General features: G+C 35.6%; 1 long non-coding RNA gene across 8 annotated transcripts; it reads left to right on the top strand.

Annotated features, from left to right (window-relative positions):
- The first annotated feature begins 3,874 nt into the window (after positions 1-3,874).
- Positions 3,875-114,203, top strand: LOC111093241. 8 transcript variants are annotated; one of them, XR_005380904.1, is made up of 11 exons: positions 3,875-4,049; positions 8,646-8,722; positions 8,812-8,882; positions 13,303-13,402; positions 35,929-36,019; positions 36,713-36,798; positions 38,077-38,177; positions 40,132-40,310; positions 40,420-40,488; positions 52,411-52,543; positions 53,643-53,956. It is a non-coding gene; the product is annotated as an uncharacterized LOC111093241 (long non-coding RNA). The 8 variants fall into 8 exon arrangements; XR_005380907.1 differs by lacking the exon at positions 53,643-53,956 and adding an exon at positions 114,085-114,203 and having other exon boundaries at positions 40,132-40,488; XR_005380905.1 differs by lacking the exon at positions 53,643-53,956 and adding an exon at positions 63,122-63,401 and having other exon boundaries at positions 40,132-40,488.
- The last annotated feature ends 5,118 nt before the right edge of the window (positions 114,204-119,321 follow it).

Below are 119,321 nucleotides of genomic sequence, written 5' to 3'. Positions count from 1 at the left end.
TATTTATTTATTTATTTATTTATTTATTTTGAGTTTTATTTTTGAATACTGATGAAAGAATACCTGAGTCTAGAAAAGAGACAATTGAAAGAAATTAGCGTGTACCACATAATAATAAAATCGCCTAATTTTATCAGAATATAATTGTTTCCTGCTCTGGTCCTTGTGCTTTCCAAACAGTAGAAATTGGGGCCAAAAGAGAATTTCCAGGCAAGGCTTTTATTGAGGCTGATGCTCCAGCACAAAGGAGACAACATAAAAGACAGGCTGCTTCATGCTGGCTCTCAGAACAAAGGCCAGAAAGTGTTTTTAAAGAGGGTCAGTAAGGTGGGAAAGGAGTGGCATCCAAGCATGTAGGACAGGTAGAGAGAGAGGAAGTTGGGTGCACAGGCACAGTGGAAAGAATTTGCAATGTGTGTCTCATTTGCATGTTAAATTTCCACTGCTGGGCAGAATTTTTCGTATTCTAATGAGGGAAAGCGTCAGCAAAATGTCAGGCCTATGGTCCACCTTGGCCCAGACTGGTTGGTGTGGTCTTCGCCAATCTTTGTAGTTGAGTCCCTCCTTGGGTGAGCGTTCTGCTTCTGCATTCCTGCCAGATAAACTACTCAAGAGGCATTGGGTTTCGGCTCTCCAGGAATGCTGGGTTTTACAGTTGCAATTGAGGGGACCTCAATCCAGCCTCTACTTTTTCTCATATCAACAATGATATTTATTTAGTAAGAGAGAAGGAAGCTGCAAGCCAACACGTCGAGTTTTCTTTGATCTCAGGAGATAGCAAGCCCGGGATTCTGAACAGCCAGCGTTACGCATTCCCATCAAATGGATTTTAGATACTTATGGTCTAGACTGAGTGGCCACTAACTACGATGTGATTTCAGAAAAGTCACCTTTTATCTCTAGACCTTTCTTTCTTCCTTTGTAAAATGGGGGGATTCAGCTGTATTATCTCTGAGGTACTGGTTTAGCTTTGAAATATTGGCTTAAAATGCAATTTGAAAACTCTCTGATGCCCCTTAGTAGTAATGGGTATCAGGAAAAGGAGGCTTCCCACCCCCCCCCCACCCCCGCAACATGGATGGGGCATAAAATGAAAGGATGCAGGAATGGTAAAGATTTAGTTTCTGGATGGGGCCGAAGAAACGATCAGAAGGATGTGTAATGAGGCAAAATGCCAAACTTTTTTTTTTTTTAAACACTTCTTTTTTTTTTTAATTTTTATTTATTTATTTATTTATTTATTTATTTATTTATTTATTTATTTATTTATGATAGTCACAGAGAGAGAGAGGCAGAGACACAGGCAGAGGGAGAAGCAGGCTCCATGCACTGGGAGCCCGATGTGGGATTCGATCCTGGGTCTCCAGGATCGCGCCCTGGGCCAAAGGCAGGCACTAAACCTCTGCGCCACCCAGGGATCCCCAAACTTTGGTTTTTAAGGACTTTTTTTTTTTTTTTACATGGAATATGCTTATTGCTTATGCTCATTCCTAACCCAGCTCACTCAAGTCTTAGTTCCCAAGGTCTTATCCCAGTCCTGCTTCCTTAATTAAGCTTTTCATTACTTTGTACTATTTTTTTTTTTTTGTGGCTGCCTTATATTTTCATTGCTATATTATGTTTCGTGATAGTTTGTATATCTTCTCTCAAACTAGACTTAACATTTTTTGAGTATAGCACTGTTGATGTCAGGGTGGCTTCACAAGAAAACAAGGAGTATTCTGAACTCTTCTCTCAGGCATCGAGAATCTGTAAATGTAAATGTATCCCCTCCATCTGAATTTCCTTATTTATCTAAAACGGAGCCACTCACTGAAACCTTCACCTTGTTTTATTTATTTATTTATTTATTTATTTATTTATTTATTTATTTATTTATTTATTTTTTATTTATTTATTTATTCATTTATTCATTTATAAAAGATTTTATTTTATTTATTTATTCATGAGAGACAGAGAGGCAGAGACACAGGCAGAGGGAGAGGCAGGCTCCAGCAGGGGAGCCCGATGTGGGACTCAATCCTGGGACTCCAGGATCACGACCTGAGCTGAAGGCGGCACTAAACTGCTGAGCCACCCAGGCTGCCCTTCACTTTGTTTTAGAATGATTTTTATCCCCTTCAACATTCCCAGTAGGATGCAGACTCGTATTATTCTGAGTGTTTGTAGGATGCTATATGAAGCTGACACATTTGGTCAGACAGGTAGTCTAAGGGCCATCATAGTCTAGGTATCTTATTGCCACTGGGGCAGAATGAAAGAAAGTGTATTACTTTTACTAATTAATGCAAACCTTTCTCATTACTTTGCTTTAAATCATATGAACACAACGTAGGCAAGAAAATCCATTTGTTCATTCATCCAAAATACAACACTTTTTTTGTGTGTGCTAGTCATTCTGTTAGGCATCTGAGGAATATTCATTTGCAGCAGCCATGACCCTGACTTCAAGAAACTCCCTAGTAGTTAGGGTGCCTGGGTGGCTCAGTCCATTAAACATTTGACTCTTGATTTCAGCTCAGGTCATGATTTTGGGGTCTTGAGATCAAGCCCTGTGTGGGGCTCTGCATTCAAGCTTGGAGTCAGCTTGTCCCTTCTGTTCTCTCTGCTTTCTCTCTCTCTCTCTCTCTAAATAAGTAAATAAAATATTTAAAAAAGTAAAATAAAAGAAACTCCCTAGTGGTTAAAGAATGTAGATCCAGGGAAGGAATTTGTGCATTTCTGTAGAAGTTTCCAGTACAGAGGTTTCTGCAGAACAAGGATAATTTCCATCCTTGACTAGATGTAGCAGCACTTCTTATCACTGATGACACCCCAGGTAGGTTTACAAAGTGCTTCTGCTTAGTGACTGACATGTAGAGAGAGCAGAGCATTTGGGTATGCTTAGCAGTTCCCCATCCACTGTCGCAGATTTAATTTGAGTAGTAAAGAAAGAAATTTTCGGTAAAGTTAATCTGGTCTCAAGTTGCTGGGATCGCTTACATAGCATAATAAAATACATAGCACTTTTCAAACTCAGATTTTGCCAGTCAAATCCAATGACCGCATGTGTGTGATATGACTGATTTCTCTCTGGGCTAGTTTGCATCCTCCCTTTACGGTTTATTTTTTCACTTGGTGCATTAAACCCTTGGCCTTATAAAGTAACTATGGATTCTTTCTATTTTAAATCTGTTACTTTGAAGCTTTCCTGTAGTTTGGAAACTCTTTTAAGGTTCTTTTGGTTTAGCAGAAAAAGCAATGTATCTTATGTTTTATGGCCTTTCATACCTAATAACATGGTAATAATTCTTATAGTCACATTCATTTGACCCTTCCTTTCCTGTGAAATGTGTGATCCTCTTGTCTCTACCTTTCTCTCCTTCCCAACCTGTACCTCTTTTCCCCTTTTGAATTCTGCTTTATCCTTAAAGTTTTCCTAAATACTGTGGCAGGATGTAGGCAATAACGCTATCCCATGTACAGCATGGTAGCTTTGGGCATATCTCAAGTAGCATATCACCACAAAAAGAAAAGGCGGAAAGACTGTCTTGCCTACTAAACTTTGAGTATTTCCATTTATCTGTCCTTTACTGCCAGTGTCTGGATATTTGGTAGTTCTCACTTGTGGATGAAATCCATTTAGAAGATGTATTTAGAGGGACACAGCATAAGTCTCTGTAGAGGGTCTTCTCTAATATAACAATCAGATTTATTCATGTCTAGAGTTTTTTTCATAATAGCATTTCTTCTGGTAAGAATGTGAGCTTTCAATTGGTAGTTAAAAAAAAGGCAGAAAAGTACTTTTTATCCATCAGATTTTATTATTTAAAAAAATTTAATTTGTTTATTTTTTGGCTGCAAAAAGCTTTATTTTTTTTTTCTATTTGGTCCAACGCTTGAGAACGGGCTCCAAGATGGTTAAAGTGCTCCTTAATGGCTATAGGGAGAAGCTCAGGCACAAGTCCAGGCATCAGGGGGATGCCAGAGGGGCTAGTCAAAGGCCCCTACTCATGCTTGATGGTCATCCTTCAGAAGAGATCCTCGCCCAACCCAGCCAGCCTACAGAGGTTAGTCAGCTGGTCCCCCATTTTTCTAATGAGTTTTACCTGTTCCTCTAGGAAGTGGTTCACCAGGAAGTCACAGAGATGGGGGTATGTGAGGGCTGAACCCCAGGCATGCAAATCCCAAAGGGCCTGGTTCAGGTTCTCGAGAACCAGGGCAGCTTCCATGGCATACAGGGTTGTACATCACTCATCTTAGGAATGGCTTCTGCATGTCTTGGAAGAGGGTGTGGAGGCTGAGCTTTTGCATTTTCAAGAGCTAACGTGCTTCTCTTCAGCCAACTTGAGGAAAAAGGGCCCACACCATCCAGAACCACATCCTCATGGTAGAAATAGAAGCATGGAGAGAGGGAAGTGTAGGAGGCCTGCAGATACATGTGGGCCAGGCAGTTGATGGCAGCCTCCCGCTTGGTGGAATAATTCTGACAAATCTGGGAGCTCATGGCTGGTGGTAATAAGGAACTAAGCTCAAAATAGGGGATTGGCTGGTCCTAGAGGCAGAGAGTAGCCAAGAGGATGGCCCCAAAAAGGTTGTGACTGGAAAAAAGTTTGGAAGGTGGTCACAGGCTGGTAGAAGGGGTGTCCCTTGGTCTGTTCCCTCCAAACACTTTTGAAGAAGAGACAGATCCATGGAACAACCAAGTGCCTGCCTTTATGCATTGGATTTTGAAAGTGATACTGCTGTTGAGAATAAGAATAAATTAATATTTCATTTGATTTACATTTTTAAAAATCATTTTTATATCTTTTAAATTTGATATAATATTTTATTGACTTAAAAAGTACATTAAGCTGATTACTTCATTTTTGCAACTTAGTCAATGCACATAATACATTAAGAAAAAAAGTAGAATTTAATTAATTACCATTAGTAGCTTATTTCTGAATTTCAACTGGCTGACAACTCCTCATTGAACTGATTCACTTTTGCTATTTTGCAGAGGTACGGGCAAAACTAACAATCACAAATAGTGCCAAGTCCTGGGAATTCACCAGGGACTCCTATTTTTGAAGAATGTTACCTAAATCTTTATCTGGGGACATCACTAAATGTTGCCTAGCTAACTGAGTAGCTTGTCAAATATAATAAATAATACTTGATTTATTTTTATTAAAAAATTGCAGTTCATTTTTCAAAAATGAAAAGCTATCTTGGTATTAATTCGTTGCTAAGCATAGGACGGGGTGATTCCAAATTAGCATAAAGGCACTTCACTCAACATGTAGCCAACAGGAAAAAATTGGGGCTGTTCACATTTGATGAGAGGAGAGGCACAGTTTAAAGAGCCAAGTTCTTTGTTAACCTATATAATATTTAAAATCAACTAATGTTTTGATACATTGAGAAACTTCTGAAGTGCAAGTCAGAAAAACATGACAACATTTTTCCAGAGAAAAACTGAGTTGTATTTCAAATTTAATACTTTGTATGATCTCATAGTCCTGATTTTATATCCTGTGAACCTAGTAATTCATTTTATTTGTAATTAAGTTCAACTAGTACAGAGACTTCTGTAGGGAGAAGACAGTTATGTTGGGAACAACTTTGAAAATTTAATTTTTAATGTAAGAAGCCTAGTTTCTGTCCCTTGTATTTTGTATTTTTTCTTTCATTAGAAATATTTTCTCTACATTGTGAGAAATGTACATTATGCATTGGATTTTGAAAGTGGATGCACCAGTCAGGCCTGGTGGGCACTAATGAAGCCCTTGTAAGGCTTGGGGCTCCTGGTCAACGCTTCGTGCTTGGTCAGGCTCTGTGAGCAAGCAAGCCCCTTGCCAGGGCAGGCCCAGGTGTTCCAGAGCTGGACAGCAGAAGAATTCTTGTCCTCACTGGCTGGTGGGGCAGAACGCCCGGGAAGGGTCCCAGTCGGGCAGTCGGGGAGTAGCCCGGTGGTGTGGAGTTGATGGCATCATTGCAAATCCTCTCTTTCCCTGAAAAATTAAGACTGTGGAGTTTAAGGAAAAATTGTTGCTTGAATAAAAAAAAAAATCTGATTACAGGTATAGAAAAGGCACCCTGACAAAGAGTACTCAATTGATTTTGCTTGGTGATTATCTTGACCTATTTGTTCATACCGTCTAGTCCTATAAATAATAAAGATAGGAATTTTTCTTAATTTAAAGAAAACACCATATTGCTTACAAAACTTATTTATTCAGTAGAGATGTATGAATAAATATGAAAATCTAGTGCATAACGAACACCTCAGGCCTTTGGGCTAGGTCGAGATTCACAAATAACTTACCATGTTTGCCTACATCTTACTGTCTTCCTTCACAAAAGTTACTTCTTGGAAAGAAAAACTTCTGTGTATAAAGAAACTGCCAGAGTTAATTCTTAAAGTTGTGTAAACAAAATCATCCAATGAAATCAATTTCATAAATTCCAAAAACTGTTCTAAGTGGAAGAAGATGGAGAAAATCTTTAACTTTGAAGGGAGTATTTCAAAACCTGCTTTTTTTTTTTATTCCCCCAGTGAAAAACCTCTCTGTGCCTTTTTCCAGACTGCAAAGTTTTAATTTTTTATTTTGTGGTGGCAGATATGAGCAATAAAAAAACAAAAAAACAAAACATCTGACTGAAAGAAAAAAAGTACTACAGAGCCACATTTTAGTAGATAGCCTGTCTTAGGAGTTATGGAAAGGAAATCTTGAAGATGCAGGTTTTAAAAATGAGACCCAAATAACACATCCAGGGTTATTCTGTGCCCATTAAGCTGAGCTCTAACTACCTTCCCAAACAGCTTAGAGGTTGGTCTAGGGCACTGAGCACGTGACAGCGTTGGCTCACTTTGTGGGCGGGGGTCAACATGCAGGCCTGCTGCTCCTTTCTCTCCTGCTGGATTTTCTCCCATGGGTTCTCTGAATCCTGAGCCTGGCATACGAGCAGATATGCTCAAGAAGAGAGAGTCAACTCTTCCTGTGGGGCAGTCCTAGCGTTGAGGCTGATAGCAGAGGCTAGACACAGGTTCACGTACCAGCCCATTTTTGTGGTTCTGGTCTCTCGATGTTTTACTCCACATTCAGCTTTTCTTTCTGAACTCTAGACAAAGAGAGTCACACCTCTTCAGGCTCATCCTCAGACTCAGAGACAATAGCTTTGCATAGACTTCTTCACCATGTCCCTTCCTACTTGGAGTTGAATTCCTGTAAGTTCCTATTCAGTATTATTTGCAGTGGTTCTTATCAACAGTGCAGCTTATCTGATTGAACCTTCAGTGATACACACAGTCTTGCAAATACAGTGGATTATCAAGTGCCGGAGGTTAGGGAGAATTGAGATGATGGGGGCAGAAATTGAGACAGAAGAGTTAAATATGACACAGGTCATCAAATACCTCATATTTTATGATGGGTTTATATGGATTTTATAGAATGAATCTCTTAGAAGGTAAGATAGAACATAGAATCAAGATACAACGTATGGATGCTTTCACTGGTTGTTCTCTAAGAACGAGTTTCTGATTGTTACTTATTTTTAAAAATTTCTTAAAGGTTTTATTTATTTATTCATGAGAGACACAGAGAGATAGAGACAGAGGCAGAAGGAGAAGCAGGCTCCACGCAGGGAGCCTGATGCCGGGACTTGATCCCAGGACCGCAGGATGAAGACCTGAGCTGAAGACAGATGCTCAACCACTGAGCTACCCAGGAGTCCCTCTAATTGTTACTTATCAAGAGAATCTAATTTTTATCTGGATTTGTAACTTCAGGAAAAAAAATGATATTTCTTAGCCACCTTATAGTTAAAGATAACTAATTTACGGCCAATAGATTGAGCAGAAATGTGTGTGCGACTTTTAACATGTATGCTTGGAATGAAGAAGATAACATTTTACATTTTGGCCCTTCCATTTTCCTTTTGGTTAGTATGTAGAAAAGAGGGCTGGGGTTTGAGTTGTTGTCTTCAACCATAAAGTGAAAGCCAAATGCTCAGACCAGTGGAATAGCAGGATTAAAGGGGTCTGAGTCCCAATATTTTTGTGAAGCCTCCGGGCCAAAAGTTCTTACATCTAAACACAGTAAAGATATGCATATCAACTTTATTTCATTTACTGTTGTGAGTTTTGGGTCCCTCAGTTAATCATATATGATTAATAGGGACATTTTAAGTAAAAACTACACGTTTAAAATTTACAGCATGATGCTTTGATATCCATATATAGTGAAATGATTACTGCAGTCAAGCTAATTAATATATCCATCTCTTCTCAGAGTTAACTTTTTTAAATGAAAGCACCTGAGATCTAAGCAAATTTCTAGTATACAATACAGTAAGATTAACAATAGCCATCACGCTGTACATTAGCTTTTTCGAATTTATTCATCCTACACAATTGCAACTTCACACCTTTTGACCAACATCTCTCATTTCTCCCACCTTTCTACTCTCTGCTTTTGTGAATCAACTTTTATTTAGATTTTCAGATATAAGTGACATCATGCAATACTTTTTCTTTTTTGCATTATTTCATTTGGCATAATGTCCTTGAGTTTCACCCATGTTGTTGCATATGGCAGGATCTCCTTTTTTAAGGCTGAATAATATCGCATTGTATGCATATATCACAATTTCCTTGTCTATTCATTCATCAACAGACCCTTCGGTCACTTCTGTATCTTCGCTATTGTGAATAGAACTGTAGTGGACACGCGAGTGCAGATTTCGCTTCGAGGTACTAATGTCATTTCCCTTGGATATTTACCCAGAAGAGGTATTGCTGGATCATATAGCATTTCTAATAGGATTTTTTTTCTTAAGTAGAAGGAGAAAATGATGACTTCCATTGCAACCCTGAAAAGAAGAAAGGAAGCCAGAAGTGGTTAAATTTGTAGGTAAGACCAGGGACTTGGGAGAGTGCATACCTATTTTTGAGTGATATAGAAAATGATAATTAGTGACAAATTTTGTCAGAGAGACAACATGGTAGAAGTGAAATTGTAGAAGTTTACTTTAGACAGACCTAGGTAAAATCCTTTTCTGGTACAAAGTAGGAAATGCTAAAATGGATTTAAGATGACAGTGTCTGTACTGTGATTGACCTAAGTTTGTAATAAGCATTGAACTGATTCTTACAGTGCCTGGTCCATAGTAAACCCTCAATAAATATCAGCATCATTAATATATGGACAACAGATCTTTGTTAATAAGTTATTACAGTGATAACACATTAAGCAATTCCCACCGAGAATTAAGGTAGAGTTTAGAATGCTGAGCCAGTTCCCCCTTAAAATCCCTCGTCTGTATTTCACACTTTTTTTTTTTCTTTCTTAATGTCTATTGAATCAATCAGAGTTCAGGTAACAGAAAGTACTGGAGGCATTCCAAGCAGAAAAAATATTAGGAAGATTAAGTGATTTCAAAATCATTAGATGCCTAAAGAAATAAAAGTCAGAAAGTCACCACTCTTTCTGATTTCAAGAATATATACTACGATAGCTGCAACTTAGAGTTAGGAACAGATTGATTTCTTGACCACTTGATGTCACAGCTTTCCCATACCCATGGATCTGGTAAGATAGAGAAAAACACAAAATCCAGCTACTCTCCCTGCTTGTCCAACTGTACCATCCTTGTAGTCTCCACTTCCTTGACACCTTCAAGTGTGGTACGATTAATCTCATTGAAAGAACCTAAGCTGTATTGAGAGGCCTAGCCATGAAGGAGTGTAGGAAAAACAGTTTTCGATTTCCAATTTCTGTCATTCTTAGGGATGGGGGAATAGAAGACTATAGAAATGAATGCCAAATGGAACAATATCTAGCATGTGAAACATCCCTATGCAGTCATTAGAATGACTAAATTAAGAAGACTAACAGTATAAGTTTTAGGATATGAAGCAAGTGGAATTTTTCATACATTGTTGGTGGAATGTTAAATGGCACAATTTTGGCAAACAGTTTGGCAGTATTGTATAAAGCTAATGACACACTTACCATGCAACCTAATCATTCCACTCCTACATATTTACCCAAGAGAAATAAAATGTGTTTCCATACAAAGACTTGTGAACGACTCATAGCAGATTTATCACAGTAGCTCCAAACTGGAAAACAGCCCAGGTGTAGCAGAATCCATAAGCACATTGTAGAACGTTCATACACTGGAATACCAATCAATAAATATGAGGAATGTGTTGCTCTAATAAGCAATAACATTACTGGATCTCAGAAATCACGAATGAAAATAATCATGAGTGAAATAAACCAAACCCAGAATTATATACTGCATGATTCTATTTATGTGAAATTTTAGACAAGATCAATCCCATCCATGGTTTAGAAAATATTTCAGTGATTATATCTGAGGGTATGGAGGAGATTGATTGGAAATTAACACAAGGGAACTTTTTTGGATGTTGGAAATATTCTATATCATGATTATCATGGTGCTTACATGCGTGTATACATGTGATCATTAAACTCTATATTTAAAATGGTTTCATTTTATCTTATGTAATGTATATCTCAATAATGTTAATTCAGGAACTGTGAAGGATCTGAGGTTTTACCTAACTTTTTCCGAACTCTTAATCAGTTTGGGCTGAGATAACAAATTACCATAGACTGTACAGATTGAACAATAGAAATTTATTTTTTGTGGTTCTGGAAGTTAGGGAATCCAAGATGAAGGTGCTGACAGATCTGGTGTCTGGTGAGGGCTGTCTTCTAGCTTTGCAGATACCATTTTCAGATTGTGTCTTCATGTAGTGGTGATGGGGGGAGAGGTGCAAAGAGAGAGAAAGAATGAGAGAGAGACAAAGCGAGAGCTCTCCTGTTTCTTCTTACAAGAGTACTAATCCTATTCATGAGGTTTCCACATGGGTGAAGGCCTCATGGCCTAATTATCCCCTAAAGGTCTTAATTTCTAATATTTATAAAAAATATAATTTTTTTTGATGGGGAGGAGACACAAACATTCAGGCACTAACAATACATATAAAATCACAAGACACTTAGGTCAGACACAAAGACAGTTTATTAGTCACAGCAAAAGCATCAGCTAGTTGCCAACTTCATAGCACCAGTTCCTTGAGTTTCAGTCCCCGTAGGGTGATGTGCTGGAAGTTGAATGGTAACTGTACATGCAGAATAAGTAACAGGGGATAAATCCTAGAATTAAAAAACTCTGATTATATATTCAACTGCTGGTAAACTCCTCATCTCATTCTGGAGATAGAGACTTTATCTTTACTCTAGAATGTAAGCAAATCTCCTCCAGGAAGGTCTTTATTGCTCTGAAACATCTCAGGGGAGGGAGATATCTCTAAACTTTACTCTCCTGCAATGTCACCTTATATAAAAATATTTTTAAACTGACTGTAAGTGCCTTTGCTCAGAACATCTAGAAATGTGAGAGATATTTATAGATAATTATTTCCCAACATAAAGTTTATTTTAAAAACTGGCCATAATGATTGACCTGTAATATATTCTGTTAGTTCAATAAAATATTTCAAAGAATATGTACCATTTAAATATGCCAAGCTGAGTTCAAGCCAGTTGTTTGTGCTTCATATTCAGGAAATTCACATTACCTAATTACATTTCCAAATGTCTCAAAATAAAATTTAGATCATTAGAACTTGGGGAATTCATTGAATCGGTCACTAATTTTATAAGAAATTCTCTTTCAATTTATATTATAATTGTTTATGGTTAAAAAAAAAGTCATCATGCATTTAATGTAGAATTTCTCATTCTTTTTGTGTTTATTGCCCCTTGTGGATAAAAGTTATAAATTGGAAGGGAGCATTATTAAACACATGAAAATATTGCAATATTGTTTGCCATACAAAAATTTTTGCAAAGCTAATCTTATACACTTTGTATTCATTCAAAGCTGTTTATTTAACTGAATGCATAGCTTGTATCTAGGTTGATGCCTCGTTCTCAGGACATCGTCCCTAGAGCAGAATTGGATAGTCCAGTTACTGGGAGCTCTTTAAATTGCAAGGACTGTTCTCACGGCAGCGCAAAGCAGCATAACTTGGATTTAAAAAAAAAAAACACGTGGCTAGAGAGTCAGGATTCTTTTCAAATGAGTCAAGGTTCAGAGTTGAGAAGAAAAATTACAAATGCAAATTTACGGATAAGCAAGGATGAAAATTTGGAAATAATATAACAGAAAATTTGGAAATAATATAACAAGTTCATGACTGGTATATATGAGAGGGGAAATAAGCTTTGATTACTGCGTAAGGCAAGATGAAAGTAAGGGTGCTTAATTAAAGAGTTATTTGGGATAAGATTGTGTGCCTGATGGTCCCCTAAGAAAAGTAGCTGTCCTAGCTAGGAGGCAAGTAGAACAGCTTTGTGGAATCCCAAAGAATGGACACGAGGCCTAGAGCACAGTGCCAGTGGGGGAAGCAAAATAGGATGTCTGTGCTGATTGCTCTGTCCTTTGGACTTCTGAGGCTGAATTCAGCATGAGTATAGTAAAAAAATTTATCTAAAACATCTGAAGGGGTAGATTGGGAATGTATAAGAGGAAATCGAGACCCTAAGGATTGTTGGCATTCTAGTCAGCATCTTGCTACTTAGAAAATGACACTAGCAGACTCTGGGGGGAGAAGGTATTGAAATCATGGATAAAACATAATCTTGAACAATATCAGAGCTGTTTATTTGACCTTTTTCTGATCTCAATGATTGGAAGCTGTGGATAATAATAATAATAATAATATGGGGCACCTGGGTGGCTCAGTGGTTGAGCATCTGCCTTTGGCTCAGGTTGTGATCCTGGGGTCCTGGGATCGAGTCCCGCATCAGGCTCCTTGTAGAGAGCCTGCTTCTCTCTCTGCCTATATCTCTGCCTCTCTCTGTGTGTCTTTAATGAATAAATAAATAAAATATTTTTAAAAATCTTTAAATAATAATAATAATGATATGAATATAATATTTTCCTGATATTTACCATATTGTGAGTAATTTTCAAACCATTTTATACCTGTCAACTCACCCTAATTATTACAAAATCTTGTCATAGAAGTACTGTTATTATCTTCACTTTATAAATGACTAAACTATGGTACAGAGAGTTAAGAAAAATTCTCATAGCCACAGAAAGAACTAGTAACTGAAATAATCAGTAGATGTTCTGATGTATAAACTCATTGAAAGAATTACTGGTTTATGAGAATCTTTAAATGATAAAAAATAAAAGTCCCAGCCCAGTTTATATATATGATGTATAAGGTTTGCATTTTATTATATTTTTCTTAAAGATTGATTGATTGATTGATTGATTCCACAGAGAGGGAGCGCAAGTCAGTGCCAGCAGAGTGAGGGGCAGAGGAAGAGGGAGAGGCAGCAGAGAATCCCAAGCAGATCCTGCACTGAGCATAGAGCCCGAGGTGGGGATCAATCTCACAACTCTAAAATCATGACCCTGAGATCATAACCTGAGCCAAAACCAGGGGTTGAATGCTTAACCAACTAAGCACCCAGGCACCCCTAAAATTTGTATTTTAAGTGAGATTCCTTTTCAGAGAAGTAGGAGATTGTCAATGCTTTTTTCTCCTCTGTTCCTGGTAATCTTCTCAAATGGTTTCAGATCAGTTCTATCTAGAGGTGACTGTCAAGGCATTAAACTCAGCCTCTAATTGTTTGACATATAGTTCTAAGACACAGAAAGAACTGTAAGAGTGCTAGGTTTCTTCCTTAGCCAGTAACTACTAAAAATTAGGTAGTATTGGGATTTGTTTTGTTTTGTTTTTATTTTTGATGCAGTACTAAGCTAGGCAGTTAGGAGCATGGGCTCTAGAACCAGGCTATTTAGTTCAAATTATGGCTCTAACACTTAAAAATATTTAACTCCTCTATGGCACAAGTTCCTCCCTAGTGCTTCAATATATCTGCTTTAAGGGGATGTCGTGTGGTCTAAATGAGTTGATATAAATATTGCATTTGGAACAGTACCAGATACATAGTAAGCATGCAATAAATATTCAATATTATCATTATTTTTTCTCTTCATATTCTGTGAATGGGAATACCCCTGCTTGGAACAATAAAACTTACGTTTCAAACTTCCTCTTTGAATGTTAAGGATATAATATGATAAGAATTTGAAGAATATCTTTGGAAATTATAGTTTCTTATTAGTCAAATGAAAGGATTATATAAGCTTCTCATTTGGCTTGTTTGTTCTGACTTTGAGGCTGCCTGAATCTTGGAATGCACCCAGGAAAACAATGGATTATATTTATTTCCTAGAAGCACAAAGACTAAATGTGAGCTGATCAGTTCTGTGTGAGCTTCTAGGTGGTCTAGTTTTACCATTTATGTAAAGTAGGCTCCCTTACCAGTAATTCATTTAAAAAAAACACAAGACCTTGTCTGTTAGTAAACTTAGGTATATTGTTGATTGTCTCTTCTTTAGGTGGCTAGTGGTTAAGTAAACCAATCCTTTATTGGATGAGACATCCTTGGACAAAGGCATAGTCAGGTGATGGATAGGCATGCATGAGGGCATTATCTAATAAGTAGACAATGGGAAGGGTCATATGACAAACGGCACTCTCCTCCTTGATCTAAAATCAAGAGAAAGGGGATGCCTGGGTGGCTTAGCAGTTTAGCACCTGCCTTCGGACCAGAGCGTGATTCTGGAGTCCTGGGATCAAGTCCCACGTCGGGCTCCCTGCATGGAGCCTGCTTCTGCCTCTGCCTGTGTCTCTATCTCTCTCTGTCTCTCATGAATAAATAAATAAAATCTTAAAAAAATTTACATAGAAATAAAACCAAGGGAAAGATGCAGGTTCCAATCCAAGAATAGGTGTTCATGTGCTTTTGACAACTATTGGGCCCATATAGACTTTTCTTTGAAGATTTCAATAACCGATTATTTGTGTTCCCTCTCAAGAAAGGTGTTTAGATTTACTCAGATATACCAGAATTGTTTAGCAAATGCAAATAACTTGGAAAAGCCTAGTGCTGAAGAATCAAAATTAGAAGCACCCATTTTGCAGAGTACCTATACTCCCAGAACAGAACAGTAGCCCAAGTTGACCAAATGAACATGACAATAGAAATACTATACTGAGTGGGGCCTCTGGCTCCATTTATATGATTAAGTCACTCCAAGATTTCCCAACTGTGCTAGATGGAAATTTTTGTTTGTTTGTTTTTAATTCAGGGGCCAGTAGGGAAGAAGAAGGCTTTAGCCTTCTCCTCTACTGAATGGAGATTTTCCCAAAATACCAAAGACTATGGTCAGAAAGAACAATAATATACCACATGACATAACTGAATTAAAGCATTTAAATCTGCAGAGGATTGAAACAAAGTCAGAATCACCTCTAAAAGTAGATGAGATGTTAATAAGAGGACTATAATAGATAAAAGGATAATAGGATAAGAACAAGCCGGCTCGTTTTTTTTTTTCCAAATCAAATCAAGACTATATCAATTTATAAAACCATATATAATCAATGAACATTATCAAACTAGGTAATTTAGTTTAAAAAATAAAGCAACCCCAAATACTCATGCCCCCAAAATTTGTTTATTTACTTGATTAGCAAACGAATTGGAAAATTGTTACCGTGTCATTTTTATTGCACGTTACTTAGATACAGCCAAGTAATGGCATTGGCACTCACCTGGACATCTTCTGCAATCTACCCTCGGCTCTGGTGAACAGACAGGGTTAAGCACTGAGGACACTTGCTCTTTAATGCCCAATATAGCAAAGTTCTTGGACCACTAATTCCTAATGATTTCGCAGTGTAACTGAGCATAAGTAATTGACTGAGAGATCAGTATTAGCTTTGGGCTTCTCTACTATTTCTCTTATAACTATTTTTCTTGAAGTAAAGTAAAATAATGGGGATAATCTTATATACAAATTAAGCAAATCAGTTGTACACGTGAAAGAACTACTTTGGGATTCTATTGTATTGAAGACCCTGAGTCATTATCAGGAGTGACAAATAACTATATTTGTTGTTAGAAATACACTGCTTTGTGGGTTAGATCTGAGTTGATCTGGCTCCTGTAGGTGGGTGATTGATCTGTCTCTCCAGTTGGTAATCAAATCATTGAATCTCTGAGTCTCATTAAGCATTCCATCAGCCATAAGCATGGATAAAGAATGCCAAGATCTAACATCAGAGATCTAACTTATTGCTATCAAATGAGTTAGAACCAGGCTTTTGGCCACTTAAAATATTTACACAACTTAGAAATAAGACATGCTCAATATATTGTATGGAGACATACTGCTCTCTAGTTAAGTTGGTTAATTCTTGGAAAACACATTTCTTGGAAGATGTAAATATGCTATTTTTTTTAGTGCAGTATTACTCTTACACATAATGGATCACAAAATTCTGGCTCAGCAGCCCTTTTCTGCCTTTGTCTAGACCTAACTAAGTTAATGGAGCTACTCTACCTTCTTATCGCTTTCCTCTGTTTTCTTCTCCAGTCTCTATCTGTGTTTTGTGTTCTGATTTACCATTTATCCTTAGCTTAGGAACTTTCTAAATATAAATTTGTTTGCTTTTCAAATTTAATGTGATTCATATAACAGAAAAAGTTAATAGAAAAACGTGGACCTGAGACTATTTGCATTTTTCATAAAACTACATGTAATCGCAACTATTTGAGAGGAGGTATAATTTTAATAAGCTTAAAGTAAATATAAAGTGGTATGTACTTCTAATGTATGCATAGCCCTATTCTTTTGAAGCATATTATATAAATTGAACTAAGTAAAAAAAATTCTGACATAGAAAAAATGTGAAATATACAATATCGGAGGAGGTTGTTTGGTTATTCAAATTAAATCCAAAGGTGTGTAGCATTTGCTTATGCTTACTATTTTGCAAAGCCTGATTCTTAAATTTCAAAATATGACTAAAGTATGTACCAGATGTCAATGTGATATTTCCATTTAGAAGCAAAAATTTCTACTGACCATAATAATCTCTTTTCTTATGAATACCTCCTTGGGCCCAATATCTTAGAACTTGGCAAACCATATTTACAACCACAGAGGGTCAAGTATTTTGGAAATAAAATTAGTCAGTCTACGGCTTATTTATTTATCTATTTGGCTTATTTATTTATTATGGAAATAAAATTAGTCTAGGTCTATAGCTTATTAAATCATTCTCCCTTTTCAATACAGGATACTTCTCTGGATACTTAAAATCTCACACTGTAGTGTATCTCAGTATTACTAATAGGTGGAATGAACATGTGAATATACAGTGAATCTCAAAAAATAAAATGGAAACCCTAAAAATAATATTTATATTACTTGACTTTACTTGTGTACTCTATGTATACAATAAAAATGTTTATTGCATTATATAAGATGTATTGCTATATAACTGATTATATTACAGCTTTCTTTGGTTAACAAATTTTGTTCACCTTGATTTACTAAAGTGATTTCAAAGTTCTTGTTAACACATGAACATACAAACTCTCTATGTGCTCGTTCTGCAAATGCTTATGATAGAAGTGTTGGTATTTCCAGTAGATCAATGGAATCTGGTAGAAAAGAAATCCATGTTATAGATGCTTTGCCAATTAAAATAAAGAAATTAATGAGCTAAAACATAAGAAAGGCTCGGAGTGAGCTGTAGAAAAGAAATTACATGATTATTATTCCTTTTAGAAAAGAAATTACATGATTATTTACAATATATTATAATTATGCAATATATAAATTGTGAAAAAGGTGTTATCTGGAAATTTGGTAGGATCATAACTTACTGTATATTTATTATATAATATTTTATAAAAATAAAACTGAAACCAAATAATATACCTATTAATATATTGAGGCTGGAAAAAAAAAGGGAGTATCTTAAAATGTGGAGGAAATCTGCCAGAATGGTTAAATGTGTTCAAATTCTATCACCTTAAGAGTAGTTGAACTCAATTCAAAAATAATTTTTTTAAAGATTTTATTTGTTTATTTGAGAGACAGAGAGAGAGGCAGAGACATAAGAAAAGGGAGAAGCAGGCTATCTGTGGGGAGACCAATGTGGGACTCGATCCCAGGGCCCGGGGATCCTGCCCTGGGCTGCAGGCACATACTCAACCACTGAGTTACTCAGGCATCCCCAAAAATAAAATTGTTGATAATAGGAAAATACTTTGAAGAATTTTATGACTCCAAATTAAGTAGCTATAAGTTAAAACGAAGATCTATATCTATATATCTATATCATCTATATCTATATCTATGTCTATATTTATATCTATATCTATCTTAGATATACATATAGGAAGAAGGGTTACTAAGATGCAAATCCAGAATTGTACTAATTTAAAAAAAAAATTCCAGTAAAGTGAAAGCATTCACTTAAGTAAAGTGAAGGTATAGACATTCACAAATAGAAGTGGTTTCAGCCCTACCTGGAGGGCAGAATTAATTCTTAGTGTAGAGTGCCTTAAAAACATTTTAGGAAAAGTAGTCACATAACTAGCACTTTATTGAGTCTGTGATAAGTTTTATAAATTTTGAAATATGCTAGTTGGATGTTTTCGTGTCATATTTGCACGGTAACAATCAACAAAACCATCAAACAAAGAAAAGTAATAGGCTAAACCGGGTGACATCATGGAAGGTCTGATTCAATTTTTGTCCTACCCAAAAGAGTTTATGTGGAAGAGAACAGGAGCTACTGCATAAGAAATCAGGGAAAATCAGACACTTATTGCAGGCATTGATTTTTATAGGTATTACTGAGATAATGAAAGTTCTAAAGTATAACTGCCAAGATTAATAGTCTGTGAGTTTATCTTGACCCTCAGTTCAGATACCCGTTGTTTTTCTTCTTCTGCTCACAGTGGTCCTACAGTTTGATTCTTACTCAATATCTACTCTACTGTTCAGCACCATCTCTTCCTATATGTTTGAATTTCCACTTCAATCTCTTATGACATCTACGTAATTTTGATATTCAATCAAATTTTAGAAATGTGTATGAAATAGATCAACTTTTCAGATCTTTTTAAGTTTTTTTGTCATCTTAAATTGATGTATCCTTATATTACTTTTGACTACTAAGAGGAAGTGGTTTTAAAGAGTAAAAATAAGAAAGGGGGAAGAAAAAACTGGGCAGTAGACAAGTTCTCAGGTAGAAAAGTATCAATTTCATCCATAGAATTACCTACACTAATTGAATTAAACAGCAAAAGATGACAAAAACCCCTACCACGCACATAAAGAGGGAGGCACACACTTTTTGGCACTTCTAATTCTCCCTTCCAAGTCTTTTCTTATCCTTTGTGGCCTCTCTCCACTCTTTTACCTACCCATCTCCTGGGGCAGGGTAGCTAACATATTAGGTAAACTGGGAAAAAATAAAGTGCGCATGTCAGTCCACTACCCTTTTCTTTTTTATAAGAGCATTTAACTTCTCCATTTCTCTTCCTTTATCAATATGTCAGTATTACTCAGGTAGGCTTTTCAGCTCCCTGCCCTACGCTACTACCTCCATGAAACAGGCCTGCCCTGGTCCAGCATTGTTGTCTTTAGATGGATGAATCTTCCTAATCTGGATTGATTCTCACATTAAACAGTCTCTGTGATGGCAATGTGGTAGAGAAGGAGGTGAGCTCCTCACATTTCCTTCGAGAGAGTCCACTGTGGAGGGCAGAGGTGCCGTATTGCCTCACCTTCTGCCATTGTGCATCTACCACTATGTTCTGGCCAATAAACAAGAATAGCGAGGTCCTAGTTCTCGCCTATTCTAGTCTGACAAGGGATTCCTCAATAGGCATCTTTTCCTTGGGTTCTCCCATCAGTCCAGCTGAGACATTTTTAAAGCAGCTGATTCAGTTTGGATTGTTTCTATTGGCTGCCTGGCCTGCAGCTCATGTTACCATCTTCTTGTCTTTAGTGTCCAATCTGCTGTTAAGCTCATTCTGTGGTGCTTTCATTTCTGAGACTGATTTTTTTTTTTAACCTCTAGAAATTATATATTTAGAATTCCATGGTGTTTAGTTCTCTTTAGAATTCCATGTTGGTTTTTTATTTTATTATTTACTATCTGTTCCATCACTAATCACATCTATTTCTCTAAATCCTTGAACATATTTATATTAGATTGCTTGTTTCTTTTCTTAGCTAAATGCCAACACCTATCTCATCTCTGAATCTGTTTTATTGACAGTTTTCTGTCAAGTTTTTCTATTTTTTTTAATCACTAAGTGATTTTATATTTTATGCTGAATACTGGAAATGCTACATTGTTTAGAGTCTGGACTTTATTGTCTTAAGAGTGCTAAGTATTGATGGGGCAAATTTATTAGTTATTTCCTTTTGATCTTATGTCTTCTTTGTGTTTCAATTTCACAGATTTTCTCTTATTTTTTTCAAAAACTTTTACATTTTTCCTCCATATTTTATTTGGAGTTTTTAATGTGTATATTATGAGAGAGGAATTTAAATTTCTTTTTATAAATAAAATCATTTGTCTCAGCAGCATTATATTATAAGCAAAGTTATAAATCAAAGCAAAGACTATGAGAAAATACTTGTAGTGCATATAAGCACAAGCTTTGTGTTAGAAAGAAGACCTTTAAGAAATTAAAAAAAATGACAACAGAATAATGTACAAAGGTAGGTAGGACATGGAGAACATGATTCAATGGCCACAAACCACTGGAGTCCATGAGAATATGCTCATTCTCACTAGTAATCAAAGTAATACAAATTAAAACAACATTGAATAATTGTTACACATCTGATTTATTTGCATTAATTATAAAATCCAACAATCCTAAATGTTGATAAGAATGTAGAGCATGTCCTAGATACTAAGAGGCAAAATTAGGTTGGTGATTTTAAAAGTAATTTTTTGGGATGCCTCGGTAGCTCTATCAGTTAACCTGTTGCCTTAGGCTCAAGTCACAATCCTGGGATCCTGGGATGGAGCCCCTCATCCAGTTCCCTATTTATCCTACTTCTCCGTCTCCTTCTGAAGTTGCCCCTGCTTGTCCACTCTCTCTGTGCACAAATAAATAAGTAAATTTGTCTCTCAAATAAATAAATAAATCTTAAAAAGTAATTTTCAACATGTAATGAATTTGGAAATACAAAGCCTCTGTAACAACTAATTATTTTTCTTGGTATCTACTCTAGGAAAATTCTCTACATGCTACAAGGGGGCATGTGTAAGAATGTTTTTTTGTTTAGAATAACAAAATGTTGGATATAATCTAAATTCCTAATAACTGGAGAATGAGCAAAAAGTAAACTGTAGTCTATCAATAAATATAAGATAATAGTTATTAACTAAAGTAACTAAAGCTATATGTATTGTCATAATTTTGAACAGTAAAAGAAGTTGCTGGATTTTGTTTATTCTTTGATATATAAGCATGTATAAGTGCTTAAATATGCAAAGCAACCTAGTTTTCTAAGTATATGAGTGGTAAAAGTACAAAAATAATCTAAGGGATGATGAACTTCTAAATAAGAATGGTGGTTACTTCTAGAGCTATAGAAGAAAAGGAAATAAGCATCAGTAGTGGTTACTATAGTATTTGATCTTATCTGTAATAACTTATTTCTTAAGAAATAACCTGAAACAAATATTACAGTAAAGTTTGGTATATCTTGGTAGTGAGTAGCAGTAGAAAGAAATTAATGTTATATTTTTATACCTTACTTTTGAAGTATTGCATAATTTTTAAATGTAGGGAAAAAAAGACAAAAAATTCCACCATGTGAGGGAATTATTTTAGGTGATGAGTCTTCCTTTACTCATGCCCTTGGAGGTCACTATATATTACACCTCTAGGTGAGCCCAACCTTGATTAAAATGGTCTCCAGTGAGATTTGAGGAATACTTGGAAGATATGTCTACCACGGAACATATTTTCCTTCCTACAGTGTCTAGAAAGTCTCTCACTGACTTCTTTCTTAAAGGCATCCTTGGGACGGTGTGTGTTTTAAATTTAGACCTGTAACCTTAATACTTCAAGATGAAGAATAATATTTAGAATGAGTTTATCAGGGTACGTTTTATTTCTCCCTAAAAATAATTTGTGTCCCAGGGTATTTGAAGAGGAGATAGCTAAGTTTAGATAGAGCTTAAAGGAGTAGCAAAAGGTTAATCTGGGCTCTTGTTACCTGTCAGTGGTAAGAAAGCAAGAAGGGAAAAGAATTGTCAGAAGTTGTATTAGAGGACTCTGTTAGAAACCTCAGCCTATCTAAGCAAAATGCTATTTCCCAAGCAGTTTACCTCAGGTCAATCTCTCAAATGGGGGTGAACTCATAAAAAGCCCAGACAATGTTATTTAGCCTTTGTCTGAAGGGCAAGGCCAGTGACTTCTCTCTATGGCTCTGCACCTCATCTGCTCCTGTGGGAGACAGAATTGGGCTCAATATGTAGTTAGAAGAGATTAACAGTTTCATATGTCATCTCCCACTTCTGTGATTACTCACTCGTTCAACCTATATTTTGGAGACGAAAATGATTCTGTCTTTAAAGCTACATCTTTCTACTGCCTTCTGTGTATTTGTTCACTTGTTGTCTATGAGTGAAATTGAGCTATTACTTTTGACCAAGAGTCATGTTAAAGGAATATGACATGGTCACCTGCTTGCACTTTTCACACAATGATTTAAGTTTCTGGAAGTAACCTTTGTCTCACAAATAGTGGAGACTTTAGAGTTAATAATTCCAACCTCCCCTTTAGTTTACAACCCTTTCTCTGAATGATTCAAGGAAAGAAATCATCTTTCTTATTCTCTTTAGTTCCTGGAAAACCCAGGTAGATGCACGTAGTGGATTATGTACCAATTTGGTAGTCTGTAGATGTTTGCTATTTACTTCCTGTCACATAGCAATGATTTAGCCAGTCAATTAAAATCCTTAGTATGGATTTTTTTTTTTTTTTAAGAACAGGCTGCCTTTTGCACAAAGATATTATGAGATATATATTATGGCTTGGCTTATTATCAGTGTGGATAGTGCATGAGCCAAACCATCTCTCCCAAACATCTTAAAAACTTCATAAATAAAATTTAATGAATACTGTGTGAGAGCCATTTCATGTTATGATAGTGTATTGATAGCACCTCTTCCTAAATGCATGGTCAGTTATATCACATTGCAACTTAAAATCAGCCAAGCCACATGAAAACCATTAAACACTATAATTTAGGACTTTTGTCTCTCCCCTGGAATGCTAGTTGTTAAATGGTTAAATGTGACCCTATTTTGACTTTCAGGTTGCAGTAATCCTAAAAATATGGATTATACTTATATAAATATATTAGCACATTATAGGACCCTGGAAGTTAGTCAATGAAGAGGATAACCTCATTTGTGTTATGTATAACCACATCTTCAATGTCTACCTATCCAAATAAGTCCTTGATACATTTATATTAGTCTCTGATTTTGATTTATTCGATTCAAAGTTACCATGACAAATAATATTCACGAAGGGTACTATATGACAAGTGAAATTATAAGGTAGATGCAGTCCCCATCTTTCTTGCCTTTTTTTCCTAAAATGAATCTTTTAGCTGTATTCTCTCAATGTGTTCCTGTGCAATGTCTTGATGCTTTCAGGGTACACCAGGATCTTGCATGTATATTTACATGCAAATATGTATATATTTATTCATAAATATAAATTGTATCAACACAGCAGACACCTGGTGCAAACATCCATACCTCCCTGAACTATGGCAGTAGCTTCTTTGCTATTCTTCCTGTCTCCATTCTTGGCCTTCCTTCAGTCTGTCATACTACATGCAGATCTTATTCTCCTGCTCAAATTTGGCTTCGAGAGCTCTTCCTTTCATTTGAGCCTTCATTCTCCTTCACTTGTCTTCAGTACTCCAGGAATAAGCAAGTATCTGCTCCATTCCACATAGAACTTTCTCCTGATTTTATGTTCTTTGTCCTGATTACTAGATTTTGAATTCCTTTTTTAAATTCAGTTGTCACACATTTATACTTACTCCCAAGACTCTATTCTGCTTCCATTTCATCTTGTATATTCTTCTCATTATAATTACACTTATCTTTCACTGACATTGTTGATTTACATGTTTTTGTTTTCTTTGGACCTATAAGCTCCTTGAGAACTGGGACATAGCTTTTTTCTGTTTTTTTTGTTTGTTTGTTTGTTTGTTTTTGTTTTTTTCTGTTTTTAATCTTTGTGTTGTCCACATATGGATCAAGTCCATACTCTTAACTGAAAATGGGAATACTATGGCATTTACCTCAAGGTTGTTTTAAAAGTTAAATGGACTAAAACAAATGAAGCACTTAGAATAGTGCCTGATGTATACTCATACATGGGAAGGCTCAATATTAAAAGATTTTCTCAAATTTACTTAAATTTTCTATTCAAACTCCTAAAGAATTTTCAGAGGACTTTCAATAAGCTGACCCCTAAAATTCATATGAAGGATAAAGTTTCAAGAATCATCAAGAATTTATGAAGAATTGCAAAAAGGGAATTTAACTCTAGGTAAAAATTATTAAAGAAAAAATTATAGTAAATTAAATTCAGGTGGTATGTGCACAGGACTGTAGACTACCACAATAGAATACATAATTAATAAATAGATCTGACAACATGAAATATAACATCAGTGGGAAACTGGTGGACTATTCAATAAATGGTCTTGATTAGAACAATTGAATATTTATGTAAAGGTCAATTTTTTTCTCATATCCCAATCAAATCTTGATAAATCAAATATCCAAATGTGAAAAGAGAAAACAAAACATCAGCAAAATAAATATATGTGAAACTTAAACTGCTGGAGAAATATTTCTTTAATGATGATAGTATTACCACCACAACTACTACTAACAATTATAATAATCACGAAGGCTCTTTGGAAGAACTGTTTCCTTGTTTTAAGGCCTTGTTTTAAGCACCTGACATGTGCTAAGGAATTCAATCCTCATAATGACCTTAGAAGTAAATTTTATTACCAATTCTATCTCCAGATGAAGAAATAGCATTTAACTCGCAAAAAACATTTCCCCAATATATGGCAGAGGTAGGTTTTTATCCTGGCAGGTTGTCTCCTGAGTCCATGCTCTTTAATCGCTATTATATACCAATGACAAGTAACAAAGGAAAATATGAACCAATTTGATTTCATTAAAATTAAAAATATTTGAATAGCAGCAACCATAACAAGATGCAAATTAAGAAAATATGCAGTATCATATATTAAATAAAAAGCCTTACGTATCAATAAAAAAATGACAAAAAGAGGCAAAAAATATGAACATGCAAATCACGGGAAAGAAAACCTTCGTATCCAACAAACATATGATCAGTTTTCCTAATGGTAAGATAATTTGAATTAAAACCACAAAGAGATACCACTTCAAGCCCAAGTTAGCACTATATTTTGGCAAAGATTGGGAAGAAGTAGCAAATTAATATGCAGTGCTGGTGGGAGTGTAAATTGATAGAACAACTTTGGAGAGCAACTGTCACTACCTAGTGAAATTGAAGATATGCATAATCTACAAATTTTATTTCTCAATGTTTATAGAGAGAAATGTGTCCTCATTTACACAAGACAATGTGTCTAAATGTGTTATTAAAACAATATTTTAAGAGTCTTAAAAGTGTAAACACCCCAACTATCCCTTAATAAAATAAGCTGTAATTTCTTCAGTTTGGAATGCATACTAATTAATATAAATGAGATATATCTACATATTTAATATGATAAAAAAGCAAACTGCAAAAAGATGCATATGGCATGATATCATTTATATACATTTTAAACCATGTAAATAGTTTTAAATATAAAACATTCATGAACATGATATATACAATTCATAATAGTGTTTTCTTTTATTGATGGAGAAAAATTGGAAGGGCAGGGCTTTAGCTACATCAGTTCTATTTACTTCTAAATAAAAGTTTTCAAGTAAATATTGCAAAATTCTAATATCTGTTAAATCTGGGTGATAGGTATATGGGAGCTGTCACACTATTTTATAAAGTTTTGTACTTTCATATTATTTAATGCACTTTGTTTTATACTTTAGTGTGCTTTTGATATTCACTATTAACATTTTAGAAACAACCTAAAATACCACCTGCCTTCCCCCCATCCCAGAAAACAAAAGGATACCAGTGGGCTGATACAATGTTTTCCTCATCTTCTGTGGCAGAGGCATTCAGGCTGGAAAAATGTTGCTTTATCACTGCTAGTACCTTCTCGTCCATTACTGTATGTGAACTACCATTCATTAATTTTCTTAAAAAAATATTTGTTGAGAGTATGCTACTTTCCAGACATCCCAGTAGTTTGTAGTGTTCGACTTATTAGAGTTTTAAACAATGTTTTATTCATGTGGATATAATGCAATATCAAGGGAAGAATCTACTAAGTATAGCTTAAAGGCAAGACTTTTCCTCCCAAGTTTTTGTATTTTCATTGGAGTCTTGGGGACAATTTCTATTAGAGACTGTACTACAAAACTCCATAAGCCCCTACCACTGTCTGCCACAAAAACTCATTATTTGTTGTTCCCAGACTCAGTTAAGGAGGACTTTTACCCTTAATACATTTATTTGTTACAAATACAGAGAAAATTTAGTATGTTTTTAGATTAAGAAAGAAAAACTTATGATGTGCCATCATGAAATAGAAAATCAATTTCTCACTGGAATGTCAAGGGTAATGTCAGAGAATTTGACTCCTAGGCCATTCAAAACTCAAGTGATGTTGTAGACTTGGTTCCCTGGAAATGCTCTTGGGCAATATACAAATCCAAAAAAAAAAAAAAAAAAAGGAATTCAGAAAATGGCAAAGGGAGAAGTTGATCAGCAGTGCTTTTACAACTGAGGCCTTAGCCAGTCATAATTGCATATGCTAAGGCTGGCGTGTCATTTCAAAATGTCCCAAATTTATGTGTTCTCTCATCAGCCAGTCATTGGCCATGGCCACCTTCTGGGATGAGGTGTAACCTTGAGCAAGTTACTTCCTTATGACCAAGGGAAAATTCATGAAGGAAGTAGCTGTTGAGCTGCCAGGTAGGTAGGAATTGTGTGCATTGCCATGAACAGAAAGTCTGAGTGGAGCACTGTTTTTTCACCCTAATGATTTCCATGTTCATGCCTTCCCTATCTTTGATCTCTTCAAGAGATAGGAATTTGAGTGGGTGAGACATTCAGCAAAGAAGCAAGGCTCAAGGGTGATTTAAAAAATGTTTTGTAGATTTCATGGAAATAAGATAAATGAGTTCAAAGGTTTGTTTTTAAAACCTCATCAGAATACTCATCAGTATAGCCACATCAAGCGACTGCTTCGACATGATTATCCTAAACTGCCACTTTGAAGTGTCCCATATCCATATAAGATATTTCACAAAGAATACAGACTCCGATGGCAGCACAGTGGTGTGGAGAACAAGGACATGTTATTGAATATAGATGTTAAATTTGATTAATTTTTCCCGATTCTCTGTTGAACTACCTGAACTTTATGATAAAATTTCCACCCTTTGATTATCAGATGCAATTTTTCTGATGGACTTTCTCCAAGAGTTTAACACTATTTCTATTTCTTTTTGAAATGAACAAAGTATTTATAGAATAAATGGATGAGCTTTCATAGGTGACAAGACCACATGTCTAGATTTATTTTAATTTGAAAATTTCCAAATATTGATCAGATACTAGCTTCCTGATTATAAATTTTTTTATTGGAATTAATGTCTACTGAAATGAAACACCTGCAGACACTTATATTTGATGAACTGGTATAGATTCCTAAGGAGTTAGGAATTTTAAGTTAATTTGTTCAAATTAGTGATTCTGTGATTCTAAGGCTAGAACGTGGACTAAAGGAAAAAGCATTCATTTTGAAATCAGACAGGCTTACATTAGATTTTGAACATACCACTTATTAACACTTTGTGACATTGGGCAAGCCACTTAACTTACATATGCCACAAGTTCCTTATTTGTAAAATTTGGATGATTATAAGCCATTTTATGGTTTTTAATAATATACAATACCTGGCATAGAAAAAAGACTCAATAAATACCAAGTGTCTTCCTTTTATGAACAATTTAGTTAAAAGTCAGTTGAGATTGCACCATCAACATTTGGAAATTAAAAATTGTGTTTGCTATTTAATATGTCACATGTTGATAACCTTTTTGTTGACCCAGGAAAGAGTGACTTGTCAAAGAAAGGTTCCATGCAAATTTTTCACTTAATTTAATTAAAACAATAAAATACATCCACTGTAGATCTTTGGCAAGGTGGTAGTTACATAGGTAGTACTAAAGTCAATGAATGTAGATATTGTCAAAGCAAGAAATGTGCTATGAAAAGTTAAATAGACAAGGAAGACTTTATTCAAGGCTGCTTCAGTAGGGCACAGAGACCAGAACACAGTGTGAATTCAATTCCACTGAAAGAAAAAAAAAAAAGCAAGATGATTTTTAAGCTCTATGGTGAGAGGAAGAATACAGGCTAGCTGTGTTGTTCATTGGCTTTACACCAAAGAAAAGTAAGTTTTCTAGTATTTTTTTTTTTTTTTAATCACTAGAGGTAGTTTTACAACCAGGAGCAAAACATGCACCAAAGGTAGGGTTCTACTCTCCCACAGAGACTGCAAAATGGGGATGCTCTTCCCCTTGATGTCTACACTTCAAAGGGTCCCAAGTCCTGAGAATAACATTCCTAGGTTATAAAACTGGCAAGAGGCTTAAAAAAAAAAAAGTTTACATCTTAAAGAGGCAAAGAAAAATCTACGGCTGCAAGTTTTCTAAAATAAGTGCTTTAAGAAATGAGAAGTCAGGCCAAAAGTCAGGAAAAAGCCAGTCTAAAGTTTAGTCAAGCTTAAAGAAATGTAAAAAGTGGCCTTGATCAATATATATAGAAAGCGGTCTTTGAGAAATGTCCACACAAGTCCTGAAAGTGCAATTCCATATCAGCAAATTTAAAGAAATGGTTTTAAAAATCTCATAGCTTGCACATGTTACTCACTGCACTTTTGTAATTCTCAGACCTGTTCCTTTAATAGTGCATATTAAGAGGAAGTGGGAATCACACTGTATTATTTTATCCGTATCTTTATTTCCTAAGTATGGCTGCAATACTTATATTCTATTAGGAATGGCTCTGGTAATTATTTTAAATGGCAAAAGAAAGTTGATCAGTGATTGCATGTTAAAATATAAATGAAAGCTAAATTGTTTTTTCAAAATAAATTGAAAGACATTTCAACTTTTGATCTTCTTTCTCTAAGTAGGGATAAGAGATACAAAAAATAAATAGAAAAAAGTGAAACAACCATGGAAAAAATATGTATTAGTTTTCCAGGAAATGCTGTGTGTTAAGACAGATTATCTTCATGGTATCTGAATTACTTAATTTGGGGGGTGCACTGGATCCCTTGATAACAAAAACAGCTAACTGAGGCACCGAGCAAAAACATACAAAATCATATAGTATATTTTCTAAGTTGACAATAACTTCTAAGGATTATCATAAATAATGTGGACTTTTACCTTAAAAGAAGATAAACATATTTATATATATTACAGAGCATGGGAACATATATAGAAAATGAAATTGATATACATAACAGAGGCATGCAAGGAGGAAAATGGAGAATAATTCATTTAAAACGCATTCAGATTATCCAAACACTGCTGTGTTAATTCTTTAATATCAGTAATGTGGTAAATTGTGAATTCTTATAATAAAACCAAACTAGAAATCTTAGATCTTTTAGGATTTTTAAGGATTTGGGAATAAATGAATTCCATGGTGCTAAATATGTCATTACAGTAAGTTATTTTCCTTTTGCAATCTTAGAAGCAAAGGTAACTTTCAAAACAGCTTTATTGTAAAATCACAGACCTTATCCTCTTAAGGCTGAAATGATGAAGGAATTGAGATTCTTGGCAAAATAATTTTAGATCAATGAGTGATATAGTTAATGAAATGAGAACGATGAGATTTTATAGCCAGAAAGGAATCATGACAGTGAGAGGAGCGGCCATGTTTATTTTTTATGCTGAGTGGTAAAATGAAACATTGAGAACTTACTATAGGGCTTTTGAACATTTTCCTGAGATCTATTTCTCTTTCCTTTCTTTTGCTCTTGACCTTTCACTCATGTTACTAAACCCACATTGAATGCGTCCAAACTTACTCTTCTCCCTAAAGAACATGTTATGTTGTCCCCATCACTTGACTGTCCTTTTGACTATCACAGCCATTTCCTTATATGGAAAAGAAATCAAGAGAAGAAAAGAACAAAGGAAATCTGCCATTATCAAACTAGAAAAATAGAGATAATTATAGAAAATCCCAATAAAGTGATACTTTATTGCTATTAGAAGCTCTGACAAATTTCCTGTTGCTTTATAAAAACACTTTCATTTAAGTGTTTGAAATGCACAATGTCATTCACTATGCAAATAAACCCATATAGTAATAAAAAAAATATATAGTAATAAGATCAAGAAACAAAATAAAATGCCAGGACCCAAAAGCCTCCTTCTAGAACTACCTCTATGATTTCTAATGGTATACATTAATTTTGTTTGTTTTTGAACCACGCTTATTTACGTCTGGTTTCTTTCAATCACTTAACATGATGCTTTTTGAGTTCATCTATATTAATAAGAATTACTGTAAACCATTCATCCCCATTTTTAGTAGATTGTCCAATGGTGTGAACATGAAAATGTATTTATCCTTTCAACCATTGATGTGGTTTTAGGTGTTTCCAGTATGAACTATGACAAATATTATCACCATGAACATTCTAGCCCATGTCTTTTGGTTACATATGTACACATATATGTTACGTTGGGTCACATGGCATGTACACGTTCTGCAGTAGTAAAAAGGGGTTTTCCAAAGCAGTTTTACTGATTTGTATTTGCATTGGAATCTGACAATTTCAGTTACTCCACATACTTGTACAACATATTTTTTAGTTTTTTAGTCTTTTAAAAACCTTAGCCATTATGAGAAAGGTGCAGTAAGATGTCATTCTGATTTTCATATTCATTTCCCTGATGACTGCCTTTACACATGTCTATTAGCCATTTGTGTATCTTCTTTTATGAAATATCTTTCAAGCTCTTTGTCTATTTTTTCTCCTGGGTTGTTACTCTAAGGTGTATAGGACAATGATTTGACTTAAATCATTATGAAATGATTACTACAGTAGGTTTAGTTAACATCTATCATCTCATATTGATACACACACATGCACACACACACACATTGTGTGTATGAATTGAGGTAGGGAGAGGGAGAGAATCTCATATTTAACTGATACCTGGCTTACTTGTTGCTTAAGAATGATCCTGGAGTCCTGGGATCAAGTCGCACATTGGGCTCCTTGCATAGAGCCTGATTCTCCCTCTGCCTGTGTCTCTGCCTGTGTCTCTGCCTCTCTTTCTGTGTCTCTCAGGAATAAATAAATAAAATCTTTAAAAAAAATCCTGATTTCAATTCATTTAGATGAATACCCAGAATTAGGGTTGTTGAATAATATTGTAGTTCTATTTTAAGATGTTTGAGGAGCCTTTGTATTGTTTTCCAAAATGGCAACACCAATTTATATTGTCATCAAGAGTGTATCAGGGTTTCCTTTTCTTCATCCTCGCCAGCATTTGTTTTCTTTTATTTTTTAATAATAGGTATCCTAACAAGTGTAAGGTGATATCTCATGAAGTTTTGATTCACATTTTACTGATAGTGATACTGAGAACCATGTAACTGTTGGCCATTTGTATGTCTTCCTTAGAGGAATATCTATTCAGCTCCTTTGCTCCTTTCAAAATTGGGTTATTAGATATTTTGCTATTGAGTTGCCTGTGTTCCTTACATATTTTGGATATTAATCTCTTATCGTTTTTTTTTAATATTTTTTTATTTTTTAAGATTTTATTTGAGAGTGTACTCACGAAAGAGAGTACAAGCAGTGGGGCGAGGGAGAGGGAACAGCAGACTCCTTGCTAAAAGCAAGGAGTCCAATGCAGGGCTGGGTCCCAGGACCCCAGGATCATGACTGAGCTGAGGGTAGACACTTAACTGACTGAGTCACCCAGGTGCCCCTAATTAGCTTTATATTATAATTTTCGTTTCAACTGTCAAACAGATTAGGACATTCAAGAAGAGAAGGAAAGTGTTATACTTAGTCATATTTGTTATTACTGTATTTTTCCTCCTTCTTGATGTTTCAAGTCTCCTATTATCATTTCCTTTCTGTTTAGAACTTTAATTCTTCTCTTAGGGTAGATTAGCTGGCAACATATTCTAGTTTCTTTCATTTGAGAAAGGAATGTGGTTTTCAAATACTTTTTCCCCCATTCTCTCAGTTGATTTTCCATTTTGTTGATGGTTTCCTTTGCTGGGCAGAAGCTGTTTAATTTGATGCATCCCTGTTTGTCTAGTTGGTTTCTGTTGCCTTTGCTTTTGATATCATACTCAAAAAATAAAAATCTTGCCAAGACCAGATCCAAGAGATATACAATTTCAGGTCGTAGCATTTAAGTTTTTAATCTATTTAGAGTTGATTTAGGTGTATGGTGTAAGATAGTGATCCGATTTTATTCTTTCACTTGTATCCAGTTTTCACAACACCATTTATTGATGAGACAATTCTTTTCTGTTTTGTATTTTTGGTGCACTTGTCAAAGATGGTCTGATTGGATATGTGTAGGTTTCTTTCTGGACTTTTTATTCCATTGGTCCATATGTTTATTTTTATGCCCATACCATACTGTTTTGATTACCATATGTTTGTAATATAATTTAAAGTCAGGGAATCTTATGTCTCTGGCTTAGTTCTTGCTTAAGAATATTGGTTTGGTTATCCAGGATCTTTTCAGGTTTATATGAATTTTAGGTTAGCTTTTCTTTTTTTTCTTTTTCTGCAAAATGCCTTTGAAATTTTGATAGGGATTACACTGATTTAGATTTAGATTTGCTTTAGATTGCTTTGGATAGTATGGCCATTTCAGCAACATTTATTCTTCTAATTCATAAACCTGAGAGATCTTTCCATTTATCTGTGTCTTTTTTAACCTCTTTCATCAATGTTTTATACTTTTCAGTGTATAGATTTATTTTACCTTCTTAAATGTATTCTTTTTTTTCTTTCCACTTAAATGTATTCTTAAGTATTTTATTCTTTTTGGTGTTAATGTAAATGAAATATTCATGTCTATTTCTTTTTAAAATAGTTTGTTAGTGTATAGAAGCACAAGGGCTCTTTACATGTTGATTTTATATCCAGCTACTTTACTGACTTCAGTGGCTAATTCTAACAGTTTTCTGGTGGTGTCTTTGGTTTTTTCTGTCTCCTTCCTTCCTGCCTGCCTTCTTTCCTTCCTTCCTTCCTTCCTTCCTTCCTTCCTTCCTTCCTTCCTTCTTTCCTTTCCTTTTTTTTTTTTATGTTTTCTTATATAAGACCATGCTATCCACAAACAGAGGCAATTTTATTTATTTATTTCCAGTCTGTATGCCTTTTATTTATTTTCTTGCCTAATTATTTGGCTAGGACTTCCATTACTATGTTGAATAAAAGTAATGAGAGTGGACATCCAGAAAAGCTCTGCTTTTCCCCTTTCTGCATAATGTTAATTGTGGGCTTGTCATATGTGGCTTTTATTGTGTTGAAGTTTATTCTATTTATTTATTTATGTATTTATGTATTTATTTTTGAGAGAAAGAAATTGTGAGTATGAGTTGAGGCAGGGAGAGGGAGAGAATCTCATACTGGCTTTGCACTGAGTGTGGAGCCCAATGGAGGGCTCAGTCTCATGACTCTGAGATTACTACCTGAGCCCAAACTAAGAGTAGGTTGCTTAACTGACTGAGTCACCCAGGTGCCCTGACATATATTCCTTCTATACCCAATTTCTTGAAAATGTTTATCATGAAAGAGTTTTGAATTTTGTCAAATACTTTCTTGGTATCTATTGAGATGGTCATATGATTTTCTCCTTCATTATGCTAATGTGTATCACATTTATTGATTTCAGTATGTTGAACCATTTTTGCACCCTAGCAATGAATCCCGCTTGATCATGGTATATCATTTTTAAAAAAAATGTTTCTTTATTCATGAGAGACACAGAAAGAGAGAGTCAGAGACATAGGTAAAGGAAGAAGCAGACTCCATGCAGGGAGCCCGATGTGGGACTCGATTCCCGAACTCTAGGGTCACACCCTGAGCCAAAGGCAGACACTCAACTGCTGAGCCACCCAGGCATTTCTGGTATATCATTTTTCTAATGTGCTGTTGAATAAGTATTTATGGAGGATATTTACATTTATATTGATCAGGCATATTGGTTTCTAGATTTCTTGTAGTATTCTACAAGATTCTGTCTGGCCTTATAAAAGAAGTTTGGAAGTATTCCCTCCTTTTCAATTTTTTGAAAGAGATTGAAAAGAGTTTTAATTAATTCTTTTTACATATTTGATAGAATTAACCAGTGAAGTCATCTGGACCTGGGTTTTAAATTTTTTTTTAATTATTTTATTTTATTTTTTTTTTGTTTTGGGAAAGTTTTTTGATTACTGCCTATCTTCTTATTAGAAATTGGTCTTTTCCAGTTTTCTATTTTTTTCATGATTCAGTCTTGGTAGGCTGTATGTTTCTAGGAGTCAATCCATTTCATTTAGTTTCTTTTCTAATCTATTGGCATATAATTGTTTATAGTAGTCTTATGATCCTATGTCTTTCTGTGGTATTAATTGTAAATTCTCCTCTTTCATTTTTTGTTTTCTCTATTTTTTTAAGGTAGCTAAAAGTTTGTTAATTTTCTTTATCTGTTCAAAAAACCAACTTTATTTCATTTACCTCTATTAATGATTTTATTTTAGTCTCTGATTTATTTGGCTTCAATTTTTATGATTTCCTTTTTCTAATTTTGTTTTTAGTTTTCTCATTGCTTTCTAGTTTCTAGATGTGTAAAGTTAGGTTGTTTGAGATCTTTTTTTTTTAATGTAATCTTTTATTGCTATAAACTTAGGACTTTCAAAACTGCTTTTTCTGTATCTCTTAAATTTTGGTATGTTGTATTCCATCTTTTTTTGTTTCAATATATTTTTTTTATTCTCCTCATGATTTTTTCCTTCACCCATTGGTTGTTTCAGTGTATTGTTGTTTAACTTCCACATACTTGTGAATTTTCCAATTTTCCTGTTGTTATTAATTGCTAGTTCATGCCATTGTAGACTGAAAAGATACTTGATATAGTTCAGTTTCTTAAATTTTTAAAGAGTTGTCTTATTATGATCTATCTTGGAGAATGTTCCATGTGCACTTGAGAAATATGTGTATTTTGCTGCTTTTGGATAGAAAGGTTTGTATGTCTGTTAGGTTCATTTGTAGTGTTGTTCAACTCCACTGTTTCCTTATTGATTTTCTGTCTGGATGATCTATCCATTGTTTAGAGTGGAATAGTAAAGTCTCCTACTGTACCTTTGTACTCCTAGGGTTTTTAATTTTAATTTATCCTTATATCCTATTCTTTTAATTAGAGTATTTTTTCCAATTACTTTTAATTTAGTTATCTATGTATTGGAACTATATTGTTACTTCACTAGTAATCTGCATTTAGCCCATCTTTTATGTTTTCTTTCTTTCTTTATTTTTTTTGCTTTATTTTAGATTCATCAGATTTTAAAAAAATACTCCATTTTTAAAAATTTCATTAATATACTATACATTCTATCACTATTATTATGTGGTAACTCTAGAAGTTATAACATTATCCTTGAGTTCTTATAATCTAATACAGAATGTAATTTTATAATTTTTCTGATAGTGCTAGAACTTTAGAAATTTTAAGCCATTTTTATCCTCTCCAGTCCCATGTGGCTACTTAAAACATTGTTGGCATCTCTTTCCCCCATTAGAGATTTCTGCCTAAGAAAGCCTGAAGTGTGGACAAGTACAAAAACCTTACACAGAAGATTGCCAAATACCCACAGAGAAAAGACACAGCTGGTAATCATCAGCTTATCTTGAAAAAGTTCCATTCTTTCTGGCATTTTAGTTCATCAAACAATCCTCCTTAGTTACAGAAATCCCTGAAACCTTTAAAACCAGAGTTTTGTAATTTATCCAGCTATTGCTAGTTGTGGCAGTGAGAGAGTTGACCTGCTGGGATCTACTGCATCATTCTTCTTCTCTTTCCTCTTTCTTTCTTTCTTTCTTTTTCTTTCTTTTCTTCCTTTCATTCTAAATTTCTTTTTTATGTTTTAACACCATAAAACAAGTCAGTATTCTATATCAATTTCTCTAATTTTGGTTTCCTATGATTTATATTCTATGTCAATGAGAATTTAGATGAAAATGAATAAAGGTTATAAAGTGGGATTAAATTACCAACACCTTTAATGTGGATATTATATAGAACAGTAGGTGCTTTAAAAGTCCCATTCTATATAACTACTTTTAAAGCAAGTCACTTTTGCTATTACTGAATAAATCTAGTCCAGGGGGTATGAGCATACAATGCATTTTATTCTGCACATCAGAAAATTGCATTGAGAAAAGAATTCAAGAGAGCTAAATCATAGAAGTGCTTCTTGACTCCAAAATTGTTGAACAGACTCCAGTAATCAGTGATGTGAACTATAGATTCTCAAATGAAGAGGACTGGAAAACTGATTTATTTTCTTTGTCATTCAATTTTAGAGATTTAAATGAGGAAGAATCATGGTCACATTTTCCTTTTTAGAGGCAACATTTTGGATTACTGTGGATAATTGTATTCTAGATAGGTGAGACATCCCTGAATGTGGCTATATGGGGGTGGGGGAATGTGGGATTATTAAACAATAAAGCTTTGGACACTATAAACAGCACAACATGCATAATAAAATGTGGATTTTGACATTCTTTCCTCTCTTGACACAACAGGGAATGTAATATTCTAGCCTATGAGACAGAGATTCATATTGCTTGTTTTCCTTGTTGCAAAAGTAAAAGCTAATTTAAAAGTAAAAGCAGAAAAAAATGGTGCTAGAGAAACAAAATAAAAGGAATGAAGACATTACACTTTCTCATTATAATTCCCTCTTCATATCTTTATTCTATTTTGATATCTAAAAGTCTGCAAGAAAAACACTTTGGCATGGAATTAAATCTGGGGTCCTAAACCTTCCCTAAAGAGTATGCATTTTTAATTTCTCTAAGATCTTGTTGATTCAAAGAAATCTGTGTGTGTCTGTATGAAGGTGAAAATATGTGTTAAAATTTTGTAGAGGCTGAGTTCTCCCTTGTGGAAAATTTGAGAAACTGTACTAGGCAAGGCATCTTTACTTGTAAGCAGATCTAGAAATTCTTTGAGGTGCTGCATTCTGGCACAGATAGAAGTACTTTATCATGTTCTTCTGAAACAGGCTCCTGAGATGTTCCAACTGAGAAGTACTGACAGCTCCAGCAGGAGGGCTTCCTTATATCCTACATACTTGCCAAAACTACAACTGCCAACACATTACTTTCCTCACAGTTAATTTTTGGACAATGATTTTTGACTCGGGGATATCAAAGACATGGAACAGGAGCATTAATTCTACTCACAGATCAAAACATTCATCTCTGACTACTGTGATACTCTAATATAGTGAAAATGATGATACTGTGGCTTACTTTTACCCAGTGGTTATCACGTATCAGGTGGCATAAGGTGCTTCTTGAATTCCATTTCCTTTTATCTTTATAACCAATACTATCTGATAGAATGGTAAGTTTAGGTTCAATCACAAGAGGTAGGAAACACAAGGTAACAATGAGTTAAACAATAGAAAAAAATTCCTCACTTAAATGTTCCACAATAGAAGGTTGTGATCATCATTAGTGTTATTCAGTGATGTTTCTGGTTCTTCTCCTTCCAGGTACTGGATAGGATTGTACTTCTCCAAACTCTTGATGTTAGACATGACCATATAACTTGTCTTAGCCAATTAATTATGAGTGGAAGCAATGTGTCATTTCTGGGAAAAAGCCTTTAAAATCTAATGAGCACTTCATTCATTTGTCTTTCTTTTGTTTTGAAGATGATATTCTAATGCCATGAAGTTTCCATCAGCTTTGGTCTCTGATTCAGGTCAAGATGAAGTAGAGCCTTTTATTCATCCAAGATGGAAAAGGATCATGAGTAAGAAATTATCCTTTCTATTTTAAGCCACTAGGCTTGTCCTTGATGACATAGACATCAGGGGCTGGAATGGTGCTCTATAGTGTCAGGGACCCAGGCTTCATGTGATTCCTTGCTTTAATAGATGTGACTTCTGTTCTCAAGAATACCTGTGATCCAACATGGGTACTCCAGGTCAGGTCATAATGTCTGAATTGCAGCCAATTAAAGTAGGAAAGGAATTAAGATGGATATTTTCTTTGTTTTTTAAGAATGTTTCTTGAAGATTATACTCATCTCTTCCACTTACATCTCATTGACTATAACTTACTGATATAGCTAGCCCTATGGGGAGAAGAGTCTGATAATTTTTTTGCCACATGACCATGCAATCAGCTAAAAATTAGGTATTACTTTATTTTTTTTTAATTATTTATTCATGAGAAACAGAGAGAGAGAGAGAGAGAGAGAGAGAGAGAGGCAGAGACACAGGCAGAGGGAGAAGCAGGCTCCATCCAGGGAGCCCGATGTGGGACTCGATCCTGGGTCTCCAGGATCACGCCCAGGGCTGAAGGTGGCGCTAAACTGCTGAGCCACCCGGGCTGCCCTAGGTATTACTTTAAACAAAGAGTTGGCAATGAGAGAAAAGAAGAGTTGACAATCATAGAAATGTATTTCCTATAATCATTTCCATTTTAAAACTGAGAAAACAGGGACCAAGAGAGGTTAATTAATTAAGATCATATAGCTAATTACTAGCCACTCCTGATTAAGAACATAGGTAATGTGACTCCAAAGCCTGTGTGTTGATAGGATATTATGCTACTTCATCTGTTAATCTGCAGAAAATACATTCTTTATCTTAATGGTAAAGAAAAGTTCCATGGGATTTAAATTGATTTGACTTTTCTAGTTTCTTCCCTTGCCTTCAAATTTGGAGAGAAGATGTAACTATAGCTGCTAGTCCTGATATTAACCAGGCCAGTTTTTGAAATTCACAGGATAAAAGCAGAAGTAGCTATGTCAGGTCAATATATCTTCCTCCTGGGTTACTCCGATTTTGAAATACCAGTTCTAGTAATGGATGGTTTTAATGACTAAGGATGAATATAAGCATTAAAACAGAATTTTGAGTCTTAGAGATCATATTTTAAATAACCATTTAAAATGTAAACTCTATTTCAGAAATAGATACATTTTTAAATAAAAATTCAAATTGACTAACAAGACCATTTAATACTTTTCTACCTATTTTAATAGAATGTGACTGATGCTCATAATTCTTTATAACTCTCTTCCAATATTTCTTATACTAATTCGATTTCTTCCCTACTTATAAGCTATATTTATCAGTGTTTTCCAGGTGTAGCAAAGAACTTTTTCTCACTGTTCAGCAAATTAATCAGGAAAAGTTTAGTGAAAGATTATATTAATCATATTAAGATACACTAAATGATTGTTTAATTGCCATTTAAATTATTCCGGCAATAATCCATTCCCTGGACCGAGAATTTTGTTGTTGGGTTTAAACCTTGAGTACATTTTATACATTTAAATATGAAATTATGAAAATCAGTGACACTATATAAATACAGCTCATTTCTTCCTGGAGATGTTGGCTCTATTATATTGCTGTACATAAAAATACATGTAGTAGGCTACAGAGAGAAGACAGTAAATATATGCAGAGAGAAAAAAATACTATTTTTTCTTAGCTTCTGAAAAGTGTCTGATGCTGTCTCAGTAATTATTTTTGCTAATGTGACAATATTTTGATTCTAAGAGTAATATAGAGGTTGGTAGAAATTTTGCACCAATGCAAATGTCTTGTCCTTGGTGACCCTTGGCAGAACACGAAGCTATTCATTAAATAGTCAGTGTCTGTACAGCGCAAGTTGATTTATGACATTAGAAGGTTCATGAACGCCACGGCTCAGCCAATTACAAAGTGGTTTTCTTTAATCTTCATTTACAGGAATTTCTCTACAGCTTGGGCTAATATTGATGGCATTGGGCCTGATGCAGCAACCATCACAGGGCCTTCAGTGATGGGAGTACGGAGTTGGCAGTCTAGAATTCCAGAGCAGATGTCAATGGGAAAGGCACTTAGGAAATGGCAATGCACTAAAAAGCTGTCACACTGAGATTTCCTCTGTGAGTGCAGTTCGGTGTTCACTCCGATGCTGAAAAATGTAAAGTATATGAAGAAACAAAGGCAGCATGCAACTTCTTTTAACGTTTGTTGCATAGTTCTGTCTGATAGATGCTCCCAGGAGTCATCGCACTGAGATACAGTGCTTCAACCAACATCCCTATCTTCCAATCTTTGGGTGTAAGCTAATTTACATCTTAATCTGCGTGAAGCATCAAATGTAATTTGATAAGAAATCTAGGACTTTATAATAAGTATGTAGATTCAAACATGATGTGAACCAATTCTTTAGTTGATAAACTAGAATAATAATTTACACCTGTATGGTATTTAATTGTACCAAAACTAGAGTATCCAAGGCTCTGTTTGACCTTTCTTTTTCTTAAGATGTATGATATTTTATTTATTTATTTTCATTGGTTTTAATCATCACAAAACTCTATATCAGAAGTAGGTTTACAGGACATAACATTCTTTCTGTTCTCCAATATTGAAACTATATCTCAGAGATTAGGTGGCAAAACTAAAATTCAAACTCAGAACTTCAAATTTGTGAATTTATGAGTTCATGTCCCCCAAAATGTATAATAATGCCCAAGAACATGCAAATGAAATTGTGAAAAAAGAAAACTGTTTGCATATTTTTACATTCCCTCTTTCCTACTCTGCAACCCTCTCCTTTCTTATACTGCTTTCACTTACTCTTTTCCTTCTTCTGATTCAAACTTTTATGTCCTACAACACTCAGATTCTGAGAAGCTAAATAAGAGTTTAAAAAATCTGAAAATTATCGTTTGTTTTTAACTTTGATTGGATTATATCACAACTTCCATAATCATTTGCATTTTAAGAGAGCATCCTGGACTGCAGACGACATGTTGTATTAAACTAGTATATGAATGATGAAAGAGAAAGTTGCATACCTTGTAATGAATAAATTCTCCAACAATTTGTTTCAGAATAGTGTTTACCAATATACTTCCATTAGTATCTCTTTTTTTAAGTAAATAATCTTTCCTTTCTACCCAATCTCTCACCAGTAGAGTTACCATAGTCACTGTATCCGCTTGGTCACCTTATTTTCTCTACTCAGTCTACTCCACTCTGGTTTTCGTCCCATCACACCACTGAGAGAGCTCTCGTCAAGGTCATGTCACTAAATCTGGTGGCCATTGATCTACCCTTTTATTAGTATTTAGCTCAGTTAACCAGTTCCTACTTGAAAGAATTTCTTCTTGTCTTAGTTTTTGTAATCTAGACCCTTTTTCCAGGCTCTTTGCTGATTTCTCTTCCTCTGTTCATCCTTTTTATGCTGTGGTCTCTTCCCTTTTCCCTATATCCAGTTTATTGGCCTAACTCTCATTAGCTTGACTAGTTGATTCATATTTCTTTCAATATCCTTTTATGTATTTACGACTCCAAAATCTGTATTTCCCTTCATGATCTTTCCTTGTACACCAGGTTTGTGTCCAGCTCCCTGCTGAGCTTTGCCACATGATTACCTTATTAGCATCTGATGATAAGCATAGGCAAATGAGATTCTTGATGCCTATTTCCCCCTTATGAATCTGCTAACTCCCTCTTTTTCTTATCCAAATAAATGCCCCCTTAATCTATCCATTAACCCAGGGGGAAAAATATAATATTTAACTTTGGTTCCTCTATTTAGCCTATTCCCCATATAAAGCAATCAATATATTCCATTGACTCTACCTCCAAAACGTATGCCAAATCTTTCTGCTTCTTTCACAGTAATTTTCATGTTCATCTAGGCAATGAGCATATTTTACGTAACTAAAACAGTAGTTCTCTTTAGTCCTCTTGCTTCCACCCTTAACCTTGTATCTTGCAATCTTTACACAATAGCCTGAATGACTCTTTAAGTCAGTAATTAGGTCATGTCACTCTCCTTAAATCTACGCTTATCATTATACTCAGAATTAAATTCTAACTCCTTATCAGGCTATAAAGCCATATATCACTTGCCCCCTACTATTGCTCTCACTTTCATATAATATAATTCTCCCCTTTTCCAAGACTAGGTAGTCACAGTGATCTTCTTTCTGTTCCATAAACATTAAAGATTAAGTTCTTTCTGAGATCTTTTCATTCTTAATCTGGGCTTCCCCAGATCTTTGGATGGGCTGACTCACTCTCAACATTTAGAACTCATCTCAAATAGCTCAGTGAGGCCTCCTCTGACCACCAATCTATAATGGCCACCAGTCACTTTCCATCACATCACCCTATTTTATTTTTCAGCATAACATTAATTCCATTCTGATATTTTTTGTGTTTTGTATCTAATTAAGTCACTAATCAATGTGTTTATCTTTTTAAATTGTATATCTCTAGCAGGGTGTATGCAGAATGAATTCTAGACTGCCAACTCCGTACTCCCATCACTGAAGGCCCTGTGATGGTTGCTGCATCAGGCCCAATGCCCTAGTAAGCAGGATATATACTTCTCTGTTCTTTGGGGCTTTACTAATATCTGATACAAAAGCAGTGATGCTCAAAAATATTTGTTGAAGAAGCAGTGATGCTCAAAAAATATTTGTTGAATAAGTAGAGTTAAAATTGTTTCTGATGTTTCTAATCCAGTTGGGGGTGGTGATTCATCTTAGGCTTTTCCTTCTTCCTCTCATTTTTCTTCTGAAGGGTAATAGAATCACTCTTTCTATCTCACTCAAAGAAAACTCTTTGAGTTCTCTTTCTCTCCGCCCACCCTTCAAGCTCTCTATAACCTGCAGCCCATTTGGGGGCTGCAGGGGGAAGCCTCCCAAGAATGAGGCCAACAAAAAGAAGGAAGTTGAGAAGTGGTTCCTGTTCACTTTGTTTGAACCACAGGCATAAATCTCATCTGAAATCAATCATGTTTCTAAACTTTTTAGTCATATGGACCTGTGTTGTTTCCTTTCTTGTTTAATTCAATTGGCATTTGCTGTTCTGTTGAAAGAAATGAGAATATTGCATCTTATAAATCATATCCATCTGAGAATAGATTGCCGTTTGAATTGGTGGCAATCTACTTGGAGCCCATTTTGTTAGACACATTAAATTGTATTGATCTAAATTATATTAAAATATATTTATGCTTATTTATGCTTGAGGTATAACACTTGAAAGAATTATATAAAGCATCTAATCTGCACACAAATAAAGTAATGCCCACAAACAACGAAACAATAAATAAAACATCCTTTTGGACTCCATTTCTCCTCTTTTCTTAAAGACATCCCTTTACCAATCACCCACTTTGTCTTATCATTTTCCCTTTCTTTACTTATTGACAGATAGTTGGATAGCTAACTGAATCATAGATTTTTAGGCAAGAAAGGACTATTGGGAGATAAAAATGTGATGCAAGGCAAAACGTCTGTCCAGATATCTGACTCAAAAACTCAGTAGGAAATAGACTTTGAAACTCATTTTTCATTTCAATTTTTACCTATTGAGCAGTAGATTTTATTAATTCCCTCCATCTTCTGCTACAAAATCCTATATTTTGTTTGTGGCGATTACTATTTTCCCAGACTAGTGACATTTGACACTCTTAATCACAACCTCTTTCTTGAAATATTATCTTCACTTAGTTTTGTAGAACACTAAGAAATTCTTCAATTCCCCCCCCTTTATCACTAACTATTTATTCTTAGTCATCAATCCTGCTTCCTCATCTCCCTTACCTCTAAGGGTAGGTAGGAATCATCCAACACTCAATCCTTGGGTCTATTTTCTTTGACATATTCACGTAATCCCTAGTATCTCACCCAATCTTACTGCTTTAAGTATTATCTATACACTAAGGATTACTATCTTTGTTTAGATTCTCCCAGAAGCAGACCACAAGATGAAAAATCAAGTGTAAGCAGCTGTTTGGAAGAAGATCTCAGGAAACTTTATAGGGGTGTGGGAAAGTGAGACAAGGAAGTGTAGGCACCAATGAATGGTACCTTTTGGGTGAGTTATCACTGTGGGAACCAGAGTTTAATTTCCACTGGGGATTCTGGGATCCAGTGCATAGCAGAAACTTCAGATTTATCTGTTTCCTGGGGCAGATTTATCCATTCCTTGCATTTTCCTGGACAGTTTAAACCTGTCACACGTATAGGCAATCCAATGTCCAGAGAAAGCCCCTAAGCTGAGTAGCAAGTACTCATAGTTGAAGGTTGAACAAATACAAGTACAAATGGTGGGTCCTGAGAGGATATGGACAGGATACGTCTGCCACAACTGCTCTATAATCAGGCTAGTTTTCTCCTATGAATTCAACTACCTGCCCAGGCTCTAGATATCTAATAGGTATCTCACACCAGCACAGCCAAAAATACCCTACTGGTTCCCATTTTTCAAAACCAGTTCCCCTAGAACTCCCCTTTTTCTGTAAGTTGCAATTTTACTCAAGTTGCCTGACCAGAGAATTGGAATCATCCTCAGCGTTACTTCCTTTATACTCCACATCCAGACTGTCAGCTCATGAAGGCTGTTACTCAACACTTTTGCTGGTACCATCATCTCTCACATAAATTACCGCAGTTGCCTCCTAAATGGTCTCCTCTTTCTCTCCTTGCTCTTGTACTTATTACAATCTTTTATCTATGGAGCAATCAAGGTGATATTTTAAATTTAAATCATACTATGCCAAAGGCTTCTAATCTCATCCAAATTAAAAGCCAAGGTCCACACTGGCTTTCTAGCATTTCCTTAAATATGTTAAGCTTGTCCTCAGGATTTTGCATTATTATTTATTCTTCTTGCATTACTTTACACCAGATGGCTGTATGACTGGTTTGGTCACTCACCCACTTCAGGTCTCCTCTCTGAGTCGATTTCATTTCATCAGATAGTCTTCCTTACATAAAGCCACACCCCATGCTCCATGTTTCTCCCCTTAAGTTTTACCATCATTTGACTTTACATATTATATAATGCAAAGTCTTAGGAGAGACTTTGTTTTATTCACTACTGTCTCCTAAGACCTAGAAAAGTTTTCGGTTCTGTTGAATTCTGAAGGAGAAAAAAAAATGGTTGGAGCAAAAGAAAATTATTTTCTAATATTATAAATAAATTTCTTGTCTTTTGCAGCTTTCCAAGATAATTTATTCTTGCCTCAAATTAGAATACATGATATATAATTTCTATCTATCATCTATTTATCTGTCATCATCATCTATCTATAAATATATATAAAAAATAAAAAGTAATTAATATGTAAAATTATGTCTTCTATGAATATCTCTATAGTTTAGAATCCTCATAGAGGAAAATCAAACAATGCAATCCTTTTTAAATTATTTGCATATAATAAACACACAATGCTACATTAATTTTAGGTATACAGCATGGTGATTCAGCTTCTCTACATTATGTTATGCTCACCACAATTGTAGCTACCATATGTCACCATTAAACACTTTTACAATCTCATTGACTGTTTTTCTTTTGCTGTGCCTTTTATTCCCATGTCTTCTTCATTCCATAACTAGAAGCCTGTATCTCTCATTCCCCTTTACCCAATTTGCCCATCGTCCAATGCCTTCCTCTAGGCAACCATCAGTTCTCTGTATTTATAAGTCTAATTCTTTTGTGTCTTTGTTTATTCATTTTTTTGTTTTTTAGATGTCACATATGAGTGAAATCATGTAGTATGTGTCTTTGTGTGACTTATTTTACTTAGCACAATACTCTCTAGATCCACCTATGTTATCACAAGTAGCAAGATATCATTATTATGGCAGCGTAATATTCCATTGTGTGTATACTACATCATCCTTATCCATTTAATTTTATACATATATACCACATCTTTTTTTTAAAGATTTTATTCATTTATTCATGAGACACACACACACACACACACACACACACACACACACAGAGGCAGAGACACAGACAGAGGGAGAAGCAGGCTCCCCTCAGGGAGCCGGATGTGAGACCGATCCCGGTACTCCGGGATCACAATGAGCCGAAGGCAGACACTCAATCACTGAGCCACCCAGGAGTCCCTATACCACATCTTTATCCATTCATCTATTGATGGACACTTAGGTTACATCTGTATCTTGGCTATTGTAAATAATGCTGCAGTAAGCATAGAGGTGTATATCTTTTTGAAGTAGTGTTCTCATTTTCTTTGGGTAAATAGTAGTGGACTTAATGGATCATGTATAGTATTTCTATTTTTAATTTGTTTAAGGACTCACCACACTGTTTTCCATAGTAGTAGCTGCACTAATATATGTCTCCACCAACAATGTAAAAGGGTCCCTTTTTCTCCACATCCTTGCCAACACTTGTTATTTCTTGCCTTTGTGATTTTTTTTAGCCATTCTGACAGGTGTAAACTGATATCTCATTGTGGTTTGGATTTGCAATTCCCTGTGGATTAGTGATGTTGAACATCTTTTTTGTGTGTCTGTTGGCCATCTGTGTGTCTTCTCTAGGAATATGTCTATTTAGGTCCTCTGCCTGTTTTTTAATTGAATTGTTGCCATTTTTTTTTTTTTTTGTGCTGAGCTTTATTAGTTCTTTATGTGTTTTGAATATTAACCTCTTACTGGATACATCATTTGAAAATACCTTCTCCCATTCAGTAGGTTTTCTTTTTCTTTTGTTGATAGTCCCTTTCATTGTGTAGAGACTTTTTATTTTAGTGTAGTCCCAATAGTTTATCTTTGCTTTGTTTTCCTTCCCTTTAGAGACATATCTAGAAAAATGTTGCTATGCCTGATTTCAAAAAAATTACTGCCTATGTTTTCTTCTAGGATTCTTATGGTTTCAGGTCTCACATTAAGGTCTTTGATGCAGTTTGAGTTTATTTTTGTGTATAGTGTTAAAAAGTGGTTTAGTTCTTTTGCATGTAGCTGTCCGGCTTTTCCAGTATCATTTATTAAAGAAACTATCTTTTTCCCATTGTATATCCTTTGTCCTTTGTGGTAGGTTAATTGACCATATAAATGTGAGCTTATTTCTGGCCTCTCTATTCTGTTCTGTTGATCAATGTGCTTCTTTTGTGCTAGCACCATACTGTTTCAGTTAGTACAGATTTGTAATATATCCCGAAACCTGGAATTGTGATCCTTCTCTAGCATTGTTCTTTCTCAAGATTGCTTTATCTATTTGGGGTTCTTTGTGGTTCCATAAAAATTTTAGAATTATTTAGTTCTGTGAACAATGCTGTTGGTATTTTGATGGAGATTGCATTGAATCTGTAGATTTCTTTGGGTAGTTTGGAGATTTTAACAATATTAATTTTCCCAATCGATGAGCATGGAATATATTTCTACTTGTTTGTGTCATCATTAATAATTTTTCATCAGTGTTTTATAGTTTTCAGAGTATAGGCCTTTCACTTATTTGGTTAAGTTTATTCCTAAGTATTTTATTGTTTTTGGTGCAATTATAAATGGAATTGTTTTCTTAATTTCTTTTTTTGCTCTTTTGTTATTAGCATATAGAAATGATACTGATTTCTGGGTATTCATTTTATATCCTGCAAATTTACAGAATTCATATATTATTTCTCATATTTTTTGGTGATCTTTGGTTTCCTATATATAGTATCATGTCATCTGCAAGTAGTGACCATTTAACTTCTCTATTACCAATACAAATGCCTCTTATTTCTTTTTCTTATTTGATTGCTATAGCTAGGGCTTCTAGTACTATGTTGAATAAAAGTGGTGAGAGTGGACTTCATTTGTCTTGTTACTGATCTGAGAGGAAAAACCATCCATTTTTTACCCTTGACTACCATGTTAGTTAGTTGTAGGTTTTTCATAGATGACCTTTATCATATTGAGGTATGTTCCCTCTAAAACCACATTGTTAAGAGTTTTTATCACGAATCGATTTTTAATTATGTAAAATGCTTTTTCTGCATCTATTGAGATGATCATATGATTTTTAATTCTTCATTTTGTTGATGGTATATGATATTGATTGATTTATGAATATTGAACCATATGTGTATCTTCAGAATAAATTTCACTTGGTCATAGGAATAATTATTTTGATGTATTCAGTTTGCTAATATTTTATTGAAAAATTTTGCATCTATGTTCATCAGGATATTGGCCTGTAGTTTTCTTTTTTGTGTGTGATGTCTTTGTCTGGTTTTGGTATTAGGGCAATTTCAAATGTATTGGGGAGCTTTCCTTCCTTTCCCACTATCCCTCTTCTATTTTTTGGAGTAGTTTGAGGAGAATAGATATTAATTCTTTAAGGTTTGGTAAAATTCACCTGTGAATCTGTCTGGTCCTAGACTTTATTTTTTGGTAGTTTTTGGTTACTGATTCTATTTTGTTACTAGTAATTGGTCTCTTCAGATTCTCTGTTTCTTTCTGATTCAGTTTTAGAATACTGTATATTTCTAGGAATTTTGTCCATTTCTTCTGAGTTGTCCAATTTTTTGACATCTTTTCATAGTATTTCTCTTATAATTCTTTGTATTTTTATGGTGTTAGTTGTTACTTCTCTTTTGTTTCTAATTTTCTTTACTGAGATTCTTTTTTTTTCTAGATGAATCTAGCTAAAAATTTATCAATTTTGTTTATCTTTTCGAAGAACCAGTTTTTGGTTGCATTTTTTTTTTTTCTGTTCTTTTGTTGTGGTGGTGGTGGTGGCAATCTCTATGTCATTTCTTTCCCCTCAGGTATTTATTATTTCTTTCTTTCTACTCACCTTGGGATTTGTTTATACTTCTTTTTCTAGTTCCTTTAGATGCAAGGTTAGATTGTTTATTTGAGCTTTCTCTTGTTTTTTTTTTTTTTTTTTTTAAAGCCTGTATCACTATATATTTCCCTCTTAGAATTGCTTTTGGCGTGGTGCAAATATTTTAGACCACTTTTGTTTTCATCCTATTTGTTTCTATGTATTAGTGCAACATGTTTTAAAATTAGTTTGGCTTTTTCTTTTTATGTTATAATTTATAAGTAAGGAAAGACTCTTTCAAAAGAAAAGAATAGTAAAACATTTAATTTTGCTTAAAATATTACTATGTGCTAGAAACGTAGAATATATTTTACTAAGGATTATTCAATCTTTAGTTTCTGTTTGAAAACAATAGTAAACTTACTGGAAGAAGAGTGTATGTTGTGCAGTTACTTTTCATGAAAATATAATAGGTGATATATAGTAATTTCACATGACGCCGGAATAAAATAATATGAAACCAGAGAGGACACTTAATGAAAATTCAGTTATCATGGTACACCCAGACAATGAAATATTATTTAACACTAAATAAAAAATGAGCTATCAAGCCATTGGAGAGACATGGAGGAAATATAAATGCATAGGCCTAAGAGCAAATCATGAAAGGCTACATACTGTATGATTCCAATTATATGACTTTCTCAAAAGGCAAAAGTCAACACTATGAAGATAATAATAAAAAAAAAAAATCAGGAAGGCAGCCCCGGTGGCGCAGCAGTTTAGCACCGCCTGCAGCCCAGGGCCTGATCCTGGGGTCCCGGGATCGAGTGCCGCATGGGGCTCCTTGCATGGAGCCTGCTTCTCCCTCTGCCTGTGTCTCTGCCCCCCCTCCCCTCTCTGAATGCATGAATAAATAAATCTTAAAAAAAAAAATCAGCAGATGACAGAAGTGGGAGGACAGAGAGGTAGAGCACAAGGAATTTTTAGGTCAATTAAAATGCTCTGTATATATACAACTTAAAATGATGGATAGATGTAATGATGCATTTATTTAGACCCACAATGTACACCACCAAGGGTGAGCCCTAAGGTAAACTAGAGGGTGATTATGATGTGCCAATGTAAGTTTAAACTTGGTAAAAAATGTATCACTCTGGTGAGAATTATTGATAATAGATGCTGTTATGCATATTTAGGGGTAGGAGATGCGTGGAAATCCTCTGTACCTCCCTCTCAATTTTTTTGTAAATCAAAAAATAAAAAAACCTCTAAAATAAAAAAAAACTTAAAATATTAAGTGATCAGAATTATTATTATTCCTAATTTCATTATATTCTCTCTTTATATTTTATTATTATTATTACTATTATTATTATTTTTAAGATTTTATTTATTTATTCATGAGAAACAGAGAGGAGAGAAAGGTAGAGACACAGGCAGAGGGAGAAGCAGGCTCCATGCTGGGAACCTGACATGGGACTCTGTGTCTCCAGGATCATGCCCTGAGCTGAAGCTGGTGCTAAACTGCTGAGCCACCTGGGCTGCCCATTTCTCTTTACATTTTAGATTAATGATTCTTGGCAAAAGAGTGAACTCTAGAAAAATTTCTCAGATATTTGACAGAGATCAGATTTATATTTTTTGTCAAAAAATTTTTTATGACAATTAATTACTGATTTTGTTGACATGAAGACCAGTGTAAGAATGACTTGTTTTGCCATTTATTGAGGGGGAAAAATTGATGATTACAGTACTTTGTGTTAAGTGCTACAGAGGATATTGAGGGCCAAGGAGGGAAATATATATTCTATTATTATGCTGGGAAAAGTTTACCAGAAGAGTTGACAATGGGATGAGTATTGGAAGACAAATAGCACTTTGCAATATGAAGCAGGGGCTAGGGTTAGAATTTCAAGAAGAGACAAAAGCTTGTGTGAAGATGCCAATGCCTTAACCTGCAATGCCCATTCAGGAGATTGCATTTGTTTTAGTTAAGTTGTAGTCAAGAGTAAATAGCAGGAGCAGCTAAAAATATACTGCTATGATCACAAAGGGCTTCTATATATAGCTAGGTGTTTGAGTTTTATTCTAACATTTATGTATTTATGAAAGAGAGTGATAAATGAACATTTTAGAAATATCCTTAGTATGAACTGTTTAGAGAATAGATTGGAGAAGTGGGCATACTGGAAGAAAGTAGATGACAATCTTATGATTCAAGGAGATACTAATGAAGCTTGGTGCTAAGTCATGGCTAGTAAAATGTTGAAGTAGATAACATATTTTATTTTTTTATTTTTTATTTTTTGATAACATATTTTAGAATGATAGAATGTTCAGGGTTTATAATAATCATATGTAGGGAATCAGCAATAATGATGCATCTAGAATAAACTTTATCTTTCTAACTTGGATAATTTTTTGAATAATATTGCTATCTATTTGAGTGAAGAGGAATCTTCGGGGAGTGGGAAAGTAGAATGGGGTCATAAGATAATATGTTGAAATGTGGAACTATTTAATTGAATGTTATAAGAGACATTTAAGTTAAAATGTTCAGTAAGCAATGAGTTGTATATTTTGGGAGCTCACAGGAAATGAGGCTGATGAACAAATTTTTTTTAAGGATTTTATTTATTCATGAGAGACAGAGAGAAAGAGAGAGGACGAGACATAGGCAGGAAAGAGAAGCAGGGAGATGCAGGGAGCCGGATGCGGAATTTGATCCCAGGACTCCAGGGTCATGCCCTGGGCCAAAGGCAGATGCTTAACCGCTGAGTCACCCAGGCATCCCCCCACCCCCCACACTTTTTTTAAAGGTTTTATTTATATATTCATGAGAGACACAGAGAGTGATGGATAGATGTTGACTTATGTATCCCCAGAAAGTTACTGTCTGCTGTAGTCTTGGGCTTGGAAAAGTTTACTGTGGTGAGTCAGAGCATGTGGTACTAACATTTAATTATGATTACAGGAAGATTAGTTTATAAAGGAGATGGATAATTAGCTGAAGCCAGGCAAATGGAATACTGCTGGGAGAGAAGGGAAAATATTAAAAGTGTATGTGTATAAATATGTTTAAGGTTTGTTTTTTTTTTGACCTATGATCTGCTTTGCTTGATGCTTTTTAGAATGTCAATAAGATTTTAAAGATTTAATAACATTGATGGTAATGGACCACATAAAAGTATTGTCTTGGAATTGATTTTTTTTTTGAAACATTTGGGATGCTTGATAATCTGATGGTAGATATGAAGTTTCTATATATGGGAACTGTACATACTGACTGAATTTGTCAAAGTTCTTGGCTCACTGATTTGGAGATTAAATTATTTTCCATTCTTACCCCTGAAAAGAGTTCATATCGTTACAGGACAGGCAGTAGTAGTTACAGTCTTGCTCAAGGGCTATGTTAACTCTTCTGTTTTCTGACATATTTTCCAGATTTCCCAGGATATTATTTTGGGATCAGATGAAAAGAAGTGACAGGTGTATAGGAGTATCTGAGCCCCAGCAAAGTGAGATAAATTCTATTAAAACTGTTCATGGACCTGACACATCAATGAAACTTTTGGAGGTAGAGTGATCTGAAGCATGCTGAAACTTTTTTTCTAGTATAAAGTATAAATGATTGCATCTCACACCTTCGACTGCTAAGAAGGAAGGGTAATGACTAGTAGGTCCTTTTGGGTTTGAGGGATAATATAATATCGTACTTGGGAATATTGCCCTAATGCATTTACTGAGTAACAAGAAAGGGTATCATCTTTAAGTGAGACTAAAAGAAGAAAAGACTCTGAAGTATGTCCAGACTGTGGTGCCAATATCCCTGGCATTTGCACCATATTCCTTGGCAGATCTTCTAACGTTATTAGAAGTAATTCTGGTGGGAAAAGAGGTCATGTGAATTTTATATCACACTCCACTTGGAGTATGATAGCATAGACCCTAAACTTCCAGAGCAGGGCCATGCCACATACAGAAAAGTGAACTCAACACCATTCAAAGGAAAAGTTCCTGACATTCTCCTAGGCCTTGGTAGATATGACACAGGTGACCATGGGATACCATATGACAATGCTAATAGGACTGTCTCTTATGAGTTCTATCATCTCACTCTAATCAGTTCATAAGTTTAGGTGTGTGTGTGTGTGTGTGTGTGTGTGTCTGTCTGTCTGTCTGTGTGTGTGGTGATGGTGGTGGGAAGATGGTGTATAGCAGCAAAAAATTCACAAAAGAGAAGTCATTCATCTGGGATTGGGCATTAAGAAAGCCAGAGACACCTCAGTTGCATGAATAAGTGGCTCAATCACCTGTCATTGACCATTGTTTGATGTACCACTCTCTCAGTTCACACTGGGTTCTTTTTTTTTTTTTTTAAGATTTTATTTATTTGTTCATGAGAGACACACAGAGAGAGAGGCAGAGACACAGGCAGAGGGAGAAGCAGGCTCCATGCAGGGAGCCTGATGTGGGACTTGATCCTGGGACTCCAGGATCATGCTCTGGGCCGAAGGCAGACACCCAACCACTGAGCCACCGAGGTCCCTCACACTGGGTTTCTTAAGATCAATTGATGGGGAAAGAAAATGTCCAACCTTGTTTCAGGACTGGGTTGGCTTGGTATATGGATGTGAGCTGAAAATGAACTACTGATGCATTATACCCCCATTCAGGCATGGCCTTGAAAGACAGTGATGAAGAGAAGGCCTCCCAATGTGCAGATCTTCAGGTGGTGCACCTGAGCATCCACTTTATGTGGGAAGAGATATAGCTCAAGTCAAGAATATGTATGGACTCATGCCATGGGGAATGAGTAGGCTGGTTGTTCAGAAACCTGGAAGAAGAAAGATCTAAAGACAACAAAGAACTCTGATGTGGAGGCATGCAGGTAGACTGTGGGAGTGAGAACAAAGTGTCAACATCACCAGAAACAATCCATCACAGAACAGGCCCTAAACTAAATAAAGAACATGATGTGGTTACCTGATATCAGTCAGACTAACTCTCGATCCACACCTGGCACTAGCACTGTGGACTTATGATCAGGGAAGCCACAGTAGCAGAGATGGAAGCTCAATTCACTAAAGGCATTGCCAATGCCAACTCTATAACCTGACAAATATACAACCAAAGCCCAAGCTGAGCCCATCTTTCAAGGAAGTCAGCTGACCAGCTTGGTGACAATTTGATTTATTTTGATCAAAACTGATATATTTTGGTTACAGGTATGCCTTTCTTGCATATAGTCTCAGACAACAGACTTCACAAAGGCTTTCAGAATATTTTCCCTATAGTCACAGCTTCTGATTTGATAGAACGATAGGGCAGCTTTTTGGTAAGTGGAAAGCTGAGAGATAGCATGGAGAAGCTAGCCTACAGAAATGTGGCATCACCCTACAGAATATAGTATACCCCCTAAATCAATAATCATGATATGACACTGTGTTCCCAGTCAGTAGTACACACTGGCCCAGGAATGAAGGGGCTATGCTGTGCTCTGCTCCTCATGACCCGTTGGGGAAAATTTGTGTATCCTAGCTTTATAACTCTGGGATCTGAGATTGCTTTTCAGAAGAGGAACCCTCTTGCAGGGAACATAGCTGGATTGCCATTAAATTTTTTTTAAATTTTTAAAATTTTAATTCTAGGATAGTTAATATATAGTGTTAGATTAGTTTCAGGTGTACAGTATAGTAACTCAATAATTCTATATAGTACTCAGTGATCATCATGATAAGTGTACTCTTTAATCCTCATCACACATTTCACCTGTCCCCCCACCTACCTCCCCTCTAGTAACCATAAGTTTATTCTCTATAGTTAAAGCTGTTTCTTGGTTTGTGTCTCTCCCTTTTTTTCCCCTTTGTTCACTTGGTTTGTTTTTTGAATTGTGCATATGACTGAAATCATATGGTATTTGTCTTCCTTTGACTGATTGCACATAGCATTATACTCTTTAGCTCCATCCTTGTTTGCAAATGGCAAGATTTCATTCTTTTAAATTGCTCAAAAATATTCCATTGTGTGTATTGTGTGTGTGTGTATATATATATGTATATGTATATGTATATATATATATACACACACACACAATACACACAATGGAATATTGTGTGTGGAATATATATATGGAATATATATTGGAATATATATGTGTGGAATATATAATGGAATATATATATACACACATACACCCCCACACACACACAACTTATTTATCCATTCATCTATAGGTGAACACTTTGGCTGATTCCATAATCTGGCTATTGTAAATAATTTTACAATAACATAGGAGTGCCTATATCCTTTCAAATTAGTACTTTTGTATTCTTTGAGTAAATAACCAGTAGTGTGATTACTGGATCATAGGGTAGTTCTATTTTTAATTTTTTGAGGAACCTCTATACTATTTTCCATAGGGATTACACCAGTTTGCATTCCCACCAGCAGTAGACAAGTGTTCCTTTTTCTTCATGTCCTTGCCAACACTCGTTTCTTGTGTTTTTTTATGTAGCCATTCTGATAGATGTGTGTTGATATCTCACTGTAGTTTGATTTGCATTTCCCTGATGATCACTGATGGTGAACATCTTTTCATGTGTCTTTTGGCCATCTCTATGTCTTCTTTGGAAAATGTCTATTCATGTTTCTGCCCATTTTTTATTTTTATTTTTATTTTTTTTTTCTGCCCATTTTTAAATCAGGTTATTCATTCTTTGAGTGTTGAGTTGTATCTGTTTTTGATACTAATCCTTTATTGAATATGTCATTTGCAAATATCTTCTCCTATTTAGTAGGTTGTCTTTTAGTTTTGTTAATTGTTTCCTTCAATGTGCAGAAGCTATTTGTTTTTTATTTATTTATTTATTTATTTATTTATTTATTTATTTATTTATTTAATTTTTTTTTAAAGTAAGCTATACTCAACATGGGGCTTGAATTCACTACCCTGAGATCAAGAGTCACATACTCTACTAACTGAGCCAGCCGGACACTCTAGAAATGTTTTATTTTGATGTAGTCCCAACGAATCCAAGCATATCATTAAAGAAAGCCAAATTATGATAAGAGAGGAGAGCAAGGGAAGAAAGGAGCAGAGAAATACAAAAAATAAGCATAAAACACATTTAAAAAGGCAAATGAATACATAGCTGTCAATAATTACTTTAAATGTAAATGGACTAAACATTCCAATCAAAAACATAGGGTCATAGAATGGTTAAAAAAGCAAGACTTATCTACATCTTACCTACAAGAGACTCATTTCATTTTATAGACACATGCAGATTGAAAGTGAAGAGATGCAGAAACATTTTTCATACAAATGAATGTGAAAAGAAAGCCAGGGTAGCAATACTTATATTGGACAAAATAGACTTTAAAACAAGACCGTAACAAGAGACAAAGAAGAACCAAATACTGAAAGCAGTTAATAACAAACATAAAGGAAACAATAGTAATACAATAATAGTAGGAGACTCTAACACCCACTTATATCAATGGGCAGATCAACCAAACAAAATCAACAAGGAAACAGTGGCTTTAAATGACACATTGGACCAGATGGATTTAACAGATATATTCAGAACATTCCATCTTAAAAGAGCAGAATAACACATTCTTCTTAAGTGCACATGGAACATCCTCCAGAATAGATCTCATTAGGCCACAAGTCGCAACAAATTCTAAAAGATCAAAGTGATTCCATGCATCTTTTCTGAGCACCATACTGTGAATCTAGAAGCACCACAAGAAAAAAAAAATCTAGATTCCCATTAAATTTTAACCAATGGCTGCAACCCAGTTACTCTGAGCTCCTCATGGCAGAGACTCATAAGAAGGAAAGGAGTCACTATTGCAGTTGTGGTAATTGACTCTGACGGGATGAGTAGGCAACTGTTACTGGATGGGAGCAGAAAAGAAATTATTTCAGGGCATTTCTGAGCCTGAGAGGAATCCTAATGGGTAGTAGAGGGTGAGGAAGGAGATGATGAATATAGCTCAATAGATGTTGTGCTGAACTGCCTAGATTCAGGTGCCCATTCTTCCAAGTTGCTGACCTATTGTATACCAGTAGTTCACAGTTGAATCTCTCCCAGGTACTTACTTTGAAGAAAACTCTCACTGACGGGTCTGCCCCATTTCCCAGGAGACTACCCGAATCCAGTGGCTGGTGGAGCAGTGGATGCAAATTCCCAGACCCCACAGACAACTCCAAAGCTTCCTCCTTTCCTACTTTTTCACTCATGCCTAGGTGTTTCACTCCAATACATTCCTGCACTCATAGGTCTTCTCAGCATCTGTTTCCTGAATTAGCTTACCTGAGGCATTATTGCTGCTGATTTAAAGCTTTCTCAAAACTCTCTAAAAATATAGAAGTAAAATAAACTTCTCAAAAGCAGGATTTTTATAACAATTGTAGGGTCTGACCAACGTATAGCAATTTTAAGTGCATAATTTAAGAGCACAATTTAATAAGTTTTGACATGCATACACCCATGAAACCATGATAAAAACATGTTGAATGCATCACCCCAAAAGATTCCTTGCATCCCTTTGTAATTCTTTCCCACTGCTTCACTACCTCTGCCCTCCCCAAACAACCACTGAACTGCAGACTGTCACTATGTATTAGTTTATATTTCCTAAAATTTTATGTAAATTGAATCACACAGTATGAAATCTTTTTTTTTGTCTTGCTTCTTTCATTTAGCATAATTAATATGAGATGCATCCCATGTTGTTGCACATATCAATAAATGTATTTCTTTTTTATCACTAAGTACCCTATTGCATTGATGATAGTTTCTCTTTTTATCCACTGATGAATAATTGGGTTGTTTCTAGTATTGGGTTATTACAAATACAACTGCTGTGAACAGTTATGTAGAAGTCTTCTGTATGGACATATGTTTTCATTTCTCTTGGGTAATAATGACCGGATTGGCTGGGCCATGTAGGAGGTATATGTTTAGTTTTTTTAAAAATTTATTTATTTATTTTAAAGAGAAAGAGAGAGAGAGATGGGGAGGAGCAGAGGGGGAGGAAGAGAATCTCAAGCAGACTCCACACTGAGCATAGAGCCTAACTGGGGGCTTGATCTCACCATTCATGGGATCATGACTTGAACCAAAATCATGAGCCAGGCACTTAACTGACTGAGTCACCCAGGCACCCTGGTACATGTTTAATATTTAAGAACATGTCATGTCAAACTATTTTCCCACTGTGCCATTTTTCATTTATACTAGTGGTAACTGTGAGTTCCAGGTCCCTTACCTCCTCACTAACGCTTGACATGGTCAGTCTTTTTCATTTAAACCATTTCAACAGATATTAAGTGATATTTTAGTGTGGTTTTAATCTGCACATCCCCAATAATAATGTTAATATTTTCTCATACTTATTTGCCATCCCTATTTATCCTCATTATTTCTGGATTCCAGATTTGTGAATTCACCTAGTAGCTAAATACAGAGAGAGGCAGAGATATGAGCAGAGGGAGAAGCAGGCTCCCTGCAGGGAACCCCATGAGGGACTTGATCCCAGGACCCTGGGGATCATGAGCTGAGCTGAAGGCAGATGCTCAATCACTGAGTCACCCAGGTGCCCTGAGTTTTTGAAAAGTTTTGATGTTCTAGATAAAGACTGTCAGATATATGCTTTACAAATACTTTCCCACAGTCTGCAATATGTCTTTTCATTCTCTTAACAGTGCCTTTGGAAAGGCAAGAAATTTTAACTTTGATGAAGCACAATTTATCTATTTGTTCTTTTATTGATTGGGATTTTGGTGTTGTATATAATAAATCTTTGTAGCCTTAGGTTTGTATTTTATGGCTTAGGTTTTATATTTAGGCCTATTCTTAATTTTGACTTAAATTTTATATTTAGTGGAGTGTATTCATTCAAGTTTATTTATTTTTGGCATATAGATATCCATTTTTTTTTCCTAGCACTATATGTTGGAAAGGCTGTCCTTATGTACTATATTGTCTTTGAACTTTTTTTTTTTTTTTTTTTTTGCCTTTGCACTTTTGTCCAGAGCATTTGTCCATATATACGTAGTTTATCACTGGATTATCTATTTTATTCATTGTTCTGTTTGTCTTGGGAGCAATACCACACTGTCATGATTAATGTAACTTTAGAGTAATTCTTAAATCAGATTAGTGTTGGTCCTTTATCTTAGTTTTCCTCTTTCACAATTGCACTGGCTATCCTAGATCTTTCCATTTCCATATAATTTTAGAATCAACTTATTAAATTATACAATAGCTAGATAACTGGAATTTTGATTGGGATTGTATTGAATCTATAGATAAATTTGAGGAGAATTAATATTTTAACAATATTGAGTTTTTCAAATCATGAATGCCATAAGTCTCTTCTACCTCAGGAGTATTTTGCCATTTTTTGTATGTAAGTTTTTTTACATATTTTCTGAGATTGATTGTTAGTATTTTACAATTTAGTGCTAAGTAACTGTTTTTAAAGCAATATCTAATTATTTCTTTGAAAACAATTATTATTTTCAAAGATAATATTTCCAAAAATATTTTTTCAAAAAAATATATTACCTTACACAGGTAAGGTAAATAAATAGAATAAGACAAAAATATTCAAAACTTGAAAATGTTATGTGAATGTTTATACAGTAATAACTCCTGGACACTTAAAGTATTTTTAGCCACTTCATTTATTTTTCTTAAAATAATCTTCATTTGAATCCAGTCGTTTTAATTATGATACATTCTCAAGATTGGCTCTAAAGATGGGAACATTTACACTAAAAGTTTTGTTGCCCAACTTACCACTAAAAGTATTTTAAACACTAATTTTTATCAATTGTCAATTTTAAAATGTGGTTTTCTTTGGAATTAAGAAAGCATATTAGTAACCTAAAGGCATAGGTTTTTGGAATCAGACCAATCTGAATTTGAATTTTGCTTTTATCACTTATCACAAGTTTGAAATTTGTGAGTTTTGATTTCTGAGCTTGAGTTTCTTTGTCTATAAAACACGCTTGGCATACTATCTTTATTTAATTTTTTTCGATAGTTATGAAACAGTTTAATATCTGCATTATATCCTTACTACCTTTACTTCCAGTGTAGGGTAGATGCTCTGTACTAATATGGTATCTATACTCCTATAGCATTTACTATACTATATATTGTTAAGCTTTTCTTGTCTTTATTTGACATAAGAGAATTGATTCATCTATAAGGAGACTGTTTTCTCCCTCCTCTGTTTCCTTCCAAGAGGACACTCACTTGCTGCCACATTCCTGGCTTCTCTCTGCCCTTTTTCTAAACTCAAGATACTGAGCTCAATTTCTACTGTGTTCCTCTTAGAGAGGTTAATGTCCTTTGAGAGCACATACCCTTTTCTGCTCTTCCAGGAAATAGCATTACACGTGTGAAGGCCCAGTCCAGAGCTCTGTGATCAGATTGTTACATCTGTCTAGTTCGAGGGTTCAGTATAAGAGGACCTATTTGCCTCTCACATTAAGCTATATCATTCAACCTTGGTTTTGTTAAAAATAATAAGAAAATAAGAAAAGGAATGGAGTCATATAGGCAGCCATTTTGTTTCTTGCACAAGCATTTGGTTTTCTTTTAGAAACACAGATGCACAATTATAACATTAGCTTAATTTACATTAAGGGAGAAATCTATCCTTTTAATCTTCAAAATCTTAAAAAAAGAATAATAGTTTCATTTTTTATTCCATTTTATTATGGAATGAAAGGTCAAGTTTGAAGTGCCTGTCAGGCTCAACCTGGTAGAATTTAATGCTTTACCTTTACTCTAGCTAAATGTTTGTTAAAAATACAGGGGAGTTTAGGTGGGAAAAAAAAAAATTATGTCTTTATATGTTTACATGCAACACTACAGGAATAATTGAAGAATATTAGGTTTCCTTCTGGCCACAGACTCAGTGGTTTTGGGTATATTATTTCCTGAATCATTTTAGGATGGGCCTAGCTTAGACACTCATTTCCAAAGGATATAGAAAACTGAGGCATTTACCTGTATGATTTAGTCCAAAATTCCATCAGACTATGGAAATAAATATTGTATGACCTGAATAACTTGTATAATAGATATAATTATCCCTTTGCCAAGGATAATTTTAAGTAGTCATGAGCACTTGAAGACCATGGCTATGTTTTCAGAAAATCCCATTTACGCTGTTAGGGTTGAGCTAATATTTTTACTAACTAGCCTTTTAATTATGTACATTATTTGCTAAGGCAGCTGATATAATTAATTGGGCTAGGTCTAGTCTGTTTAATTTGATCATATAGACAAATGAAACCAATATTTGTTGATACAGTTGATATGGTTATCTAACTGATCAAATTAGCAAGGCAGCAATTACCTACCACAATTTGACCTGCACAAATATAACCCTAGTCTGGTGTACATTGGGAGCTACCAGTAATGTGCTTGCATTACAATAATGTGGATGTTCACTCTGGGCTCAGCATTTCAAATAAATTACTGTCTTTAGCAGCCAAGGAAAAGCATATTTACATTTCTGTATGAGGGTCCATTGGGTCATATGATTCAATGGATCATTTTCTTTGGTTGTTTACCTTTTGATTGCTTTGGGATTTGGTAATTTAGGCTAATTGATGCATCAGGTGTAACATATTTGAAGAGAGGGTCATATCAAGGTCAATGATAATTACCATGAAACAGTTGTTTCTGAATAAGCACTGAGAAAATTAGAAAGGGAGTATGTAGATCTAATTATGGTATATTAAGAACATAATAGTTGATCTCTGTCACAATGGTGATTTTTTTTTCCCTTTTTGTTCTTGGTAAATACCTAGAATGGAATAACGGGAGTACAATAATGGAATGTATACCATTTAAAAAAATTCTTTGGGCACCTGGGTGGCTCAGTGGTTGAGCATCTGCCTTTGGTTCAGGTTGTCATCCTGGGGTTTTGGGATCAAGTTCCACGTCAGGCTCCTCACAGGGAGCTTCTCCCTCTGCCTGAATCTCTGCCTATGTCTCTGTCTCTGTCTCTGTGTCTCTCATGAATAAATAAATACAATCTTTAAAAAAATAAATGATCAAGAACTGGATTCTTAATAGGTGAAGTACATGGTGTCTTACTGCATCATACTGATAAAGGGCTATGAGAATTTATTTACTCATTTGTTTAACAAATTTATTTAGTGATGTCTCAGGCAGCTTGAAGCACTGGGGATTTGGAGATGGGCAATTAACAGAACTCTCTTCTTTTATTGCTCACACAGTTGAGTAAATATCACAAAGGGTAGACTTTGGGCCTCTTGTTCGTCAGTGTCTGGCTCATCTAGCATCATTCCTGTAACATTGCAGGCTTTCACTTAATTTGTTAAATAAATTGTGAGATTCAGATGAGTCAATTTCTAACTTTTTTTCATTTTCTTTTTCCATTTCTCTTTTTGTAATGTGGGAAGAAGGATGAGTTGAGATCAGGCAAGAAAATATCAAGCTGAAATGGAAATTATTTGGACAAGATTGGAACCATGATCAGTTTTGTTTTGTTTTTTTCTTTCGGCCCAGAGATCTAAAGTGTATTTCACTTCAACAGGCAAAGTCTCAACGCTACTGTTCTAGCCAAATCTAGTCTTATATTTGAAATACATTGTCTTTCCCTATAACTTGATAACTCGGGCAGATGATATTTTTTTATTAAATATAGTATTTCACTCAATACTATAGTATTAAATCACAGTATTTCACAAAAACATGGAATGAATATAACCTTTATAGGTATATTTTAGGGTTAGGATGGGCGCTTGCATGGTATTACATCCAGGAAGAGCATGGATTCTGGAAATTTTAAATAGTTCAATATTACTGAAGAGTAGGAGTGAGGAGGTAATAGAGTATAATGGTTAAGATCCTTCCTCTGCTATTTATTAGTTGCATGATTTTGGGAAAATGTGAGGAAACTTACATCTCAATTTTATCACCTAAAAATGGGAACAATGACAATATTATGAAACGACTGTGAGCATTAAATGGAATTACAAATATATTAGATGCTTCGAAGAGCCCTGGAAACAGTTGATCAATAAGTGTTAGTCTTATTAAATTCACATTTTCTTTCACTCCAAGGCTTAACACATGTTTCTCTTGTGCAGATTGGAATACTCGACATCTTTGCTCTGCCAGCCCCACTTCTACTCATTGTTCAGATTTCTGCTAAAAGTTTCTTCTAAGAAGCTTTCTCCAAATATGGACTTCATTATTTTTCTTCCTAGGAGTTCCCATAGTAACTTGTATTTTTGTCAATAATTGCCCTTCTTACATTTTTATTACTTGTTTAATTTTACAGCATCCCTCATTTGACTAAAAACTTCAAGAAGATATAGATCACATCTGTCTTGTTCTCTATTGCATGCCACACTTAATAAATACTTGCTGCATGAATAAGTGGGATTTTGCATCTTATTAGGGATTTTGCCATGGAAAGATACTGAACCATTTTAACCTCAGGAATAGCATGATCATTTCTACGTTTTAGAAATACCCTGGCAGCATTATGGATGAGAATATGACCTGTGAAATCTGGTAGTCATGGAAACAAGTTAAAATATTTTTAATAATCCAGATTGAGGTATCTAATGGTGACCCTTAAACCTCTAGTTTAGGAATAAAAAAGGGGGGATAATTGTAATATCATAACCAAAGCTATAAGAAGAGAGTGAAGAGTTTTGGTAAGAGGATGTCTTATATTAAGCTCTCCAAAGGAGACTCTGAGTAAGGCACTTCGGTGCTAGTGGTTTATTGAGGAAGTGTTGCCAGAGAAGACCACTAAGGAAGTGGGGGAAACAGTTCAGGAGTGGGGAAGAAAGCCTAGCAATGCTGCCATCTCAGGTGATGTCCCTGTAGGGCGTTACTGGAATACTATGCCTCAGGGATATCCTAATCTGAGGCAAGGCAGCTAGGCTTTTATACACCTGTGTTCACTATTATTGATAAACAGTTATACAGGTGATGAGGCTGGTAATCCCCCAGGCAGGTCAGACTCTTTGCACCTGTAAGCAGAGTGGCTCAAGGGCCCACGAGGTCGTGCTAACGGAGAGCCACAGGTGCTAGCCATTAAAAGCCTGCTTTTGTGTGGTGATATACAAACCTTGAAAGGGAATTGGGAAGAATTGAGGAGAAATCTGGTAAAGCACTGACATTTGCAGTAGAGGATAAAATGTTCATTTTGAAGAGGCCATGGGAAATTCAAGTTGATATATCTAGTAGGTAGGTAGATTGTTGTGACGTTTAGGAGGGTGAAGAAATATGAGTTATCATCAAGGATGAGGTTCATAAGGAAGGTGTGAAGATGAGAAAAAAACCAAAAGAAGCAATTATGCAACTGATATTCAAGGAATGCTCACAGTGGGTGGAACCTACTAAGGAGAACACTATAAAAGCCCTGAGGGCAGAGAAGAAAAACCTGGAGAAGGCTCTGGTTTCATGGTCAAGAAGGAAAGAAGTGCTATGAAGGAGGTGGTGCTTCTCAAAGTTTGAACAAAGTCAGTAGAGAATATTGTCTGTTGGATTTAGCTATAAAGGTAGGTTTTTGAAGTAAGTGGGAATAGATTTGGGAGCATTCTGGGGAGAAAAACTTGGTTTCAGAATGAATGATGATATACTTGCCTTTCAGAAAACTTGGCTACAATTGGAAGGTTAGAGATGAGGTTATAGGGAGGGGAATATATATACTCAGGAGAAGCCACGATTTAAATGAGAGAAACTAGAACATTTTACTACTAGTGTAAGGAGTCAGCATGGAGGGAAAAAATAAAGATGAAAGCTGAGGACTGGTACAGCCAGGTGATTGAACAGTTAAGAGGGCTTGGCTTTGGGAGCACTGGTGAGGAGACGGGCCCTGAGTAGGGGAAAGGTCATTTCCCCTGAAACAGGGGAGGAAGGATAGGAATGGACAAGAAAGATAATTATTGTCTGATGCTCTGTTTTCTTCAGGAAGCCAGAAATAAGGTTTTCCAGTTGGGTACACAAATTGGCTTACATATAAAACCAAATATTGTCTGCTTGCTGCTGAGAGGTTGGAATACAGATTTTTACAGTTAGCATTAAAATTTTGAGGAAATCTAATTAGTTTTTGAAATCAAAGTAGTTTGATAGTATTACTATTTTCTCAAAATAGGCCGTGCTCCTTAAACTGCATTTTTATGAGAACTATAGTGTAGATCTTCACTCAACACCTGTCTTTGAACCTAATTACTCATAGGAGAGCTCAACTAGCAAAATTTGGCCAGAAACAGTTGATTTGTGGAGTGAGTGGATCTTTTTTTTTTTAAGATTTATTTATTTACTCATGAGAGACTACAGAGAGAGAGAGAGGCAGAGACACAGGCAGAGGGAGAAGCAGGCTCCATGCAGGGAGCCCAATGCGGGACTCGATCCCGGGTCTCCAGGATCATACCCCGAGCTGAAGGCAGGAACTAAACCACTGAGCCACCCAGGGATCCCCCAGGATTTTTGTTTGTCACTTTACAGTTTAACTTTGAACAACTCAGACTTTAAGGGCACTGGCTGCCACCCCACCCCATACAATCGAAAATCTATGTATAACTTTTGACCCCCCCGCCAAAACTTACCTACTAATATCCTACTCTTAACCTGAAGCAAGAAGTTATCAATATTGATAACCTAGTTGATGAATGCATATTTTGTATGTTTTTGTATAATATACTGTATTCTTATAATAAAGAAGCTAGAGAAAATGTTAAGAAAATCACAAAGAAGGAAAGATGGAAAAATCCTTAAATAAACTGGTGGTTACCAGAGGGCAGATGATGGGGGAATGGGTTAACTAAAGGGAATAAGAATACAACTATCTTGATCCCTGAGTAATGTGTGCAATTGTTGAATCATCATTTTACACCTGAAACTAATATAACAATTATGCTTCAAAAAAAATCCCAAGAGAAAACACATTTACAGTGTTGTATTTATCAAGAAAAATCCATGTATAGATAGACCCAAGCAGTTTGACCTCATGTGTTCAAAGGTCAGTTGTAATTTGGAGGTGATGTTAATCACTTATTTTATGCCTCTTTTTATGTCTGCAAATTAGCTCCATTTGGTCTTGAAATTAATAGTCAAATGAGTTTGAGGCAGGATTTCAATGAGGATACAGAGGCAAAGGCTGATCAATTAGAATTGAGGGGCACCTGGGTGGTGCAATCAGTTAAATGCCTGACTTGGTTTCTGCTCAGGTCCTAATCTCAGAGTCGCGACATCGAGCCCTGTGTCCCGCTCTGCACTCAACGTGGAGTCTGCTTGGGACTCTCTCTTGCTCTTTCCCCTCTTTCTCCTCCCTTCTCTAAAATAACTCTTAAAAAAAAAAAAAAAACAAAAAAAACTGAAACCAATCCTCAGAAAATGAGGGGAGGAATAGGATGGATTTAGAGAAATGATCAATAATCATCCTGATGGCTCCTTAAGGGAGAGCCTTAAGTTTGTAGCCTAGGGAAGAACATATAATCGGAAACAAAGTGAGAAAAGATTATATATTGTATGCAAGAACTGAAAGGCGCTTTAGGAGATATATATACACACTCCATAGTCATATATTATTTTGCAGATGAAAAAATACTATCTAGTACTCCTAAACACTCAACAAATATTTGTGGAAGGAATGAATAAGTGAGTGAAAGAAAAAAAAAAAAAAAAAAAAACTGAGTCTCAAAGAGTGAAGTCATTTTCCTGAAGTTAGGGAACTGGTTTTTGGCAGAAGAATATGAAACCTTATTTTTCTGATGCCTAGGCCAATTGCCTTTCCATTAAATTAGGAATTGTTTCAAGGGATAATTATGGAGGAAAATAAAAATTACAAATTGAAAAGGAGCCAGTGCAGTAAACCACAAAAGAAATAAACTGCATTATCAGGAGTTTATAATGCAGTACTAATGAATTAGCCAGAAACATCCTGGACTGAATCCACAGAGCTTGAGATGCTTGGACCCCTGATGTTCCACTCTTGCCAATCTTACCGGTTACACTAAGAATGCACTTTTTAGAGCAAGGCAGATCTTACCCTCCCCCTCCTCCCTCCATTTTATGGCTGTAGAATCTCGGTGCAATGAAGATTGAGTGTTTTCCCCAAGGCAGCTGAGCTAATTAATGTCAAAGGTTGAATTTAAACCTGGGTTCATAGCTGAGTTTGAAATGATTCCTTCCAAGATTTCATCTTGTAAGATAACAAAACCTATTTTTCATCTCTACCTTCTTCATCTCCTCTTAACCTGTTTGAGCTACAATGAAACACAAGAAGGGAATAAAGGAAGACTTTGTCTCTTATTGGAAAGAAATGATTTAATGACCATTGAAACTTAAAATGAGTTTTTATGGATCATTTTAAAAAAGTAAAACCAAAGTTACTTCATAACCAGACGGAACTATTTGTATGGGTTTGTGTGTCTTTTCCTCTGCTTTCTCTGTGCCTCATTTATTCCCTCTCGAGGTGCTAACTTCACAAAAACCTACTTATCCTACCCATCTCTGAGTACATCTAGAACTGAACAGCGATGGATTGTTACTCATTGTCATTCCTTCACAAATTTCTTAAAACTTCTAAGCAGTAACTGTGCTAATGCTGTGACGCAAAGATAAAAGTTGGCAAAGTTCCTGTTCTCCAAGAATTCATATTATAAATTTAGCCAAACAATAATGGAGAAAATGGAAAATACTGTGAGCACCATGAACAAAACTTACATCCTTCCAATGTGTGAGAAATGGCTGCAAATAGTTTATTTCCGGAAAAGGTGTGAAGCCAGTGAATGTGTCAGTCAAGTTTATGTGGTGATTCTCAAAGGTATGAAGCCACAACTCAAGGCTAAAGGGAACAGTTTGTTCTGCTCTGTGGTCATCTTTGTGGTTGAAGGAAGGACCTTTCAGGAAGATGAACCAGCCATTTCTGAAGGATAAGTGGACAAGGAGGAGGCGACATGGTGAATTCCTGTCTGAGAATTAAAAGTTAGGAGAAGGGGCACCTGAGTGGCTCAGTCAAGTGTTTGCCTTTGGCTCAAGTCCTGGTCCCAGGGTCCTGGATTGAGCCCCGTGTTGGGCTTTCTGCTCAGCAGAGAGCCCGCTTCTTTCTCTGCTGCTCTCCCTGCTTGTGTTCTCTCTGTCAAATAAAATTTTAAAAAAGAAGAAATCTAGAGAAGTTTCTAGTTGCCATTTGGCAACTAGAGTAGGAGTCAGGTGCTTGGGGCTATTTAACTTGACCATTTCCCATGTATATTAAATTCTCCAAATCCATTTTCTTTTACCAAGGAGAATTAAGAACCAAAAAAAAGGACTAAGATGGTAAGGAAAAAAATGGGCTTAATTGGTATGACGTCCTAGTCTTTAACCAGTCATGAAGTAGATGTTACAGCAGCAACTTTAGTCCTTAGAAACAGAGGGGGCGCCCAGGTGGCTTATTAAGTTGTGTCCGACTCTTGGTTTCAGCTCAGGTTGTGATCTCAGGGTCATGATCTTGAGCCCCAAGTTGGGCTCAGTGCTCAGGGGAAGTCTGCTTGAAATTTTCTCTCCCCTATCTCCCTGGATCACATGTTCTGTGTAAATCTTAAAAAAAAAAAAAAAAAAAAAGTCCCCAGTGTCTGGACCTGAAAACTAACTCAAGGCTAGAGTCTAACATGAGATAAGCCCTAGAAGTTTACTCATGTCAAATGTCTCCCAGACCAAGTTTAGCTCAGCAGCTAGAAGTGTTACAGCTTCAAGGCCTGTCGATGCGAAGTAAGATGTGTACAAAGATGGTATAGGTTGGCACAAAGATTATCAACCCAATTGCAGACTGAGTGCCTAAATCATCATTTTCTTTTTCTTTCTTTTCTTTTTTTTTTTTTTTTTTTTATTCATGAGAGAGACAGAGAGGCAGAGACACAAGCAGAGGAAGAAGCAAGGCTCCATGCAGGGAGCCCCATGTGGGACTTGATCCGGGTCCCCAGGACCAGGCCCTGGTCTGAAGGCGGTGCTAAACTGCTGAGCCACCCGGGCTGCCCTAAATTTTCAAGGGCACGTTGTGAATTTGTCTCATCTGAGCTTTTCCTGGTAGACGTATGATAGTAGGTAACTGTAAGCAGTGCTCATACATTCGAGACAGAAAAGGAAGTCCTCTTAGAGACATGGCATCAGTTAGAGTCCAGAGTTGGTGATGGCTGGCAGATTGTAGTGCAAATTAGTGATAGACTGGAGATGCCATGTGATCCACGGTGAGACTGGGATGGGGGCTACAACTTAGTGGGCATCCAGTACTGCAATTACACCCCTGAAGAGGACAAGATTCTACACCAAAAAGGAGCAAAACAAATTCTAAACAGCACTTATGGGATGTTACGGGTTCTTAATATACCTTCAAATTTGTTTAGTTGGACTCTAATTAGTTGGGAGCTATGCCAATTCTATTCTATAGCTGTTGCTCATCAGGGCTGTTTTTCAGCTGTGGCTAAGAAAAACAAGGACAATTGGAGATTTTTCACAACGCCTTAGAGATCATTATTGTTACTACAAGTGTTCAGATAAAGAAATCGAGCCTCAATGTGAGTAACTTGCCTAGGTGACAGAAGATTCAAATTCAGGTCTTTATAAATAGAAAATCCCTTCTCTTCTCCTGAGAGTGTACTTCACTTGCTTATAAAACCACTATTGGCAACTTTCCTTTAGAAAGAAGCCTCCCAAAATCTAGGCCTCGCTTGTCCTGCAAAAGATCTTATATCCCCAGTTACTTCCACCTATGGAATCTTTACTTCTAATCTTTTTTTTTTTTTTTTTTTTAACCCAGTGAGAGAGAAGGAAGTTAATTACCCCCTTTTGTGCCTCCTCAAAACTCCATTTGTGTCCACTTCTCATTCGTCTAAACCATTCCACCTGTGAATCATTCTGTTCAAATACTTGCACTGTTCCCATCTAGAATCCATCTCTAAGATTTTAAAAAGCTCTATTGAAGCATAATTGACCTACAGCACATAGCACGTATTTAAAGTGTGCAACTTGATAGGTTTTGACCTGTTACATATAATGTGAAACCATCACCATAATCAAGACAATATAACATCACACTGAAATTTCATTATGCCTGTTTTACTGCCTTCCTCCCCACCCCACCCTCACTCTGATGCTCCTACCTCTCTCTGTAGGAAGCCCCTGAGTTGCTTCCTATCGCTACACATTTTTTTTTATTTCCTAGAATTTTGTATAAATGGAATCATTTAGGGTGTGCCTTGTTTGGTTTCCTTAACTCAGCATGATGTTGAGTTCTATCTATACCTTTGCATGTACCAGTTCTTTCCATTTTATTGCTGAGTAGTGTTCCATTGTTGGAAATACTGTTGATCTGCTCACCTGTTGAGGAATATTTTGGTTATTTTCATTTATTAGGTATTAGAAAAGCTGCTACAGGTACTCCTATACAAATCTTTGTATGAACACCTACTTTAGTATGTCGTGGGTAAATGCTTAATAGTGAAACGGCAGGAAAAAAGGAGTCATGTTGAACTTCAGAATCTACCAAACTGTTGTCTAGAGTCGTTGTACCATTTTTACTTTCTACAGGCAAAGTATAAGAGTTTGTTTCTTCACATTATGACCAACACTTGATATGTTTGGGGTTTTAAATCTTAGCCATGCTATGAGATCCGTAGGAATAGCTTATTGTGGTTTTAATTTGCATTTTCCTGATGACTAAGGATTTGAGCATATTTTATCTTTTTAAAGATTTTATTTATTCATGAGAGACACGGGGGGTGGGGGTGCGCAGAGACACGGGCAGAGGGAGAAGCAGGCTCCATGTAGGGAGCCTGATGTGGGACTGGATCCCAGACCTTCAGGATCACGCCCTGGGCCGAAGGTGGTGCTAAACCGCTGAGCCACCTGGGCTGCCCGTAGTTGAGCATATTTTAATGTGCTCATTTGCCATCCTTAGATTTTCCTTGAAATGCTTATTCAAATCTTCTACCTAATCTTATTGAATTGTATTTTTAATATTGAATTTTAAGAGTTCCTTATATTTTCTGGGTACTAGTTTCTAATCAGATAGGCCTGTAAATATTTTCCCCAGCCTGTGGTTTATCTTTTCATTCTTTTAATAATGTTTGGGGCAGCTGTTTTAAATTTTGTAAAGTCCTACTTAAAAACTTTTTTATTGATCACATTTTGGTATCCTAGACCAAAGGTCATAGAGGGTGGTTGTTTTTATAAGGTTATATTGATGAGCTTTATACTTAACATTTTACAATTAGGTCAATGATGTACTTTGAATTTTTGTGACTCACACAAAGCATAGATAAACTTTTTATTGTTTTTTTTTTTAAGATAAACTTTTTAAATGTACCATTATCCAATTATTTTGGTAGCATTTGTAGAAAAGACTATATTTTTTTCCCACTAACATGCCATTGCACCTTTGTCAAAGATCAATTTTCCATATATATGTGGGGCTATTTCTAGACTGACCTTTTTTTGTTCCATTGGTCTATTGATCTGTCTTAAAACCAATATCACACTGTCTTCATTAATATAGCTTTATAATACATTCTGGAATCAGATAGCATTAATCTTATAGCCTATAGATTTTTCAAAAGTTTTGGCTGTTCCAGGTACTTTGCATTTCTATGTACATTCAAGATCATTTTGCTATCTATAATTCCCATTGAGATTGACTGGAATTCTATCTCAGCTTTAGACAGAATTGGGAGAATTGACATCTTAACCATATTAAGCAGATCTTTCCATTTATTTCAGTCTTTTAATTTCTCTCAGCAAGATTTTCAGTTTTCTATGTATCTTCTACATTTCCTGATTTCTTTCCAAGCATTTCAGTTTTTGATGCTACTATAAATAGTAGTTTTAAAATTCAAATTAATTGCTCATTGCTAACATACAGAAATACAATTGATTTTTGTATGCTTTTTCTGCAGACTTGCTAAACTCTTTAGCTCTCATAGCTGTGTGTGTGTGTGTGTGTGAGCGCGCGCGTGTGTATTGTCCACATAGACTATCATCTCTGCAAATACCTAATTTTACTACTGCTTTAGAAATCTGGATATTTTAATTTTTCCCCCTTAGTCTGTGGTTAGAAATGCCAATAAAATGTGAAATAGAAGTGATGAGAGCACTATTCTGGTGTTTTCAACCTTAGGGGATAAGCATTCAGTTTCTCACCATTAAGTAGGATATTAGGTGTAAGTTTTTCATTGATGCTCTTTATCAGATAGAGGAAGTTTACTTCTATTACTATTTTGCTGAGTTACTTTCTATTATGGGTGGATGTTAGACTCTTTTCAAATATTTTTTTGTACCTTAGATTATATGATTTTATTGATTCATACTGTGAATTAAATGGACTGGTTTTAAAATGCTAAACTCCCCTTAAAATCCTGGGGTAAATAAAGTTATCCTGGTTTTGCATATACTACATGTAAAATACATTATAGTTGTATTTATCTCTCTAAATATATACGTATAATTACGTTGTACATGTAAGTACATCATATACACACCTACATGCATGGTTGGCAAATGGCAGCGATGAGGTGGCCAGAAACCAGGTCTTAGTGGGCCTTGTATATCATCCTGAGGTAAGTCTTATTCTCCTGAAAATTGTTAGTTTTTAAACAATATCTTAGCATATAATCTACATTTTAGGAATGTGCCCCTATAAAGAATACAAAAAATTGGGCTGAATTGACAGAAGGACTAATCTGGAGATTTTTAGAGAAGTCTTAGGAAGTGATGATGAGGGTATAAATGTACATGACCGTGTACTTTAAATTGCTCTAATATTTTAAAATTACTAGTCTAGTTCCCCATCCTCAAGTTGACTGTAAATCCCTTGAAGATTTATTCCAACTCACTATTTTTATACCTCCCAGTGTCTACGAAAGGGCTTGGTGCACTTGTGCCCAATAAATACTTCCATTATATTTACACAGAGCATCAGTTAGATACAACTCCATCCTTCCCTCTCCACACACACACAAAATTGTCAACGCTTTAACTTGGGTAAAGTTTGCTAATAGCCATTTCCAGACATGAGTTTCTTTTAACTTCTTTCAAACTAACTAGAAGTGAGTCATTTTTATTTTCAGCTAGAGAATAAGAAAGAACCCACGAGATTGTTAATTAGCCAAATCACCCTTCATCTGAAAACAGCAAAAGATTTTTAAGCCAATTAAAAAAAGAATCACCAAACTGTGCTCTGGCAGATTGTGGCAGTTGGGACCTTGGTCTGGGTTGACAGGAGATTTGTTTTTCAGTTTCTGTCCCGACATTTCAACAGCACACAATCCTTGTTACAAAACACCCGTACGTAATTCCTATGCAAGCCCGTGGAATTATATATGCCACTATGTCCCCGAGGGGAAAATGTTGCTAGATACCTTACCATGTAGGTTTCTTCCAAAGGGAATTTTATGAATTTCTGTTGCTTAAGCTCTCTATACAGAAATGACCCTGCAATTCTGTTGTGAACAAGAAAGTAACATTAATAAATTCCGAACTGAGAAGATCACATATATTTTGAATATACATTACATAGATTCAAATAGTACATTTCTCTATGGTGACCACTTCGATTTTGTCTTAATGCATTATCTATGTTTAAACTTTTTGACATTTGTGGTCTCCCACGTGACCAGTACTGTGCTAAGTACTGGGTATATAAAGATATTGATCATGTCTTAGTTTCTTAATATAGACAGGTTCATAAATATTTGATTTTGATATGCTTTGGGTTGTGATACAGATATGCATTGTATACTTTTTTGTTGTTGTTGGAACGCAGGGAAGTTGACCACTGTCATCAGTATTAATGGTTAGCTCGTTGAAAGCATGCTAAAGCGTTAACTAGCTAGAATACTCCTCAACCACTTGGATCTTGGATTTGGCTTCCTCCCACTCTATTAAAGTGGCTCTCTAGATAATGGTAAATTCTTTCATGACAAGCAATAGTAAATTAACTCCTTAATAGCAAACCTGTTTTTATTTTCTTAATTCTAATCTTCAGCTTTTGATACCATTGAACGTCACCTCCTCCTTGATTGGGTTTCACTTACCAGTTTTTTGATCCTTGGCCTGTTTCATCTGTAAAACCATTTTAAAGTGACCAAAAGAGCAGACCCTATCTATGTGCCAGGCACTGTTCCAAGCATTTTACTGATGTTAAGTCACTTAATTTTCTTGACAGCCTCATGAACTTGGTATTTTTCCCATTTTACAGGTGAGTGATTCAAAGCATAAAAAGTTAAACTTAAGGCTATGTTGTTCAAACAAAATTTACTATATATCTACATCAGAACTATTTAAGTTGTAACATGTAAAACTCTGGTAAGAAGTGTTGGATTTTATGTCTCTGGTTTTTCTGTGTCTACTTTATAGTCCTGAATTCTCTTATCTGGTATTCCACATGCTTTAGTACTAGTTTGTTCATTGAGTATAAATAGTCGTGGTTTCTTCTAACGCCTTCTATATTTTTTCCCTTCGTGAATGTGTCAACTTTTATAACTTTAATCATTGTCTCTCTGGTGATGTACTCCAAATCCTCAACTAAGCCATGTCCTGTTTCCCAAGCTCCACATCTCTTTGGATGCCTTTCAATAGAGTACATCCATTTCTCCAAGCTCTCAAAATTGTCAAAAATTGCTTTCTTCACCAAACCAACTCCTAAACTAGATTTCCACAATGTTCTTGGACTTGTGCAAGCTTCAAATGTTAACTGTCTTTACTGACCCCTTCAGATTTTAATAGTCCTAGGCATTCAGTTGCCAGGTAAAGCTTTTTCCACTCAAGTCCAGTGCCCATGAACACTGGCATGGCCACTGCAATAGCTTACTCTTCTTGTCCCTGCAATGAGGCCTACTTGTAGATGCCAGATAACTCTTTGTAAGGTACACTTTAAAAAAAATTTTTATTTGACAGCACACAAGCAGGAGGAGCAACAGGCAGAGGGAGAAGCAGACGCCCATTGAGCAGGAAGCCTGATGTGAGGCTCAATCCAAGGACTCTGGGATCATGACCTGGGTGACCTGGGCCAAAGGCAGAGATTTAACCAACAGAGTCACCCACGTGCCCCTTCTAAATGTGCTTTTCATCATGTGTCTCCAGTGTACACAGACCTTCAATGACTAATAACACAAACCCAACAGACTTAGCATTCCTATTTCCAACTCCTTATATGGCTCATAATTACTTCAGCCTGGATGCCTTCAACTTCCCCTGTCCCCCCAACCTGTCTTTACAGGCTATAATCTACTTATCCTTCAGGGCCCCAGTGAAATTACATTTCCTTCAGGAAAATTCTTCTGTAACTTCTTTGATTTCTTCAGCGAACCTCTGCATCTCTCCAAGATCTTCCCCCGCCCCCCCCCCCACCGTTTTAATGATTTCTAATCTTTTGTATAAGGTTGGAAGTCCTTTGAGAGCAGAGCCTCTGACTCACCTTTGAATATTTGTAGGGCAAAACCTAGGAGTGGGAATATATTTAGTAACTGCTACTAAAACTTTGTAGAATTACTCAAATAGTGAATAAGAACACCTGTGACAGTTTATGGATATGATATTTTGAGATGCATGCCACAGAGTTGGTGAATGCCTTATTCTGTGGAAAAGTACCTCCTTTTCTCTTGCAAGATGGCTGTTTTAAAGCAGAAAAATGAAATGTGTTCCCTGGAGCTGAGTCTTAGACCAGGGCTAGATTTGTGCTGGCATTGGTGTTAAGCTCCAGGGTTAGTATGTTGGTGTTAGTATTGCTTTTGTGTCTCCATCCTGGCTATTTCTTAAATTGAGTGCTTTCTCCAGGACCCCACACTTAAAATGCCATTAAAAATTAATCAGTCACAGTCAAGATTGCATATTATTTAAGACTTAAGATTTCAAAGTTTGATATGTTTAGCTTTTGCTGAAACACCTGTTACTAGATCATCTTCTCTATTTCCCCACATGTATCCATGATACTTCTCATTCAACTGGATAGAAAAAAAACAAAAATATCCTCGTATATTTTAGAGTTCTGACTGCTGTATTTTGAAAGGGTGCTAATTGGTATTATAAACGGGGTCATCTGTGGGGTTTTTGGTGTAGGGTTATGTGATCAGCAATATTATGTATATGAGTTATTTAACTTAAAAATTGACTATAGGTGCACTTAAGAGGGTTCATGTTTGATGTAGGAGCATTGAAACAGCATGTGGGGTTTTAGTGAATGTTTTTCAGCATTCTTAATATATTAGCTGTTTAAATTCAGTTCCATCATTATCACATTAAACAGCTGGAATGTTGTATAGCAAATAAACCCAAGATTTACTCAGTCTCTGGCTCCAATCTTGCCTCTACTACTTAAACAACTTCATGCAAGCAACCTGTCCCTCAGGTATTTCTCCTGTTAAATGGGGATAACAATGTATATTTTTCCTAGAGTTTTTATAAGGAAATAAAATACCTGGAAAGCACTTATTGCTGAATCTGACATACTTTATCATAAAAGTGATAATTTTGTTCTTTGCTTTTTAAAATGTTCTTATACTATCTTGAATTGTAACTACTAAGTTCATTACTTCTTTTTTTTTTTTTTTTTTTAATTGAAGAATTAGGATGCCTCGGTGGTTCAGTCAGTTAGGTGTCTGCCTTTAGCTTGGGTCATGGTCCTGGGATCAAGCCCCACATCAGCCTCCCTGCTCAATGGGGAGCCTGATTTACCCTCTCCCTCCGCAGCTCCCCCTATTTGTGCAAATACACTCTTTCTGTTAAATAAACTGAAGTATCATTGACAATGTCACATTAGTGTCAGGTGTACAGCATAGTGATTTAACACTTAAATTCATTATGAAATTACCAGAATAAGCCAAGTTACCATCTGTCACCATACAAAGGTAATACAATATTGACTATATTCCCCATGCCATATATTACACCCCCATGACTTATACCTGGAAGTTTGTATCTCTTGATCTCTCTTTACCCATTTCACCCCTTGCCCCCATCTCCCTTCTCCTTTGACAAACCTCAGTCTGTTTTCTGTATCTGAGTCTGATGCTGTTTTGTTTTTTTAGATTCCACATAAAAGTGAAATCCTAAAGAATTTTTCGTATTTCACTTAGCGTAATGTCCTCAAAGTCCATCCATGCTATAGCAGATGGTTAGATTTTGCTTTTGTGGCTGAAGAGTATTCCATTGTTCTGTTGACCCTGGCAAAATGCAGAGGTTAGGAGTGTTCTCCCCCACATGCAGTCAAAAGTCCACGTATAATTTTGACCCCCCCAAAAACAAAACAAAACAAAAAAAAACTTAACTGCCAGTAGCCTACTATTGATGGGAAGGCCTTACCAATAACACCTAGTCAAGTAACATATTTTGTATATTATAGACTGTATTAAAGTAAACGACTAAACGAGAATTGTGATAACGTATACTTAAATATACACTGTATTTATGGAGAAGACTATTATAGGTAGAACTGCACAGTTCAAACTTTTGTTCAAATTTCAACTGTATATACACATGCACCACATTTTTTTCATTCATTGATCCATCCCTGGGCACAGAAGTTCCTTCCAAATCTTGGCTTTTGTTAGTAACGTGATAAACATAGAGGTGCATATCTTTTTTCAGTTAGTGTTCTCGCTCTCTTAGACATATACCCAGAAGTGGAATTGTTGGATCACCTGGTAGCTCTAGTTTTTATTTTTGAAGATGCTCCATACGGTTTTCCATAATGGCTTTAGCCCTTTACATTCCCACTAATCCATGCATGGGATTTCCTTTTTTTTTTTTTTTTTTTTTTTTCCTTATTTTTACCCCCAGCACTTTTTTTTTTTTTTTTTTAAATAGTCATTCTGACAGAGGTGAAGGTGAAGTGGAAGCAGCACTGGGGGACCAGGCCATTCGCTAGCACTTGGCACAGCTCATGGTGTCACTCAAGCAGTGTAGGGGAAGAGTCTGGTCACCCAGAGTGGCCGGCAGTGTCTGCGGGCAGGACAGCTGATTGTCCACTGTATTCAGGTGGGTTGTGATTAATACTTGCGAGTAAGTATCTGATATATCAAGTCTTTATTTCTTCTCACTTCTATCCTAGGACCTGTATGCTATTTTAAAAATATCTCTTACTCTCCCAAACACCCATGGAAACAGTTCATTCTTAATCATTTTTCGAGTTCCATAATGTAGCAAAATACTTGGTTCACAGTAGGTGCTCTATAATGTCTGGTGGATAGATTAAAAAAAAATATGCAAGCCTATTAGATATCTGATAGGGGTTGCCATAGGCAAGTGATTAAACTTCAGACATTTAATAATTCGTGTTACCTGATTAGGGCATTTTATTGCTAGTATCTGCTATTGTTTTAGTTAATTCTTTTTTTCCCTGCGAATCACATGCAGAAGTTGTGGTTGGGATAGCTGGCTGTGTTTGGAATAATTAGTATGTTCAGATTGCACGTCTGTGGCTGCGTTTGTAGAACATTGACATTTGTAACTATTTTAACTTAGAGACACTTGACTCACTTCTTTATGGCAGAGTTTTACATATTCTAAGATCTAGTGTTATTTTTACTAGCTGAAATCTCAGATGACAGATACAATGTTAAAGTGAATGGGCTACATTTAAAAAAAAATTTGACATTTTTATCCTCTAGCAGAGGCAGATTTTTATTGGTGTTTGACTGTGGGTTCAATATTATAAGTGGGTAGCCGTACTTCTCAATTCAGAATGAAATGTTTTCTCATGAAACAAATTCATGGTCTATATAAGATAACTCAAAAGGATTATTGAGAATTCTTGTAGTTCTTTAAATCTTCATATCAATAATATGTGTGAGATTGGGGCTATCATATTTCCATCTACCTTCATGCACACATGTATATTAAGTGTAACAAAAATAATGTCGAAATGAATCAAGAACTTTTAATGTTATATCCAGGTTCACATTGGGAAGTCTTGGGAGTGGAGGGCTATCAGTTATGTCAAGGGCTTAATTTCTTTGGCATATATTGATCTTTCCTTCACAACTACAGTATGAACATTTTATTTCTTTTGAGTGGTTAAATCAAGATAGAGGAAATCTTTAAGGTCCTCCAGGGAAACAGGACCAATGGAACATAGACTAATTTAAAGGAATTGGCCCATATGTTTATGGAGGCTGAAAAGTCTTCTGATCAGTTAACTGCAAATTGTGTCTGAGGTAGCGTAGTTCCAGCCCAAGTGTAAAGGCCTGAGAACCAGGAGGGTTGATAGTAAAAGTCAAATCCCAGAGCAGCAGATCCATGTCCAGATAAATAGTCAAGCAGAAAGAGAGCATTCTCCATTCGTCGGCCTTCAAGGATTTGAATGATGGCCATCCACATCATGATGGACACTCTATTTTACTCAGTCTGCCTGAAATGCTAATCTCTCCCATAAAGCTTGTCACTAAAAAACCCAGATACGATGTGTAACCAACTACCTGAGCACCCTGTGACCCAGTCAAGTTGACACAGAAAACGAACCATCATGGATAAAGGAGAGCGCACATGAACTAAAGACCCTTGAGTCGGTCATGTCTATTGATGTGTGGACTTGAGAGGACTTCCACAGTAGACTGAAAAGCTTTGCACCAGTTTCGATGGTTATAATAGTTTATGGCTTTTAATTCCTAACTTTTTCACTTTTGCTGCTTATGTGCACACACATGTGCGCACTTTCACACCCACGTTCCTTAAACGTAAACAGTCTTTATTCTATTTCAAAGGTGAAAGTATTTTTCTCCAATGCCAGCTACTTAAAAGGGAAAAAAAAATCTATAAAATTCTACATAAAGTGAATACAATCTTGAAAAATGAAACCATTTATATTAAACAAGCTTGACATAAGCAGTTTTCTGGGACTGGCCTATGCTATTAAACATCAATGCTAATGCTTTGACGCGCCTGGCTTTTAGATTACAATAGATTCATCAAATGTTTGGCATACCAAAGAAAATACATAATTTAATTTCCTTTTCAAAACAGACTCTTTGAGCCATCACAAGGACACAGCACTATTGTCACTATATTAAAAGCTTTGTGGTGGTGGTAAATTATTTTGAAGTACTGATTGTGTTACTGTGCCAATTTCATTTTACAAATCTGCTTGATGTATATAAGAGAACATCATTAGATTTCTGCTCCGTGGCTCGTGGAAATCCTCCAGTGCTTTCTGAATATGGAGCCTGTTCCATACACTCGCCTCCCCACCCACCCATTCCTTCGTTAATACCCTACTAGTGTATTTACCCAAGACTGTGGTGCACAGTGGAGCAGTCAACTATTAATCTAAGGTATCTTTCATGCTTACAGAAACTCTGATATACCTAAACCTCTAATCTAATATCTTTTCAGACTTCAAACTTTTCTCTTAAACCTTGTCAGTAAGGAAAAATCTCACCGGATTTATGTTAGCTACCCAAAGGGATGCTTGCTGTTTATCTGGAGAATCACAAACTTGGCAAATGATCGCCAAATTGGGGAGGCATCCCACACATAGAATAATTCATGCCCTAAAGAGAAAATATTCTTGGATATAAATTCACATCACAAAAGTGTCTCATTCTGTTTCACTTCACGACAGAGGAGGTGTGCTCTAGCTTAATGAATGGTGAAGAATATGTAAATTTCTATGGAATTTTAAGTCTTACCATGTTTTCCCACTTGCTACAGTTTGAATTCCATTTCTGTTGCCTCCAGTGCCACTTTACACCATCATTGATGTCTTAATTTACATTTATTTGTGATATTCTATGGATTTTGATAGGTGCAAAGCCATGAATCTGCCACTCTAGTAATGATATAACACTGTTCCATCACCCCCCCCAAACTCCTTTACGCTACCCCTTTAATCCCTCTTCATGCCCCATTCCTGACAACTACTGATTTGTTTCACAGTCCTGCCTTTTACAAAATTGTATATAAATGGAATCACAAGACAGCATTCATGTCTGACTTAGCCAGATGGGTTCAAGATCCATCCATGGTACTGTGTGAATCAATAATTTGAGCCTTTTCTAGATTAGTATTCCATTGTGTGGATAGACCACAGTTTATCCGTGGAACAGCTGAAGTTTCATCTGGGTCATTTCCAGTTTGGGGCAGTTAGGAATGAAGTTCCTATATACTCATGTGCAGATGTTTGTAGGAACTTAAGTCTTCTCATTGGCTAATACCTAGGAGAGGTCATATTGGATCATAGGATAAATGAAAGTCTAATTTTATAAGAAACTGCTCAATTTCCAAAGTTGCCTTTACTGTTTTGTATTCCCATTAACAATGTATGAGAGTTTTGGTTGCTCCACCTACTTGTCAGCTCTTACTATTGTCAACATTTAAAAAAAAAAAAAAAACTATTCTAAAATGTTTTGGTATCTCATTGTGATTTAATTTCTATTATCCTTATGACTAGGGTGTTTAGTATCTTTTCAAATACTTTCACATAAATTATCTGGGGATATTATCCATTCACATAGTAAGCTCAGTTATACTTATTGGATGGTCTTCATACAGAGTTTTGAGAGATCCTCCTATATCCTTGATACAAGTCCTTTGCCACAAAAGCAATTGACAAATATCTTCTGTTGGTCTGCAGCTTATCTCCTTCTCTTCAGTGTCTTTAACAGGGAAATTTTAACTTTATAGTCTAATTTTGTAATTTATATGGTACTTTTGGTATCCTATCTTAGAACCTTTTGCTTTATCTAAGGAGTCAAAGATTTTCTCCTGCATGTCTTTTTTTTTTTTTCTTTCTCCAGAAGTCCTTTTATTTTTCACTTTTACTTGTATATCTGTGACAACATTTTTACATGTATATCTGTGATCAACTTTAACTTTTCTATAATGGGAGAGTCCCTTTCTTGCCTATAGACATCTAATTATTCCTGCAACCTTTAAAAAAAAAAAAAAAAAAAAACCTCTTTTTCTACTGAATTACATTTGCATGTGTATCAATAATTGGACTCTTTGTGTGATTCTTTTCCCGGACTCAGTTCGGTTCTGTTTTCCTATGTTCCTGTTTGGTTTTTTTTTTTTTTTTTTTTTTATCAATATCACTTTTATTTTGGTAGTTGACATACAGCATTAGGTATACGATGTAGTGATTCAACAGTTCCACACATGACCCAGTGCTTATCACAGCAGGTGCCCTCTCTTATCCCCATATCAATACAACATTTATTGGTCATCTTAACTTTTTTATGATTGCCTTAACTTTATGGTAAGTCTTGGAATTGAGTAGCAGGAGTGCTCCAAATTTGGTTTTTCCAAACTTACTGTGTCCTTCATGCAAGTTTTAGAATCAGTTTATGGTTATCTACAAAAATTCTGAGATTTTTGAATGGGATTGCCTTGAATCTATAGACCAAATTGGTGAGAATTAACATCTTAACAATACTGAATCTTCTAATCCATAAACACAATGTATCTTTTCATTAATCTAGTTTTCCTTGGATTTCTTTCATCTGTGTTTTATAATTTACCATCTAGAGATCCTAAACATATTTTGAAGAATTTATACATAGTTTTTTTTATCCTATTATTCAAGATATTTTTGTCAATTTTCAACTATTTGTTGCTTATGTGGTAATCTACATTTTTTTTTTTTTGTATGTTGACCAGTGTTCTGTGATTTTGCTGAACTCCCCCCACCCCCCATGGTTTTTTCATAGCTGCTTTACTATCAAAGAAGCCTTTTTTTTTTTTTTAATGTCTTAATCTGGTATTGCACTTAGTAAAAGTCAATTGAAAAGATGACTGTATTTTTATCTAAGGGAAGAGACTAGTGCTATCACTGAATAAAATACATTTTTTAAATCCTCAAATTGTGTGAATAAATAAGTTAAATATATTCCAGATCTTAAGATACTTCAGTAATTTAAAGTTTTATTAATCTTCCTGCTTAATCTGTGTTAAAGATGAACTGTTTCTATTTCTTGGCTGCTTTATTCCTATGGGAATACAATTCCATTTCAAGTAATAAGAGCTCAGTCAATTTACAGAAGCAGGTTTTAAATTTAGAATTAAAGATCACTTAGCCCAGATGCTTTTATCTTTCACCTCCAGAAAACAAAACAAAAGTGAAGCTTGAGAGGCAGACACTGCAAAAAAATAAAAAAATAAAAAAAATAACTTTTATATGACCATTTATCTGTTCAACTGTTTTCCACATAGTGAGGGGACATTTTTTGTTGAGAATCTAGTTCAAAACATTCCAAACTTGGGAAAGTGTATTGTTTCATAACAAAGTATCTCAACACATGATAACAAACGTTAACAATTTAGCATAGTTCTGCAGATGAGTGGTTTAGCTGGGTTGTTCTGGGTCATCATTAGAAATTGCAGATACACTAGATAGGGTTTTGTTCCTCTAATGGCTTAACACGAGCTACAGGATGTGCTTCCAAGAGGACCTACTCATTAGCAGTTAACTGGAGATGTCTCCTAGACCTCTCTGTAGAGTTCATGACCTGAGCAGTTGGGTTCTCCCGCAGTGATCAAAGAAAAAAGGCAGGAAACCATGCATGAGAGCACCAACATGAAGCACAGTGCCTTTGATGTAACTCCTGAAAGTGACATGCAATCCCTCCACCGTCCTCTAGTGGTCACACAAACTAAGCTTGGTACAGTGTGAGAGTGGTTCTGCAAGTGCATCGATATCACATGATGGAGATCATGGGGACCATTTTGAAAGTTGGCAGTTGTCATTTAGTAAAATAGGATAATATAAAATAGCATGAAAAGCAACTTAAATCATTTTTTGTGTGTGTGAAAGTAGACCTTGGGGAAAGAAAATCTTAATCCTTCAAATGTGTTAGGGACAGATGTGCTGATTCTACTGGTTTGGGTTGATCCGAGAATATTTCTTGCGCCTATTTTGAAAGATTCATTTATGATCACATATTGAGTAGTTCTGTGATTTTTGCAGATGATATATTCAGCGAATGACAGGGGAGAAAGATTTCACCAGCTGTTACCATGCAGAAAAGAAGAGTGCAGCAAAAGAAACCTAAATCTGTATCCCCAAATCACAAGACAACAAAAAGCTCTTTCAGATCCTGGTGGGACTTTACTAATGTGAAGTGGTTGATAGAAACTTCAGGATTCCACACTGCTAGGTCACAGATAAATCATTCCGTACTCAGCTGATACTGAAAACAGTTCGGGCCCCCTGAACACTTCTAGTTTTCGTACCCTAATAACACTTAGGGGAAATCATTTACTTCGTTTCTTCTTAAAAGAGGCTTTTTAGATAAAATGAGAAATCAGAATGCCAGTCAGGTCTTGATTTTTCCATCTTAATTTTATCATGTGAGACTTTCTTAATCACTGCAGAGAGACCTGATGTTTGTGAGCTGGTTTTGACCCAAAACTTCATTTTTTTTTTTTTTTTAAAGTAGAAATGATGTTAAAAAGCCCATTTTGGGGGAGGCATGGAACAAGTAATAGCATAATTATGAGAGGGGGGAAAAGAGATAAATAAAATCTTAAAAATGTTATCCCGGTTCCACCACTGAGATAATATAAAGCTAATTCAAGATTTTTGAGTATACTTGTTTATGTAAAAATTATGAAATGGCGTACACAAAAATCCTGATTGTTTTTGTTCTGTGGATATGCCAATTTTGAATCCAAAATAAGGTATTTAGATATTTTTGTTATCTTCATTATTAAAAATATGAAATGAATATTCTAGAGTACAAAGTATTCCTTTAAAATTCCTTAAGTATTTTCTTCTGGTAAATTCTCAAACATGCAATTACAATGGCTTTCCAGAAATCTCCACCAACTTATATTCTTGCCAACTCTGCATCTTAGCAACATTTATTTTAACTTCTCCAAAAGGCAAATGATTTTGTTTTAACGTCCAAATCTTTAAGTAGTGAATCTTCAAAAATATATTTGGTGTTTCATAATTTGGATTTTTTTAAAAATTGCCTCTCCTTTGTTCTCTCCCTTACTGTTCTCGTTACAAAAGACTTGATTAATCATAATACCCTCTAATCACCGGTCCATTCCCATTTCTCTATTTCATGTGTGTATATTTCTAATAATAAACATCAAAGTACCCACCACATAACTCAGTAACTGAAATGTATCCAAAACTGATCTGTCTGTGGACATACTATCCCCTTGCCACCATGAGAGTTAAACACTATTCTGCTTTTGTATTTATTATTTTATTGCCATTTTAAATAGCAAGTTGTACAGTGTTTAAATGTCCACCAAGACAGTATTAACTTGTCATTGTTGTTAGATCTTTAGAACAAGGATATTACCCAAGTTCTCTAAGAATTCACTTTTTTTTACCCAAGCAGTATGCTAATGTTCAATGCTGCATAATACTTCATTGTATAAATATACCACAACTTATTAAATATTTCTGTGTGTTTAGGTCATTTTCACTTTGGGCTTATTACAAGTTCTTTTATGAAGATTTCCATGTATGTAAGAGACTTCTACATTGTACAAGAGATTTGCTGAAGTAAATATGTGAAAGCAGTGTTGCTTAAACTTATGTTTAACTTCATAAAAAAGTTCCAAATTGTTTTTCGAAGTGGCTTACTAACTTACAAGATCTTTATTTTCTACAAATCTTGGTATTGCCACATTCCTTATTATTTGCCAACCAGATGTTAAAAATATATTTGTGGTCCTCATTTGCATAGCATTTACATTATTAGTCATACATCTTTCCTCTTTTGTGAAATGCCTGTTCATAACCAGTTTCCTATTGGGTTCTCTTTTCCTTGTTGATGCGAATGATCCCCAAGTTTTGGTTTATATATACATTAGTGATTTTTCTGCCAGTTTGGGGCTTCTCTTATTTTACTTAAATGGGTTTCTTACTGACAGAAAGTTACTGAAAAGCAGGTGAATTGTCTTTTTGTTTGGCATTTTGTGTCTTGCTGAAGGATCCCTATCTTATTCCAAGAAAAAAAAAAAATATTCCCAGTTACCTTTTGTTTTCCTTAACGGCTCATGCTCCAGGGTTCAGTGTTCTTGAGGCAACCCCGTTATTTCAAGGGTGCCCATGTTTTTCAGGGCTCCTCCTCGATGCTCAGTTTTTCATCTCTGGCCCTGACGGTATGTCTGCACTCTCTTTAAGATAAACCTAGGCCTCGGTTTGCCTGGGCTCAGTTCAGTTGTTGGTTGTTGGAGGCTCCCACAGAGCCTTTCCTACGAGGCCAGAGATACCTCAAACTGTGAAGCCAAGATGATGGGTGTGCAGGTGTCCAGTGAGAGGCCTTTACAGGATTCCTAACCACTCATCCAGAATCACACTACCAGGGGGTCTGTTTCTTTATTTTGCCAATTTGTAAGAGCTTCTTAATTTACAAATCTTTTTCACTTTGCAATAGCTAATTTTGAACATTGTTATTGCCTTTAGATTTGATAGTAGCATATAACTTCTTACATTTTAATGTTTTACTAGCAACTTAGCCTTTATGATTTTTTTTCCTTTCAGATTTCTAGAAGGCCTTCCCTAGACAGATAGGATACAGATTACTACACGTATTTCATTCTCTCATCAATACAGGTTAATTTTTATATTTAAATCCTAATTCTTCATGTATTTGTCTCCATTTAATGAAAAAGGAAGGGATCTATATTATCAAATGTGCAGATTATTAAACACCTTACTTTAGAAAGAACATCCTTTACTTAGAAATGCTATCTACATAACCACATAGTCTTATTTATATTTTCTGTTATTTTATACATTTTTTTGTTTTGCCACCAGTATAACTACCTTTTAATATCTAGTATGGTCTTCTCTCATTACTCTTGAAAATTTTCTCTTCTGTATATATTTTGTAATCTATCGGAAGAAACTTCAAAATTACTTTGTCAAGTTCCAAAAAAATCCCACTGAGACTTTATTTCAAATTGCATTGAATTTATAGATCAATTTAAGAGAAAATGGATAGCTTTACAGCCTTGAGTGTTCCTACTCAGGAACGTCGTATGTCTCTTCATTAATTCACACTTTCTTTTATGTGTCTCAGTCAAATTTTCCTCATAAAGTTCCTCCAAATGTCCTGTAAAATTTATCCTTAGTCATTTCACAATTATGTTAATGTTTTAAACCTTTCATCAGTTATTCAGTAATATATGAGCTCATGGTCACTGTAAATCAAACAATACAAACATATGAAACAAAGTAAAGGTCTGTGTGAACAACTCTATGCAAATAACAATAAACTTCCGTCCATATTTCAAGATGAACTCGTGTGTGTAGGTCTAGTGTTGTTCTTTGTTAGTGTTTTTAATAGTAGGATTATACCATATTCTGGAATTTGTTAAGTGGAAAACATATTTTGGAGATAGTTTCATAACGATTCACCCAGCTTCATTCCATTTTTAGGCACTGTATACATTTCCGATACAGGGATTTGTCATAATTAAGCTATTCTATTGGGGGCCATGTTTATAGTTTTCCTGTTTTTATTTCAGACAACTGAAGAATAAACCTCTGAATATACCTATGCAAATCTTAATTTTTCTAAAATAGGTTTTTAGAAAAATAATCATTGGGTACAAGGCTATGGTACAAAATTGATCATTAGAGCTAAATGGTTGCAGGTTTATACTTATCATTGTTGACACCGTTAAAACTAGATTAATAATTGAGTAAACTTGATAATTCATTATTTTATCTATTGACCGTTAGTTGAGTATCTTATTCCTCTTTTAGCTCTGTATATATTTTCTGCTTGCAGTCTGTGTCCTTGACCATTCTTATCTATGTATTCTTTCCCATCAAATTCTAGCTCTTGTGCACATTAATCTCCCAATTCAATGGGAAATCTATTTCTTTCACTCTTCCACCTATTTTGATCTTACTGTACAGAAGCTTCAAAACTTACATTGTAGAGAGATTGGCGTACAGTTTGCTATTGTGTTGCCACCAAGGTCCAGTTGATGTAGCAGGGATTTTAGCACCTCATCACAAATCTCCTTCCAAGAATCTTTTTGCTTGCATTTGTCGTCTCCATTTTGGCTGTAGAATCTTTTAATGTTCCCTGACTTGAGAGGGCATTATTTCCCTTTTTCCCAATTAACGGTAAGTCCCCACTTGTAGCCTTTCAGGAAATGTGGAGTAGGAGGTAGATGAACCCACCCCCAACCCTTGCAGTGGATGATGATTGAGGCCTCTTCCTGTGCAGTAGCTTTCCTGTGGTCCTAAACACTTTGTCTATATTTATCTAAAATGTGGGAGTATAAGACATATTACATATTAAAATGTCCAATAAGGCACATTATTTTGAGAAGCTTGATCAGAAGAAGTGCTACGACCCTTCGAATATATATTTGTTATCACATACTTGTTCTTGTCTCAGTTAATACACCCTTGGAGGTGGGTTCCTCCTATGTCCTGGTTCATGACATCTCCTCATTTCTTATTAGGTTAGTGTGGTGCTTTGCTAGGATATCCTCTATTCACTTAATTTAGCATTACTCTGCTTTATTTAGAAAGGCAAGTGCTTTTGTGGATGATGTCTTATGCCAATTTGTATTATTTGAAATTGTTTATATTCTCTAGTTGAGCTCAATTATGCCCCTAAGGATTTTTATTTCATTTACTCACTTACATTTTACCTCATTTTTGTGACTACAAAGTTAGGAAGGTAGCTTTTTCTGTTGAATTCCTTCTACTTAATTTTTTTTTCTTTGCTATCTTTGCACTCACAAAATTTGCTCACTACACTGGCGAGGCCAGGACTTGATCTCTACATAATTCAAGATGCTAAATAAACTAGAAATTAGGAGAAAGGAGAAGGAAGTAAGCTAACAGTAAAGGAAATAATAACAGCCTGTAGAATAAAGCAACAAGCAAAACGTTAATGTAGTTGAAGTTTGAAAAAATGAAATTTTGCATAAACTTTCTACAACAAAGAAAACTTCGGATTTTTAATTTATTGTGCATAAAGTTTTACCTCAAAACTTTGTCCTTTATTTGTTGAAGCAAAACTATATTTTATTCCTGTCATCAGCAAGCTCGATAAATCAAGGATCTGTCCTTCACTGAAAGGACTTTATGTAGTTTGAACTTTCCTGTTTTAAATGAATTTGGCTCTTGTAATAATACACTTACATATTTGAATCTTTAATTGATTGTATATGATGTGACAGTTTTGTTAGTAGGTTGTCTTAAATCATCTTATCAATGCAACCTAACTAAATGGGTACACATTAAATCTTCATAAGTAAAATTATTTCAAGTTAACAGATTGAGGAAAAATCTGTTATAAGTGTTATGGGAGATCCAGAAGATCTGGCTCTTGCTCAAAATAGTATAATCAGGCTGGCAAGAGACGATGTATCAATGATGGCTCAATATTGGCTTTTGTAAGGAATCTGTTTTAAGTCTAGGTTTTCCTTACCTTGACACATTATTATAAATGTCTTTTTAAAACAGTGTTCAGTAAAGACTGACTCTACTTTTTCCATACTATGGCAAAGATGATCAAATTCATTTCTTGAGCATTTTTTTTTTTTCTGTTTTAGTAACTTCATGATGTTTCACTATTGGCAAAGCAGGCTCTTTAACTTTTTAAGGACCTCTTAGAATGGTGGTTATTTATATTTTTGAAGTCTTAGACCTCTGAGAATTGGATCCGTGTTCTGGGCACTCGTCCACAGAAAAATATTCATGGGGATACCTATTTAATTGTGTATAAAATTTTAGGGGATGTATGGAAACCCAGTATAGTAATTGGGTTTCCGCAGATCACCTATTAAGAGCTCCTGTCTTACACTTTTCTTTCTTGTTTCAGGACATCACCACATCAATGTGTGTGCACATGTGTGTCTATGTGGAGTATATGTGTAGTAAATGTTAGTCCTGGAGTGTCCCAGTTTATGTCAATTAGCCCTGTCGGCCTTCTGATTTAGCATTTCTTTCTTTCTCTCTAAAAATAGAGATATTAATAGTTCTGCCGATACAACTTCACTTATTTTATTACATCTGTACCTCTGCCACAGTCTCCCCTAATCATGTATGGACACATGTATAGTGGACAGAAAGTTTTCACTTTGATATGTTTATCTTTGAAAAATGATAAACCATATTCTGTTTTCCTCAGTTGGGTCTTGGTATAAGAATTGAACACTTTCAATAAAAGGATATGGGTTGCCTCTGATAAACCAAAGGACAAAGTAGCCTAAGAAAAGGAGTCACTTCTAGGCCTCTTGGTGTACCAGTTAGTTGTGTCATAACCCCTACTTTGAATTGCAAAAAGCAAAATAGCACACCAGTCAGTGAGGTTCTTAGAAGGTGGATGAGGCTTAGTAATAGGTCAGTAATATATCCTCCAGCTTGAGAAGATGGGTTAATACTGAAAAATGAAGCAAGCCACTCGATATCCTTTACAGGTTTTTTTATTTTTTTTTTTCTGATTCAGGGTAACTTATTGACAGGGATAAGCAGGCAGGTGGATAGATGATCCAGGGCACTACCCAGCTGTTCTCTGCCCCTATTTTCTGCCCATCCTCTACAGCTGTGATCCACCAGGACTGGATCTCAACCCAAAGCTTTTATAGAGTGAGGGGCATTGTGGTGATATCACAGAAGAGTAGCCTAAAGTGGCACCATGTGTGCACCAGTCATCTCTATTGATTATCTAAGTGGCAGTGCCTGTATGCCAGGGGTAGGCTCTCCTAGTTCTAGAATGCAGCGCCATTTCTGTACGAGAAGGGAAAACAAGATGGAAGGACAAAGGTGGAGTCGATATTGTCAGCTCTCCTACAGAGGTCCATTTGAAACACTGGAAATTACAGGTTGGGTATACATGAATGGTGTTTGGGAAATACTTAGTTGCAGAGCTTAGGGGTCTAGTCTTAATGCCTTTACTATTTACTTATAATGTGATCTAAATCAGTAGCTACTTTTTTTAGTAATACTTTTTCATTGTGGATAACCTTGGCACTGAGTTTAAAGTGCATTTTTAAAGTATTAATTTTGATTTCTTGAGAAAGTTGATGTTGAATGTCCATTGCATTTAATATTTGATACTTATCTGTAATCATCAGTAATATTAGTCATAAAAATAATATAGTCATAAAATAAAGGCTTAATGCCTTTACTATTTACTTATAATGTGATCTAAATCAGTAGCTACTTTTTTTAGTAATACTTTTTCATTGTGGAATAACCTTGGCACTGAGTTTAAAGTGCATTTTTAAAGTATTAATTTTGATTTCTTGAGAAAGTTGATGTTGAATGTCCATTGCATTTAATATTTGATACTTATCTGTAATCATCAGTAATATTAGTCATAAAAATAATACAAAAATTCACAAAAGTATCCTTAACATCTATCAGAAGTGGGTATATTAATAAAACTATCTGTAGATGATGCTTGTAGATGCCGAAGTCACACTTCCATACCTCTGAAGCATAACTATTCATTTGGAGATCAATGATTCAATTGTAAATTAAGTTCACTCACTTTTGATGATCTTGTCCCCAAAAGCTGGTCTCTCAGTGTTCTTTATCCCAGTGAATGACATTCCATAGGTCCTATTTTAAAAGTTTTTTTTTGTTTTGTTTTTTTTGTTTTTTGGACACTTTTTACAAATAGTGTGGGTCTCAATTCCCTCCATTTATGAATGGAAGAAAACATTCCACTTCATGGGATTTTTGAGCAGATTAAATGAAACTGCATTGGTAAATAACCATGATTGACCCATAATAGGAACTCAATAAATAGAAATTCTATTTTGGATTATATAACTTCACAGAGCACTTGGGGTTTTGCCTTTTCCATCAGAATTTCCTAAAATGCTTACCTTTAATAGAAGGCTGATCATAATAAGTTGTTGCCTTGTGCCAAATAATTCACCCTGGAATATTAGAATGAGACTTGTTCATTCCCCTCTGTTGTGTCAGGCATGTCAGCAACTATATTTGCATTTTCACCATGATTATTTGTACTTTGATTTATGATGCCATTTTCTCTTCTACAGTTTGAACTCTGATATTACCCGGCTCATTTCCTATTTTTGTCAGTGTCTTCCAGGGCTGAAATGTGTTGATAAATTTGTTTTGAGAGATTATTCTTCTTCTGCTTCACTTTTAGATTATTTATTCATATTCTAAAGTTTCTGAGTTTTTTTTTTCCAAGCTTCTTTTACTTTATGTGTAAATTTTACCTTTATACTCCTGTCACATGGACTGAGGTTTGTAGGAAAATTACAAAGAAATTGACATGATCATAGGATCAAGTAAAGGGTAAAGAAAAACTAATTTTTTTATAACCTACAGTACAGGAATATGAGTTTCATTAACACTAGGCCAGCCATATTTTGTTCATGCTATAATAATTGATAAGGTAGTGACAGAATCAAATAGACTTAACCCTACAACTATAATTAGACACCTTTCTACAGTAAGACTTACTAGTAATAATTGAATTCTCTCTAAACAATTGGTTTATAAAATATCACCAGAAAATCTTGTGTGCTTCTGAATTATAATGTAATTTCTCAAATTAAAGAATCCATGTATTAAGTTTCTTTTATCAAAATTCAATGATAATAAGACCTTGTATTTTGCCCACTTACCATGGAGTAACAACCACTTTCAAAAAGCTTGATAATTTAAAGTTTTCTGTATTGTACTTGTTCCTCTGTTGCTTAGGTTGAACTTCTTTTTCAAAATAATGGTCTTTTTCAACCACTTTTATTTCTGAACCAAAGATGGACAAGTGTTAAAGTTTGTTTTAATCAATGACAGTTTGAACATGGTGAGAAATTCTAAGTTGGACCTTCACTGTCAGTTTCTCAGTGCTATTTCTGCAGGACCTGGTTGGTCTACTTGGAGCATATACAGAACAAGATTAGAGAAGCCAAGGACAAGGTATCAAATGAATAGTGATCCTGATTTCTAGTTCCTACTTACTTTTAGCACACTTGGAGAAAATGGTGGATTCTATCATTAAACATGCAAAAGAATTAAAAAGTTAATAGTAGAGGTTGTATTCTTAAATTGGAGATTGATTAATGTCAACTAAAATAATGTAGTCCTAAAATATAACAAGGATAGGCTTTTAAGGACCTAGCCGGATATGAGATGTATTAACTGTTCCCCCAGCCTTTCTAAGCTGATATCCTGCAAGGAGAAATAACACATGTCCTTGTATAAAGATTCTTTAAAGCCTTGATTACTAAGAGAAGAATCACTTCAAAAATTATTTCATGCTTTATCCTTAGACATGTTATCACCCACATTTGAATATATATAATTTAGGTACTTTCTTTTGGTTGAAATCAAAGAGAAAACTCTATAATTGGCATGATTTCTGAGTTTTGATTTGCTCTAATACATAGGCAATTTCTAATATCTCTGTAAGGGAAGCAGCAATGCCATGTATACATTTAAGCATTAAAAAAATAGAGATTAATTAAGCACCAATCACTCAGGTACACTGTTAGAATTTATAGGATGCAGTGGCAAGCTGTTCCAGGTCCCAGGCTTTTCCTTTCCAAGCTGTTCCTTAAAATAAGCAACAATTTTAAGTTGATATATGGATGAGAGTTCCTGATGGATACCAGAGAAGGGTGGAAGAATGAGAGTAAGCTTGCTTTCTTTGCCAACTGCACAGTCTTTCAAACCTTCTCTCCTTTTTGTCTTTTAGAATCAGAACATGCAACATTGCTGGACAGAGGAATGGGAAATAATTAAAAGTGGGGAAAATAATTTTAAAAATGGAAACTAATAATTAACGCCAGTGGCCACATAGTATTTTTTCCATACTGCTAAATTTATTGAATCTAGACATTTTTTTAAATCTTGAAATGATATGCTTCCTATTTTTGGTGTTGCTTTTTTCTTTTTCCTAAAAATTAAGGTTGCAATCTTATGTCTGCTCCTCCAATTTAAAAAAAATAAAAATAAAAAAGTATAGGCTTATGAAATCCAAATATTAGGATCTTGCCTCAAATTGTTTACATCACAGCAGTCTCTCTTCCCATGTAGTCACTGGTTTGGTTGCTCGGCTTTTATTTAGTGTATACTCTCAAAATTTAACCCACCACTTGACCTGGAATTCTAATTCTGCCCTTGGTAAGTGAGTGAATTGAAAATTCTGTCTATAAGTTCTTACTGAGTGCCAATTAATATTATAATCAATTCTATACTTTCATTTTCAATAGCTTAACATTTATTTGACTTTTAAAACTAGAAATTGAACAGTCCCCTTACAAATAGGTAGATCACACTTTTTTTAAAAAAATAAATTTATTTTTTATTGGTGTTCAATTTGCCAACATACAGAATAATACCCAGTGCTCATCCCGTCAAGTGCCTCCCTCAGTGTCCATCACCCATTCACTCCCCGCCCCCTCCTCCCCTTCAACCACCCCTAGATCATTTCCTAGAGTTAGGAGTCTTCATGTTCTGTCTCCCTTTCTGATATTTCCTACCCATTTCTTCTTCCTTCCCTTCTATCCCCTTTCACTATTATTTATGTTCCCCAAATGAATGAGAACATATACTGTTTGTCCTTCTCCGATTGACTTCACTCAGCATAATACCCTCCGGTTCCATCCACGTTGAAGCAAATGGTGGGTATTTGTTGTTTCTAATGACTGTGAGGAATATTCCATTGTATACATAAACCACATCTTCTTTATCCATTCATCTGTCGATGGACACCGAGGCTCCTTCCACAGTTTGGCTATTGTGGACATTGCTGCTAGAAACATCGGGGTGCAGGTGTCCCGGGGTTTCATTGCATCTGAATCATTGGGGTAAATCCCCAACAGTGCAATTGCTGGGTCGTAGGGCAGGTCTATTTTTAACTCTTTGAGGAACCTCCACACAGTTTTCCAGAGTGGCTGCACCAGTTCACATTCCCACCATCAGTGTAAGAGGGTTCCCTTTTCTCCACATCCTCTCCAACATTTGTGGTTTCCTGCCTTGTTAATTTTCCCCATTCTCACTGGTGTGAGGTGGGATCTCATTGTGGTTTTGATTTGTATTTTCCTGATGGCAAGTGATGCAGAGCATTTTCTCATGTGCATGTTGGCCATGTCTAGGTCTTCCTCTGTGAGATTTCTGTTCATGTCTTTTGCCCATTTCATGATTGGATTATTTGTTTCTTTGGTGTTGAGTTTAATAAGTTCTTTATAGATCTTGGAAACTAGCCCTTTATCTGATATGTCATTTGCAAATATCTTCTCCCATTCTGTAGGTTGTCTTGTAGTTTTGTTGACTGTATCCTTTGCTGTGCAAAAGCTTATCTTGATGAAGTCCCAAGAGTTCATTTTTGCTTTTGTTTCTTTTGCCTTCGTGGATGTATCTTGCAAGAAGTTACTGTGGCCGAGTTCAAAAAGGGTGTTGCCTGTGTTCTCCTCTAGGATTTTGATGGAATCTTGTCTCACATATAGATCTTTCATCCATTTTGAGTTTATCTTTGTGTATGGTGCAAGAGAGTGGTCTAGTTTCATTCTTCTGCATGTGGATGTCCAATTTTCCCAGAACCATTTATTGAAGAGACTGTCTTTCTTCCGGTGGATAGTCTTTCCTCCTTTATCGAATATTAGTTGACCATAAAGTTGAGGGTCCACTTCTGGATTCTCTATTCTGTTCCATTGATCTATGTGTCTGTTTTTGTGCCAGGACCACACTGTCTCGATGACCACAGCTTTGTAGTACAACCTGAAATCTGGCATTGTGATGCCCCCAGATATGGTTTTCTTTTTTAAAATTCCCTTGGCTATTCGGGGTCTTTTCTGATTCCACACAAATCTTAAAATAATTTGTTCTAACTCTCTGAAGAAAGTCCATGGTATTTTGATAGGGATTGCATTAAATGTGTAAATTGCCCTGGGTAACATTGACATTTTCACAATATTAATTCTGCCAATCCATGAGCATGGAATATTTTTGCATCTCTTTTAGATCACACTTTCCTATACCTAGATGATCCCAGTATATTTTCCAGAATCTCAAATCTCCATTTTCTTCATGGGAGGCATAATTTGACTTAATTGAAGAAGTCCTGCTCTAGGCTTTTCCCCTCAACTCTTCCTCAGGTTTGTGGAGATCATGAACTACCTGCTGAAAAGTAACCAGTTCAGCTTTATAGGTAGTAGTCTTTGGATGCACTAACAGGTGGCCTCTTGAGACATCCATCAACACAGATGGTCAAAGAAGTGACATGATGTTTAAACTGATCTAAGATCCAGTGAACTCCACTTCCCTTGAGCATCCAAGAGAAATTAAACAGCAAACATTTTAACTTCAAAGTAAGGTAAAATTACTACTTAATTTTTCATTGTCATAATGCAACAATTGTTCAAAAAGTATTGGAGAGACTACCAGGAGTCAGATACTGCTAGGTACTTGGAATACAGAATTTAGTAAAATATAATTTCTTTCCAGAGCAGCTTCTAGTGTAGTGTGAGGATTGCTCTCTATATAAACAAATGTAACAGACTGTTCCAAGTACCGTTCAGGATGTTCGTACAGAATGTCAGATATATTCACGTTGGGAGGTATTCATCATTGGTCAATTTAGGACTTCCCTTTGGGATTTTGAGAGGGGAACAAGTAGATTGACAGTCCTGTTCACATTGTGGGGGGGGGAAACAGGTCTGAAACTCAGGTCTAAGAACAAGGCTTGGCAATGAGGAGGTGGCCTAATTATCGCTGTCTTAGAAGATTCTGTTCGAGCCAGGGCTGGAAGTTGAACCCATATACATAGAATTACAACTCTCCATGTACACTATTGGCTGTTTCAGACTAAGGTTGGTTTGCGAGGGCCAGAAGACAGGATTAGCCGTAAAAAAGGAGTAGCAAATTTCTGCTATAGAAAAAGGGGAGATTGCATGCAGAGAAATTGAGTCAGATAGACAATGGAATATTCCTCACCCATCAGAAAAGATGAATACCCACCATTTGCATCGATGTGGATGGAACTGGAGGGTATCGTGCTGAGTTAAATAAGTCAATTGGAGAAGGACAATCCTCATATGGTTTCGCCCATACATAGAATATAAGAAATAGTGAAAGGGATTATAAGGGAAAGGAAGGAAACTGAGTGGGGAAAAATCAGAGGAGGAAAACCATTAGAGGCTCCTAATTCTGGGAAACAAAGGGTTGCAGAAAAGAAGATGGATGGGGGGATGAGGTAACTGGGTGACGGGCACTGAGGAGGGCACTTGATGGGATGAGCACTGGGTGTTATATGTTGACAAATTGAATTTAAATTAAAAAGAGAATCAGATAAATTTGATACTAAGGTCTTGAGTTTGGTCCCCTTTCAACCTGAAAGTGTTGAGGACAAGGAAGAAAACCGTGAAGTTCTAATTTTCCTGCTGTAATGTCATTCTCTGCAGTATATTTTGGAAAGTTTATTACATTTTGTCAGATTGAGAAATTGTTCTCCAGCTATATACTGGTTATTAATTTTACTGTTTCTCTGGATAATAAAGGAAATTGAAATGCTATTGGATGAGGGGAGATTTACTAATAACAATTCCAAATAGTCACTGCCAACTTTTAGTTCCTCAAAACTTGTCTTCAATTAAAAGAATATACATATATAAATACTATATGTTAACTAACTGGAATCTAAAAACAAACTTAAAATACACATATATATTTTTATATTTAAATATAAAAATAAACATGTATAATCTGTAAATAGGTACACATATATATCTACTTGACATGTACTAATTCTCCCCTTTTCCACATACAACTATAAAATAGGTTTTTTCTATGTATGTTTACCTGGTATGATTCAGTTTTAAAAATTTACCTGTTTACCTAGTATGATTCAGTTTTAAAAATTCAGCTCTGACAAAGTAACTTGATACCTCAAATGTCTGTCTCTAATAATCAAATATGAAAATTTTCATAGAAATGTGAAATTTTGTCTTTGAAAAGAAACACTTCTGTAATTTGAAGAGATGATTAACTTGGTTTTGGCTCCTGAAAGTCATTTAAATGCACTTTTGGAACTTTTAAGTCCATGCATTAACTCTGGTTAGGTTTCTACTTTGGAAAACATGGGTAGAATTTTGTGTAATATTTTCAAAATGATAAGGTCCCCTCTTTGACTGTTTGTTCAGAAGCTAAATATTTATTATGAGGCCTTAATACAAAATATTTTTAAAAATTTTTATTTGTGAGTTAAATGTTTATCTTTAAGAAAATTCAAAGTATGGAATGTGCATACAGGGTACAATTAAATTCTGAATTCATATTAGCCTGTGAATAGTTGTAGATTCAGAGAGTGTGTGTGTGCGCGCGCGCAACAGCAAAACATGCACATGCAAGCCACCATAATATACTGCCTTCTGGCTTCTGTTTTATTCAAAGCTTTGCTGTCCACTTTTGGTTCCTTTTTTCAAGATTTCTTTTTTCCTTATGAAATGTACAGGGTGGTTGAGAATTTATGCTGTATCTGAAAATCTAAGTGGTTAATCAGTTCTGAATAACTCTCAGCTATTTTCCTACCATTCCCTCTACCAGCACCTTCTGGAACGTCTAAACATAGTTTGGCTTTGCCATTCTGCCCAAGAAGACTCTGATGTTCGTTCTTACCTCTGTCTTTGAGTTACTTGTGGTGAATTCCTCTTGTCGGCCTCTGACCTACCCCTTCTCTCTAAATGTGTCTCATCTGCCTTTAACTCACTGAATTTTTCCTAAGTATAATCCTTCGTTTTCATTTCTAAATATACCAGTAGTATTTCTTTCCTAAGTGCTTTTGGAAGAAAAATTGCAAATATCTCTAAGTAGCTTAAAAAAATCATAGGATGTGTCTGGTGATGTCTACTCATAGCGAGTTGTTTACTCTCATGTATTTATAACTTGGGTTTGAGCACATCTTCAATTTTTTTAAGTTCAAATGCAAACTGGGTTGGTAGAAAAAACTCTCCAGAATGGCTCAGGTACTAAAAGCTGCTGGTGTCCCTCCTAGATTCCCCCGCTGATCCTCTTTACAGGTCATGTGTATCCATCTCCCAATTTCTGTGTGCTTTGCCCCTTATGATTCATGTCTGAATGCTCCTTGAGCTTTGGAGCTAATGGAGCTATTTTACTTATTTTTTAGTAGAGAGAGTCAAACTGTCTGAGAGTTTATGTCCCCAACTGAGTGGATTGTAGCTTATGACTGACCTGCACAAAAGTAGAAAAGCTCTGGGCAGCCCCGGTGGCTCAGGGGTTTAGCGCCGCCTGCAGCCCAGGGCGTGATCCTGGAGACCCAGAATCGAGTCCCACGTCAGGCTCCCTGCATGGAGCCTACTTCTCCCTCTGCCTGTGTCTCTGCCTCTCACTCTCTCTCTCTCTCTCTCTCTCTCTGTCTCTATGAATAAATAAAATAAAATCTTTAAAAAAAAAAAAGTAGAAAAGCTCTGCTCACTTGCTTTGAGGCAGCACCAACTTAAAAGTATAATTTATACTCTGGAGCAGAGGGGAGCGAGGTCTTTGCCTAAGGTTGCACGCTTAGGTAATTTTTTTCCCCTCTCTCCCCTGTCCTATTTCCCCTACTTGTTTAACTGGGTTCTCTTGGAGAGTATGTCCTACTGCATATAGATCCTCCTCTCGAAGTCTTCTACTAAGGAGCATGACTTAAGCCAGCTTTTTCGTATGCTAAGATTTGTATTGTGTGGTATGAACTAAGCATGGCAGCGATATAAATTTGAATGCAAAGTTGTGTGTGAGTAAATTTGGGATTGCAGGTTATTAAAGAAGACCTATTTACCTTAGCCTTAAGCCTAAACTGAGAAAGGCAAGCTTTTCACTACTGATGACAGTTGACAGATTTTTCCCAACTCATACATTCAATAAGAATACGGGCCCTCTAGGGTCCTGAATTCATGTGGGAGCGCTCCTTTTGACCCTCATCTTGCCCTGACCCAATCCAGACCCTCCCTCCTGTTTCTGTAACGTCCATGAACTCAAATGTTGAAATTATTAACTTTATTTTCAAAATGGGGAGATTATCTAGAATGATCACAACTGAAGCTCGTGATAGGTCTGTATATGTGTATATGTTTACAAAGTAACTGGGTCTTCAGATTTTCTAGCCTGATGTATTGAGGGTGGAAGTGGCTTCTATTGTGGAAACTACTGGATAGCCCATGGATTAGCCCTATGGCACAGTAATGGAATGGAAGAAGGTGAAAATGCATGACGACAAAAGATACTGTGATCAAACGAACTTGGGAAACTCAGCTCCTCTTTCATTGGATTTTTATCTCTCATTCTTGAATTTCTATGTTCCATCCACTAGCTTTTGGTCATGAGATGTGATGATGACACTGGCCATACCACCTCCCTATTGCTGTGCTCTCATATTCTATTACCTATTGCTGTTTTTATTCTGCTGGCATCCTGCGTCCCATTCCTGTTCCTACTCTAGGAATTCCCCTTCTCTCTCCTGCATTACCAGTTCTGTGCCCTCTCCAGGGTGATTCATATCACCATAAGAACATACTACTCCTCCCTTCAGAGAGCAAAACCCTTCCTCCTTTCTACCTAATTCTTCCAACTACTGACCCTTTTCTCTCTTTATGCCAAAGATTTTCCTCTACTCTGCACCTTTCTCTGTTCCATTCTCTCTTGAATCCACTCTAACCAGAATTGTCTCCCCTACTCTCCCCAAGCGTTTACATTGCCAAACCTAATGATGAGTTTTGAGTTCCTACAATAACTTACATATTAAACTATTTTCTCTCTCTTTTTAAGATTGTATTTATTCAAGAGAGACACAGAGGGGCAGAGACACAGACAAAGAGAGAGAAGCAGGCTCCTCGGGAGGAGCCCGATGCAGGACTCGATCCCAGGACCCTGGAATCATGACCTGAGCCAAAGTCAGATGGTCAACCACTGAGCCACCCGGGCATTCCTATTTTCTTTTTCTAAAGCACTTTCTGTTGATTACAGGAAACCAATCCTTTGTGTTCTTTCCCTCCTACTTCTCTGATCTTCTTTGGTCACCTTTGCTTGTTCAGTCTCCTTACCACCCTATCTTCTAAAATGTGGAAATTTTGAATCTCTTTTCTTAATTTCATATCCTCTTTGGTTTCCTCTAATTTTTGCCTGGAAAATACAATCAGTATAGTAAAGACTCCCAACTTTACCTCTTCCCTCTACTCCAGCTTGATATATATGCTTGCCTACTCACATTCTGTTAGATTTCTATTCCATGTCTCAAGTAATGTCAAAAATAAGAACCTAATCTTGTTCACATCAAACAGTTCCTTCTGCTGTCCACTCTGTTTCAGTAAATGAAAACCCTATCCCTCTAGTTACCGAAAAGGAACTTTCAACTGACTGGATGTTGACTATTTCTCACATCCCTCCTTGAATATGTGACTGAATTTTAGTGGCTTTACTTAAAAAACAAAAACAAAAACAAACAAAAAAAAAAACCTGCTTCTCAGCACTTGCACAGCTGCTATGTGGTCCAAGCCACCATAATCTTTTGTCTAGATTAGTACAGGTGTCACCTAACTCATCTCTCTGCTTCTGCCCTTGGACCCTAATTAGCCTGTTCTCTAGCTGGAGTGATCCTGTCGAACTGAAAGTCAAGTCCTATTGCTCCTTTGCTTAATATTGGTCAAGGGCCTTCTGTGTGCAAGCAGATTGAACTCCAAATTTGTTTCCATGACCTATAGGTCCTGGCTTTCCATTACCTCTCTGATCTTACCTCCTACATTCTCCTCAACCATTGTATTTAAGGGATACTAACCTTCTCTCTGATTCTTCAAAATATTAGTTATGCTTGTACGTCAGGGCCTTCACATTGGTTTCCTGGCCAAAGGTTCTTCCCCTAGATATACTCTTGGTGCATACCCTTACCTTCACAGAGCATCACCCATAAGTCACCTTTTCTAGGAGATCCTCTTTGGTCACTATATCTGAAATTTGTCTTTTTGTCATGTCCTTTCTCTTTTCTGTTCCATTTATATTCTTGAGATTTAACTGACATGTAACGTTCTCAGTTCTAGGAGTACAACATGATGGTTTCATGTTTGTATTGTGAAGTGATTACAGCAAGTCTTTTTTTTTTTCTTAATTTTTTTTATTTTTTCCTTTTTTTTTTAAATCTTATTTGAGAGAGTGATAGTAAATAAATCTTATTTATTTTGCACAAGTAAGAGTGCAAAGGAGAATCTCAAGCCGACTCCATGTTCAGGGCAGAGCCCAGCTCAGGGCTCATGTCATGTCCCTTAGATCATGACCTGAGCTGAAATCAAGAGTCAGATGCTTAACTGACTGAGCCACCCAAGTGCCCCATGATCATCACAGCAGGTCTAATTAATATCCATCACCATATATAGTTAAGAATGATTTATCTTATGATAACTTTTATGATCTACTCCCTAAGCAACTTTCAGATACACAATACAGTATTATAGTCACCATGCCAGATGTTTTTATCCTGTGACAGGTATTTAACTGGACATTTGTACCCTTTGACACCATTTACCCATTGTGCACACACCCTACTCACTGCCTATGGCAACCACCAATCTTTTAACTGTGTGTGTGTGTTGAAATTACACATATAAGTGAAATTATACAGTATTTGTTTTTCTCTGACTTCTTTCATTTAGCATAATACTCTAAAGGTTCATTCATGTTATTGCAAGTGGTAAGATCTAATTCTTTTTTATGGCCAGATAATATTCATGGGTGTATGTGTACCACATTTCCCTTATTCATTCTTTAGTGGGCAATTAGGCTGCTTCTATCTCTTGGCTACTGTAAATAAACATGAGGGCACATAGATCTTTTCAGATAAGTGTTTTTTGTTACCTTTGGATGAATACCTGGAAGTGAAATTGCTGCAACGTATAGTAGTTCTATTTTTAATTTTGTAAGAAACCTCTATGTTATTCTTAGTGGCTGCACTAATCTCCATCAGTGGAAACAAGGGTTCTCTGTTGATCCTCACTAACACTCCTTACCTCTTGTCTTCTTGATGATAGCTATTCTAACAGGTGTGAAGTGATACTTTTGTGTGGTTTTAATTTGCATTTCTCTGATCGTTAGTGACATCGAACACCTTTTTATACACCTATTGGCCATCTGTATGTCATCTTTGGAAAAACATTTATTTAGATTATCAGCCCATTTTTAAATTTATATATATAGCTATTGAGTTGTAGGAGTTCTTTATTTTGGAAATTAACTCCTTATCAGAGGTAGGATTTGTTAATATTGTCTCATTTGGTAGGTTCTTTTTTTTTTTTTTTAAACATTCTTTGCTTTGTAGAAGAATTTAAGTTGAATGTAGTCCTACTTGTTTGCTTTTGTTGCCTTTTCTTTGGGTGTTCTATCCAAAAAATTATGGCCAACACTGATGTCAAGGAGTTAAGAACTTGGGTTGTCGTCAATGAGTGTTTTTGGTTTCAGGTTTTAAATTATTTTATCCATTTTGGTTAATTTTACATATGGCGTAAGATAGTGGTCAGTTTTCTTGCATGTGGCTGTCCACCATTTATTGAAAATTTCCCCGCTTATTTTCCTGATTATAAATTAATTCAATATACATGTATGGGCTTGTTTCTGGGCTCTCTTCCATTGATCTATATGTCTGTTTTTATGCCAACACCATACTATTTTGATTACTACAGCTTTGTAATAAAGTTTGAAATGGGAAGGATGATGCCTCCAGCTTTGTTCTTTCTAAAGATAGCTTGCACTACTCAGCATATAGGCTCTTTTGTGATCACCTATAGATTTTTAGGAGTGTGTGTCTATTTCTGTGAAAAATACCATTGGAATTTTTGGAAGAGACTGCATCAAATGTATAGATTGCTTAGGGTATTAAGGGCATCTTAATGATATTCTTCCAATCCATGAAGAAGGAGTTTATTTCCATTTTATTGTGTCTTGAGTTACTTTCCTGTATGCTTATAGTTTTCAGGTCTTTCACCACCTTGGTTAAATTTATTCCTAGATACTTTATTATTTTTGATAGCTGTAAATAGGGTGATTCCTTGATTTCTTTTTGATAGTTTATTATTACTGTACAGAAATAGAATTTTGTGTATTGATTTTTATATATTGCAACTTTGCTGAATTTATTGTAATAGTTTTTTTTTTGGAGGAATTCTTAAGGGTATGCAGAATTTGCAAAGAGTGACAGTTTTACTTCTTCTCCAGTCTGGACAATTTTTACTTTTTTTTTTTTTTTTTTCTTGCCTGAATGTTCATTTCTTGCCTAAGACCATAACACTATGTTGGAAAAAAATAGCAAAAGTGGACATCTGGTCATTTTTCTGATTTCAGAGAAAACTAGCAAAAATGTTGCCCCTCACAGCACATCAACATAAAAAGCTTATAAACTTATCAGAATCTGTTGATTGCCAAAACCATGGGTTTTTTGGTTAATTTTGTTCATATTTATTGAGATAACAAGTCCATAGAATATATTTTTTTATGTTATGAACTTCATATAAATCTTAAAATTTTGTGATGTCTTTTTCCTTTTTTTTTTTTTTTTTTTTTTTTTACAGTTTTAATGTATTTTTCAGTGACTTTTTTGGTAAATTTACATTTTTTTGGTTATTTAAAAAGAAAAATTAAAATGCAAAAAACTGTTGGATTATTTTTTTTAGAGTTTTCTCTCCTTTATGTTGGACTGCAAATTGAGTTTCTTTTTCTTTAGGCCTTTTCGCAACTAGTATTGAGAATATTAAAAGTTCTGTGATAGTACAGACAGGAAACAACTTTAATGTATAGCTTCAGAAAGGGGGGCCTGGGGAAGAAAACTTTTCGACTTCTATATGCCTAACTCAAGATATTCCAATCACACATTTGAGGTTCTGGATTCCAGGTTTGAAGTTTTCCAGTGTTAATGTAAACAGAATTGGCACACACATCAAGATGAACGTATTATTCCTCTTGCTGTTCACCACCTTTGCTTTCTATTCTTCTTTCTTGGTATGAATTTACTTAAAAGAAAAAAAAAACTTGTAGTAATTTTGTAGTTTAAAATTCAATAAACCCTGTTTTTTTCAAGAAAAAAAAACCTTTAAGTTTTTCAATTAAGTATACTGTTAGCTGTGTGTCGTATTGTGGCTTTGCCCATTTCAAGTTTTTATCAAAAATAGATATTGAATTTTGTCAGGTGCTTTTTCTAGACCTATCAAAACAATTAGGATTTTTATCCTTCATTCTATTGTGGTTTATCACGTCGATTAATTTATGCACGTTGAATCGTTCTTGTACCCATGGAATAAATCCCACTTGATATGGTATAGCATTTTTTTATTATTGGGGTTGTTTTGATAATCTACTGCTGAGGATTCTTAAAACTGTTCATTAGCGATATTAGCCTGTAACTTTGCTTGTGGCATCCTTTTTTGGTTTTAGGATCATAGTAATGCTGTCCTCATAAATGATTCTGGAAGTATTCTTCTTCCATTCTTGTGGAAAAGTTTTAAAAAGATAGTATTCTTTATATGATAGAATTCACCAGTGAAGCCTTATGGGTCTGGACTTTTATTGGGAAATTTTGGTTTTGAATTTCCTTACTAGAAATCAATCTGTTCAGATTTTTAAAAATTTCTTTGTCATTCAGTCTTGGTAGTATGTACGTTTCTAGGAATTTTTCTCTTTTGTCAATTGTTCAATTTGGCACCTGATTGCTCATAGCAGTCTCTTATGATCCTTTGTATTCTTGTGGCATCAGTTTTAACATCTTTCATTTCTGATTTTTGAGTCCTCTTCTTCCTCGATGAGTCCAGCTATAAATATTTATGAATTTCTATCTTCAAATACACAACTCTTAATTTCACTATTTTTCTTGTTTGTATTTTATTTATTTTTGCTCTGACCTTTGTTATTGTCTCCCTTCTTTTAATATGGGCTTCATTTCTTCTTTTTCTAATTCTTGAGACTGGGTACCTTAGCCTGTTACTTCTCTATTGTGGCCCAGGGGACATAGCCAGCTAAAAGCTTGTGTTTGTTACGAGGCCGTCACCTGTGAGCATATGCCCCCACTGGCTACCAGAGTGAGGCAATGGGGAGATATCGCATAGATAGCAGCCACAAAACTCAGGCAACCAGATGAGTATAGAAGCTGCTTTCTCTGAGGTATGGGTAAGCTGGTGCCAGGCAGAGGGAGGGTGTAAAAATGGCACTCATTGGCCATTTTGAAGTGTATTTTTCATTGGCCTCTAAATGTGTGCTAAATTAGGATCTCTGCCCCTCAAGCCAATAGTTTAAAATAAGCTTCTTTCACAAAAAGTCCGGGTACTTTTCAGTCAGCTGCCTCTGCTAAGGTGAGTCCATGTGTGTGAGCACTTGAAGAAAACTGTTTCTCCATTTGCTACATCCTTGCGGGTCTTCTGGACATAAGCCAGAAGTTGGTTTTCAACTAGATGTTTTGGGGATTTGTCTTAAAAGTTGTGCCAGATGTGGAGTTAAAATCCTTACATCCCTAGCGAACAGCTCAGGGCTTTGAACTCCCTCCCAGTGGTACATTGTGTTGGTGGTGGGGTTTGTGGTGAGATGGTCTAAGCCTCTCCTACGCACTTTGATTTGGGTTTTTTATTCACTTAGTCCATATGTAAAAGTCACTCAGCTAGTTTGAGGGGTTTTATCAGAGGAGATTGTTGTATATGTAGCTGTAGAATCAGTGTGTCTATTGGGGGAGGTGAGTTTGAGATTCTCCTAGTTGCCATCTTGAACCAGAACATTACTGTTTTTTCTTTTAGCGCTTGCCATTCTCCAATATACTATATCTTATTTACCTTTATTTTCTGTTCTCTCACTTAAGGTCCATGACAGTAGAGATGGTCTGCTTTATCATCTTTTATGTCTAGCACATACACTAATGTTTGAAGTATAATATGTGCTTAATGAATTTGTTATAAATGGATGATTAAATGAAGAAAGCCTAGAAACATCTTTTGCACTAAGGGTAATCTGTAAATGACCAATTTTAGAAAATTATTGTACAAGAAATATTGGTGTTTTTCTTTGAATCTATTTTATACTTATTTTATTATTTTGTAACTTTATAGCCATAAACCGGAGTTGCAAAGGGCAAGCTCCACCAGCAAGAGCATTCACATAAGATAAGACTCCATAGGTTATCAGAGCACAAATTCTGGCTACCCATTTACGTGTAATTTTTGTCCAGTTACTATCATATTTAAGCATCAGGTTTAATCTACAAAAAAGAAAGCACCTCATGTAATTAAATATTGTGAAGATTTAGTGAGATAATCTCTAAGATAATTAAAATGAAGAAGTAGCTAATAACTGGGAACTGCTGCTACTTTTACTATTACCATTAATATCTGACAGATGAAAACCTGGATGGATACAGCCTTTTCTAGTAATGGAGTTCTAGAGAATAGAGAAAAATATGCCATCTGCTTCACTAAATTAAGAAATTTATTAGAAGATAATTTGCATGACTAGTATTAATAGAAAAGTACCTCTTAGTGCATTCTCTATAAAAATTAAGAATTACGCTCAAAACTAGGACAAATATTTTCTAGGGCACAAGAACAAGTCATCCACTCTCCCTCAGATTTGGTTTTAGCAAGCAACCCTTCTTAGTGTGGCTGGAAGCTTTCTGTGAGGTTTTTAGCCCAAAGATTTCTGTGCCAGGACTGCTATACCATTTCCCAGCGTCTTCAGCTGGCCAGTGAGGGGTAGAGTTAGTAAGAAGTAAGAAATCTTCTTGGTTCTAAAAAGCTTCGACCTCATAGTTAAAATTTGAAGACCACTGAAAGTAAGCATGTTCATTTATACCAATGCTAATTTTAAAAAAAAATAGCTTTCCTTTTGTGGCTGATTTCTTTTAGGAGAGGTGTGGCAATAACCTCTTATTTTCTTCTATCGTTGCTCTATTCTATTCCTAGAGAAAGCAGAACATGAAACAGCATTGTGATATCAATCCCATTTCTACATACTCTACTTTCTTCCACAGTTCAGGGGTTGTGGAGCTGGAAAGAAGTTCAGGGGCCTGGATGGCCCCTTCCAGAAGCAGGTAGGACCAGTATCAAGAGGTCTCATGGTATGAAACCCAGGGATACTTCTCCTTCTATTTATTGGAGAATACCATCTTTGAACACAAGGCAAGGGTGTAGAAATGTAGGAGAGAAGCAGCAGCCCAGAAAGCACTTCTGTAGCCTGGGGAGATAAAATCCATCTGAGGATTAAGGGCTATGTCCATGGACAAGATACCACAAAATAAATTTTATTTTCAATTTTTAAAATTTTTTTTATTGGAGCTCAATTTGCCAACATATAGCATAACACCCAGTGCTCATCCCGCCAAGTGCCCCCCTCAGTGCCCATCACCCAGTCACCCCAACCCCCTGCCCACCTCCCCTTCCACTATCCCTTGTTCATTTTCCAGAGTTAGGTGTGTCTCATGTTTTATCACCCTCACTGATATTTTCACTCAACAAAATAAATTTTAATTTAGGAATCCCAGCATACAGATGGAAGAAGATGACCCAAGTGTGCTTCTGAAGTGTGGCAAGGCCCCAGAGCACAATGTCAGTACTGAGAAACCAGATCAGATTTTGTGAGGACCCTTAGATTATCACTCTCTGTATCTGCTGCCCGTGTCCTAGCGGATCTTAATGACCTTTATACTCAAGCTGTGTTATTTCAGTTATCGTTCTCTCCTCCTTCAGCATCTGAGACCGAAAATTTTATACCAGCTCTAGTTTGTACCATTTTAGAATGATTCTGTTTGAAACGAAATTTACGGAGGGCCTACTCTGCATTGCTTTAGATTGAAATTAGATATAGGTCATTACCTTTTAGTAGTATAAACTATACCATTATAGTTGTATCAAAATATAAAAATACTACAATAGACTGCAATGAGTGTTATAAACCTGAAAAAATTTTCTAGAACTTAGAAAAAAGGTAAAGATCTAAGGGAATGTGGGAATACTGACAACTCCCAAACCTCCGTGGTAACTTTACAACATGTTATTTACATTAGAAAATGGGGGTGGCAATGGTTCTGCACACTCAGTGAGATGATGCCCCAGTGCTTAGCACTGTATCTGGACCAGAAGGAACAGTCAACCGACATTGGCATTTATTTATTTATTTATTTATTTATTTATTTATTTATTTATATCTTGGAAGGCTTTTTGGAGATAGCTCTTCCTCGGTTTTAGGAAAGACACATTGGGGCTTCCCTGTCTGTCCTTCTGTAACCCCTTTTATGTCATTACAGCACCTCACATCACTGTCACTGTTCATCTCTACTGACAGTGAATGTGTTATTCTGAAGGAAGTGGGATCATGCTCTATTCACTTTCCATTTCCAAAGTTTAGCAGAGAGCTTGGCACACACTAAGATTTTAATAAATGTTAAATGAAAGTTACTTAGCTTCTGTAATTATGTTCTGTTTTCATATAGAGTGAGCCACAGTGGCATAGCTTGCAATATGTCTCCAAATCTTATTGGCATAGTTGTTTTGCTGTCATCTATGGCAGTGTTTCAAAGATTCAGATGTGTTTTCACACTTCATTTCACCCTGTGAACAATCCATCCTTTATTAGCTCACCATAAAGAAATAACTTTGGAAATGCAGCTGTTCTCCATCAGTCTCCCATAGCCTACTGACTGAAGCTAAATCTCTGGGAACATTGTCCTTCCTTCAAAGGCAGGCAAATCTCTGGAGCTTGGTTAGTGGCAGGAATAAAGGATAGGCAGCAGTGCCAGAGATGGGTAATGTCGAAGCAGGAGAATCCAGTTCTGATCCTGGGGAGACACTAGAAAACCTCAAGATTCTTGGCTTAAACCAGAAAGCCAGGCAATATCATCCTGCTTAGGTGACACTTAATCTTTACTGAATGAGTAGAGTTTACTTGAAGCTCATTTGTAAAGATTAGAGAAGGTGGGGATGCTCATCTCTCTAGATTGTTTTAAATATATATATGGTCTATGAAAAAAAAAAAGCAATGGACACTGAAATATAGTATTAGTAATAATCTACTTACATATTGGCTTGAGTCTAATCCCAAAGAAGTATTGTTACTTTCTGACTGCTAATGTTTAAGTTTCACCTTTTTGAGATCCCCAGAGTTGTTCTTGCCTGTCTGTGAGGCATTGTTTGTGAGGTTTTGGAGGGCAGAGTAGTTGGCTCACTGGTGTTGATGCCCTGGTTATTGAGGTATGGCCTCTGCACATGCTGCCCCAGTTGCTGTGGATCCCTTGCTTCTTAGCAGACCAGTTCGTCATTGGTGGCTAGCTCTCTGTGCCATGCTGGACAGAGATATGTAATGGGACTGGAGCATTGGCTCCCTCGCTTTTGCCTTCCTCTCTTGTTCTAGGCATCTTAAGGCAGAAGTTTGTGCCCCAGTGTATTGTATAGTTTCCTGAAACATTTAGAGAAGAAACCAAAGTTCTGGAAAGTGATTTAAGTAAAAAGGATCTCTCTGACTCTGAATCCCACCTCTTCCTTTTTGTTTATGAGACGAACTATAAGTCTGGATTCTTCTCCACTTAAACATGCATAGTTATACCCAGAGAATCCCTTACATCCCATGTCTCACCTTCTCTACTCTAAAACAAAATTGGAGAGACTTCGGTTGAACAATGTTGACAGTCATACCCAGGTTGTGTATGGCTATCAGCAATAGACTCAGCTTGCAGTGTTCCTCTAGAATCTTCTCAGAAACTGCAGTCTTTTTGTAAGTTCTATGCCACCAGTTCAATGAACATATCTTAAGCCCCCATTGATGAGCTTTAGAAAGTTAAAGTTGATGGCTGTACTCCAGAATATCTAAAGAAAAATCGTAAAGGCTTCTAGTATTTTGATACTAGTTTCTAGTAATAAAAAAATGATGTTCATGTAATGATTGGCATTTTTATCAAGGGATGGGAGGAAAAGCCATTAAAGAAATTGTTGAAGGTATCGGCCAACTCTGCTCTTGAAAGAATCATCAATGATGTTTGATGAACTTTGTGTGTCTACACAAGGACAATAGTGGTTTGATATAGTTAACCATTTTTATTAATGAGAGCCGATACTAAGCCATGTTTCAGAACTTGGGGAAGTTAATGATCAAGCTAATATCTTCTCTGTGTGCTCCAGTTGAACCAAAAACAATAATATAGTCTCTATATTGAGAATAGCACATGTTTTACTTTTGAAATATATGTATTGATATTGTCTACTTGCCTTGACTAAAATTCAAAAAATTTTGTTTCCTTCTTCTAGTCCCTCAGATACTATAGTGCATTCTACATAGTGTTTTGCTTACTAGAACTTGACCTGGTTAATAAAGTGTCCTAGGAAAACAGAAAAGGCCCCTATTGACATTTCCCTATTTGATGGTATACTGAATACATTGAATTTTTCTTAAAAGACCTAAACTTATAGATCATATTCTTGTTGAGAATAAAAAAAAATTTTCTTAGGATTATGTCATCCTATCAGAATGTTTAGAGGACATTAGTATTCCAGACTCGTGTGTGTTGCTATGTACAACAGCTGCACCTGGCAAATTTGCTGTTTTGGTGACATTGGCCATTTTGATGAGCCTGCAGAAAGGGAAAAAATCATGCCAAATAGAGTACAAACTCTTATACAAAATGTACTTCAGAATTACCAATTTGACTTTGCAGTGTTTGCTTTCAGAGGAAAACAATAGCAACCAAAAATAAAAAAAATAAAAACAAAAACCAAACAGTGACAACCTTGATAGGCTTAAAGTGTTTTAATGACATGTGTCAATCCACTGTAAAAGCAGTATAATATTAAACATTAAATGGAAAATTCAAGGTAAAGCTTGAATCTAAAGGACTCACATACTACTATCTAGTCTGAAATCTCTTGGGGACTGATTACTCCTTTGAAACAAGTCATTTCTGTACATCATTCCTTCCTTCTGAGCTGCTAATTAGCTGCCCGTATTGGGTAGCGACAGTGGCTTTCATAGTAAAGTTGTTTCAGCATTGAAAGATATGTCAGTTGAGTGTGGCTTGTTGTAAACATTAAAACGACTCCAGATGAATATAACTTGCACATTCCAGTCACAAGCTTTCCCAAAACTGTAAAGCTAAACCCTGAACTGAAGTTATGATGGCTTTTCTAAAGAGAGTTCTAGAGAAAAAATATACATCCTTTCTTAAAAGCAGGCTTTGATATTAGAGAAACACTTTATGGGATAAAGGACATCTTTCCACATTTGAAAAGTACTTTTAAATATCATTAAAGTATATAGATAGCTGGCCACTTAACAAAATTTTTCTACTTCAATTTATGAGTGTTGATATAGTAAAAGCAAATGGTTTAAGGATGCTTCAATATTTGTACATTCAACTTCAGAAGCTTTCAGGGAGGATAATATACCTTCATGCATTTAAATTATGCATTATATCATACAAACTGGGAACATTCTGAAGAGATAGTAAGTGAAATTCCAGCTTCAGCTCTTGGATAATGAGGTCATTGAATAGAGAAGAGAAATTGAACAAATTATCCTGAGAGTTGAAGTGATATGAATTTTATTTTATTTTTTTTGCATGTGATTCACTTAAATTTCAACCCTTTTCAAGCTGAACAGAAAGAATGAAAGTACCTGTCAGGAGACTTTTTAAATACCCACCTACTAATCGTAGAGATGAGATGGACCCAATCCCATAAATCTAAGAATACTTCCTATATATTGTAAACTTGGTAAATATGGCTCACCAACCAATAATCATATTATTTATTTTCTTGAACATCGTAGGTGCTTTTGGCTCTATTCATTTATAAATGTTGTAAATGGCATTTTAGTTGGCCAGTTCTACAGCAGCGTTGTACAGCACGACTTAAATTATTTGGAAAGCATACTAATAAAGGCTAAGCACTTGTAGGTATGTAGGAATTATAGAAATGTCAATGCAGAGCAAGTGTAGGTCCAGTCCTAGAAAAATGTGCAATCTTAAATGTGAGATCTATAGCACATGCAACGGAGAATATACTATGGGAACCCATATGCAGTCCAGAGGAAGGCGAGTATATCTAAATTATTCAGAATATAATACCTACCATCTTAGAATTTGCAAGGTTAACTTCTAGGAAGAGCTTCCATTTGTTTTAATATAGTGCTGAGGAGACTTTTTAGCAGGGAGAAAAAATAATGCACTCCCTCCTCAGAACCATTGCTTATAATATCTGAAGATTTATAATACTGAAGATTTTAACCAAATTACCACACCAGCTCTCCATTTTATTTGCCAGTGTAATGAGGTAAACTGCTTATTTGCTGAAAGCACTGCTTCATAAGTTACCTCCAATAAGCATTGGGTCCTACATGTAGTTTTGCACCATTCTTTACCCTAGTTAACAAAATTAATATAGTCCTGATTTCTAGATCTCTAATGTTTCCCCTAATTCTCAAGTTTTCTTCTTATTCCTTCTATTTATATGATTTTGACATTTGATCTAACAAGTTTGAACACCCTTTTTTTTTTTTCCTCCTTCTGTATTTTAGTGGCTCCTTGCCAGCTACTGCGGCTCTGTCAGAACTGGGCTGAATTCCTGGCAGGTGGTGATCAGAAGCTGACTTAGAATTTTCCCTGAAGTGCTTGGGTTGTTAGAATGTGGGCCAAATGGACATCACATAGCACTGTGTGGTGTGTATCCAGGCTCTCCATTTGATCTTACTTTGATATGAATAGTTACAGAGGAACATGTACAAAAAAGGCTCTCCTGAGAAATAAGCACACACAGCCGGTTCAAGCTGATACAATGCTAACAACTGTGGTTTAATTTCAGGATTGCAATATCACCCTCAGCTTAATTGTCCTGATATGCTTTAATAAAACCTGAGCTGTTGTCCCATGCTATATAATAGGGCCGCTCTTAATTAACTCACTAAACGTTACTGGTTGTGTCAGCACAAAATGTTTATCTGATCAAGGATTCATATTTTGTCATCACTGTCTACGTGGTTTTGAACAAGAGTTTCTTCCCAGTATGTCTTTTGCAGATTTTACAATATTTCTAATTAACAAACAACTTAAAATGTTAAGGGCCAGACTAGGTCTGTGATGGGAAATATTAACAATGGTTTTCCCTTTGAGTATCGTATCTTAAAGTATTTTCTTTTCCAATTCAAATTTATGTGTTCTAGACCTTGAAAACGAAGAGGAAGAAACGATGTCAGCAAGAACATGAGAGACTTGCCCATTTTAGAGAGAAAGAGGAAGATACCAAATGGAAATCTTCAAAAATAAATGAAGAGGTCAGAAATGGTAAACATGAGATAAATATAAGTACATTTCTCCCATTTTAATGCCTTAGCAAATTATTTGATGTTCTAAAAAAATAACTATGTTGTGCTTAAAATATGACAATAACAGAAGAAGAGTAGGTGGAAATGCAAGTATAACATAATGAAGGTTTATATTGTAAGCCTGCTTGAAAGTAGGCTATTACATGTTCACAATATATATTACATACCTTAGCTCAACCACTAAACTGACAAGAAAAGAGGAATAACTAATAAGCATCTTGGGTATTAAATGCACCCTTAAATAGTCAACCCAAAATGAGGGGGAACAAAGAAAGAACACAAAAGATAAAATAATTAGAAAATAAGATAGCAGTATTTTTAAATCTATGCATGTAAATAAGTCTAAATGATTGAAAACATCCATTTGAAAGGCAGAAAATGTCACCCTCAGTTGAATGAAAAATGATACCCAGCTCTGTGCTCTCTGTGGGAAATCCATGGTAAATGTTAAGACAAAGACAACAGGATTGGGAAAAATATGTCATATAACACTAATTGAAGGAGGGCTAGAGTGACTATATTATCACATAAATATCAGATCAGGAATATTATTAAAGATAGATGTTATATAATGATAAAGAAGTTGATCTCTGAGGAGAAATAATAATCCTAGATGTGCATGCACCAAACAGTACTTCAAAGTTCATAAAGAAAAAAAGTGATAGAAATTAAAATAGACAACCCACGATTATAGGTGGAGATTTTTTCTCTGTAATTGATGGAACAAAGTAAGAATAGAGAGAACTTGAACACTATTAACCGTATTCAGAGCAATCCATGCAAATGTGAAATGAACATATTTTTCAAGTGGAAATGCAACATCTATCAAGATAAACCATATTCTGAGCCATAATACAAATCCTAACATACTTAAAATAATTTAAAAATATAGACCATGTATTTCCACTGAACAAAGGAGAAGCTAAAAATTAATAGTTATCTGGGAAAGGTTCTACTATTTGGAAATTAAATAATAGCATACCACCTCAGTAAAAAAAAAAAAAAATTGCAAAGGAACTACTTTGAATTTCAAAAATGAAAACAGTATATCAAAACTTGTGGAGCTAGGACAGTGCTTGGAAGAAGATTTAAAGCAGCAAATGCTTTATTAGAAAAGTCACAATCTTGGGCAGCCCTGGTGGTTCAGGGGATTAGTGCCACCTTCAGCCCAAGGTGTGATCTTGGAGACCTGGGATTGAATCCCATGTTGGGCTCCCTGCATGGAGCCTGCTTCTCCCTCTGCCTCTCTCTCCCTTTCCTTCTCTCTCCCTCTCTCTCTTATGAATAAATAAATAAATAAATAATATTTTAAAAAGCCACAATCTCAAAGCAATCTGCATTTTCTCACAGTAGACCAAGGGCAAATTACCAAAGTAAACGAAAGAAAAGAATTTTTTAAAAATGTAGGATTAGATATTGAAGAAATTGAAAATGAAAAGAAAAAACAAAACTCAAAAGCTGTCTCTTTGAAAAGTTCAGTGCAAATTATAAATTACCAGTTAAATCCAGAAAAGAAGATCCACGTTGCAAATATCAGCAATGAAAGAGGGGACATCAATACGTATCCTCCATACAGTTTAAGATATTGAGGAAAGATTATGAACTCGATGCTGATAAATTTGATAAACAGGTGAAATGAATCAATTTCTTGGCCAATCCACCTACAAAAGTCAAGAAGACAGATAATCTGGAAAGATTGCAGTTACCTTCCTGCGAACAAAACAGCAAAAAACTTCAAGCCCAGATAGAATGACTGGTAGATTTTATTGAAGAATGAAAGGATCAATTATATCCTTTCCATATAGTCTTTTCTGGAAAATAGAGAAGAAAAGTATTCAAATCAACGAATGATATTAAAAACGAAGTCAAAACACTACAAGAAAACTACAGACCAGTATCTCTCAAAGACATAGACAAAGATCCTTAAACAGAATGTAATGTAATTAGATACATGAAATGACAATCATGACTCAGGGTAATGCATTCCAGGAATGTATGATTTGTTCAACCTTGAAAAGTTAATACAGACCAAAAACAAGTAAAAATAAGACACATGACCATAGATACAGAAAAAGCATTTGGTAAGAGTCAACATCTATTCATGACAAGAACTTGGAAACTAAAAATAGAATTTGCATCAATCTCAAAAAGGTCATCTATATAAGCCGTATTTGGCATCATACTTAATGGTTTGAAACAAAGGTTTCTCCCTAAAATAGGTAAAACAAGGGTGTCTAGTCTCACCACTTCTATTCAAAAGTTTACTGGGAATTCTAGATAGTACAATAATACAAGAAAAAAAAGCCATACAGATTGAAAAGGAAGAAATAAAAATATCTTTATTCTCAGCAGCCTGGTAATCCATTTAGAAAAATCATACAGAGTCTATGAAAAGCTGCTAGAACTAATTAAATGAATTTATCAAAACCATCATAAGATAGAAGATCAAGTGAGTAGATTGGTCAGACTGCCACTACCATGATCATTTTAACTATGTTTATGATAAGCATCAATTTTAAATAAAATTGATATTGACAGGGTGCTTGCATGGCTCAGTTAAGTGATCTGCCTTTGGCTCAGGTCTAGATCCCCAGGTCCTGGAATCCAGCCCCCCGGGGTGACAGAGAAGTGGGGAGCCTACCTTTCCCTCTCCCTTTGCCCCTCCCCATGATTGTGTTCTCTCTCAAGGGTGCTCTCTCTTGTACCCTCTCTCTCAAATCTTTAAAAATTTGACATTGACAGTAAACGTACTTCCATTTTACTTAAGTACAAAAGGTGCGTTGTATTTAAAGCAATTTGAGCACTCTTGTTTTGAGACAAAGTACTAGTTCGATTAGGAAACATCATTTTGTTGGAATTGCCAACATTTGTTGGGTATAATCTATATATGAGTTACCACAGCGCTTTGAATTATTTTAATTTTTAATGACAATTATGAGTCAAGAAGCAATTTCATATTAAATTTGTAGATGAGGTACTGAGGCTTAGAAAAGCTAAGTAACTTGCTTAATGTCAATTTACCTAAGGTCATGCAATTAGTAAGTGGTAGAACTATGATTCAGACTCATCGATAACTATTAAAATTTTATTAATTGATATGGCCAAATGGTTCAGGGAGTCAAGTGATATTGGCTTTCAAAAGCAGCAAGCATTTCAAATTACTGATCATAGGTTGGGAGAAAACCCATATAATTCTGAGGCATGATATAGAATAGTGTTGATAAAAACTATCATCCATTAATACTGTATTAGTATAAAACGATGTGCATCGCTGTTAGTGTTATATATTTCAAACGTGTGTTTTTACTGCTATCCTGAGTTATCATTAGGGTCTAGAATATTTACAATCCCCCATTACAGTTTCCCTATTTCCATCTATCCAATACATTTATAACTCAAACCAAAATTGTTCACTAAGTTCATGTTGACATTTTTAGGGTTATGTTCCAACTTTTTCTTTCTGGTGGGTGGGGGTTACTCTCTTGATCTACGAGATCCTCTCTATCTTTGTTGTGGCTTTCCTTCAGCTCCAATTTTTTTTTCCTGTTTTCTCTGCTTGAAATGTCCCCCCAGCATGTCCCCACTCTGTCTCCCTGTTGGGTCCTACCGCCTTAGCTTTATTTATGACTTCACAGGCTTCCTTCAGGTCCTGACTTAAATTTCATCATACTGAGGTCTTCTCTAATAGTCTTGGTAATTTCCTAGCCCCTTGGATAGCTGTCAATATACTGTATTTCTTTTCTCCAACTCATAACTGTGCTCATTTGTACACATGTATATAATATATATCCTAGAACCTAGCACATATTTGTATGTCGAGAAGCACCAATAAATTGAATGAATAAAGGAATGCATGATTAAAATTGCTTAAAGCAATCCATTGAACCATAGACGTAGTAATGAATCAGAATAACAACGGAATATAAAGAGTATAGAACTTGCAATATGAATGTGCAAGTTGATTGATGTTTTTTCCTCAATAACATTCATTTCTAATTCTCTGGCCAAAACATATAGCTATCTTTTCCCTGACCCATATCTAATGTTTTAAGTCTCCTTAAAGTAGTTCAGGTCTGAGAGAGATGCTTTTCTGGCAAATCTGTGTTAGAAAAAATTGAAGTTTAGGCTTTGAGAATTCTGAGCATCAAATATGGTCAAAGCTGTTTACCAGCTGGGGAGAACTCTTCTTCTTTTCCTCTGAGAAGTGCACTGGATTCTTTTAGATGTAACTTCAGCCACAACTTCGTTAAGTTCCTCTTCAACAGTTTCTGGTAAATTGTCCTGAAAATTAGCAAACATTTCAATAATGCAGTCTGGGAAATTCAGTAAGTAATTTTTAGCATATTTTATTGCAATAATAAGGTCTTGACAATTTTGCTTTTGCTTAGCCATTATACTCTTTGTTGGTTTTAATTGAACAGTGACAAGCTTGATTGCAGATCAGGGCAATAAGTCCCAGTAGCAATGGACTGAGTGATTTGGAAAATTGTCCCACTGGAAATGAGGAGATATCACAAGGAAGCCATTGTGGAAACCAATTAAAATCACATAAAAGTAAATTCTAAATGTATTAAACAAATTTCATTGAAATACAGAATAAAAACAAAATGTATGCAAAACATACATGTAGAACTCAAAGAAATTTTACCTAGAACATTCAATAAATAAAAAACTGCTACCACCCCCAGAAGCTTCCTTTGTGACCTCTTTTACTCTTCATTCCCATCTAAATGTAGCTACTATTTGTACTTAAAACAAATTACTTTTTTCTATTCAGTGTTTTATAAAAGAAACCCCTAACAGGTAACTTCTGTGAGCTTCTTTCACTCAACATGATGTTGTGCATAATAGAAATTTATTCATTTTTGTTGATGTGTAGTGTTTAATTGGATGCATATGCTATTAGTCATTGTACAATTAATGGGCATATGCATTGTTTCCAGTTCGGGGGAAAAGATAAATACTGGTACCAACCTTTTCATATGTAATTTTTGCAGCTCATTTTTTTTCAAGAGTAGAATTGTTTCATAACAAGTGAGATGTACATTCACGTTATAAAATTATCCCACACAAAA

This window comes from Canis lupus, chromosome 29, assembly GCF_011100685.1.
Source record: "Canis lupus familiaris isolate Mischka breed German Shepherd chromosome 29, alternate assembly UU_Cfam_GSD_1.0, whole genome shotgun sequence".
Classification (NCBI taxonomy): Eukaryota; Metazoa; Chordata; class Mammalia; order Carnivora; family Canidae; genus Canis; species Canis lupus.
This window is presented reverse-complemented; position numbering and strand designations above follow the sequence as displayed.